The sequence below is a fragment of the Meriones unguiculatus genome, chromosome 16 (genome assembly GCF_030254825.1).
Source record: "Meriones unguiculatus strain TT.TT164.6M chromosome 16, Bangor_MerUng_6.1, whole genome shotgun sequence".
In the NCBI taxonomy this organism is placed as follows: domain Eukaryota; kingdom Metazoa; phylum Chordata; class Mammalia; order Rodentia; family Muridae; genus Meriones; species Meriones unguiculatus.
In genome coordinates this window covers 274,938-396,833 of record NC_083363.1, presented here as the reverse complement: position 1 = coordinate 396,833, position 121,896 = coordinate 274,938, and the positions used below count along the sequence as shown (strand labels likewise).

General features: G+C 39.5%; 6 protein-coding genes and 1 pseudogene across 11 annotated transcripts; 5 read left to right on the top strand and 2 right to left on the bottom strand.

Annotated features, from left to right (window-relative positions):
• The first annotated feature begins 5,684 nt into the window (after positions 1-5,684).
• On the top strand, positions 5,685-6,710 carry LOC110563056 (olfactory receptor 12D1-like). Its single transcript, XM_021659998.2, has one exon. It carries the CDS (start codon positions 5,739-5,741, stop codon positions 6,663-6,665), a length of 927 nt encoding a protein of 308 aa, XP_021515673.1. The 5' UTR covers positions 5,685-5,738; the 3' UTR covers positions 6,666-6,710.
• An 18,511-nt stretch (positions 6,711-25,221) lies between these two features.
• LOC110562331 (olfactory receptor 12D1-like) lies at positions 25,222-26,974 on the top strand (annotated as a pseudogene).
• A 9,887-nt stretch (positions 26,975-36,861) lies between these two features.
• LOC110562337 (olfactory receptor 1361-like) lies at positions 36,862-37,878 on the top strand. The gene has a single exon (XM_021659051.2). The coding sequence runs from the start codon at positions 36,925-36,927 to the stop codon at positions 37,852-37,854; it is 930 nt and encodes a 309-aa protein (XP_021514726.1). The 5' UTR covers positions 36,862-36,924; the 3' UTR covers positions 37,855-37,878.
• Positions 37,879-39,858: 1,980 nt separating this feature from the next.
• Positions 39,859-60,626, bottom strand: LOC110562341 (BOLA class I histocompatibility antigen, alpha chain BL3-7-like). 6 transcript variants are annotated; one of them, XM_060368963.1, is made up of 6 exons: positions 60,490-60,626; positions 60,037-60,306; positions 59,534-59,809; positions 58,519-58,794; positions 58,298-58,399; positions 39,862-40,053 (listed from the first exon to the last, which is right to left on the bottom strand). In XM_060368963.1, exons 1-6 carry the CDS (start codon positions 60,560-60,562, stop codon positions 39,983-39,985), a joined length of 1,068 nt encoding a protein of 355 aa, XP_060224946.1. In that variant the 5' UTR covers positions 60,563-60,626; the 3' UTR covers positions 39,862-39,982. The 6 variants fall into 6 exon arrangements, with proteins under 6 accessions (XP_060224949.1, XP_060224946.1, XP_060224947.1 ...); XM_060368964.1 differs by lacking the exon at positions 39,862-40,053 and adding an exon at positions 44,257-44,358; XM_060368965.1 differs by lacking the exon at positions 39,862-40,053 and adding an exon at positions 46,255-46,448.
• On the top strand, positions 49,104-50,069 carry LOC110562342 (olfactory receptor 12D3). The gene has a single exon (XM_021659058.1). It carries the CDS (start codon positions 49,104-49,106, stop codon positions 50,067-50,069), a length of 966 nt encoding a protein of 321 aa, XP_021514733.1.
• Positions 60,627-74,094: 13,468 nt separating the features above from the next.
• LOC110562330 (olfactory receptor 5V1) lies at positions 74,095-75,167 on the top strand. The gene has a single exon (XM_021659046.2). It carries the CDS (start codon positions 74,148-74,150, stop codon positions 75,099-75,101), a length of 954 nt encoding a protein of 317 aa, XP_021514721.1. The 5' UTR covers positions 74,095-74,147; the 3' UTR covers positions 75,102-75,167.
• Positions 75,168-106,992: 31,825 nt separating this feature from the next.
• LOC110562336 (olfactory receptor 14J1-like) lies at positions 106,993-107,979 on the bottom strand. The gene has a single exon (XM_021659050.2). It carries the CDS (start codon positions 107,953-107,955, stop codon positions 107,020-107,022), a length of 936 nt encoding a protein of 311 aa, XP_021514725.1. The 5' UTR covers positions 107,956-107,979; the 3' UTR covers positions 106,993-107,019.
• Positions 107,980-121,896: the final 13,917 nt, after the last annotated feature.

Genomic DNA, 121,896 nt, shown 5'->3' with positions numbered 1-121,896 from the left:
TTTTATGTTCCCAGCTTTGTCTCATTAGAATGCTGGCAGAATTTCAGGATGGCAGAGAGGTTTCTATAGATAAAGACTGTAAGCACACCATGAATTTTCACTTCAAAAACTTCATAATTTACTCAATTTCTGGACATGCACCTCAAATTTTTTTAACAGTCAGTCAGGTAAGAGAATGAATTAGACTAACATTTCCCTGTTCTTTAGGGGCGGTTTGCCATCATTAAACACCAGGCACTGTTCAGGCTGTTCTCTTTTGTGATGGGCTCCTCACCCTTGTGTGGCATTTCATCGCTATGTCTCATCGAATTTCATTGTGCTTGGTTCTCCAAATCTGAAAGCTCTAAGTGTTGAAAGTGTGGTGAACAAAAAAATAGTTCTGATTGTACAGAGCAGTCTGATATTTTTCTTAATAGGTAAATATTTCCCCCACATGCGTTTTGGTGATATTTTGATTTCTGATTCAGAGAATAATAAATATATTTTGCTATGGGGCTAGATTTTAAACAGGAATGTCTGTTCTGTTTATAAGCACATAGAATATATATCACTATCCAAAAAGCCACCCTGAATTGTTTGGAAGCAACTCCTCACAGAATTGCACTGGTGATTACCCTATTTCTCAGACTGTCTTCCAACTAAAAATGTTAGAATCCCTCAGGATCCTTATAAGTTTTCCCCAGTTAATTAATTTTGTTTTGTTAGTTATACAAATTGTTTTCTTTACCTAGTGAATTCTCACACCTGGGTGGTCCCCTCTTAGGAATCACCCAGTACCAGCCTCTGTCCAACTGCAGTGCAATCTGAGGTGCTCTTTGAGTGCCTCCCCCGTAAGCCCACTGATTCGGATTCTCCTTTCATGTACACAGAGAGAACCCAGTGCATCTTGAAATGAAAGGAACCAGGGGAAGCTGCTTCTCATAGCTGTGTCTGCTCTAACCAGTATATCGCAGGGAGATAATTCAGGTACTTTCCCAACACCGAGGAGAAAACAAAAACAAAAACAATAACTCAAAATGCCTTTTACCTTTTAGTGAACTTTGAATGTATAGTCAAATATTAAACTTTACATTAATTTATTCATAATTACTTAATTTTACTTTCATTGAAAGAAACATTGTTATTTTAATTATGCAATTGAAAACAAAAGGATCCATTCCTTACATAAAATAGGACTTTGAAAGAAAGGAATAGAAGGATTATATTTGAAGAAAGGCGGACAAATAGAGAAAAATGTTTTTGATGAGAGAAGAGCTGGATAGTTCCAACATCTAAGGAGAAAGCGAGATGAGGCAGACAGACTTGTAGGATCACAGAAAAGAGCACAGTTACCGTTGTCACATTGATGGAGGGGAAAAAATCTCTGTAGTTAGTATCTGAGGAGTGAGCTTAATTTAAGATAAGTGAAAAAAGGACCCACAAATTTAGATCACAAGAGAAGACAGAATTTCAAGGGTGCTGAAATGGGTATTTGGCGGTCTCTCCTGGTGAAATGACGGAGACACTGCTGGGTCCACAGAGGAAGAGCTTTTCTGATCCAGGGTCTCTGGGATTAAAAATAACCTTTCAGGGCATCTAGGAGAAGAGAAGCACAATAAAACAGAATATATAATGCAAGAAGGAACATGGGCCAGTAATAGCAACATAGGACTAATCCCAGCCCTTGGGAGGTTGAGACAGGAGAATTGCGCTTATATGGAGAGCATGCTACAAACACACACACACACACACACATACACACACACACACACACACCAGGAAAAGAGGTCTGGGAAATGACCCCATCTGTTATGTGTTTATTATTCAGGCATAAAGACCTAAGTTTGGATTCCTAACACTCAGTAAAACCTGATGTGGTCATGTGATGGTAAACTCAGCTTGTCAGACAGCCTAGCCGAATGAATGAACTCCAGATTCAGTAGGACACACTGTCTTAGAGTACAAGATTGAGGTATTGATATTAACCCATTGCCTCCACATGCACTCACCTACCATTAGAAATTTATTTATTTTTGTTTTTTAAAAAGATTCATTTATTATTTATACAACATTCTGCCTGGCACCAGATCTCACTATAGATGGTTGTGAGCCACCATGTGGTTGCTGGGGATTGAACTCAGGACCATTGGAAGAACAGCCAGTGCTCTTAACCTCTGAGCCATCTCTCCAGCCAGATATTCATTTTGAAAATAATGGCTCAGATTTTAGGGAACATGAAGTCCAACATCAAATATAGTAGTGAAAAATGTGCACAGATACTGTCAGACTCTATAACTAATAAGATCATCTGTCTTCCTAGGTTGTGAATAAGAAACAAGTCTATACAAGAACATTTCTACTTCTTCTACATTTTAAATAGAGAAAATATAGTTACTACTATATTAAAAAGCTAGCTGGAGAGATAGCTCAGAGGTTTAGAACACTGGCTGCTCTTCCAAAGGTCCTGAGTCCAAATCCCAGCAACCACATGATGGCTCACAAGCATCTATAATGAGATCTGGTGAGCAGGTTGAGACAGAGCACTGTATACATAATAATAATAATAATAATAATAATAATAATAATAATAATAAACAACTTAAAAAGGGCTAGCTTTCCTTTTCATTTTTATTATGCATTTTAAAAATACTTTATTTTTGTTTTTAAAATTAGCTTACAAGATAATGGATTTCCATATAGGATTTTCATACATATTTCATTTTGGTTGATTCTGCACCCCTCACCCTGTGCCCCTGCTCCCTGCTTCCTGTCTTCTCCTTGTCTTCACCTCTTCTGTTGGTCCAGATATTTCCTTTCTACACTGTTCCATTGTCTTCCACATTCCTCCCTTTAAAGGTTTTCTTTTCCTAGTCACATGGTTCCCTTTAGAGTTTTCTGTTTTTTACCTATGTTTATACCCACTTGGATCTACATATTTAACAATTAGAGGCTAGGGCTGAATATGAGACAGACATATGGTATTTGTCTTTTTGTGTCTGGGTTGCTTTTCTTAATATCTCATTTTTAATTGGATTACTTGATTTGTTGCTTTTTAACTTCTTGAGTTCTTTATATATACTCAATGTTAGTTCTCTGTCAGATAGGGTGGGTGAAGATCCTTTCCCAATCTGTAGGCTGTTGTTTTGTTCTAAGGACAGTGTCCTTTGCTTTACAGAAGTTTTTCAGTTTCATGTGGTCCCATTTATTGATTGTTGCTCTTAGAGCCTGTGCTGTTGGTGTTCTGTTCAGTAAGTTGTCTCTTGGGCCATAGAGGTCAAGGCCCTTCCCTGCTTTTTCTTCTAACAGGTTTAGGGTGTCTGGTTTTATGTTGAGGTCCTTGATCCACTTGGACTTTAGTTTTGTGCAAGGTGATAAATATGGGTCTATTTGAATTTTCCTACATGTAGACATCCAGTTAGACCAGCACCATTTGTTGAAGATGCTGTCTTTTTTCCATTGTGTGGTTTGGGCATCTTTGTCAAAGATCAGGTGCTCATAAGTGCACCTTATTATTGTTATTATTATTATTATTTCTGGGTCGTCTATTCGATTCCATTGATCCACCATTCTGTTTCTATGCCAGTACCACACAGTTTTTATTACTGTTGTTCTATAGTACAGCTTGAGATCAGGGATGAAAATACCTTCAGAAAATCTTTTGTTGTAGAGGATTGTTTACAGAAATTGTGGTACATTTACACAAGCAATACTACTCAGCAATTAAAAACAAGGAAGTCATGAAATTGGCAGGCAAATGGTGGGATCTAGAAAAGATCATCCTGAGTGAGGTATCCCAGAAGCAGAAAGACACACATGGTATATTCTCACTTATAAGTGGATTCTAAACCTATAAGATAGGATAAACATACTAAAATCTATTCACCTAAAGAAGCTAAGCAAGAAAGAGGACCCGGGGTAAGATGATCAATCCTCATTCAGAAAGGCAAACGGGATGGACATTGGAAGGGGAAGAAAATAGGGAACAGGACAGGAGCCTACCACAGAGGGCCTCTGAAAGACTCTACCCAGCAGAGTATCAAAGCAGAAGCTGAGACTCATAGTCAAACTTTGGGCAGAGTACAGGGAATCTTATGAAAGAAGGGGGAGATAGACCTGGAAGGAAAGGAGCTCCACAAGGAGAGAAAGAAATATCAGAGCACAGGGGTCTTTTCTGAGACTGATACTCCAACCAAAGACCATTCATGGAGATAACCTAGAACTCTTGCACAGATGTAGCCCATGGCAGCTCAGTGTCCAAGTGGGTACCCAAGTAATAGGAACAGGGACTGTCTCTGACATGAACTCAGTGGCTGGCTCATTGATCACCTTCCCCTAAGGGGGCAGGGGAACCTTACCAGGCCACAGAGGAAGACAATGCAGCAAGTCCTGATGAGACCTGATAGACTAGGGTCAGATGCAAGGGGAGGAGGACCTCCTCCTATCAGTGGACTTGGAGAGGGGCATGGGAGGAAATGAGGAAGGGAGGGGAAAAGGAAGGGAGGGGATGAGGGAGGGGGCTACAGCTGGGATACAGAGAGAATAAGCTGTAATTAATAAATTAATAAAAAATCACATTTTTAGTTCCATGTATTTCCTTACACATTCATAATTTCATTTTACTTTACAGATGGATAAAATTTAAATGTGTGTATGTATTATTGGATGGACATCTAGAATGATTCATTTTCCTAACCATTGTTAACGCAGCAGGGATAAACATGGGTGTGCATGAACCTCTGGAGTAGGAGGTGGAGCCCTTTGGCTCTATCCCAGGGTCAGTATAGCTGGGTCACATGGTGGTTCTACTTTTAATTTTTAGAGAAACAGCCAGACTGATTTCCTGGCTACACCATTTACATTTTCACCAGTATTTATCACCAGTATTTGTTGTCATCTGCTTTCTTAATGATGACCATTTTGTTTGAGGTGAGATAAATCTCAAAATAGTTTAATTTGGATTTCTTTGATAGCTAATGAAGTTGGGCACTTTAAAACTATTTATTAGCCATTTTTATTTTTTTCTGAGAAATGTCTACTAGGTAGTTGTTCCATTTATTGATTAGTACTTTTTTTGTGGTTAACTTTTGCAATCCTTTACATATTTTAGATATTTGTCCAAAGTATAGCTGGAGAATATTTTCTCCTATTTTGTAGGCTTTGTTGATAGCATCTTTGCTGTACAGAATATTTTAATTTCATATAATCACATTTGCCAGTTCTTGGGTGCTGTCTTTCCTTTTTTTAAAGAGTCTGGCTGAAATGAGTCCATCTTTCTTAGTGATGAACATTTTGTCAGGGGTGAGATAAATGTCAAGGTAGTTTCTTATTCCCTCAAGTTGGAATCTTTCAAGGCTTTTTACTTGCCAGTAGATGTCTGCCTGTTGGAGTATTTAAAAACTGCTTCCTGTTAGAGCCAACTTAAGAGATGAGGAAAAGAGAGGGTCAAAGTGTAAATGTTCACAGCTAGAAAATGTAATAGGCTGGTGATCCATTCAAAATCACTACGTAAAAAGAAATGGTTAGTGATAATGTAGCAAATTAAAAGATGTTTTATCACAACCCACAACATACACTTAGGATTTTTATTTAACAATAATGAGTAAATACTAGGAAAAAAAAAACTTGAGAAGGCATCATGGAAAACAATGACTTGCTCTCAAATGACTTGCTTTCTTTGGCTTTGAAAGAAAATCTATGTCCAGAAAGATTGGTCAATGTTGAGAGTAGTGTTGTACAATAATTGTCTTTTCTTTTAAGTGATGTCAAATCAAACCTCAGCCACTGAATTTCTTCTCCTGGGAGTGACAGACATACAAGAATTAAACCCTGTTCTCTTTGCTATTTTCTTCACTATCTATTTTATTAATATAACTGGGAACGGAGCCATTCTGATGATCATCATTTCGGATCCCAGACTCCACTCACCCATGTATTTCTTCCTGGGAAACTTGGCATGTCTGGATGTCTGCTTTTCTACCGTGACGCTGCCAAAGATGCTGGAGAATGTCCTCTCCTCAAGCAAAGCAATTTCCTTCTTAGGATGCATAACTCAGCTTCATTTCTTCCACTTCCTGGGTAGCACAGAAGCCCTGTTGCTGCCAGTGATGGCATTTGACCGCTTTGTGGCTATCTGCAAACCACTTCACTATTCTGTCATCATGAATCGCCAGATCTGTATCCAGATGACTGCTGCCATCTGGATCATTGGCTTTTTACATGCCTTGCTTCATTCTGTAATGACATCTCACTTGAGCTTCTGTGGTTCCAATCGTATTCATCATTTCTTCTGTGATGTTAAGCCATTGTTAGATTTGGCCTGTGGAAACACTGAGCTCAACCTTTGGCTGCTCAATACCATTACAGGCACCATTGCCCTCAGTCCCTTTTTTCTGACATTTCTCTCCTATTTCTACATCATCACCTATCTATTCCTCAAGACCCGCTCTTGCAGCATGCTCCACAAAGCACTGTCTACTTGTGCCTCTCACTTCATGGTTGTTGTTCTGTTCTATGCTCCTGTTCTTTTTATCTACATTCGTCCGACCTCAGGCAGCTCTCTGGATCAGGACCGAGTCATTGCCATCATGTACAGTGTGGTCACTCCTGCTCTCAACCCACTCATCTACACTTTGAGGAACAAGGAAGTGAGGAGTGCATTGAATAGGAAGATGAGAAGATGGCTCTGACTTGAAGAAATCTAAAGAACTGTTCTGAACCATGAATAACCAGGCAATTAAAATGTTTAGAAGCAGCTACAGTTCTCAATTTTAAGAATGTGTATTATCAAGAAAATTAGACAATGGAAAATGTATAGGAAATGTGTCTGGTGGTATGAAATGATATTTTCTCAGATAATGCAAAGGAAACATGAATATGTATGGCTCTAGCTACAGAATCCCGCTCCTGGATTTTTTTTTTTTGAGAATATAAATTAAAAATCTTGGCTTATCTTAGATATATTCTAAAATTTTATCACATATAATTAGGATTACAAATATGTGTGTACTATTCATTTTTAAGATAAATAAATAGTACTTGTTTATCTGTGTGGTCCCTTTTGATCAATATATATTAGTGAAGAGAATAAAATTATTATTTTCCCCTTTATTAATATAGATTATTTTCTCATACAATATGTTCTGATTACAATTCTACTTTCTTCTATTCCTCCTAGTTCTTCCTTATCTCCCATCCCCTCCAGATCCACTCCCTTTCTGTTTTTCATTAGAAAAGAACAGGCTTTAAGAGAAAAGAACCAAGCATGACAAAATAAAATATAATAAAAAATAAAAATCATCACACTGAGGCTGGATAAGGGGACCCAACAAAAGGAAAAAGGCCCCAAGAGAGGTCACAAGAGTCAGAGACTTACTCAATCACACACTCAAGAATCCCATAAAAGTACTAAGCTGAAAGCTACAATATATGTGCAGAGGACCTAGACCCGTGCAGACCCCATGCCTGCTTCTTCAATCTCTGCGAGTTTGTAAGAGCCTTGCTCAGTTGATTCAGAAGGCTGTGTTCTGGTGTCCTTCATCCCCGCTGGCTCTTTTGCTTCCTCTTTCAAGGGGTTCCCGTATCTCTGAGGAAAGGGATTTGATGGAGACATCCCATTTAGAGCTGTGCATTCTAAGGACTCTCTGAGTAATATCTGGCTGTGGTCTCTGCATCTGTTTCTGTTTGCTGCAGAATGAAGCTTCTCTGATGATGACTATTCAGGCATTGATCTATGAGTACAGCAGACTATCATTAAGAGTTATTTTATTGATACGATTTTCTTTCTTTCTTTCTTTCTTTCTTTCTTTCTTTCTTTCTTTCTTTCTTTCTTTCTTTCTTGTCTTTCTGTCTTTCTCACCAGTAATATTTGGTTTTTACTCTAGGTCACTGAGCTATCTAGTCTCTGGCTCTTGATCACCAAAGCAGTGTCAAATATGTGACTCATTTGTATGTCTCATGGAGTGGCCTTAAGCCAAATTAGACATTGGTTGGCTACTCCCAAAAGTTCTGTGCTTCTATTGCCTAGCATATCTTGAAGCCAGGACAGATTTTAGGTCAAAGGTTTTGTGTCTGGATTGTTGTTTATGTTTCTCTATTGGTAGCTGGCAGAGTACCTTCTTATACTAAAGACACTAGAAACCTGGGGTTAAGGCCCCATGTAGGCACCAACTAGATTTCTCAATGTTCAATAAGTTGTGGTTGTTGTTCTTGGCAATAGGGCTCTGGTTTCAGTTTGTGGAAAACAATCCATTGTTTTAGCAGCAGCCTGGGTTGCTTGAAGATTTCCATGAGACTCCCTTGTCCAACAACTCAACTGACTGGAACCCAGTTCCACTGCTAGATGTCTTGTTTGATAATAAGAGATGACCAGTTGGGATTCTGTCTCCCTTATTATTAGGAGACCTCATTAGGATTGTCTTCATATATTTTTGGAATTTTCCATATCATCCTTTAAATGCCCCTCAGTTCCAGCTGTCTCTCCTCACATTCCCTCCCTCAACAGTATTTCTCTTCCCTCTCCTCACATGATTCCCCCAGTTTCCATCACTACCCATCCCCAGTCTGCCCACAAAATCTATTCTGTTTATTCATCACAGGAAGAGCCATGTGTCCCCCACCCCAGTCCCTTCCTCTATACCTAACTCTCTGCATCTACAGATGCAAATTGGTTATTATTTATTTAATGGCTAATACCACAAATAAGTGAAAAAATATATATATACCATATTTATCATTCTGGATCTGGGTTACCTCAGTCAAAATCATATTTTTTTCTAATTGCATTAATTTGCCTGCAAATTTCATGAAGTGTTTTTTTAAACAGCTGAGTAATTCTCCATTGTGCAAATGTAGCACCATTTTTCTGTTGAGGGACATCTAGGTTGTTTTTAGTTTCTGGGTGTTATGAATACAGCAGCAATGAACATGGTTGGGCAAGTGTCCTTGTGGTAGGATGAAGCATCCTTTGGATGTATGCCCTAGAGTGGTATAGCTGGATCTTGAGGTACATTGAGTCCCAGTTTTCTGAGGAATCACCATATTGATTTTCATAGTGGCTATAGAAGTTTGCATTCCCACCAGTAATGGAGGAGTGTTCCCCTTGCTCCACATCCTCACCAGCATGAACTCTCACTTTTGGTATTGATCTTAACCATTCTGACAGGTTCAGTATATCTGGTTTTATGTTAGAGTCTTCAATCCACTTGGACTTGAGCTTCTTGTAGGGTGGTAAGTATGAATTTATTTGGATTTTTCTACACATAGCCATCCAGTTTGACCAGAACCATTTGTAAAAAATGCTTTCTTTTTTCCATTTTGTGTTTATGCTTTTTTAAAATAAAAAAATCACATGTTCATAGCTGTGTGGATTTATGTTTCAATTTGAGTTCATCAATCAATGTGCAAGTTTTTACACCATTACCATGTGACTTTTTAATTTTTAATTTTTTTACTACCATAGCTTTGTAGTGCATAACTACAAGTTGCTTTGTAGTGCAACTTTAAATCATGAATTTTCAAGTTCTTTTATTGTTCAAGATTGTTTCAGATATCCTGGTTTTTCAATTTTTCCACATGAAGTTGGGAATTATTCTTTCAAGATCTGTGAAGAGTTGTGTTGTAATTTTGATGAAAATTGCATTGAACCTATAGGTTACTTTTAGTAGGATGGCCATTTTTACTGTGTTAATTCTACTGATTCATGAGCAGGGGAGATCTTTCCATCTTCTGATATCTTCTTCAATTTCTTTTATTTTTATTTGCAGGCCTTGAACAATTTTTTTATTTACTTTTACTGTGTTTTCCTGTATTTCTTTAAGTGAGTTATTAATTTCCTCTTTAAGGACTCCCATCATCTTTATACAGGCAGTTTTAAGGTCTTTTTCTTGTGCTTCAACTATGTTGGAATATTTAGGACCTACTGTGGTAAGGTAGCTTGGTTTTAGTGGAAACATATTGCTCTGGCTATTATACAGTAAAACAAAATTGTATTTTTATTGTATTATATAATACAATTATTAAAACTATTATTTTTAATAATATAATTGTGATATATTAAGAACATCTTATATTTAAATAATATTATATAGTATAAATAAAAATATATTGCTCTGGCAATAAAATACAAATGATTGTATGGTTGTGTTTTTATGCTGTCATCAAGGCATCTGGGATTAGTATAATTATAGGTCTAGGTGCTGATTTCTAAATTTATCCTTGTTGGGTAGGTATTTTGTTTCTTGGTTTCTATTTTGTCTGTAAATTTTTGGAAAATATGATGCCTGTGTGTTTACTGGTACTAAATTTTCTTTAGACCTGATAATTGTGGCCACTGAAAGTTCAAGGCAAAATGTGTTTCTGGGTATCATAATCTGACACTTAGGAGTACGGATAGGCTAGGAGTTCATAGGAGGGAGGAAAACAGAGTGTTCAATCAGGATCTGCTTATTTTGTCTCTTTGCAATGGTGAGAAGAGGTCACCCCAGAGGGTATGCTATAGTGCTGGGCATGAGACTGGGGGATTGAATGTAAAGAAACAGAAGGTGAGGGGAAGATCTACAGACAGCCTTCCTGCTTTGTGGCAGGGGTGGTCTGTTGGTTAGCAGGGAGTGTCTGCTGGAGTTGGGGGCTGGGAAAGGGCAAAAAGCTATACTACAGAGCAATAGTAATAAAAACTTCATAGTATTGGCATAGAACAGACGTGTTGATCAATGGAACCAAACTGAGGATCCAGAAATAAACCTACACTCCTACTAGCACTTGAGTTTTGACAAAGAAGCCAAAATCATACAGTGGGAAAAAGAAAACATCTTCAACAAATGGTGCTGGTCTAACTGGATGTCTGTGCCTAGAAGAATCCAAATAAATTCATACTTATCACCCTACAGAAAGTTTCAAGTCCAAGTGGATTGAAGACTTCAACATAAAATCAGATATATCAAACCAGTCAGAATGGTTAGAAAAATGCAAATAGACTGATATTTATCACCCGTCACAAAACTCAAGTCAAAGTGGATCAAAGACCTTGACATAGAGCCAGAGACTCTAAATCTATTACAAGACAAAGTGGGGAAAAGTCTGGAACTCATTGGCATAGGAGACAATTTCCTGAGCAGAACACCAACAGCACAGGCTGGTAACATTTATTAATTGACAATTAACATTTGTTAATTAACAAAGGTTAATCAACAATTAACAAATGGGATCTTAGGAAACTGAAAAGCTTCTGTAAGTCAAAGGACACTGTCAATAGAATAAAACGGCAGCCTACAGATGGGGAAAAGTTCTTTACCAACCCTACATCAGAGGGCTAATATCCAACACGTAAAAAGAGCTTAAGAAATTAAACATTAACAAATCAAATAATCCAATTAAAAATGAGGTACATATCTAAATTGAGAATTCACAAGAGGAATCTCGAATGGCTGAGAAGCACTTAAAAAATTCTTGAAATCAGGGGTGTTGATACCACCATAAGTTCTTTTATTGTACTGATTTTTTTGGCTGTCCTGGGTCTTTTATTTTTCTGTATGAAGTTAATGAGTGTTCTTTCCAGGTCTGTAAAGAATTGTATTGGAATTTTGATGGGAACTGCTTTGAATTTGTAGATGGCATTTGGCAGGATGGCCATTTTTACTATGTTAATCCTATCAATGCATGAGCATGGGAGATCTTTCCATCTACTGATACCTTCTTCAATTTCTCCCTTCAGAAACTTGAAGTTTTTGTCAAACAGGTCTTTCACTTGCTTGGTTAGGGCTTAACCAAGATACTTTATGTTATTTGTGGCTATTCTGAAGGGTGTTGTTTCCCTAATTTCTTTCCCAGCCCATTTGTCTTTTGTATACAGGAAGTATTCCGATTTTTTTGAGTTAATTATATATTCAGCCACTTTGATGAAGGCGTTTATCAGCTGAAGGAGTTCTCTGGTAGAATTTTGAGGTCACTTATGTATACTATTATATCATTTGCAAATAGTGATGCTTTGACTTCTTCCTTTCTGATTTGTATTCCCTTGATCTCCTTTAGTTGTCTTATTGCTCTAGCTAGGACTTCAAGTACTATGTTGAAGAGATAAGGAGAGAGTAGGCAGCCTTGCTTTGTCCCTGATATCAGTGGGATTGATTGAAGTTTCTCTCTGTTTAGTTTGATGTTGGCTATAGGCTGTATATTGCTTTTCCTATGCTTAGGTGTGTGTCTTGTGTCTCTGATCTCTCCAAAACTTTTTTTTTAAATTTTTATTTTTCTCCAAAACTTTAAACATGAATGGGTGTTGGATTTTGTCAAATGCTTTTTCGGCATCTAAGGAGATGATCATGTGGTTTTTCCCCCCCTTCTGTTTCTTTATGTGCTGGATCACATTGATGGATTTCCATATACTGATTCACTCCTGCATGCCTGGGATGAAGCCTACTTGGTTATAGTGGATGATATCTTTGATATGTTCTTGGATTTGGTTTGTGAGTATTTTATTGAGAATTTTTGTGTCAATGTTCATAAGAGAGATTGGTCTGAAGTTCACTTTCTTTGTTGGGTCTTTGTGTGGTTTAGATATCAGGGTGACTGTGACCTCATAGAATGAGTTTGGTAATATTCCTTCTATTTCTATTTTGTGAAATAGTTTGAGAAGAATTGAAGTTAGTTCTTCTTTGAACAACTGGTAGAATCTTACTCTGAAACCATCTGGACTTGTTTTTTTTTTTTTTTTTTTTTTTTTTTTTTTTTTTTTTTTTTTTTTTTTATGGGAGACTTTTGATGACTGCTCCTATTTCCTTAGAGGATATAGTTTCCCTAGTGTCTGTTGTTATGTCCCCCTTTTCATTTCTGATTTTGTTGATTTGGATAGTGTCTTTCTCTGCCTTTTAGTTAGTTGTCTATCTTGTTGATTTTCTTAAGGAACCAGCTCTTCATTTCATTGATTCTTTGAATTGGTTTTTTTTTGCTTCTATTTTATTGATTTCACCCCTGAGTTTGATTATTTCCAGCCATCTATTCTCTTTGGGTGTGTCTGATTATTTTTTTTTCTTTTCTTAGTGCTTTCAGGTGTGCCATTAAGTTGATTGTATGAGATGTTTCAAACTTCTTTCTGAAGGTACTTAGTGTTATGACCTTTTCTTTTAGCACTGCTTTCATTGTGTCCCATAAGTTTGGGTAAGTTGTGCCTTCATTTTCATTGAATTTTAGGAAGTCTCTAATTTCTTTCTTGTGGCAGCCCATTTGGTATTTATGGCAGATTGGCGTGCGCATCTCAACAAGGGAATTCGGCCTCTTGGTCCTGGTTCCTGTCTAAAGCCTGGTGGCTAAGAGATTGACCTTGGCAGTCATAGAGGGCTCTGGCCCTGAGAACTAGACCATAAATTCCATGTAGTCAAAGTAACCAGACAGCAGGTTCTGTGTAACCTTGAGTAAGCCCTCTTATGTTTTGGCTAAGTAAAATTGCCTGCATGAGAAACTGCTTGTACTTTTCTACCTATTTAAGTGTTAACCTGATATCCATTAAACGGCCACTTGGTTCAGCATGTGGACTTGTTGTTCTTCTCTGTGTCACTCTGTCTCTCTCTCTCTCCCAGCCCTCTCTCAGGTGGTATTCAGGTGTCACTGCTGGCGGTGACACTTTCTTTATTTCTTCCCTGACTCAGCTGTCACTGAGTAGAGACTTGTTTAGTTTCCAAGTGTGTGGAGGCTTTTGGTTATTTCTGTTGTTGTTGGGGTCTAGTTTTGGGCCATGGTGGACTGATAGGATACAAGAGATTATTTCAATGTTTTTGTATCTGTTGAGGTTTGCTTTATGCCAGACTATGTGGTCAATTTTGGAGAGGGTTCCGTGGGGTGCTGAGAAGAAGTAATATTCTTTTTTGTTTGGGTGAAAAGTTCTGTAAACATTTATTAGACCTCTGTAAGTGTCATTATTTCTCTAGTTAGCTTCTGTCTCAATGATCTGTTCATTGGTGAGAGTTGGGTGTTGAAGTCTCCCACTATAAAGGTGTTGGGATTGATGTGTGATTTAACCTTTAATAATGTTTCATTTACAAATGCAGGAACCCTTGTGTTTGGGGCATAGGTGCTCAGGATTGTGATGTCCTCCTGGTGGATTTTTTCTTTGATGAGAATGAAGTGTCCCTCCCCATCTCTGTTGATTAATTTTGGTTGAAAGTATTCTATTAGTTATAAGGATGGCTCTTCCAGTTTGCATCTTGGTTCCATTTGCTTGGAAAACCTTTTTCTAGCTCTTTACTCTGAGGTAATGTATATCTTTGTTGCAGAGGTGTGTTTCTTGAATATAGCAGAATGATGGATCCTGTTTTTTCACCCAATCTGTTAGTCTGTGTCTTTTGTTGGAGAGTTGAGTCCATTGATGTTGATAGATATTAGTGAGCAATGATTGTTAGTTTCTTTTATTGTGAAGTTGATAGTGATTGTGTGTTTGTGTGCTTGCTTTCTTTTGCATTTTGTTGTTATCTTTATCCTGTGTTTTCTTGGGTGTAGTTGATCTCGTTGGGTTGGAGTTTTCCTTCTAGAAGGTTCTATAGGGCTGGGTTGCTGTGTATATATTGTTTAAATTTAGTTTTGTTATGGAATTCTTTTCTCCATGTATGTTCATTGAAAGTTTTGCTGAGTATGGTAGTCTGGGTTGGCATCTGTGGCCGTTTAGTGTCTTCAATGAGATCTTCCCAGGCCCTTCATAGTTTCTGTTGAGAAGTCAGGTGTGATTCTGATAGGTCTACCTTTATAGGTTACTTGGCCTTTTTCTCTTGCTGCTTTTAATACTTTTTCTTTGTTCTATAGATTTAGTGTTTTGATTATTATGTGGCAGGAGGAATTTCTCTTCTGGTCTAGTCTATTTGGTATTCTGTAGGCCTCCATATGTTTACATCTTCCGTGCCTGAGACTCTCTCCTCCATCTTTTTGTATTCTGTTGGTGTTGCTTACCTTTGTGATTCCTGATATCTTCTCTAAGTTATCCAACTTCAGGCTTTTTCTCTGTTTATGTTTTCTTTGTTGATTCTAATTCCATTTTTATGTCTTGAAAGATTTTTATTCATTTTTAATCAAACCTATTTGATTGTGGATTCTAGTTTTTTGTTCGTTTCCTCTTTATATTCATCTAATAACTGAATAAGCATAGATTTAAGATCATTTTTCTGTCTTTCAGATGCATTAGGATATCCATTGATTTTGGGGGTTGCTGGTGAAGCCATGATGTCCTGCTTTTTGTTGGTTGTGTTCTTAAGCTGGCCTTTAGCCATCTGGTTGCTCCTTAGCCTTGGCTGTTTGTTTCTGGAGCCCACACTGCAGACTGTGTCCACCTGTCTCTGGAGTCTGGGGTAGTCTTCAGGAAAATGAGAGAGGTCCAGGGGTTTGAGAATGGGAGCTGGTGATTCAGATGCAGCTAAGAAAGGAAGGTTGCAGGCACATGTGCACAGGTGCAGGAGTGTGTAGGGGAGCATACCTTGAAGGCTAGGGGGAGCTCAGCAGTTGCCTGGAAGGGCTAGGTGTAAGAGCAGGTGAGGGTGCAAAATATGCCTGATTATCAAAGAAACTGCCCTGAGATGTTTGAAGACACAAATTATCCTTCATAGATCTACACTAGTAATTATATCATTTCTCAGACTGTCTTCCAGCTAGCTATAAAGCTTAGAATTGGGGGAGGGGCAAGATGGCGGCGCTGGGAGGACTCTCATTCTGAGCAGCAGCACAGCAGGATCAGCACAGTGACCAGCAATCAGAACTCTCGGCCATAAAACACAGTCATTGTGTTTCCCAGGTGAGAGGATACCCCACGGTGGGGGATTCAATCAGCTTTTAACTCACCCAGCTAAACCGCGGAAGAGATCCCGGTTCCGCCAGACACTTGGCTGCCGGCTGCCGGCTGCCAGCCGCCAGCCCCAGCCCCAGCGCAGAGCCACAAGCCAGTGTCTCTGGTCACGGTCCCAGACTGAACCCTGTGCACCACACTATCAGAGACTGGAATTTTCAGTCGAGAGATAACCCCAGGGTACAGGAAACGATTGGGACCGGCCTTAGGTCACCCAGACATCCCCTGGAAAAGACTTGGGCGGGTTCCACGGGCACCCCAGGAGCCAGCCCGGAGCCAGAGCCGGGGACCCAGGTTCCGGCACAGAGCCCTGCCTGCCTGCGCGCCTGATTCGCCGCCGGACATAGAAAAGGCGGGTCTGATCTCAGAGCACTCAGCTCACCCCCAACCTGAAAAGGTCCCCGGAAAATTACCCATCTGAGGGAGGCACTCAGGCTCCCAAAAGCCGCAAAGGCAGACACAGGCAGTTTCTGTGCACCAGACAGCTGGCAGAGACTGAGCCGCCATCACACAGCTGTGCTCCAGGCACAGGCAGTTACTGCGGCCAGCCAGCTGGCGGACACTGAGCAGTGTGCACCAGGGCAAAAAAAGACACTGGGAGTCCGTGTCTCCAGAGAATCCACGGGGAAGGAAGGAAACTACTGACCTAAATCACCCAATCCTTCCCTAGAAAAAGTCTAGCAGTCTAGTGGGGCCGAGGTGCCAGCACTCAGCTGTGCTCCAGACACAGGCACAAACAGTTGAGGCGCGCCTGATGTCCAACTGGGTCAAAGCAGCTGATCATTAAATTTACAACAAGAAACCCAGAAACAGGGCAGCTGCCCTCAGGACTTCCCTGGGTGAGAGGAGAACCCTCTCGACTAACAAAGACCACAGTTACCACTCAGGTCTATATCCCTGAGGTGAGCAACTCCTGAAAAAACACCAGCCATCCAGGGACTATACCCAAAAAGCTGAGAAGACATCCTTCAGGAAAAACCAGCTTTCTGCAAAGGGGATTCTCTCCACCACAGGATCCCCAGGAACCACCAGAAAATAACCCAAAACACCTAAGATAACACAATGGGTAGAGGCCAGCGTAAAAGCTCAAGCAACAAAAGACAGAGCAATATGGCATCTCCAGAACCCAGTTACCCAGGGGCAAGTAGCCCTGGATACCCCACCATAACTGAAATCCAAGAAGATGACCTAACAAGTATGCTCATGAAGATGATAACAGAGGAAACAAATAAGATTCGTAAAGACATAAAGGAAGATAAACTCAAACAGAATATTGCCATCCGTAAAGAAATAGAGGAAGCTGCAACCAAACAGTTTATGGCCTTTAGAAAGGAAATGCTTAAAACACTGAATGAAATGATAGAAACAGAGTTGAAGGAACTAAAAGAAAAACAGGAAAGTACAATCAGACAGGTGAAGGAAGTAAACAAAACAACTCAAGACCTGAAGATAGAATTGGAAAAATTAAAGAAAACACAAATGGAAGAAATAATGGAAAGGAAGAATCTAGGGAAGAAAACAGGAACTACAGAGATAAGCATAACCAACAGACTACAAGAGATGGAAGAAAGAATCTCAGGTGTAGAAGATACAATGGAAGAAATCGATGTATCTGTCAAAGAAAATGTTAAATCCGAAAAATTCCTGACACAGACCGTCCAAGAAATGCAAGACAATATGAAAAGACAAAACCTAAGAATAATAGGTATAGAGGAAAAAGAAGACTCCCTTCTCCAAGGCCCAGAAAATATTTTCAACAAAATCATTGAAGAAAATTTCCCCAAGCTAAAGGAGAGGCCAATTAGAATACATGAGGCCTACAGAACACCCAACAAATTTGACCAGAAAAGAAAATCCTCCCGCCACATAATAATCAAAACAGTAAGTATACAGAACAAAGAAAAAATACTAAAAGCTGCAAGGGAAAAAGGCCAAGTAACATATAAGGGCAAACCCATTAGAATCACACCTGACTTTTCAACAGAGACTATGAAAGCCAGAAGGGCCTGGACGGATATCATGCAGACCCTAAGAGAACACAGATGTCAGCCAAGGCTACTATACCCTGCAAAACTCTCAATCCTCATAGACAGAGAAAACAAGATATTCAACGACAAAAACAAATTTCAACAATACCTACAAACAAATCCAGCATTACAGAAGACACTGGAAGGGAAAATACAACACAAGAAAGCTAGCTACATTCAAGAAAACACAGGAAATAAATAACCTCACTTCAGTAAAACAAAAAGCAACCAAGCACACAACAGTATGACCACAGCCAACATCAAAATCAAGAGATCTAACAGCCACTGGTCATTAATCTCTCTCAACATCAATGGACTCAACTCTCCAATAAAAAGACACAGATTAACAGAATGGATACGTAAACTAAACCCAGCAATCTGTTGCATACAAGAAACACACCTAAGACACAAAGATAGACATTACCTGAGGGTAAAGGGTTGGAAGACGACTTTCCAAGCAAACGGACCCAAGAAGCAAGCAGGAGTAGCCACTCTAATATCTGATAAAATAGACTTTCAACCAAAATTAATCAAAAGAGATGGGGAAGGACACTTCATACTCATCAAGGGAAAATTCCACCAGGAAGACATCACAATCCTGAACATCTATGCCCCAAATACAAGGGCACCCACATTTGTGAAAGAAACATTGATAAAATTTAAAGCACATATAGATCCCCACACATTAATAGTGGGAGACTTCAACACCCCACTCTCAACAAAGGACAGGTCAACAAAACAGAAATTAAACAAAGAAACAATGTCTCTGACAGAGGTCATGAATCAAATGGACCTAACAGACATTTACAGAACTTTACACCCAAACACAAAAGAATTTACCTTCTTCTCAGCACCTCATGGAACCTTCTCCAAAATAGACCATATAGTGGGTCACAAAGCAAGCCTCAACAGATACAAGAAGATTGAAATAATCCCATGTATCTTGTCTGATCACCATGGAATAAAGCTGGACCTCAACAATAACAGAAATAACAGAAAGCCTACACACACATGGAAACTGAACAACTTGTTACTAAATGACAGCTGGGTCAGGGAAGAAATAAAGAAAGAAATTAAAGTCTTTCTAGAAATCAATGAAAATGAAGACACAACATACCCGAACTTGTGGGACACAATGAAAGCAGTGCTAAGAGGAAAGTTCATAGCACTAAGTGCCTTCAAGAAGAAATTCGAGACAGCTCATTCAAGCACCCTAATGGCTCACTTAAAAACCCTAGAAAAAGAAGAAGCAGACACACCAAGAAGGAGTAGACGGCTGGAAATAATCAAACTCAGGGCTGAAATCAATCAATTAGAAACAAATAAAACAATTCAAAGAATCAATGAAACCAAGAGCTGGTTCTTTGAGAAAATCAACAAGATCGACAAACCCTTAGCCAGGCTAACTAAAAGGCAGAGAGACACCACCCAAATCAACAAAATCAGAAATGAAAAGGGGGATATAACTACAGACACTGAGGAAATCCAAACAATCATTAGGACTTACTTCAAAAGTCTATATGCCACAAAATTTGAAAATCTAAATGAAATGGACAATTTTCTTGATCGATTTGACTTACCAAAGCTGAATCAGGACCAGGTAAATCAACTAAATAGTCCTATATCCCCCAAAGAAATAGAAGTGGTCATCAAAAGTCTCCCATCCAAAAAAAGCCCAGGACCAGATGGCTTCAGCGCAGAATTCTACCAGACATTCAAAGAAGAGCTAACACCAATTCTCTTCAAACTATTCCACAAAATAGAAACAGAAGGAATTTTACCAAATTCATTCTATGAAGCCACAGTCACCTTGGTACCTAAACCTCACAAAGACTCAACAAAGAAAGAGAATTTCCGGCCAATCTCCCTTATGAACATTGATGCAAAAATACTTAATAAAATACTTGCAAACCGAATCCAAGAACACATCAAAGATATTATCCACTATGACCAAGTAGGTTTCATCCCAGGTATGCAGGGGTGGTTCAATATACGGAAATCCATCAATGTGATCCACCATATTAACAAACTGAAAGAAAAAAACCACATGATAATCTCCCTAGATGCTGAAAAAGCCTTTGACAAAATCCAACATCCATTCATGTTCAAAGTATTGGAGAGATCAGGGATACAAGGCACATATCTAAACATAGTAAAGGCGATATACAGCAAGCCTATAGCCAACATCAAACTGAATGGAGAGAAACTTAAAGCAATCCCACTGAAATCAGGGACAAGACAAGGCTGCCCACTCTCTCCATATCTTTTCAACATAGTACTGGAAGTCCTTGCTAGAGCAATAAGACAGTTGAAAGAGATCAAAGGGATACAAATGGGAAAGGAAGAAGTCAAATTATCACTATTTGCAGATGATATGATAGTATACGTGAGTGACCCCAAAAACTCTACCAGGGAACTCCTACAGCTGATAAACACCTTCAGCAAAGTGGCCGGATACAAAATTAACTCAAAAAAATCAGTAGCCCTCCTGTATACAAAAGACAAAAGGGCTGAGAAAGAAATTAGGGAAACAACACCCTTTACAATAGCCACAAATGACATAAGGTACCTCGGAGTAACCCTAACCAAGGAAGTCAAAGACTTGTATGAAAAAAAATTTCAAATCTCTGAAGAAAGAATTAGAAGAAGATATGAGAAGATGGAAAGATCTCCCATGCTCATGGCTTGGCAAGATTAACATAGTAAAAATGGCCATCTTACCAAAAGCAATCTACAGATTCAATGCAATGCCCATCAAATTACCAACACAATTCTTTACAGACCTGGAAAGAAAAATTCTCAACTTCATCTGGAATAACAAGAAACCCAGAATTGCTAAAACAATCCTCTACAATAAAAGATCTTCTGGAGGTATCTCCATCCCTGATCTTAAGTTGTACTATAGAGCAACAGTTTTAAAAACTGCATGGTACTGGCATAGAAACAGAATGGTGGATCAATGGAACCGAACAGAGGACCCAGAAATAAACCCTCACACTTATGGACACCTGATCTTTGACAAAGACGCCAAAACCATACAATGGAAAAAAGATAGCATCTTCAACAAATGGTGCTGGTCTAACTGGATGTCTACATGTAGAAAAATGAAAATAGATCCATACTTATCACCCTGCACAGAACTGAAGTCCAAGTGGATCAAAGACCTCAACATAAAACCAGACACATTAAATCGGCTTGAAAAAAAAGTGGGAAATACCCTAGAACTCATTGGTACAGGGGAAAACTTCCTGAACAGAACACTAACAGCACAGGCTCTAAGAGCAACAGTCAATAAATGGGACCTCATGAAACTGAAAATCTTCTTTAAAGCAAAGGACACCGTCATCAAAACAAAGCGACCACCTACAGATTGGGAAAGAATCTTCACCAACCCTTTATCTGACAGAGGACTCATATCCAGTATATATAAAGAACTAAAGAAGCTGAAAAGCAGCAAACCAAGTAATCCACTTAAAAAATGGGGAACAGAGCTAAACAGAGAATTCTCTGGAGAGGAATACCGAATGGCAGAGAAGCACTTAAAGAAATGCTCAACCTCACTAGCCATTAGGGAAATGCAAATCAAAACAACCCTGAGATTTCACCTTACACCCATGAGAATGGCCAAGATCAAAAACTCAAGTGACAACACATGCTGGAGAGGTTGTGGAGAAAGGGGAACCCTCCTCCACTGCTGGTGGGAATGTAAACTTGTACAACCACTCTGGAAATCAATCTGGCGCTTTCTCAGACAACTAGGAATAGTGCTTCCTCAAGACCCAGCCATACCACTACTGGGCATATATCCAAAAGAGGCTCAAGTACACAAAAAGGACATTTGCTCAACCATGTTTGTAGCAGCTTTATTTGTAATAGCCAGAAGCTGGAAACAACCCAGATGCCCCTCAACTGAAGAATGGATGCAGAAATTGTGGTACATCTACACAATGGAATATTACTCAGCAATGAAAAATAAGGAAATCATGAAATTCGCAGGTAAATGGTGGGATCTGGAAAGGATCATCCTGAGTGAGTTGTCCCAGGAGCAAAAAGACACACATGGTATATACTCACTCATATAGACATACAACATAGGACAAACCCACTAAAACCTGTGCATCTAAAGAAACGAAGCAAGAGAGAGGACCCTAACTAAAATGTCCAATCCCCATCCGGAAAGGCAAAGAGGATGGACATCAGAAGAAGAAGAAAACAGGAAACAACCTAGGAACCTACCACAGAGGGCCTCTGAAAGCCTCTGCCCTTCAGACTATCAAAGCAGATGCTGAGCCTGATGGGCAACTGTTGGGCAGAGTGAATGGAATTTTAGGTAAGAACTGGGAAATAGTAAGAGCTGGAGAGGACAGGGTCTCCACAAGGAGAGCAACAGAACAGGAAAATTTGAATACAGGGAACTTCCCAGAGACTCATATTCCAACCAAGGACTATTCATGGAGATAACCCAGAACCCCTGCACAGATGTAGCCCAGGGTAGTTCAGAGTCCAATTGGGTTACATAGTAATGTGAAGAGGGACTGCCTCTGACATAATCTGATTGGCCTGCTCTTTGATCACCTCCCTCTGGGGGGGAGCAGCCTTACCAGGCCATAGTAGAGGACAATGCAGCCACTTTTGATGTGAACTGACAGACTAAGATCAGAAAGGAGAGGAGAACCTCCCCTATTAGTTGACTTGGGGAGTGGCATGCAAGCAGAGGGAGGAGGGAGGGTGGGATTGGGAGGGGAGGAGGGAGGGGCTTATGGGGGGATGCAGAATGAATAAAGTGTAATTGATGAAAAATTTAAAAAAAAATAATTTAAGAACCCTAAATGACTTTCAAAAGTGGAGGAAAACATGGAGTTAGTCAATTGGCATGGAGCACGTCTTGCCCCTGGGGGCAATGGTCTCCTGAACCTACTCAGACCTCGGACACCACCACTGCTATTTCTAGAACTGATGCAGGAAGTTCCAACGAGGGGGTTAAGGCTTCTCATAATATTTCCTATAAGCCCACACCTGTTTGTCTATATCCCCCATTTTTATTCATTATTGGCCAGATAGAGCCAAGTAATTGTGGTGATGATACTTGCTTTTTTGCCCAATGCCGGAATGCTAGTAAATTTAGGTATGCCCTGGTTACTCGCATGCCTCACTGCGTGCCTGTGCCCGTTGATGCCTCTCACGCTATGACTCTCTTCAGACAGAAAAGGGATCTTGGAACTACAGCCACCATTGTTACTACCATCTCATTGGCGGCTGTTGGAGCTACCACCGGGGCACTAGCCATGAGTCATACTGGGCAGACTGCTCAGACCCTGAACAATCATTTAGCCAATGTAGCTCATGCCTTAGTTGTACATAAAGGAATTAATGCTCAACTAAAAGGAAGCTTGATGGTGTTCAATCAGAGGATTGACCTCGTGCAGGAGCAAATTGATACCCTATGGCAAATCGCTCAACTTGGCTGTCAATGAAAATATGCTGGACTTTGAGTCACTAGCATATAACATGAGAATTTTTCCTGTGCTGCAAATCTGTCTAAACAATTGTCGAGCTATATTTTAGGTAATTGGACTGGAGAATTCGATACTACAATGGAGCAGCTGAGAGTGGCCATTGTCACAGTAAATTCTACCAGAGTGGACGCAGGACTAGCCGCAGGATTATCATCATGGATTGCTGCAGCCATGAATCATCTGAAGGAATGGGCGGGCATGGGAGCGTTAGCAGGCCTTCGGGTGTTGGTCACCTTGGTTGCCTGTGGTATATATGCAAGATTAGAGTCTCACAACAGTGTGATGCAGCCTTGATCATTCAGGCCTTTACAGCCTTTGAAGCAGGACATTCTCCCCAAGCATGGTTGGATACCATAAAAAGCTAAAATGTTACGCTCAGGATGCGAGGCTAAGCACTGCACTCAGGGTCAGCCGCTTTGGACCCAGAGAAGAGCATGTCTGGTTGCATGCGGGTTGATGCCCCAGGTCCCGCCTCTGAGAAAAAGGTATCGAACGGGTCTGATGCTCTTTGGGTGGATGACACCCAAACGAACATCGGTACAAAGTCCCAATTTATTTCTAATATCAGAGATCAGACCTCTACTCTTGCCGGATGCATCTAAAACAAAAAGGGGGAACTGTAGAGAGCTGCAGAATGCTATGCCTTAAAGATGGAGCTGGTTTCTGCCTTCCACCTTCCCGATGGTGAGTGCTCTCTGTCACGAACAGTTCCACATTTGGCTAAGGCTGAGGATCTGGCTTGCTTCCATGTATGTGGACCTATCTGCATTGCCCACGTGGCACGTTGGGGTTGGCTACCCAGAGGCTATTTAAGCTGTGGGCTGGCTTTCCCCAGGGTCCGAGGATTGTTCAAGGTTTCTGAATAAACTGCATTGAAAAAACAAAACAAAACAAAAAAAACCAAAAAAACAAAAAAAACAAAAATTAAATTACAAAAAGAAAAAAAAAAAAAGCTTAGAATCCCTCAGGTTCCTTACAATTTTCTCCAGTTCATTAATTTTTTTAAAGATGGACAAATTGGTTTTTTTACCCAGAACTTCTCACACCTTTAGTGGTTCTCTTTTGTGGGAATCACCCCAATGTCAGCCTTTGTATCACTTTAGTACAGCTTGAGGAGTTCTCTGAGAGCCTTCTAGCAAAATGGGCCCTCCACACACTGATTATGATTCTTCTTTTGTGTACACACAGGGAATCCAGCGCATCTTTCAATGAAAGGAACCAGGGGAAGCTACTTCTCATAGCAATGTCTGCTCTGACCAGTGTATTCCAGGAAGTAATTCAGGTGTTATTAAGGAGAAAAACAATTAAAAATTTACCTGTCTTTTGGTAAGTTCTGAGTGTACAGTTAAACAGGAAACCTTTTGCAATCAACTTATTCATAATTCTGTGAAAAGTTAACATTCATTGAAAACACTGCTATTTTGATTATAAAAGTAAAGTAAAAATTATTTATTTCTTTAGGAGAAAACAAGATTTTATTTGACAGGAAGAAATGCTGGGAATTGATTTCATAGAGGCGAAACAGTCTTAAAACGAGGAGAGCTACACATTTCTGGAAACTTTGGAGTAGGTTGATTTAAGGCAGCCTGACTTTTGGGATCATAAAACACAAAAGAGTTAGTTACTATGTTCCCACTAATGGTTCTAGAAGAAAGACAAGTACAACATCATCAATATTAGAAGAATGAGTTTAAATAGGGAACAGGGAAGACAAGATTTCAAAGAGACTAAAGTATTTGTAGTTCCTACTGAGGAAATGAGGGAGGGACTTCTGGGTCCACAGAGGCAGAGATTTTTTTTTTTTATTCAAATACTCTGGAATCTGGAAAAGGTTTTCTTTAGTCTCAGCATAACCAGGAAGAGAAAATGTCAGAAAGTACAATTTGGAATGAAGAAAGTCTCTTGGGCCAGTATGGCCATATGACTATAGCCACAGCACACAAGAAACTGAGGTGGAGACTGCTTGAGTCACTGTGGGTTCATTTTGGAACTGTCTCAAAAACACCTTAGGAGTCTATTTCTAAAGTTTGTAATAGCTCAGATTATTGGGCGACACTCAGCCCATTATTTTCTACAGCACTGAAACATGTTATGATAACAGCTGGTCATACTCTTGGGATTAATATGGTCATGTTTCTTACCTCATCTGGCTTGATGCTGTTTCTTACTTCATCTGGCTGGATTATAAATAAGAAACAAATCAGTGCAAGGACATTTCTACTCCTTATACATTCTTAAGATGAGGTGGAGTTGCTATGTTATGATAAAACTTTCTATAAACTCTGCAATTGAAGAAATCATCCCTGCCTATTTTCTTCAAGTTTAAATAAAAATGTTCTTACTTTTCAGAGACTGTCTGCCTGGTGGGATATTTTAAAAGTTGATTTCTGTTAGAGACAACTAAAGAGATGAAAAGAAGCTTGGATCAAAACGTAAATTCGCACAGCTAGAGAAAATGGTAGGGAGGTACCTGCTCTGCATCTGCAATAAAAAGACTATTAATGAAAAATATAATAACTTAAACTGTTTATATAGGGATACACAACAGACATTTAGACTAATATTTAGTGGGCTGATAGGCAAATATATAAGATCTTCACAAGCTCTTTGTGGGTTATAGAAAATTACTCTCACAGACTGTGTTTGGGTTGGCAAGAAAATTATTGCCTAGAAAGACTGATGGACATGAAGGTTAGTCTTCCACAAATTATCCTATCTTTTCTTTTTAAGTGTTATTGAATCAAACATTCGTCACTGAATTTCTCCTCTTGGTGGTGACAGACATATAAAACTGAATCCTATTTTCTTTGCTATGTTCCTTACTATGTACTTTGTCAATGTGTCTGGAAATGGAGCTATTCTGATTATCATCATTTTGAACCCAAGACTCCACTCACCTATGTATTTCTTCCTGGGAAACCTAGCATGTCTGGATGTCTGCTACTCCACTGTGACAGTGCCAAAGATGCTGGAGAACTTCCTCTCCACAAGCAAATTTGTCCTTGGGATGCATAACTCAGCCTCATTTCTTTCACTTCCTGGATAGCACAGAGGCCCTGCTACTGACAATCATGGCATTTGATTGTTTCATAGCTGTGTGTAATCGACTGCCCTTTCAGCATGAATTGTCAGGTCAGTATTCAAGTGGCTGTCATCAACTAGGTCGTTCCTTTTCTTCATGCTCTGCTTCACTCCATATTGATATGTCGTTTGAACTTTTATGATTCCAACTTTATCCATCATTTTTTCTGTGATGTTAAGCCATTGTTGGAGTGGGCCTGTGGAAACACTGAACTCAACAGGTGGCTGCTAAATACTCTCACAGGGACCATTGCCACTGGCCTTTCTTCCTGACATTTCTCTCCTATTTCTACACTATCACCCATCTGTTTCACAAGACCCGTTCTTGCAGCACACTCTGCAAAGCGCTGTCTGCTTGTGCCTCTCACTTTATTGTTGTCATTATTTTCTATACTCCTATTCTCTTTACCTTTATCAGCTCTGCTTCAGGGAGCTCCCTGGAAAAGGACAGGGTCATTGTTGTTATATATACAGTGGTCACTCCTGCTCTCAATCCACGTATCTATACTCTGAGGAACAAGGAAGTGAGGGGTGCTTTGAATAGGAAAATCAGAACATAGTTCTGACTTGAAGAAATCTAGTGAACTATTCTGAACTATTTAAACACAAGCGATTAAGTGTGAAATTAGTTGATTCTGCAATTGTTTATGATATGTATAACAAAGATGACCAGGTAAGAGAATAAATATATGAGAAAATATGGCTTAACTGGATTTAAAATTGCAATCTCTATATAAAAGGAAAATTAGAACAAACTAGTTACCCACTCTAAAATGCCAGTCCTGAATTTGTTTGGGAGATAACTATTGATGAAACTGACTTATAATCCTTTCATATATGTTTGCATGTAAAATCAAGTATGTGAGTTGTTGATAGCAAATAAAAGAAACTTTTCTTAAGTATTGCCATTTTGACTTCAGACTCCATTTTATCTAAGGTAACCAACTCCCTCTCTAAGCAACAATAGTTACCCAAAACATAATGCCTGTTCCCAATAACAGGAAGAACAAATGAATTTGATTGGTTGGACAAAACCATTTATAGCTAATGTCAGTTGAGAATGATAGAACACTTGGGAAAGTCCCTAATCTTCAAATTCTGATTAGAAAAAATTATAACTGTAACTTGGCCCAGATGCCTTTGGGTTTTGTGCTTATAAACCCTGCCTCAGCCCCTGTTTGAGGCTGCCAGAAGAAACAAGGCTCCTGAGTCCTTGTCTGGTGGCCCTGATAGATCAGAGACTCGGCTTATGTGCTGGGATAATAAAAGACTTTGCTGTGTCATGGGCCCACTGGTGTTTTCTCTCCCCCTCCTCATGGTGCACAAGGGATTTGGTTTAACAAGATATGCCTATATTCCCCATGTTTTGGATAGATGGATATTCATAGGTATATTTATCTATAAGGCCACTTTAGTTTAACATCCAATAATGTAATCAATAAAATCATTTTAGGAGGCAGTACTGGTAACTGAACCCAATATCTCACACATGTATGCTTTACTTCTGAACTACCTTTTGTTTGTTTTTTGTTTTGTTTACTTTTGTTTTAAGGCAGGGTTTCATGAAAGTGAACTGGAACTGACTGTTACCTAGGAAGGCTTTGAATATGCTGATTTCCTGATCAACCTCTCAAGCTGCTGTGAATACAGCCCTGTCATTGGACCTATCTATGATCAAGAAAATTATAATTCTTGGGGTTGGATTGCACAAAGAACAAAGTATAGTGATATATGCACATGAATAAATCACAATAAAAGCCATTACTTATATACTCTAAAATTATGATATTGTAATGATTTTTATATTTTGAAGATTTTAATGTAAAGCCATTGATGTCCAACTAGAAATATAAAGTTCAAGTTGAAATAGGAGGTAAGTGTGATTTTAAGAAGTATGGCTTAATTTCTTATTTTTCAAATGGGAAGGCAAGCAATTGAGATAAGTGACAGAAAGAATTTTAAAATGGCAGATGTCAAGCATATTCACAAATAAAAGCAAAGCATCAAGTGCTTGGACATGGTGTAAAAGGATAGGAGTACAACAGTGAACAACAGACAGAGAACAAATAGATCCAGAAATGTTGAACTTAAGATCTGTAAAAGAAATAACATCCAGCATAGGATGCTAATTAAAATGATGGGAAAGGACACATTTCTTTCACCAGTGAAGTTTTAAGCAATAGACAAAAGAAAAGCCTCCACAGAGATCCACAGGTGCACAGCCAGACACTTTAAGAATGGCTTCACATAGGAAATTGCTGATCCATGTGGCAAGAATATGCAGGAGAACGGGGCTGCAGCCCTTCCGAGCTTGCTCACTGGTGCTATAGTGGTGTTCATCTCGAGAAATCTTGCCAGGGAGAGCCAAAACGCCTACATTTTTACATCTCCAAGGTTCAAAATCTTCTCTTTGGAGGTCTTTGGGTTCTTCATTCGCTAAATGATAGCTCTGAAAGTGGGGGCAGGTTCAGGAAACTATCTGTGATGTGTCTTAGACTCACAGATAAAGCTATATGTGTTCTGAAGTACAGACTATGCTGCAGAGTGAAGCAGAAGGTATTTGGCAACAGCAGATCAACCTCTGGGAGGAGAAGACTGTGTGGTACTGTTAATGGGTGTGTATGATGATGGCAGCGACAGGCCCTTGGCGATTCTGAATTCCCTGGTGATGCCTGTAAGACTTCTCAAGATGAACCTCCACAAGTTCATCCCTTGTCAACTTATCATCACACAACACATCATTTTAAACCATAACATTCCACCGTTGCCCCTGAAATCTCACATTCATTTAATAATGCAAAAGCACCATTTTGGTGCTTTTGAGGGAATCAAAATTCAGCTCAAAGCAGTCTGCACTGGCATGAATACATGATTTTCAAGGAATGGCACTGTTTTGGGAGTCTGTGGAAACTTTGTGAAGTAGAATGTAGCTTGAAGAAATACATTTCTAGAGATGTGCCTTTTATAGTCACCCCAGTTCCCATTCTCACCTCTTACTGCTCTTTGTGGACCATGAGGTAAGAACTTCTTCCATCATTCTTCTGAAGTGACAGGACCAAGAAAAAAATGTCAACCCCTGGGAACTGTCAACCAAATGAAATTCTCCTTCTCCTTCTTCTACCAGCCTAGGATACTAACTAACTTCCATTGACTCCATGCTGAAAAATCTCCCTAAATCATCACCGATCCTGTTCAGCATCCCAGAAACAGATCTGTCTAGGGCATGACAGGAAGAATCCTGAATCCATATGCCAGTGGGGAGGAAAGAACTAGAAAGTAGATTGGTTTAATTTCTAAAATACTAAATAAGTTGACAGATATAGGTAAATAAATATTAATTAGCCTAAGTTATCTAAAGTGAATTATATTGCTTGTATCTAGGAACAAACCAAGAAAATCTATTCCTCAATGATTAATTCCTCATCTTATCTACACATACAGAATATGAAACCTCAATGACTTATAGCACATCTAATTTAGATTATTTGAATTATTACAGTTGTAAAAGCTTCTCTATTGTGGTCACACCTTGTCCTTGCAGAAAAGAATCCTTCTCAGATTCTGTTAAAAAAACTCTTATCTTATTACCTGGACCAGTAGGCCCTTCTTCAGTGATGGTTTCCTGAAAAGGAGGACCAGGAATGAAAAAATAAAGAAGACAAGAAAGTTGGGGCCCAGGAGATTTTTCATGAGCTGATGACTCATAAGTAAGTTTTTAAGAATCACAACATTTTATATACTGCTTGCAAGATTAAAATGGGACAGAATCAGCAGAAAGCTATAACACAATGGGATGTAGTCAGCCAGAAGCTAATCAAAGCCGTGTTGCACCAAGAAAATATAGTATATCTCAGGTGGATCACAAATGAGCATACAGCAGCTGGGATAACCACAGTTCTTTAAGGAAGAAAACAACAGGTTCACAGGAACTGAAACTTTAACTCCTGAAGGACCCTGACCCTAGCTCCAGACTGAACCTTTCCAAGTTTGTCCTTGGGCAATAACTGGTGTTCCCTTTGTCCTTTCATCAGAGCCCCTGAGAAAGCCTTGGGTTGGCCTGGCTTCCAGCATTTTAAACTGTGAATATAATTCAGTAGTGTGTGCACAGCCTAGTATCTAAGTAGTTGACCCAGTGCTTCTGTGGCTTACTGTTTCCCTGGGATGCCTCCTATGCCGCACATTAGATTTGATTTACACATTTTCTTCCTGTTAATCTGACCATATCAAGTTGATTTTTGAACAGAGTCATTTTCATAAGAGGATGGAAGAAATAGGATAATCAGCTTTAGTAGGTGCTTTCAGGCACCCACAAGACACAGAAAGTTTATACTCTCATGATCTTGGGAATGCACTAGCTCTCTCTATACCACCAACTTCTAGACATCTTTATTAGAAAGAAAAAGAGATTTTACTCGTTTTACATATTGCCTTGGTGGTACCAAATAGTTAAATATAATTCCTAGCTGACTGCAGTGAATGGTGTACTGTTGAGCTATTTATAAATTGTAAAATTCATTATCAAATATGGTAAAAATTGAATGAGTAATATATAGGAGAATGGAACTAGACTTCTCATTTAGATAAAATTAGGTTTGCAATGTTGTCAGGATCTAAGGGTGTGTAATTAATGAGTAGGACACATACTTATTTAGAAAAGTGCAACTTAAAACTCCTACATCAGTTAGAAAGGTCCTTTTATGACCAGGAAATATGACCACATGTGCACTACTCAAGTTTTTCTGAGTTAATAATGTTGATCAATAACTGGAAATATATCATGAATTTTAAATATCTTTCTGATTTCACATCTGAATTGTGATCAATATTTTATGGCTGTTTAATTAGTGATTATATTATTCAAATACATCTACAGTCAAATATTTCTCGATGGAAATTTATTACAGATTTTCCACTAATGAGTAACTCTGGGAACTGACTCTCAAAGGCTAAAAAAGATTTGTTCTATAGTCAAATCTTTTCTGATCCCAAGAGAGGGTAATACAGATAATGCCAGGTTTATAGACTCCATCACCTTTGCTTTCACATATGGTCTCAGCAATGTAAAGAAAGGGCAGAATGCTCTTAAATCTAAGAACATTGGGTAGAGTGGATGCTTCTAGGTTCACCACTCATTAGTGGATTAGAGAAGTCAGAAGGTAAGTATGGAGGGTATTTTATAGAGTGTGAGCTCGTAGTTCAGATTGGAACATAGAAGGTAATGTATAGAACATCATTTCATTTGTATGCTAGTTTCCAAAGTTGGAATAAATAACCCACCTAAAAGAAAACATCTTTCACAGCGAAACTGCTCCTATGAAGACATTATATATACATAATAATACACATATGCATATATGATACACACACAAATAAAAACAGAATTGAAGAGAAAAAACAGAATTGAAAACTTGAACATCAAGATTGATTTTTTTTTTACAGATATTTGACACATGAAACTGGAAATAGAAGAATAGTACAAAAATGAACTTAAAAGAAATTTAAAACCAGAGGAGAAAACAGATAAGGAGACTGAAGATGAATCAGAGAGATCACTAGAAACCAGGAGAGTGTTGTGAATAACTAAAAAGTCAGACAAAGAAAGGGTCTGAAGTAAAGACAAAGCATTTTCAATTGGGTTATCTTTTTGAGAAATCAAGTAATAACTTAAGGACTGAAATTTGAAGCTGATATTGACGAGAATTATTTTGGGAAATACAAGTGGAAGGGTTTGTTTAAAGAGGGTTCAAGAAAGCATAGAGATAAAGCTGTTGGATTAGACAGTAACTAGTGATTGATATGGAATTTTTTGGAGGGATATATCATAAGAAGTAGATAAGTCTTTACATGCGACCACAGATGCTGAACTAGTTTTCAGATAACCTCAGTACTGAGGCTCAGTTCCTCTGAGATCCAATATGATCTATATATTTTATAGATAAACAGGTTTGAGGTGAATACATTAGCAGTGAGAGTGTTTAGCATGGGGGAGTGACAACTTGAGAGGCATGACATTGCCTGATGGAGGGAAGGATTTTCTCTAAGAAGGAGTTTAAGGGTAGGCATAATCTTATATGAAAGTAACATCCTAATTTCCAGTACAAAGGGGAAGTGGGGTAGATGGAAACAGTATTGCAGGTATGACTGACAAAACAATCTGATGTTTTTATTCAATACAGCTAACTTGGAGAATCAGCTGTTTTCACTGATAAAGAATAATGAGAAAAAAACTCAGGGAAGTGAATGGTTCTGAAAATTGTTGTACGACATGAAGTGATACAAACTCAGAAAAGCAGAAGCCTCATATTCTTTCTCAAATGCAGATTCTAGCTTGTCATGTGCACATGTCTGTGTTTAAACTGGTGTAACTGTACATAAAGCCTTAAAAACTATAAAAGAGACCATAGGAGGATGAGAGAGAGACAGAGAATGAGAGAAAGTGTGTGTGTATGAGGGAGAGAGAGACAGAGTGCAAGAGAGAGAGAGAGACAGACAGACAGACAGACAGAGAGCTTATTTTTGTGGTGCTTTAGGAACACACAATCTATACTCAAATTATGTGGAGAACTAAGTCCTAGTTGGGAGACGTTATAATTTTAGTTGTTTTGGTTGCCTTTTCATACTGCACAGTAAAGACAATATAAGAGGCTCAGAATTAAACTTTTAAAAAAGCGAGTCATGTTATGCTAACTGTAAATAATGACCTATATTTGAAAGACAAAAGATCTTTGTAGGTATGACCACGGTATCCTTTTTTTTCCTTTCCTTTTTTTTTCATTCATATGTTCCTTAACTTCTGGCTGCTCACAATATGTAGATGTCCTAATAATAAATGTTTTAGAATAAGGAGACATGAGTTTTCCATGAATGTGTTTTTAAAAGACAACAGGGAACTATAAAGTTTCACAAAACTGACATTCACCTGGAGATCCTATTAAGTCACAGGTGTTCACACTTCACCCCAAAGATTCTCCCTAGGACACTAGGGTAAGATATGAGGTTGGACAAGGCAACCCAATAGGAGGAAAAGAGTCTCAAGAGCAGGAAATAGAATCAGAGACACACCTGCTGTCATTGTTAGGAGTCTCACAGAAATATCAAGCTAACAGCTGTAATATATACACAGAGGACATGGTGCAGACCCACGCAGGTCCTGTGCTTGCAGATTCAGTCTCTGTGAGCCCATAGGAACACTAACTCAGTGGCCCACATTGTCCTGCTGTCCTACATCCCCTCACACTCCTGAAATCTTTCCTCCCCTTCTTCCACTGTCTATTCCTCTTGGAAGTGATTAGAGCTTTTTGTTCAAGAACTTTCAGGTGGGCTGTAAAGTTGCTAGCATGAGATCTCTCCAGTTTTTTTTTTTTTTTGTTTTGTTTTTTTTTTTGTTTTTATGTAGGCATTAAATGATGTGAACTTTCCTCTTGACACCATTTTCATTGTGTCCCATTAGTTTAGGTATGTTGTATATTCATTTTCATTGAATTCTAGAAAGGCTTTAATTTCTTTCTATTTCTTCCTTGACCTATTTTTCATTCAGTAGAAAGTTGTTCAGTTTCCATGAGTTTGTAGGTTTGCTTTTGTTTTTGTTGTTGTTGATATCCAGCTTCAATCTGTGGTGGTCTAACTGGATTCAGGGAATTATATTGAGACTTAATTTGTGTCCTCTTTTTAAATGATTTTTTTATTGTAAAGTATGTGTGTGTTTGTGTGTGTGTGCTCAAGTGTGTGCATGTGAGCTTGCACATGAGCGCCAGTTCCCACAGAGACCAGAAAAGGGTATTAGATACCTTAGAACTAGAGTTACAGGTGCTTGTGAGTCACCTGACATGGACGTGGGGAGCCAAACTTGGGTCTTCTGGAAAAGCAGCAATGCTATTAAGTATTGTGCCATCTCTCTAGCCCAAAACACATCTCTCTAATTTATTTCACCCAAGGTTGGCTTTGATTGGGTTTATGAGAAAATGTCTAGTTAAAGCAAGAAAAGAAAAGGTGAACAAGCTATCTACATGTTACATAAACAGAAAACCTCATTATTGGCAAGCAGTTGATGAACAAGAATTCTTTTGTTTCTCTCCTGCTATTAGTAGAGCTTTGTCTATTACATTAAACAGATGGACTCCTTCCTAGATCTCCTATTCTTCTCATGAAAAGAGTAAAAACATAATTAAGTAGAAAATACAATGAAGAAAAAATACTACTGGAGTCTGAAAAGAAAGGGAATCATGAAAAGAAAGAAAGAAGGAAAGAAGAGAAACAAGATAAAATGGAACTAAATATTAAAGTAGATTCTCTGTCAGCTCAGTTCTCAGTAGTGCATACTGTATTTTTATCCTTTACAATATTCTTTCATTTTTCTTGGCGAGTTTTCAAAGCCATTATTTTCTTTGCAACAGAGTCACATTTTTCTTATTCTGACTCTCCTTGACCAGGTCATACGGAGGCAACTTCCAGATCACCATCTTATCCTGAAGACCAGTAATAATCCTTTAAAAAGGCACATATTCTTTGACCTTTTTAACAGAAATTGTGGCTTCTACTCTCAGGAAATTCACAATTCAACCATTCAACAGAGAAGAGAAAATTTATACATCACAGAAACTAGAAAACCCCTTCAGAAAATATCAACGTAAGTACCAGATCATCTTGTCTATATATTTAACAAGAGGTAAGATAATAAAAGGTAAAATATTCAATAATAGTTTAATGGTGGGGAAAAAGATAAGGTTATAACATACACTTGAAGCCCTGGTAAACTGACTAAAAATGAAGAACTTTTAGGTGAGAAAAAAAGTGGGGTTAATGTTAACAAGAATGCATGGTGTCAGGAGTGACAACTAGAGAAGCTGTGGGTAACCAGCCAGGATGAGAAGACTGTCTAGCTAGGGGTGGAACAGGCAGGCAGAGGAACACTTAGGAGTTCCCAGTAACCAGGTTCAGTAGAAGCGTCATTTGAGCACTAGAAAGTCAAGGCAAAACTGGAAGGTTTGCAGTTTGAATTATTAGAGTACAGTGAGTGACTGGGTGGATGAGGAAATGTCTACTTAAGGCAAGAAAAGAAAAGGCGAGCAATGCGCCGAAATGAGGGAAAATTTGTGGAGAACTATGTTAGAACACTGTTTAGAGACGAGAGATTGAAAGATATTAACGCACCAGTGTTTTCAAGTCACATTAGCAGGACAATGCCTGGAGAAAAGGTGTTTCTTTCCAGAAATCCTAAAATGAAAATGAGCTGCAGAAGAAGACAAGGTAGTGCCCACTTCTGCCTTCCATCTCAGCCAATTTATCAATTTCACAGTAAGCACTTACTGTTTTTAAGTGGAAAGCACTAGGCATACTCTGAAGAGGAAAATAAGATTCTGCTCTGCTCTAGCATAATACGTCTCATTTCCTTGTGAAGGAGGCAGACACACACACACACACACACACACACACACATGCACACACATGCACAGTAACAAGGTAGATCTGCCAATCAACCTGAGATTGCAAGGATGAACCCTATGGTTTGAAACCACGCATTCTCTCTCAGAGTCACAGATCAGTGAGGTTCTGAGATGGTGGAACAGGCTGTGGTAGGACTTTTGGTTGTCTTTCAGATTAGGTAAAGATGCAATGATTAGGCACTAGTGGTTTAAGAAGCATTACCAGAAGTCACAGACACAGACTTCTCACATCTTGCTGTGTGTTGCTCTCTGCTGTCTCAGAGTCCAACAGGCAGTGTTCTTCCATCTTTATTTGACCTTTGATACAAAATAAATATTTTTATTTTACTACTTAGTTTATAATATTATGCTAGCAACAGAAACTGACCAAGACAGAAAATTGGTACCAAGAAATGTGAATGTTGCTGATAACACTTTGAATTTGGACAGTAAGACATGATGAGTTGATGAGGTATCCCCAAATCAAAATATTCAGAGCCTTAGAAACCACACAGTTTCATAAAAATACAGTTGTCCAGGTAACTTCTTTTAAGCAAATAAGTTACATGATTTTGTTTTTTGAAGGAGCTATCTTGGCAGCCCTGTGAACAATACTTTAGTCGAGGCAACAGTGGTCACAGCATGTCACTCAGGGAAACAGCGGTACACTACTTAGTCAACCAGAGCTATAACCAGAAGGGTGCCTCAGTGGATGGATAGGAACATTTATTGAAAACCCACTGTGTGCAAAGTACTAAGATGCAGCCTCTGTCTTCAAAGGAATCATAGTAAAAAAGATTCACAGGAAAGCAGTTATTCTATCATGTAACACAATATTCAAGTAGCACAGCTTTCACCTAGAGAATTCCAGGAAGCCTCTGCCTATTAAGAAATTGTCTTTATGTCTCTTAGGGAGCCATTTTTAATGAACTCCAAATCTTGTCCTTCCTTTTGCTATTCTAGTTTCCATCACTCAACTGGTGCTGTAGAGGAGATCCATTGCCAAGGGACCAGGTGTGGGTTAATGCCCATTCTTTCCTGCATGAATTGTCTTCACACCAATTTCTTCTTAAAACACAAAACCCAGAATGAATTGCAGTCAGGCTCCTGGCTTTATCCTCTTGGGACTGTCCAGTGACCCAGAGAAAAGGCAGGTCCTTTTTAGCATCTTCCTAGTTCTCTACTTGCTGGGCCTCCTAGGGAACCTGCTACTTTTGTTAGCTATTGGTGCCGATGTCCACCTCCACACCCCCATGTATTTCTTCCTCAGTCAGCTCTCCCTTGTGGATCTTTGCTTCATCACCACCACAGCCTCTAAAATGCTGGCAGCTTTGTGGACTGGAGATGGATCAATATCATTCTCTGGATGTCTGACTCAGTTGTACTTCTTTGCTGTTTTTGCAGACATGGATAACCTGCTTCTGGCAGCCATGGCTTTTGACCGCTATGCTGCTATCTGTTACCCTCTGCACTACCCAGTTCTAATGACTTCTTGCAGATGTGCAGTTCTGGCCAGTGGGTTGTGGGGAGTAGCGCATTGTGTATCTCTGGCCCATACCTTGTTGCTCTCTGAGTTATCCTTTCATACCAATCAAGAGATTCCTCATTTTTTCTGTGATTTTGGGCCTCTCTTATGGCTTTCCTGCTCTGATGTCCACCTCAATGAGGGCCTGATGATGGCTTTGGCTGGGGTTTTAGGAATCAGTGCATTTCTCTGCATTGTGAGTTCTTATGGTTGTATTTTCTATGCTGTGTCTAGAGTTCCATCTATACAGGGGAAAAGGAAAGCCATGACCACATGCAGTTCCCACCTCTCTGTGGTCCTCCTCTTCTACAGCACAGTCTTTTCCACATACCTGAAGCCCCCATCTCATTCTCACTCCTCTGAGGAGGTGGTAGCTGCTGTCATGTATACCCTGGTAACTCCCACCCTGAACCCCTTCATTTACAGTCTGAGAAATAAGGATGTTAAGAGTTCACTGAGAAGGATCCTGAACATGGAGAAGTCTCAGGACTGAGAATCATCACTCCGGAAGGATCACACTCTACATCACTTCCACACATGCAAAATGAGTCTGTAACACCATGGCTCATGGGAGGGTTATATGATTGCTGTGGTTGATCTTCAGTGTTAACTCAACTGGATTTGGAATTACCCAGAGCACACATATCTGGGCATGTCTGTGAAGGTGTTTCTGGAGAGATTTCACTGAGGAAGAAAGATCTATCTTGAGTGTGGGTGGCACCATCCATTCCACAGAATGGTCCTGGACTGAACACGACGGTTAAAAGAAAAACCCTAGCTTTCTATCGTTCATCTGTCTTTGCTTGTTGATCACTGGTGCAATGTGATTTGCTACCCCATCCTCCTGCTGCTGTGCCTTTCTCATCCTGATGTATTGTATTCTTCAAATCTTAAACAAAATGAAACTTTCATTCCTAAATTGTGTCTGTCAGGTATTTTGCCACAACAACAAGTAACAAATACAATGATCTATTAGAAATAACACTATGTTGGGTTTGATATTCTCTAATCTATCTTCTTGTACTCATATTCCAGAAGTGTGAATATCCATTGCAATCAGTACAATCATTTAATATTTGTTAGAATTTCTACCAGTGGTTTAGTAACAACAGCTCCCTAATATACTTGTAGGCTTTACAGTCTCCCCTATCCTGGAGATCTAGTGAATTTAAGTATTTCTGTCTTTTTATAATACCCTTCCTCCAGCTGAAATTGGATGCCACTGATAAATTATGTTAAAGGGAGCTTTAGAATTTACAGAAGTTAAATCACAAGTAAGAGGTTAGGAAGCTGGTGAGTCTGACAATAACCCAGGTCAATAGGAGCAGGAAGATAAAGAATATCATTTTATTCTATATTTCAATGGAGTGTATATTCCAGGGCTCCCTTTAAAATAATTTATTATTGTTATTCTGTGTATATGTATTATATGTGTAAAGTTACTTATGACATATCATTTCGTGGGAAAGCAAATTGCAAATTCCATTATCAAGATTGCGTGCTCAAGCCCAAATGCACAAATTAGGATCTCTTCAAAGGTCATACCACAATAACATAAATGAACATCGTTCTAGATTTGTTTCTGTATTGGTGTTTCTGTTTCTGTAATTTTCTTTCCATTACTCACTAGTAGCAGTGCTGCATAGAGCAACAGGCTACAGAGTGACAATTCAGTACATGTCTTCATTGTGTGATCATCAAATACTTATGGTATATTTAAGAAATATACCTTAACTACTATGAGTAAACAACTCAATAGTAGTTTACATAATCTTTTCAACCAACATTTGAAATTTGTTGAACTATTATCTTCAGAAGACTAACGGGAAATTCTGAGGAAGAACAAAGATACTTGTCTCCAGCCTACTGTGGGATATTTTTCAATCAAGAAACTGAAAGTCTAATAGAAAAATCTTGACTGTCCTACTTCTTAGGTCACATTTTAGTTGGTTTGCAGTAGCGAAGGCTTCTTAGTGCCTGATGCACCTCCTGGTTCCTCAAGGTGTAAATGACAGGGTTGAAGATGGGAGTGACCACTGTGTAGAGCAGGGCAACCACCTTGGAGAGGAGCTGGGAATGGACAGCCGAGGGTGCAATGTACAAGACCATGAGTGTTCCATAGAACGTGGACACCACAGCCAGGTGAGAGGAGCAGGTGGAGAAATCTCCTTAAAGAAAGGGATTTTATTAGATATAATTCACATTTCATTCTACTGAAGGTCAAAGGTTGAGGAGGTGATTCTATGCCCACAGAAGACACAATGCTGACAAATTCCAGCCACAGTCTTCTCTCCAGCCTTCTCCTGATTCACCCATAACAGACTGAGTACATTAAACACACAGGATTTGGAAGTTTCCAGGTTTTATTTCCTATCAAATTTACAAATCTTCCTATTTTAATAAATCCACAAACCACATGTTTATTCAGAAGTTAGACAATAAAGCTATATCTACATCCTCATTTTCAGTAGGGAAGTAAGAAGCCGCAGCTCATAGAAACCTAAAGTTCCGTGAGGGATGGGTAAGTCCCAGCTCTGCCTGTGGTACAGACGAGATGGGGATGAGGCACAGGTATGGAGAGGAGACTCAGTCCTCAGCACTGGCCTGTGCTGCTCTCTTGGTCACATTGTGCTGACAGGAGACTGACTGAGATGCCAACTGCAGAAAGAGAAACTGAGGAACTCTTGGATTCCTAGTAGAGAAGGAAGGATCAAGACTCAGCCCCATACAAAGCAGTGGTTTTATACTGTGGATGAAAACAGGAAGAAATTCACTGTTCTCTGGGCATGGTGATACTCTGAAGAACTCAACTCAAAATGTACCAATCCCTACAGTCCCCATAACCCAGGAGTCTATCCTCTGTCCAACCACACGTCACAGGTTAGGTCCTGCGAGACCTTACTGTTTGCATTTAGGCAGCCTGCTTCTGGGTTGCCTAGTAATCTATGCTGTCATCATGTGTCATCTGCCAGGTAGACATACGTGGCAGGCTTGGTTCAGTTGCGCAGGAATTATCAATGGACCCTGCCTCTTAGCTCTTTCACTTGTGCTCTAGCTTTCTTGTTCTCTTTTTTTTTAAATTTTTTGATTATTATAATTTATTCACTTTGTATCCCAACTGTAGCCACCTCCCTCATCCCCTCCCAATCCCACCCTCCCTTTTTTTTCTCCTCCCATGCCCCTCCTCCTGTCCACTGATAGGGGAGGTCCTCCTCCCCTTCCATCTGACCCTAGCCTACAGGTCTCATCAGGACTGGCTGTATTGTCTTCCTCTGTGGCCTGGTACAGTTGCACTCACCCTAAGGGGAAGTGATCAAAGAGCCAGCCACTGAGTTTATGTCAGAGACAGCCCTGCTCCCCTTACTAGGGAACTCCTTACTAGGGAACCCACTTGTAGGCTGAGCTGCAATGGGCTACATCTGAGCAAGGGGTCTAGGTTATCTCCATGCATGGTCCTCGTTTGGAGTATAGATCTTTGAAAAGACCCCTATGCCCAGAGTTTTTGGTTCTGTTGCCCTCCTTGTGGAGCTCCTGTCCCCTCCAGGTCTTTCTATCTCCCTCTTCTTTCATAAGATTCCTTGCACTCTGCCCAAAGTTTAGCTATGAGTCTCAGTATCTGTTTTGATACACTATTGGGTAGTCTTTCAGAGGCCCTCTGTGGTAGGCTCCTGTTTTCTCCCACTTCCAATATCCATCCCATTTGCTTTCTGAGTGAGGATTGAGCAACTATCCTAGGGTCCACCTTCTTGTTTAGCTTCTTTAGGAGTATAGACTTTAGTATATTTATCCTATATTATATGTTTAATATCCACTTATAAGTGAGTATATACCATGTGTGTCTTTCTGCTTCTGGGTTACCTCACTCAGGATGATCTTTTCTACTTCTTTTTCTCTTGTTTTTCCCAGTTCTCTCTCCTTTCTCTGCTGGGTTTCCCTTCCCCTCCCCCTATAATGTATCTCTCTCTCCTCCTCCTCCTCTTTCTCCATCTCCATCCAATAAACCTCTTTCATATAATATCTGTTGTGCACATCATTTTATTAAGGGGTGCCCCATGGAGAAAGGGGAGAGTAGCAGAAAGGGGTAAGAGCAAGAGAGGGGTAAGAAGCAGGGGTTTCATTTATAGCCCCTGTGCAACTGAACTGAGCCTGCCAGGTCCCTCTACCTGGCTGGCGAAACATGATGACATCATAGGTTACTAGGCAACACAGAAGCAGGCTGCCTAAATGCTAACACTTTTCTAAATGGTAAGAAAGACATTAGATCACTGTTCCTGCCTGTGAGAAAACAAATTAAACTTGATCAGAGCCAACAGGACATGTGATAAAGAAGGAGTTTTGAGCTAACTTTGTTCCCCCTCTGGGCTATTGTCTATTCTATCACATATCAGGGACCATACCCCACCAAACTTACTGGTAGTCTGAGTATAACTACTGCTGCTTTCACCTCACCTGTGAAAGAAAACAGTGGATAAAAGGCCAGGAAGCCAGCAGGGCCAAGAAGGTCTTAATCCTAGCCCAAGGGAAGCTACTAGAACTAGGACTACAGACCAAGGGTAGGATGTGAAAACATGGTGAGATACGAAGGAAGTGTAATAAAACCTTCTAGCAGGTCAATTCTCAAGTACACAACATTTGCTCAACCATGTTTGTAGCAGCTTTTTTTGTAATACCCAAATGTCCACCAATGGAGGAATGGATACAGAAATTGTGATATTTTTACACAATGGAATACTACTCAACAATTAAAAACAAGGAAATCATGAAATTTGCAGGCAAATGGTGGGATCTAGAAAAGATCATTCTGAAAGAGGTGTCCCAGAAGGAGAAGGACACACAAGGTATATACTCACTTATATAGACCTATAAGATATGATAAACATACTGAAATCTATACACCTAAAGAAGATAAACAAGAAAGAGGACCTGGGGTAAGATGATCAATCCTCACTTAGAAAGACAAATGAGATGGACATTGGAAGTAGGAGAAAACAACAGGACAGGAGCCTACCACAGAGGGCCTCTGAAACACTCTACCTAGCAGTGTATCAAAGCAGATGCTGAGACTCATAACCAAACCTTTGGCAGAGTGCAGGGAATCATATGAAAGAAGGAGGAGTTAGTATGACCTAGAGAGGACTCTGGCCCTTTGGGCAATAGTTTTGACTCTGAGTTCCAGCTCCTCCCAATACTCTGGCCCCTCCTGCTCCATCCATGGCTGTGGCTCCATCCTGGGAATCGCCTCATCGCCACCACAGCCCTGCTAGGAGTTTCACCTAGAGTCACCCCATATTCTCCCAGGAGCCTACACCATCCTGGGTCTCCAGCTTGTCCCCGAGATGCCTCTCCCATCGTTCTCCCTTCTCAACTCGGTTCCCCACATCTGAGCCACATCCATTTCCCTTCCCAGCCCCTCTCCCACCCAGTTCTCTTTCTTCATCCACTTCCAATGTCTATTTTATTTCTCTTTTGAGTGAGACTCAAGCATCATCCCTTGGGCCCTCTTTGTTACTTAGCTTCTTTGGGTCACTGGATTGTAGAATGGTTATCCTTTACTATACGGCTAACATGACATAAGTTCTAATGAATCTAAAGTTGACTTTAGCAGTTTGACGCAGACCTGAAATATATTATTCCTCAACTTACACTCAGAAATAATATTAATCACAACCTCCCAAATGAATTTATCAAAATTTATTCAATAGGTCCACTTGCTGCTTCTGCCAAGTATCTGTATGAACACCAGTCTCTACAGGTAAGTTAGCCAAACTCACTCCATTGCTTAGTCTTTCGTGTTTGATCATAAACTAGCAACAGTAGAACTCTGTAGAACTTAACTTAAAGTTAATCATTTTAACTTGAGGTATATTTCTCTAAGTTTCATGACTTTTTGCATTTAGTAGATGTCAGATTTCTCAGGGAATGCTATTGTTCCACCTCATCTTTCATATTATTACCTTCCTGTTCTCCTTTATAATTGGCAAAGGATTTTACCAAAATTTTATTATTTCTAACATCAATGAAATAGCTTGACTAGAACAAAAAGAAAAGAAATAAATTGATACTTATGGGAAAAGAAATTTAGACAGAATGAATCCTTGGAGAGACTCCAAGATGTTAATGCCCAAGACACTGCTGAGGAAGTATGAGAGGGTTCATTCTAGCTTTCCCTTTGTCAGAATAAAAGGTGAGATCTGCTGAGATTAACTATTGTAATTATAAATAAGTTGTAATATCCATTCTAAAGTATGTAAAGCAGCTTAGCTAAAGGGCAAATGTAATACTGGCAGAAAATTTTCATCACTTCCCCCTCTTTTTATCTCTCTCATTTCCTCCTTCCCTCCCTGCCTCCTTCCTTTTTTCCTTAGACAAGGTGTTATATAGCTCCAGCTAGTGTGAAAGTCACTTTGTAACCCAGATGAACTCTTTGAACTCTTGATCGTCCACCTCCTGAGAGCTTGGCTTATGTAAATGTGTCTTCACATGGACAGGGTAATTTTTTTTTCTTCTGATGAAAGGAAGTTCAGACCACAACAATGGGTGAGTGAGGATAACTGGGGGTCATCTTTGACTACAGTTCATGAAACTCATAGCATAAACAGAGTAGAAGTTCACTGTATAAGTCACTGTCTTTCACCACCAATTTGTTTATAGTTTTTTGTTTTTGTTTGTTTAGTTGGTTTGTTTTTGTTTTTGCATGCATTCACAGTGGGTTTTTCAAATCTCAGGGAAGATTGTGTGATCAAGCATAGGATATGTTGTAAGTATATGTCAGAGAGTGTGTGACTTTGTTGGATCTGGTAGAGCACATGTGTTCATGTTGGAATGAGGGAGGAGATAAGGGGAAGGGAGAGAGCACAAAGAATTAGAGGAATGTGCTGGGCATGGTGGTGCATACCTTTAATCCCAGCACTCAGGAGGCAGGTAGATCTCTGTGAGTTTGTGGCCAACACAGTCTACAGAGTGAACTCCAGGACAGCAGTGGCTACACAGAGAAACCCTATTTTGAAAAACCAAAACCAAAAACAAACAAAAAAAAATGTAGAGAATTAATCTCTTAGTATCTGTCCAAGTCAGGGTTCTTTACAGCAGCAGACTGAGCCCCAGTGCTGGTAACAAGTTAGGTTGTACTTGGTGTTAAGTAAACGCATGACTGTATGAGCATGCTTTTAGTGGAAGAGGGATGATTCAATTATCAGAAACATGAAATAATTTGTGAACTATGGTGGACTATACTTCTTACATCATTTCATGCATATAACTCCAAATTTCTGACCACCTATGTCAGTATGTCCTTCTGTTCTGTTCATGATTCTTGAAATTCCCCACTATCAACAGTTATATTTACTTAATCCAGGACATAGATCATTTGTTTTCTGGTGTGTTGTTTTCATGTGCTCTGATGTTTTTAAGTTTAGCATCACAGCCAGGGGCATCTTGTGGATAAAGTGTAGATGCAAACTGTAATACAAGGTAAATATGATCTCATCTGTCGATGGCAGGCATTTCTTTGCTGTCTGTGTTGACCAACTCAAACGACAGTCTTTTTGCAGAGATGATCAATGTTAAAATGTAGAAAACAAGTCAAACAAATATTAATAAACACAATATCATGGGTTTGTTAATAATAACTTATAGCTGCAGTTGCACTGTAGTCCTTTTAAAACCTCAGCCTTTTCCTCAACAAAATAAAAATGTATGATATATTCACAGAAAATCTTATATGTTAGTGTTTATAGGATACTCATTTATAAAAACCAAAAACTCAAAGTAGAACAGAAATTATTCAGTGAATGAATATGAAAGCAAATTGTATTATATGTTAGAGAAAACAATTCTGCAGTAACAGGAATGAAAAACCTGGCTGTGGTTCCTCATATTTGCAATCCCAGAGCTTCAGAGGCTAAGGAAGGAAAGGGGCGTTCAGGCCAGTCTGGGCTACATAGTGAAACTCTTTTGTCCTTTAACGCCAAAAGCCATTACAAAGAAGGAATGAACAATCGACGAAATACCTGGTGAATCTGTTTAAGTTTAGCCTCTCTGAGGAGGATTTGCACTAGGTTTTGTGCCTGTGTGGCATGTTTTGAAGTTTTAGAAACTGAGGACAGCTAAGTCGTCCCCATGCTGGGGAATGAGGTGTAAGAAGAGACGGATGTATGGCTGTAGACATAAAAGAATAAAGACTGACACCTGTGGTGAGTGCACTATTCTGCATTTTCAGTGAAGTGTAGCATAGGGGACACACAATGAGATTACGAAGAAGGGGGTACAAACACAGAATGGAAGTGTACAGGGGTGTCTGGGTGATCATTAGACTGATGAACTGCACAGACCTTGCTGTGCCTTCTGGTTATAATTTGTTACCTCTGGAAGGACAGAGTACAGGGACACAGCTTACGGTTAGCCATAACTGCATGTTGCAAAGATTACAGTTAGAATTGTCCAGATATTTGACATCATCAAAATGTTTACTAACAAATTATATTTGTTTGAGTATATTTAAACAGAAATTTGTAATGGTGGATTTTTGTACTATTTATAAGAAGATGATAAAATTTCAATTCTGTCATCATTGACAGTTTTTAATCACATGGATTATAATCACAATTTACCTGTACAACTCCCTCAATATGTTCAAAATTACATATTATACCATTATGTTCATTTGAGCATTTTAAACACAAGTGAATTGAAGTAATCTAAATACACCAAACTATGACTAAATTATATTTATAAAAGGAAATAGTTTGCAGAATTTAAATACATATGTATATACAAATATGCTCAAAATAAAACTTAACTGCCAGATAAACTCAGAAAAATGTAAAAATCATACATGCTTTTAGATAAGTATACAAACATGCACACATAAGGGCATACATTCAGAATTCCAGAATGATTTGTGGAGTGACAAAATCAAGATTCAATATGGGGTGATCAGTGTGCTGGGATCCTCACGACTCTTCTTTGTGGGAGACAGTCCCTCTGCACATACCAGGATAAATCACAAACATGCTCTCCGGGAAAAGGGCCTGGGTGGCAAGTGGACTAAGGTACAGATAATGCACTTCTTTTAGAACAGTTTTAATTCTGTAAAATATTAACACAGAATATGTTCAAAATATAAACAAAATCATCTGTTTAAAACAGGAAGGGGAAATTGTAGAAGACTAGAGTGTTAAAATAGAGAAGTGCTGAGCATACACTTATCCCATTCCAAAACATTGAGATTTGTAGTGAGTCATGGTCTATGAAATCTATGAAAAAGAGATTGTTTCTGAACACCTTTCTTCTTCCTGAAGAGCAGTAAACCAACAGGCCTAACGCAGACATTTCAGATTCTACAGTCAGTTATTCTCAGTACAGATCCACATTTGTCTGTTTCACCACAGCACTGCGATGTCCTAGAGGACCCTGCACCACCTTCCCCTCTTCACCTGTGCGTCTCTCTCTCCTCTCTAACTTCCTGCCTCAACTACAGTGACCTCCAGGTCAACAACACCTGTTCTCCACTGGGGTGAATCTTACACTTGATAAATCTGCATGGATAATTCCCTCATCTCTTCTAGATCTTTGTCATAAATTCTGTTTTACCAACTACCTCATGTGAACACACACACACATACAACCTCATGTAAACACACACACACATACACAATTGTCCTTCCCTGCTCTGTTGTTATAAATAGAATGTATCTTAATTTGGTATACTGTATCTTACCATATATCTTCAACTTAAATGCAAGTTCTAGAAAGAAAAATGTTTTCCATTTTTTCAATACTGTAACCCCAGCATCCAAAATAATAGCTATCATGTTTATCTGCTTTCTATGAATTTACTGGGTTCACTAACAGCTTAATATTACCTGTTCAGTGTTTGTTAACACAACTTATATTTACCTTCCATAAAAGCTTGCACCTACACTTTATCCAAAAGATCCCTCTGACTGTGACGCTAAACTTAAGAAAACATTGAAGCCCATGAAAACAACACAGCAGAATGCAAATAATTTATGTCCTGGATTAAGTAAATGACTTTAGCAATAGAGGATCAGTGAATTGTTTTGGCATCTTGCTGTCTGGAACGACATACCCAGATAAGTTAGCATCAGAAGCAATAGGGTGATTTCATTACATAATCACTGAGTCAATACAGTCAGCTGTAAATTCGTAACACATGATATTGTGTTTGTTAATATTTGATTGGTTTGTTTTCTGCATTTTTAACATTGATCGTATCTACAAAAAGACTGTCTTTTGAGTTGTTGACATACATTTGGTGGAGCTCATCATCTTCATAATCTTTTTAAATAAGTTTTTATCTTTGCTCAATTTTTCTATCGTACATTTGTTTTTTATTGTAAAATTCCTATTATTTTTATTAACTCCATCTCCTAATTGTAGATTTAACTACATATTCTTCATTCTTTTAACTTTCAAAGATATTTTCTGGGAATTTGTATTGGCTTCTGATATTCTGGACCACTAACTAGCAGACTCTTCCTGTGGGTGCTAGTGAAGAATAGCTCATATTCTTTTTCCAATGCCTCAGCACAGTCCAAGCTTTTGCTTCTAATGAGTCTGTGTGTTTGCTTTTTTTCTCAAATGACAGTTTCCTTTGTTCTTTTCCCCAAAAACTTTTTAAATTTTTTTATTACAATTTATTCACTTTGTATCCCAGCTGTAGCCCCCCCCCGAATCCTGCCCTCCTTCCATCTACCAGTACACTGAAAGGTAAGGTCCCCCTACCCTTTTCTCTGACCCTAGCCTATCAGGCCTCACCAGGATTGTCTGAATTATCTTCCTCTGTGGCCTGGTAAGGCTGCCACAGGAGCTATCTTTGACATGAACTCAGTGGCTGGTTCTTTGACCACCTCCCCTCAATTTTCCTTTGTTCTTAATTTACTCCATTTTTCTGTCACCCTCTGTTTATGTTGTACCTTGTCTTCTTTCTGTTTACTCCCCTTCTCTCAAGAAAAATCTCACTGTGGGGTACTTTCCTAAGTCGAAAACAGAGTGTTGTTATATTGCTAGAACCTCTCAGTATTTCAAGGTTTTCTCAGCTATGCTCAGAGCCCCGTAGTTATGCTGCAATGCTGTGATGAAGATTAGTCTATTTTTCCTTTACTTACATGATATTTAAAACTTGTGGGCTTTCCACTTCTCTTTCTCTCCCTATAATTTGTTATTTTGTCTTCTTTTTCTATTTCTTTCTCTCTCTCTCTCTATTAAAATATGGTAGCCTAGGCTGGTCTCAAATTCACCAACCTCCTTTTACCTCACAGAAGATTTAGGTGGTCAAGGAAGACATAGAGATCCCTTGTTGACTGTTTGGGTTCAGGAGAAGTGAGGTAATTCTCACTAGGCCATATCTGTATGATTCTCAGGACCTAAACCATAAAGTAAGCAATTACTCCCTTAGTCTGTGAGCTTTCAACAGGTTAGAATCCTTTTTTTCTAGTGTTGTGTATGAGTTTATGGAAAGATCCTGTAAAAAAGTGCCCTAATTTATATAGCTTAGTCCTCATATGCTTCACTTATTAATCATTTTACAGGTTCAGAATTTATCAGGTGTACTAATCTTTTACTCTGTTGTAAGTAAATGAACCCATGACTCCTAAACATTCTTTACTCAGAAGCTCATCCTAGGTACCTCCAAAGAGTCAGTGTGTATTTCACTTAGTCCCCACAGAGTAATGTTTTAACTTCAGTAACACATTGCTTTCCCTATATTTTCCTTTAGTGATGGAGAATACCACTTCAGTTGATGAGTTCCTCTTGCTTGGCCTGACCAGCATTCAGGAGCTGCAGCCCATCTTTTTTGTGATGTTTTTAACCATTTACTTGCTGAATTTGGTTGGAAATGGAGTGATATTAATGATCATCACTTTGGAGAGAAAACTCCACTCCCCTATGTACTTCTTCCTGGGAAACCTTTCCTGCCTAGATATTTGTTACTCTTCAGTGACTCTTCCCAAGGTTCTCATCAACCTTCTCTCCAGGCATAGGACCATATCGTTCCTAGGCTGCATCACTCAGCTACACTTCTTCCACTTTCTGGGAAGCACGGAGGCCATCTTGCTGGCTGTGATGGCCTTTGACCGTTTTGTGGCCATTTGCAGCCCACTCCGCTACACTGCTATTATGAATCCTCAGTTGTGCATCATGTTGGCAGCTATGGCCTGGCTTACCAGCTTCCTCTATGCGCTGATGCATTCGGTTATGACTGCTCACTTGAACTTTTGCCGCTCTCACAAACTCAGTCACTTCTTCTGCGATGTTAAGCCCCTCTTAGAAGTGGCCTGTGGCAACACAGTGCTCAATCAGTGGCTCCTTTCCATTGTTACAGGCAGCATATCCATGGGGGCCTTCCTCCTCACACTCATCTCCTACTTCTACATCATTGTCTTTCTTCTCTTCAAGAATCAGTCCTGCAGAATGCTTAAGAAGGCTCTGTCCACTTGCACCTCCCACTTTATGGTGGTTTGTCTTTTCTATGGACCTGTTGGCTTCACATACATCCGTCCTGCCACCGCATCAGCCTCTTCCATGGGTGAGGATCGGATGGTTGCTATCATCTACAGTGCAGTTACCCCAGTGCTAAACCCACTAATATATACTCTTAGGAACAAAGAGGTGATGTTGGCTCTGAAAAAGATCTTTGGGAAGAAGTTGTTTAAAGACAATCAGCTATATGGAGGAGATCAATGAGATTCATATCTTATGTACATGAAGGTACTTCATTCTAATAAATGATCAGTTAACTTGATTTCCTCCCTCTCTCAGGAGTTATGCACATTTCAGACAAGACAAGAAGTTCAAATCACATGGGAATAAACAAAAAAATTCTACAGTATTTTAAAATATGAATTTTAGTTTGTCAAGGGGCTTCACACTATCCACAGTATACACACCAGGGTAATCAACTGCTGTGGAAATCTAAAAGAAGGCAGGAATGACTGAGAGAGATGAGACCAAGTTTTTGATATATATTAATCAATTTGTCTGGTCTTTGCCTTGGATTCTTGAAATAGAGCTTTGAAAACCTTGACTGTTTTAGTAACTCATTTGACTCACACCTAAGTTTATATTCACAACAGGCTTTATGGTAGGCTCCAAGCAAACTTTTGATGGGGAGTTCGTTATTACAGAAAGATTATATGATTAGATCTAGTGATTTTGGACTTGGTGACAGTGGCTTGATACTTTAGTGAGGGGGGTTAGAAAGTAAGTTCATCTATGAGGCCAAAATCTACATGAAGCTATAAGGAAGTCTCAGTAGAAACTCAATACCAAGGTGAGGTCCACATGTTTGAACATTGGTGTTTGGAAGGGTTGTGTACTTTGAGGACCTCACAGAAGTTTCTCTGTGTCTTTTCTCCCTGCTCTCATGTGTATCTTTGTCTATGACAAACTAAAATCACAAGTGTAATACTTTTCTGAGTTCTGTGTGTCTTCTCTGAAACAAAGGAAAACTACTCAAGTGCAAGAAGGAAAATATCTATTATAACATAGACAAAGCTGGAGATTAATGTTTAATGACATTTGCCAGGCATATAAAGATAGCAGGGTGATATTGTAAAACATTTAATAGCTATTCTTTTAACAAGTTTCAAATATACAATTGTTGTAAAACTAGAGTTACTTGTTATACAAAATAGCTCCAAGTCTCACTTAATAAAAACTCTACTTGCCAACATCTCTCCAATGCATTTCCGTCTTTGCCTAGGCCTCTGCCTATGTCCTGGGTGCTATTCACTACATAAATTGGGAATGGTGGAAGAAAACTTTAATTCCTCAGTTTAAGATCTCCTCCACTGATGCTCTTATGACATATACCCTGTCAGGATCCTCCCCTTCTCAGGTGAAGGTAATTCCATCTTTGTAATCTCATTGTCATGATTTTAGTGTCTTTTAAAACTCTTCTCTTCTACCTTCTGGACTTGGTCTATAGAATTCATTTTCAAATTGCATAGACCATGCCATCATTTTCATTATCTCATTATCTCAGCTCTTCATACATAGCTCTAGGAATCAACATTGCTAGTTGTCATCTGGAAGACTGGATAGTTTCCTATGCTGTTCCAATGCCTTGACAGTCTTTCTGTTTTAATTCTGTTCTCATCTGTGAAGATGGAGTAACCCTTGGAAAATAGCTACACATAATCTATTTAAAACTGTCCCACTCACTCACTCTTTCTACTGGTCTGTTTTAGATCTATAAGACCATATCTGCCTCTGATTGCCTCTCAATGACTGCTCTCCAATCCTAGATCCTATATTTCTCCAGAACATAGCTAAGATCCTTCTCTGAGGGCATGAACAATCCTCTCACTTTAAAATAACGTCCTGAAGACGTTCTTACTACTAATTCCTTCATTTTCTTTATATTTGTCTTTACAGATGACCTCCTCAATGAAGCGTACACTGAGCACTCCAGCACAGCAGCCCTGCACTCACACCGACACTCACAGCTTCCCTGTAAACTTGCCCCCTCGTACACCATGGTCACTATGGTTGTACACATGGTCACCAGCCACATTTGCTGCTCTGTAGTGTGTACCATGTACCACTCCCACTAGGATACATACCCCCAAGGCTGGCATCCAGGGCTGTTTTTAGTTTTTTGTTTTATCCTATATGCCAACATTTTATGTCGTGTAAACAGTGTTCAACAGTTGTCATCTGGATCAGTACAGATGCCCTCCCTCTCCTGCTGGCAGGATCTGTAATGATCAGGACGTAGGCCAGTGCTTTGTGACCCCTGTAGCATAAGACCCTCACTGTGAGCTCAGAGACAATGAGCTTCCTCAGCAATGTTGTTCTCTTTCTATCCTTTCTTCTCTCTATTCTTTTTAAGTCAGTCTTCACATTCCATAGCTCACTGTACATGTCTTACTACAAAATGTGTAACTTATCTAAGCAGCTCGGAGATTGAGGCGAGAGGACTAGGAACGCAAGGCCAGTCTGAGACATTGTGAGACTGTCTCAAAGCGGCTGGGAGTATAGGGCACAGGAGGGCATTTGCCTAGCTTGTGCAGTGGGAAAAGTAAAGGAGAATATATGACTAATGGGGCTGCTTTTCCATCCACATAAAATTTAAAAAGACACACAGACACATAGGTGCACGCACATGCACACACACACATCACCTATTGGGACTGAGCAGGGCCTTAAAGAGCTCAGGGAAGAAAGAGGGATGGTGAGCAAAGAAGATAGGACTCAATAGGATTTTATGTCAGTTTATCCTCTCTCTGCTAATTCCTGAATTTGTATTCTTTAAAAAGATTGGGGAAGAGATGAAAAATTCAATCCATGAAACAGCCCTGCAGGAAGGAAAGAGTTAAAGGAGCCTGAAAGTCTCTATTTAAGCCCACCTGCTTTTAGAAGCTTCCCTGGGTCTTTCGGGGACAATGATAGACAAAATACCTCATTTCTTTTTGTTTGTTTTGAAGTATCTTTCTTTTTATCTTTTTTTAAAATTAATTACAGTTTATTCACTTTGTATCCTAGCTGTAGCCCCCTTTCCCCTCCCCTCCCAATCCCACCCTCCCTCACTCTTCCTCTTGTATGCCTTTCCCCCATCCAATGAGAGGGTAGGTCCTCCTCCCCTTCCATCTGACCCTAGCTTATCAGGTCTCATCAGGACTGGCTGCTTCCCTCTCAGGTGGAGGTGATCAAAGAGCCAGCCTATGAGTTCATGTCAGAGACAGTCCCTGTTCCTATTATTGGGGAACCCTCTTGGATATTGAGCTGCCATGGGCTATTTCTGTGCAGGTGTTCTAGGTTATCTCCATGCATGGTCCTTGTTTGGAGTATTAACCCTGCACAAAACTAAAATCCAAGTGGATCAAAGATCTCAATGTAAAAATGGACACATTAAATCTGTCAGAAGAAAAAGTGGGGAAGAGCCTTGCACTCATTGGCATAGGAGACAACTTCCTGAACAGAACACCAACAGCACAGGATCTAAGAGCAACAATCGGTAAGTGGGACCTCATGAAGCTGAAAAGCTTCTGTAAAGCAAAGGACACCGTCACCAGAACAAAATGACAGCCTACAGATTGGGAAAGGATCTTCACCAACCCTTTATCTGACAGAGGGCTAATATCCAGAATATATAAAAAAAAAAAAAACTTAAGAAGTTAAACAGCAACAAATCAAGCAATCAACTAAAAAATGGGGTACAGAGCCAAACAAAGAATTCTCAATAGAGGAACATTGAATGGCAGAGAAACACTTAAAAAATGCTCAACATTCTTCTTCATCAGGGAAATAGAAATCAAAATGACCCCGAAAATAGCTAATTTCTATCAGAGATGAAGACACACAGAGTAAAAAAAGACTGAAAGTTTACTAAGCAACCAGAAAAGTCATCATGCACACAAATAAAAAGAGAAAATATAAATATGGAGGGTGAGGGTGGGGCTTAGGCCTGAGCAGAGACTGGGAGCTGTTTCTGCAAGGCCTAGGGATGGCTGAGTCCCTGTGATGACAGTTCTTGGTGGAACAACATTATGTTGATGGTCAAGGACAGAGGAGGAGGGAACGACCTAGTTAAGAATGACTATGTCCGAAGCCGTGGGAGGCAGCGCTGACCAAGCTCGGCCACATTCTACAGCCCTACTCTTTTCCTGTCCGGTCTGTAACACACTCAGTATGGGTCTTGGATATCTTCAGAGTTTTTTTCTTGTCAAGTTTTGTGAATAGTCTGCTATTTTAATGAACCAGTATACCACATCTTATATCTAGAAGTTAAAAAGCAGACCCATTCCTACAGCTGTTTTTTTATTAAATTTTTATTTTTTTAATGTTAGTTACATTTTATTAACTTTGTATCTCAGCTGTATCCCGCTTCCTCATTCCCTCCCAATCCCACCATTCCTCCCTCATCTCTTCCCTACCCCTTTCCAAGTCCATTGATTGGGGAGGACCTCGTCCCCTTTCATCTGATCCTAGCTTATCAGGTATCTTCAGGCCTGGCTGTAAAGTCCTCCTTTGTGGCCTAGCAGGGCTGCTCCTCTCTCGGGTGGTGGTGGTGGTGGTGGGGAATCAAAGAGGCAGCCATTGTATTCATGTCAGAAATAGTCCCTGTTCCCTTTACTAGGGGACCCACTTGGATATAGCTACCATGGGCTATATCCGAGGAGGGGTTCTAGGTTATATCCATACATGGTCCTTGGTTGGAGACACAATCTCACAAAAGACCCTTGTGCCCAGATATATTTGGTCCTTGTGGAGCCCCTGTCCTCTCCAGGTCATATTAACTCCCCCTTCTTTCATATGATTCCCTGCACTCTGCCGAAGGTTTGGTTGAGTCTCAGTATCTGCTTTTATACGCTGCTAGGTAGAGACTTTCAGAGGCCCTCAATGGTAGGCTCCTGTCCTGTTGTTTTTTCCTACATCCAATGCCCATTCCATTTGTCTTTCTAAGTGAGGGTTGATCATCTTACCCAGGGTCCTCTTTCTTGTTTATCTTCTTTAGTATGTTTATCCTATCTTATAGGTCTATATAAGTGAGTATATACCATGTGTGTCTTTCTCTTTTTGGGATACCTCTTTCAGAATGATCTTTTCTAGATCCCACCATTTGCCTGCAAATTTCATGATTTCCTTGTTTTCAATTGCTGAGTAGTATTCCATTGTGTAAAAGTACCACAATTTCTGTATCCATTCCTCAACTGAGGGACAGCTGGGTTGTTTCCAGGTTCTGGCTATTACGAATAAAGCTGCTACAAATATGGTTGAGCAAATGTCTTTGTTGTGTACTTGAGCATCTTTTGGATATATGCCTAGCAGTGGCATAGCTGTATCTTGAGGTAGCACCATTCCTAATTTTCTGAGAAAGCACCAGATTATTTTCCAAAGTGGTTGTACAAGTTCCTACAGCAGTTTTTAATTTTTTATTTTTAAACAAGGTCTCACTATGTAGCTTTTGTGGGTCCAGAACTTGCTATATAGATCAGGCTATTCTCAGATTCACAAATATCTGCCCACCTCTGCTTCCCGAGTGCTGAGATTAAAGGTGAGTACCACCGTGCTTGGCAACACCCTTCTTTCCCATAGGGAAGTAAGAGGCTGCAACCCGGGGACTGCTTAAAGCTCCTAGGAGACGGAGGCTTTCCAGACCCGCATTTGCTGGAACAGGAGTAGGTGGCAGGTCAGTTTTGGGATGCAGTTTGGTTTTCAGGGCTGGGATGAGCTCTTTTTCTCACGTGGTACTGACAGACAATTAGACACAGCCAAATTACAGCCAGTTACAGAAGTCAGGAGTTCTTGCACTCATCCTACAAAGGATAATTGATCCAAACAGATTCTGTGTGGTTATGTACAACATATGGTATGGTCTTATACTGTGAAAGAAAATAATCAGAAAGGAATCCAGATCAGTCACTGTGATTGGTGATACTTTGAAAAGCCTATTACACACTCTCACTGTCACTTGAGTGCCCCCCCCCATAAACCAGGAGTCTGTTGGCTGCTCCACCCTCCTTCCATTTCATATCCTCTATGGTTTCAAATTTTTACCCCGTGGGAAATACATCAGATCCTTGGAATGTCTTGCCCTGAGGTCGAACACAAGACCTGGAGAGATAGGGCTAAAGGAGGAGTTACCAGCTAGCAGAGCTCTTCCATGCACATCACCCACCCCCACCAGAGAACTGGCATCCTAATCATATCTGTGGCTTCTTCCACTTTCGGGAAGAAAACAACCCATGAAAGGCTAGGGGAGCAGCAGGGCCACAAGGATGTGAAAAAGAAATCCTAGTCCTGACACCAGGGACTTTCAGAGCTCTGACTGCAGATCCAAAGAGGAATGAAGAAGCAAGCAGCATGATGTGCAACTGCCCTCCTGGAGTCTGTCCTCAGAGGGACTTTCTCCTCTGACCTCTGGCTGCTGGGAATCAGGCTCACAGTATACAGAGCAACAAATGTGTCGTGCATTTTTCTGTTATTTATGGTAGAGTGTCTGTACACAGGTTCAAGCGTGCACATGCATATGATGTGGCCATGACATCCCAGTCTGCTGATCATAATTCTGAAAGACACCACTGAATGCCACAGCTCTAATCCTGAGCAGTTATTTATTCTACTTGTGTGCGCATGTGGGTCTGTGCGCGTGTGTGTGTGTGTGTGTGTGTGTGTGTGTGAGTGCACATGCAACATGAAGTTACAGGAGGTTGTGAACCTCCCAGTGTGGGTACAGGAAAACAAACCACAGACCTTTGCAAGAGCAGTAAGCACTCTCAGCCACAGAGCCAGCTCTCCAGACCGAATACTGAACATTTTTGAGGATTTAGAACTTCATGTCTGAAGAAGCTGGTGAAGTCTGTGGTTTGTTGGCAAACAAATTTGTGCATAGAGGATGTCCTGGCTGATTTTTGTCTACTTGTCACAAGCTAGAGTCATCTAGGAGGAGAGAACTTCAGTTGTGACAACGCCTCCATAAGGCCTACCAGAAGGCAGGCCTGTAGGGCATTTTCTTAGTAATTGATAGGGGAAGGCCCAGTCTGAGGTGCCACAAGAAAGCTGACTGAGCAAGTCATCAGGAAGAAGTCAGTAAGCAGCACTGTTCCATGGCCTATGTGTCATCTCTTACCTGCCCTGTTTGAGTTTCTGTCCTTACTGCTTTTGAGGATGAACTGTTGTATAGAAGTGTGAGTGCAATAAACCCTTTCCTCCCCAAGTTGCTTTTGGTCATGGTGTTTTCTCATAGCAATAGAAACCCTAACTAAAACAGAGGATATGAAAGAACATATGGAGCAGTGCTTCCCTCTAGAGTCTCTTTATGCTAACTACGAGTGCCCATAGACAAGCGCATGCAGAATGGCCTCTACACATGTGATGTTTACAGTTAGCATAAACAAGTACAAATAGTGTTCACGTGGTGTGGTGTCTTATCATCTTTGACCATGTGAAGGCCAGTTTGTGGGAAGAACATTCTGCACTCTGTCTGCCCCATCCACGGTTCACAGGTTTCTTATGTGAATTCTTCTACACTATGATGTAATCCTTCAAAGTATAATTGACAGTCACTAAAGCCCACCAGCTCTATGGACTGTATTCATGAACCATCCCTGATCTAGCCCTGTGATACATTTTTTCCCACATCAATTTTAGTTTATTTAAAATCCTTAGAGTTATATAAAATATTGTTTATTCTATTCTTACATTATTCCTAAAAATGGAGGTTCAAATTGTGTAAAGTGTTTTCTAAGGGTTTTAATTCACTTTACACATTTGGTGAAATTGAGTCTGTGAAGATGCATCACAGCGTGGACTCTGTGAGCATGGTGCAAATATGAAAGACAGAAACATTGTCAGTAAATGGAAATGTCCTTTTTGTATGTCTGCATGTTTATGAGGAAAAATTTATCAATTCTTGGGTCTTCTGGTGACTAGATATTGGTGGTACTCCACTATGGATTTTGATTAACTTTCTCAGAAGACCTACTTCAGACAACTGCAGATGTAACACTCCTTGCACACAGCTGACAATGATAGGAATATACATATATATGTATATATATTTAGTTGTTGTTGTCCACCTAGGTCTTTGTGAATATGGCTCATCTGCTCACAGTGCTCCATCAGTGTGACTTTTATTAGTGTATCTGAGTCCACAGACATGCAAATGCTTATACCATTACTGATTTTTGCTGAGTAAAGAGGCCCCTGTTCTGTTATGCTTTTGTTTGTTTCTTTTTTTAACTAACTACTCCTTTAAATGTAACTTAATGTTTTTGGCTAAATTTAAAAAAATTGTATATTTGGGGGATTTTGATCTTTTGAGATTTAAATACTTGTGATTATGGCATTCAAAATTGTTCCTTTGGGAATAATGGGCCCCACTCCTTCCCAGCAAGGAGGCAGAGAAAACTATCTGGGGCTTAGAGCTCCTCAGTTGCAAAGAAAACTCAGGTTTCCCCTTTCCCTACCTGAGGTCTTCCTCCACATTACAACAGCAGCCACGGAAGCTCCCAGGAGAACCAGGCCAACCGCCACTACTATGATGGGGATGAAAGACTGGGGAGGTCTGCCTGGAAAGAAATGAAAAATGTAGGCCCTGGCTCCACATTTCAACCTTGACCCCACTCAAGGTCTCTAGAAGGGCTTCTGCTTTCCCTGACAATAGATTGTGTGCCAACATCCTACTTACTCCATCTTAGGGTGAGGGGCTCAGGCAGACCCTCATGCTGCACATGGCATGTGTAATGCTGCTCCTTCCCAGGAGGCACCACCACAGCTGCCCACTTCTGGAAGGTCCCATCCCCTGAAGGCCTGGTCTCCACAAGCTCCATGTCCTGGGTCAGGTCTTCCCCATCCCTCTGCCAGGTCAGGCTGATGTCAGCAGGGTAGAAGCCCAGGGCCCAGCACCTCAGGGTGACGTCTCCTTCAGGTCTGGAGTGATGGGTCACATGTGCCTCTGGGGGATCTGAAGGGAAAGTTGGAAAATTTGCACATAACATTTTTTTCCTTGGGATTTCCTTGTGATCATTTTGGGAGCAGACAGGAAAATAGCATGGGAGGTAAGAAAACCCACATAGCACCCTGAACTCAGGCATCTGGGGTAATAGAGTGCTTGAAAAGTTCTGGAATCAGGGTGAACTAGCCGAGGTAGGAGACTCTAGGTTACCAGGCGCGCACACACACACACACACACACACACACACACACACACCCTTGTTCTGACTGAGCGGGGCCGAGACTACATGACAGCTGCAGACATACCGTACCGCTGTGTGTGGGCAGAGAATCTAACCTGAGACAGGCCATGGTTCACAGCGGACTGCAGATGGAAGGGAATGACAATTTAGAGATCTTTTCTCCTATCCTGAGACAGAATCTTAACTGAGACTTTGAGAGAAGAGTGAGCCCTCTGAAGAGTCATACTCTGATGTTGGGCCAGGAAACCCAGGATCACTCTTCTCTCTCTCTGTGTGTGTGTGTGTAGAGAGAGAGAGAGAGAGAGAGACAAAGAGAGACAGAGACAAAGAAACAAAGAGACAGAGAAACAAATAGCGATAGACAAAGTCAGAGAGACGGTGAGATACACGCAGAGACAGACACAGACAGACACAAGGAATTCTGGTTGATCGCATTGCCCTCTCCCTTCTTCTCAGGAGATGTGGGCTCCAGCTCATTAGGAGGAATTGCTTCTTTGCCCCTCCTACCAGCACGCAGCAGAGTCTCATTTCCCATCTCCAGGTACTTAAGGAGCCACACAACGCAAGGGCCCTGCAGGTAGACCCTCCAGTGTTCAGCCTTATCTTCTGCCTCCCACTCTCGCCGGGTTATCTCAGCTGCCTTGTCTGCCGCAGTCCAGGTGCTCAGGTCCTCGTTCAGGGTGAGATAATCTTGCCCATCATAGCCAAACTGACGGTATGCGTGAAGTAGGTGCCCATCTGGTCCAATGTAGCAGCCAGTCATCCTCTGGATGGTGTGAGAACCTGGCCCCGTCCCACAAGTCAGTCTCAACCCCTTGGCCCAGTCCTTTCATCCTCCCTACCCATCCAACCATATTTGGACCTAAACTGAGAACCACAAAGGACTCATAGTCCTCTCAGCTCTTCTGGGTCAAGGTTATCTGTGGTCTCAGCCTCGGGCTGAATCTTGGACCTGGTTATGCGGGGATGTAGAAAAGGCTTGGCCACCACCTGAGCTCAGGGTCACTTACTGTTCGGGCTCTGATTGAAGTAGCCTCTCAGTTTCGGAAAGTATGCTCGAATCTGCTGTTCTGCGACTTCAGCAACACGTGTCTGGTCATCCCAGTACTTCTGTCCCACCTGCTCCATCCAGGGCACTCGGGGCTCGAACCTTGGATTTGCTGCCTCATTGTTGAAGTGCACAAACTCTGTGTCGTCCACAAACCCAATAGTCTTGTAGAAGGTCTCCTCTAGGCCAGGCCTTGACACTGCGATGTCGAAGTACCGCAAGGAGTGGGAACCTGAAGGAAGCAAGGGGCTGATGTCTTGCTTGACCCTCCTCCCAGGGCAGGCAGTGGAAGGGAAGCAGGAGGTTTAGGGCTCAAGGGAGTCTGGGTGTGGCCAGCCCAGCTGGAAGAGTGTGGCTGGATAAGCTTCCTAAGTGCTCTTCTTGTAAAAGATTTTCCCTCAAGACCTGTACTCACGTTTAAAGGTCTGGGTCAGCACAAGGGAAGTCCCCAGCAGCAGGTAGAGAGTGAGGAATGCTGAAGACTCCATTCTCTGGATTTGGAGAGAGTCAGTCCTTGTGGGTCTGTGGTGACTGTATAAAAGGGAACTTTAACAGCAGTTCTCTGGGAACCTGATATCCAATCAGAATGAGAATTGGAGCCTAGTCATCAGTATCCACGCAAAAGATCTTTATTCTGTTTACAAAAAAGAAGGGAAACTCCAGGGCTGTGAGGAATCCCCTTTCTGGGATATCTGAAGAGACTGCAGGAGCCTCTGCTGTGATCCTGGGCCTTCAGCTAGACCCTAACATGCATCCAGTGCTCACTGTTACCCTGGTTTCGCAAGTCTTGTTAAGGTGTCTGTGTACGGCTTTAAGAATTAGGGTGAACTCCTAACTGTGGTTTGTCTCTATTTTAACATTAGAAGTACAACCTTAAAGAATAATTCTCTTGGGCTGGAGAAATGGCTCAGCCGTTAAGAACACTGACTGCTCTCTCAGAGTACCAGGGTTCAACTCCCAGCATCCACATGGCAGCTCACAACAGTCTGTAACTCCTGTGCCAGGGGATCCGACACATGGACAAAAATGAAAGCAAAACACCAATTTATATAAAATACAAATAAATAAATTATTAAAATAATTCACTTAAGAGGTTTTAGTAATAATGTATTATAAGAATATTGTTTTATGAACGAACTATTACCCAAAATATACTAAGAAGAATGGATTTTTTTTGTTACATGCTACAATTTGGCATGTCTTTCATTACTGGATTTTTATATATACTTCTGCCTTTAACCTGTTCTGTTACAAGTTAAAGTATATGAAAAAAATCAATAAAAACAGTATGTGTGGGGAACTGTTTTTAATAATGTGCATGTTCACCTTTGTTGTGACAATGAAAGGACACCAATGTTAATTCTTCAAGGCTATTTGCAATGCAGTCTCAAATACTACCATCTGAGCCTGTGCAGGAAAGAAGGTGCTTACAGACACCCAGAGTCTGAAACAGAATGTGAGGTGTGCATTGTGTGGAAATGTAAGGGAGGGAAGCATTGCAAAGGAAACACAGGGAAGGTGGAATTCAGATACACTGACCCTGAGATTTGTAAAAGAATACAAGACACAGCCACACCACTCCTGGGCATACACCCAAAAGATGATCCACCATACAACAAGGACATTTGCTTAACCATGTTCAGAGCAGCTTTATTAGTAATAGCCAGAAACTAGAAACAACATAGATGTCCCTCAACATAAAATGGATACAGAAATTGTGGCACATTTACACAATGGAATACTACTCAGCCATTAAAAACAAGTAAATCATGAAATTTGCAGGCAAATAGATGGAACTAGAAAAGATCATGCTGAGTGAGGTAACACAGACCCAGAAAGACACATATGGTATATACTCAATTATAAGCAGGTGTTAGTCATAGAACACAGGATAGACACACTACAATGTACAGACCCCAAGAAGACAAACCCAATGGATATCTTAGGCTTCAAGTGGGCTCCCTAGGTACGGGAGTGGGGGACATCTCTGACAGGGACTATATTGCCTGATTTTTTTCTGTCATTTCCTCCTAATGGAACTTCCCTACCAGGTCACAGGAAAGGAAGATGAATGCAGTCCTCATGTGAATAGAAGAGGATCTGGGGTGTCTGGGTAGGGGAATCCCCTATTCTGAAGAACAGGGAAGAGGGGATGTGGTAGGGAGGGTGGGAATGGGAGGAGAGGAGCATGGGGCCTATGACCAAGATGTAAACTGAATTAATTAATCAAAAATAAAATAAAAGAATACAATATACCTTGACACCAAGCAGTAGGCAAAAGCAGCAGAGAAGGGAGCTGGCATACCTTGGAAAGGCTTTTCGTCAGATAGAAAGGGAAACTACTTCTAAATTCCGTAGGTTCAATATTTGAGACTCTGAGAAAATATGGTTTAAGATATGGACATCAAACAGACACTGGCAAGGCGCCCTCCACACCTCTAGTGTGTTCACAGCTAGCCTGGTGGGAATCATCTCCAAAGAAGATTACAAAGTCAGTCCTTTTGGCCATGAAGCGCAGAGCCTGTGCATTTTGTCTTGAAACCGTACATGCCTCCAGTCCATAAGCAAGTGAACACCCCCCAAGAAGCATTGTGTTCACTGACTTGGACACAATTCGCAGACACCTGTGAGGGGGAGTGGGCAGTCTGCAGGAGAAGCCAAGGATGAAGCAACACCGGAAAGGCTGCTACACCCCTGGGAAAAAGAACTGTTAGCTGTATTTGAAGAGTGATGGTGGCGGGATCAAGCAGGTAAATTCAGTGCCTCTGCCTTGTGAACCAGGAAAGATTACCTCCATTTTGTTTCTTTCTGTACTCTTAGAATCCTAGAAAATATTTATTGGAACTCACTTGTTTGGGAATTTCCTATGCCCACACTCTTAATGGTATGTTCCTGTTAGTATGTGGGATCTGAGAGTGGGTGATTTATGAGAGAAAGTGGAAGGTAACTTCTGAGGTTGCAGCATTGCTGAAGGAATTAAACCCAATAATAGTAATCTGTCACCAGCAGCAGACAATACACCCTGACAGGAAAGTGGGAGGACCCCCCCCCACACACACAAAGGTCCTTCTTATCCAACCTGTTAAGTCTTCAGAGGAAAAATAACTTCATGTTTCCCTTCCTGCTTCTGTAAAAGTAAGCTATAACAAAGGGCACGTGACAAACCTATAGACAACATTATATGAAATGAGAACAACATAAAAGCATTATCTCTAAAATCAAGGATAAGACAAGGTGTACTCCCCATGCTTATTTCAGATAAAGCTTGAGGTTGTAGCTAGGGCAGTAGTGCAAAAGAAAAGAAGAAAATACAAATAGAATTCAAATACAGATTATCCTAATCTGTAGATAACATGAGCTTATGCATAGACAATCCTAATGACTTTGCTAAAGCACTCATAAATGCTTTGGGCATAGCAGGCAGCATGCAATCAACATACAAAAATAGCTCTCAATATACCAGTAATAAACTTGCTGACAAATAAATCATGGAAAATATTTCATTTACAGTGTCTTCTAAAAGCTGAAACATGTAAGAACGAACCTAATGAAGGAAGGGAAAGACCTCTACAAAGAAAATGTTAATATAATGGAGCAAGAAACTGAAGTAGACACTACTAAATAGAATATTCATAGGTTGGCAGAATTAATGTAGAAAAATGGATATATTACCAAAATTGTAATGATGTTTTTCACCAAACTATAAAAACAATCCCAAAGTCCATACAGAAACACTAAAGACTCAAAGAGCCAAAAGCATTCTAAACAGAAATACAATTCTGGAGGTATTACTATACTTGATCTCAAATTATATTACAGAGCCACCCGTACAGACACAGCATGATACTAGCAAAAACCACACTGGAACAGTGAAATAGAATTGAGAACACAGAAATACACTCAAACAGATAGGGTCATATAATTTTTGATGGAGATAAAAACATGTGTTGGAGAAAGCTGTTTAACATATGAAGGATGGGAGTTTGAATTTCTTCACATAAAAACCGCTAAATCCATATCTCACACTCTTAATGGAAATCATTTCAGAATGGAACAGTAATCAGAATGGAACAATGTAAGACCCAAAGCTTTGAAACTGTTAGAGAAAAGCATCAGGAAAAAATGCTTCAAGTTTTCTGAAAAAAGACAGTAGTAATATATTTTTAAAATTCCAAGAATTGGCAAATGGAATTACATGAAATGAGAGACCTTCAATATGGCAATAATAATTATCACAGAATGAAAAAAGTCTATAATACAGAAGACTCTATATTAGACAGAGAATGGTAGATAGCATATATAAGGAACTGCAAAGTTAAACACCACCCATTTGCAACTGTGCGATCAATAAACAAGTTACTGAGCTGAACAGGAAGTTCTTAAAAGAGAAGATAAAAGTGGGCGATATACTTGAAGCAGGGCTTCAAGTCCGAATCCTGGGAGATTGCCACTTAGGATTGCTTTGAGATTCCATCTTGCCCCAGTCAGAGTGGTTATCATAAAATATATGACAATAGGTGTTGGTGTTAGTATTATAAACTAGGGCAGACACTATGGAAATTATTATGGAAATATCTCAAAAAACTAAATATAGAACTCCTATATGACCCAACCATGTGTCTCTTAAGTATATGTCAGAGGAATTTAAGGTACCAGATATTTACATGTGTTTGTTTGTCTTTTGCTACTCTTCTAAAATAGCTATGAAATAAAACCAGCTTAGATTATGTCAACAGATGAGTGAGTGGAGTAAGTGTGGTAGATATACAGAGACTTTTTACTTGAAATGAAATTACAGCATTTGTAGAAATGTGGTTAGAACCAGCAATCATCATGTGATTCTCTCTCTCTCTCTCTCTCTCTCTCTCTCTCTCTCTCCACACACACACACACACACACACACACACACACACAGCATGCACACACATGTCACAGAAGTATAAAGGAGATTGTGGGACAGAAGAACATTTTCTTAAAGGAGAAGGAAAGAGGTGAGAGTTGGTAATAGATTACATGTGGCATGAGTATGGAGGGTGAGATGATTTTGTAGAGAGGAAGTAGGGCAGCAGCTTGTGGCTTTGGGTATGAGGGAAGGGAGTGTAGGAGGGATGATAAAGTGGAACAAATGTGACACATATGTTTCAAAATGTAAGAATGAATCAATCATTTCCATGCCATCCTAAAACATTAATAAAAAAGAACAAAACCTAAAATCAATAGGGACAGCAAAAGAAAAAAAAATGAAAGAAAAGAATAACCAAAGAAATAGAGACTTTCTGGGAAGTGGTGGAGCACGACTTTAGTCCCAGCCCTCAGGAGGCAAATGGATTTCAAGGCCAGCTTGGTCTACAGAGAGAGTTCCAGGACAGCCAGGACTACATAGAGAAACCTTGTCTCAAAAAAAAAAAAAAAAAAAAAAAAAAAAAAAGATCATCTAGGTTGTTTCCAGATTCTGGCTATTATGAATAAAGCTGCTATGTCCCTCAAATGAAGAATGGATACTGAAATTGTGGTGCATTTACACAATGGAATACTACTCAGCCATTAAAAACAAGGAAATCATGAAATTTGTAGGTAAATGGATGGAACTAGAAAATATCATCCTGAGTGAGATTACACAGACCCAGAAAGACACATGGTATATACTCAATTATAAGTGGATATTAGATATATAATATAGGATAACATACTAAAATCTGTAGTCCTAAAGAAGCTAAACAACAAGAAAAACCCTAGGAAGAGGCTTAATCCTCATTCAGGAGGGCAAACAGGATAGACATTGGAAGTAGGAGAAGACAGGGAACAGGACAGCATTCCTCAGGGGGCCTCTGAAAGACTCTACACAGCAGGGTATTGAAGAAAATGCTGAGACTCCTAGCCAAACTTGGGCAGAGGATAGTGCAGGTAATTTTATGGAAGAAGGGAAAGATAGAAAAATCTGGAGGGGATAGTAGCTCCACAAGGAGACCAACAGAGCCAAAAATTTGGCCTCAGGGTGTCCTGCAAAGACTGATGAATCAACCAAGAACCATGCATGGAGAGGACCTAGACCCCCTGCTCAGATGTAGCCCATGAGCAGCTCAATGTCCATGTGGGTTCCCTAGTAAGAGGAGTAGGGGCTGTCTTTGACATGGACTCAGTGGCTGGCTCTTTGATCACCTCTCACTGGTAAAATGGCCTAACTAGACCACAGAGAAAGAAGATCCAGACAGTCCTGGTGAGACCTGATAGGCTACAGTCAGAGGGTAGGGGAGGAAGTCCCTATCAGTGGACTAAGGGAGAGACATAGGAGAGGACGGAGGAGGGTGCTGCCGGGAGGAGATGAGGGCGGGGTCTACAGCTGGGAAACAAAGTGAAAAACTGTAATAAATAATAATAATAAAGAAAAAATTGACATTAGTATCTGCCTGGTCAGCCTGACTAGGAAAGGGTCCCCTCTGGGCTGTACTGTGTTTCCTCTGTTCTCACTATGCAGTGAGTGCAGTTGAGGCTAGATGGTCGAGAGCATGTTAGTGTGAGGGCTGCAGTTTCTTTAGAAGTCCCTCTTGCTTCTCATACCGTGAGCTTTGCAGCCCACAGGTTAGGCAAAGTTTCACCTGCTCCAGGGTCTCCCAGTTTACACACCAGTAGGAGCAAACTTCCAAACCAAGGGTGCATAAAATAGGAGATTTTTTTTATACCTATTTCAGGGCAGGGGTAAAACTGTAACACTGAGCTCAGCACTGTATGGGGAGATATAAAATATTTGGGCACTATGTTAAACTTTATATATCATCTTCTTTGTAAATTAATTCCATAACTACAATTTAAATATAAAACAAACCCATACCCACATTTTTATTTTCAACAAGGAATATAGCAGCTCAGAAAATGCTAAAATTTCATCAGCGTGTCAGCTGGGGAAGAGAAAAAGGGAAGTGTGAGGAGGGGCCCAGCATTCAGTGCTGGCTTGGTTTTCTCACTCACAATGTAATGAAAAGAGCAGACACTTGGGCACAGTCAAGACAGTTTTACAAAGAGAAGTCAGGAGCTCTTGAAGTCACAGTAGGGAAGAGGGAAGCCCGAAAAAATTCTGTGTAGCTCAGTTCCACATAAGGCAACTGACTCATGCCATGGAAGAAATAAGAAAAAAGCAAACCAAACCAGGATGTAGGGCCTTCTGTGTCTGGAGGTCTCTAGGGAAAGTACTCAGTATCTCTTAAAAGCAGTTCTGCACCAGCTCTTGGAGTCTGCTTTGTGCTCCCTGCTGAGTGTTTCTGATCACAGCTAAGTAAGTCGTTTTTATTTGCTTAGCTGTCACCTCATTACTCCCAGAGACAGACTTTTCTGTCTTGATCCCTTGATGGAAGACTGAGTGCTAGGAAAGGAAGGTTTAAGGACCAGAGGGCTGCCACGGTGAAGAATCCAAGCATTCTCTTTCCTGCTGTTCCATCAGGGCAGGTGTGGGTTGAGTGTGCAAACTATAGAGATTCTTTAATTTTGGTTGATTTCTATGTAACGGGTCTTTGCTAGACTGATGATCCCTTATTCAACAAAGGACACTAAACTACTAGCGGGATTGAAAAGAATAGTCAGGAAGATATGTTGGGTTTCTCACAAGAATTGTCTGATACTGTTGCATATATCTCTTAATTATTATTGGGATCTTGTATGACAATTTTACATGCTTGTTATGTGCTTTCAGTGACAACAGATAATACACTTTCCCACAGTGCTCTGCAGAAGACACAGTTCAGACGTTCTGTGCTGTATGAGATTCTGGATTTCTAAGGTTGTTTTCTTGAGTGCACTCTTTAAAGAGAGATACTAGATCCTTTAAAAATAAGAGTCCTCAGACAGAGAGACATTTCTTCCCATGAATGTTTTGAGAATGTGGACGCTTAAAAACCATTCTTGAGTTCTTACCATGTAAGATTCATTTTGAAAAGTCTGGCTTCTTCTTGTGTTATATTCTTGTCTAGTTTTGCAAGAGGAGAAAGAAGTGATTTTTCCTTTTTCTCTCAGTGAGTATTTCTTCATTATGTGGTGATTTATTGTGCTCAGGCTATTTGTTGTTGAGTTAGCCTGCTTCATTTGGGACCACTTAAAGAATTTTGTTCTAGATTTGGAAATGAAAAGACCGGTTTTCTGGTTTTAGTGGGAATTTGTTAACTTTGTGATCATAATAATTCTTTATAACAATAATTTTTAACTCCTTTGGTTTATATGAAAATAATGATGTGATATTTAGGACCTTTCCCTAAGTTCTTCAGCATTCTGACCTTGTAAAACAGAAGTACATTTCTTTTATTTTTGGAAAGTTTACTAGTGTCTGACAGCCCAAAAGGTTTGGGCTATTGCTAAATGTTTCTAACACATATGTTCATTATTTTATTAGAAAATACACAAGACAGGGTATCTGTTCTAAAAAGATTTATGGCCAGAAATGGTGATAAAAGTCAGAAAAATAAACAGATTTTTATATACCTAAGTTTTGTAGCTTATATTGAAACAAAGGCTGCTAGAGTTTCCAGGATGGGAGAGACATCTTTTGTAATTGAAGAGAAAGGTGGCATTTAAATTGAGGTTTGAACGAATAAAGATTGACAGACAGAAATAGGATTAGGAAGAAACATACAAGCTGATCACCTATAAATAATAAACTTAGGAATCCTCCCCTGAGAAAACTTTCAAGGCAAAGTAACCCCAGTGGAGAAACATTCAGTTAGTCTATCCATCTGTTTTTACCATGTGAGAGCCTGATGACAGACTAGAACAAATGGGAAGGGGGAGGAAGGAGCTCAGGGCCCAGGGCACCTGGGCATGACCCTAAGTGGCAAAGCACGTGCCCCAGGGCCTTACGAGGAGAAAGCAGTTTGTTCTCCGATTGTGAAGTAGACACTGAAGTGGAAGATGGAGCTGTGATCAGCTGCTTCCTCTGTTACTCATCTGTGGGTGGATTGCAGATGCCATGCCACTGGCCTGTATGTTAAGGGACAGTCGCCAGCAGGAAAAGTGCCTCATGAGACAGTGGAGTGGAGTAACAAGGGGCTTCTCCTGTATTTACAAGCAGCTTCCTTTCACCAGGCTTTATTCTTCAACTCCGACTCAGTTCTTCCCTGGACGTCTTCATTTTAGTACGTTGCCAGTCTGTTGTTCGGTTAACTGGTGTGGCAAATTAATTGTGACCTTAAAAATGTCGAACCCCATGTTGCTTGCATGTTGATGTATCACAACTCTCTCCAGTACATACATCTCTTCTGAAGTTCAAGAACCAGTTCTCTTAAGACATACTTTCTTGGGTACCTAAAGTTGCCTGTAACGTGGCAGCAACTGAACATGAGCTACCCACTGCTTCCTGTTGTCCTTGTTTCACTGAGAAACTTCACACACCACTTGTTAAACCAGGAGCACAGCACACTCACTATGGCTTCTAACTGACTAAAATGTGCCTCTCAATATTGCCATTTCTACCAGTATCATTATAAGAAAATTATTTAATTATTGTAATTTATTAAGTTTTTTATTTTAACACGGCATATCTATTTTATATTTTCGTATTGTGTATTTGTTAGTACGAGATGATATGAGACTCATCACATGGTTCTTTTAACAACCCTACAAGTCTTATTCTCTTAGTCTTTCTAACTCAATAAAATATAAAATATAAAATTTTAAAGTAGCCCTAATAATGTGGTGATTTTTTTGGAGTTTGTTGTAATGTTTAGTTTTTTATCTCTGATTCTGTTAATTTGAGTCATATATATGTAACATTTGTTAACTGTATTAAAATATATTATTTTTATTTAAAAGAGTATTTAGCATATGTCAGTTATTATCCTAAACTTGTCTTCTTCTTCATTTGAATTTTTAACTGAATAGAAAAATATTTATTATTATTATTTACAATTTAGTCATTTTGTATCCCAGCTGTAAATCCCTCCCTCATCTCCCCCTGGTCCCACCCTCCTTCCCTCTTTCTCCCCTATTCTTCTTCCCTAGTCCACTGATAGGGGAAGTCTTCCTCCCTTACTGTCTGAGCCTAGCCTATCAGGTCGCATCAGGACTGCCTGGATCCTCTTCCCCTGTGGGAAGGTCACCCCACCAGGGAGAAGTGATCAAGGAGCAGGCAACCTAGTTCATGTCAGAGACTGTCTCTTATCCTCTTACTAGGGAACCCACATGAAGACTGAGCAGGGAGTCTAGGTCCTCTCTGTGAATGGTCTTTGGCTAATGCATCAACCTCATTTGAATTTTAAATATTGCATTCCCTGATGTTTCCTTGCTCCTCCATTACTTTCTGGCTCAGCTCTCTAGTATGACATTTCATGACTCTTTACTGAATGACTGAAATAGTGAATTCAACGAGCTCATTTTACCTGCTTCTTCTTTCCTCATTTCATTGTTCACATGCCTTTTTGTTGTTGTTCTTCTTCTTTTGACAATTATGTAATGGTTTTATTTTAGAACACTTAGCCTTTTCAAAATACAGACATCTCATGTCCTTGAACTTTCTTCTGTTGCTCTTAGATCCCAAAGATTCGATCTTTCCCAGAGAAGTCGTGTGCTTGTTTTCTGAAGTGCAACTTCTTTGTCTCCATTAAGGTCTCATGTTTCCTATATACTTTCTCTATACTTGGAGTATTTGCTTGTATCCTTCTTTATGCGAAGAGATTTCTACATCCAGCTTGCCTGATCTACTCAACTCCTGTTCATGAGGCTCAGATGAATTTTTTTCTGAGAAGTTTTTGTTAACTAGTTTCCAAACCAGGCCATCCCCTTTACTATTCTGCTTTAAAGCAATAATTATGATTCTTAGATATTAGAAAACTATTTTATGCAAGATAACCTTCAGTATATCATTCTAGTATATGGTCAAATGCTGTCTTGTCAGCTTCGGTAAATATGCCATGTGAGGCAGAAAGCTATGAAAATCCACTTGCTAAGTAAAGTGAACAGAAAACACGAGCCTACAGAGTTGGCTTAATTCTCCTGTAGAAGTATAAAACAAGAAAAACCTTGAAATCAAAGGTAGAAATAAGAAATGAGATATAATGTGGATTAGAGAATAATATATGGAGATTCTTCTGTTGTGGAATGAATGTTGTACTACAGAATTCATTTACTCTGCGAATGAGAGATATTACATTATGAAAATGCAAATCTTTTTCCAATTTGCCTTTCCCACCACTGAAAAATCTTCACAGTAGTTCACAAGAAGTAAATAAAGAAATTAAAAATACAAACTGCCTTTCAAACTTGTAATTAAAATGTATAAAACTGTGTTTAAGTCAGGGAAATCAATAAAATGCACATTTTGAATAAGTACATAATATTATGCTTCATTTAAAATTATATTAAATAGTAAAATGATATTTTACTTCTCTCAAATAATTTTTATAATTTGTGTAACAAACATCACATACACATATGTGGTATAATTTGGTAGATTGTTATGTAATAATTCTTCTTGCAATTAAAGTATTTTAATTCACTTAACCTAGGCTCTGAAAAAGTATTGTTTAGTAACACAAACATAAAATTAAATAATGTTCAAGTTGGCCAGAAAATGCAAAAATACACTAGAATTTTATTTTTTTAAATAAGCATTCAAGTAGAATACTAGATGTTTGATAACAATTAGGTTTAATTATTGATTCTATTGGAATTGGTATAGCACATTAAATAGTTACAGGAACAAGATATAAAAGTTTGCAATATTGTGGTTAAAATATCCAATTATATGATCTTTAGTCACCTTAAAAACAAAACTATATATATATATATATATATTAAAAGAGCATTTTGCTGTCACTAGGTAAAGCAAACTAAAACTCCATTCACCAATTGTATGTACAAACTCTTGAGAGAGAGAAAAAAGTATTTTCATCTGCTATATTACTTCTGCTAGATTTATCCTGCTGAGACTGTGATTCATCCTAGAAAATGGGAGAAATAATGCTGTGCGTACCACTGGATTTGTGTAATGAGTCGCTGAAGCCAGGTGCAGTAACACATGTTTTTAATCCCAGGGCTTGGGAGCCACAGGGAGGCAAAACTCTTGTGAGTGTAAGGCCAGCCTGGTCTAAAGAATGAGTAGTGAGGATAGCCTGATTTACATAGTGAATTGTGAGGCTAGACTGGGCTACAGGGTGAGACCTTGTCTCAAAAACAAAACGAAATAAAACCAACCGAACAAAAAAAGAATAGCTGAGCTACTCTGTAGAAAGTTCTTCCAAATGATCAGAAAACTCCATATAGTGCTTTCAGTGGTTTATCAAACAGAAAAGGAATCTTGAATCAGCCAGTGGTTCTTGAATTTCCCAGATTGCTATTGTGTTGGTTAGTTTTATTTGTCAGTTTGACATAAGTTAGAATCATTTGGGAAGACTGAACTTCAATTGGGAAAATACTGCCCATTAGATTGTAGAGCGTTTTTGTTTTGATTTATAATTGTTGTGGTGGGACCCAGATCACTGTGGGTGGTCCACCTCTGGGTAGGTGGTTCAGGGCTGTATAAGAAAGCAAGCTGAGCAAGCCTTGGGGAGCACGCCAGTAAGCAACACTTCACGGCTTCTGCTTCATAGGAATATCTCCAGGTTTCTGCCTTGAGTTCTTGACTTCCCTCAGTGACGGACTAAAACTAAGCTGAAATAAACTCTTTCCTCCTCAAATAAAAAATTCAAGAGCCATTGGCTAATTCAAGATACCCCTTTTATTTGATGAACCATTGAGAGTACTATACGAACTTTTCTGATCATTTTGAAGAACTTTGTACACAGTGTCTCAGATACTGTTTCTGATTACTGCTTTTAGACATGGTCTTTATCACAGCAACAGAAACCCAACAGTAACAGACAGTGATCTTTGGAAAATTTATAAAAGTACAAGTGACAGGATTCTAAACTCATACTATCTAATTTAGCATGCTCACTATTGAAATTTTTCTAGCCCCAAGTAAATGAAACAATGTTATTCATTAACAAGGATGGAAACACAAAAAAAGTTTGCTATGTTTTCAAATAACTCTAACACCAAACAATGATGTTCAGTAAAATCTGAAATATTGATAACAACAGGTTAAAAAATTTGTTTTACTATTTATTTAGTTATTTATTTTGTTTTTAAACATTTTTTTTTGTTTCTAACATGTGTGTTTGTGTATTCCATGGCATGTCTGTGTGGAGGTTAGAGGACAACTTGAGGGAGTTTACCCTTTCCTTCTACCTTGTGGGTTCTGGAGATTGAACTCATCAATTCTTCAGCCTTTCAAGTTCTTTTACTTGATGAGCCATTTCTCTGGACCTGTAGTTACTTTATAAAAACTTCCTTCCTTTAAATGACTGAAGCTATATGCTGTACCTAATGTCAGATCAGCACTTCTGATTTATGTCTAAGTCAGGACTAATACATTTATATGGAATAACATTAACTGTTCTTTACCATAAAATTTCATTGCATATACATACTTAAAAAGAATCCAATCAAGTGAATAAATTGTAACAAATGAATTGATTTAATTTTAAAAAGAATCAATTATCTATTGGTGGATATCTGGGCTGGTTCCATTTGTAGTTATTGTGATGAGTACAAAAACCAACATGGATGTGCAAATATCTATATGGTATGTAGACTTGAATCTTTCTGCAAACACATTAATTTTAATGAGAAAAAGGAAGACACTTCTTGTACGTTCTTATCTAAGGATGGGAAGGAGGAGCAGAGATGGCTGTACAGGAGGATCTGAAGCCCAGGCGTTCTACGAGCTACACCATACAGCATGTCTGCACACCAAACAAATGCAGAAGAGCTTGACCCAGCTCTTATAAAAGGGACCCTTAGAAGATAGAGTCCTACTGCGGTGTTTTTCAGCTTAAGATGGTAGTGTTGTGTATCTCACAGGGATTTAAATGTACATATATGTTTTGAGTGGCAGGAATGGGTTGTGTCTTGCAAAGAAGTGATCCACTGTGGTTTGGTATCCAGTGTGGTTGTTGGTGACATTATTAGTATTAAAAACACTTGTTTTCTTGTTTTTCAGATATCACCTATGTATCTTTTTGTCAAATTCACAAAGGGAAACCAGCTTACATCATGGAAGGAAAGAATCAAACAGCTCCATCTGAATTCATCATCTTGGGGTTCTCCAACCTGAATGAATTGCAGTTTTTACTCTTCACCGTCTTCTTTCTGACTTACATATGCACTTTAGGAGGGAATGTTTTTATCATCTTGGTGACCATGGCCGATTCCCGCCTGCACACACCCATGTACTATTTCCTAGGAAATCTCGCCATTATTGATATCTGCTACACCACTACTAATGTCCCCCAGATGATGGTGCATCTTCTGTCAAAGAAGAAAATAATTTCCTACGGAGGCTGTGTGACACAACTCTTTGCATTCATTTTTTTGGTAGGCTCAGAGTGTCTCCTCTTGGCAGCAATGGCATATGACCGGTACATTGCTATCTGCAAACCCTTAAGGTATTCACTCATCATGAGCAAAACCCTGTGCAGCCAGTTAGCAGCCATGTGCTGGACAAGCGGTTTTTTCAACTCGGTGGTGCACACTGTTTTGACCTTCCACCTGCCCTTCTGTGGTAACAATCAGATCAACTATTTCTTCTGTGACATACCACCTTTGCTGATCTTGTCTTGTGGGGATACTTCCATCAATGAACTGGCTTTGCTGTCCATTGGAATCTTCATAGGTTGGACTCCTTTTCTGTGCATCATCCTTTCCTATCTTTACATCATCTCCACCATCCTGAAGATTCACTCCTCTGAGGGAAGGCACAAAGCCTTTTCCACCTGTGCCTCCCACCTGCTCATTGTTATTCTCTATTATGGCAGTGCCATATTCACATATGTGCGGCCCATCTCATCCTACTCACTAGAGAAAGACAGATTGATCTCAGTGTTGTATAGTGTTGTCACACCCATGCTGAATCCCATAATTTATACACTGAGAAATAAAGACATCAAACAGGCTGTAAAGACCATAGGGAGAAAGTGGCAGCCACGAGTTTTCTCTTCTGATATGTAATCTCACTTGCCTGTAGTCAATAATCTTACATTAGAAAGTTAACTTTCTCACCGCTCAGTTGTTGCTAGTTATATTTCACTCAAAATCTGATTACAATATTTAGAAACAGAATGAAGAGTTGGCACACCTGCATATCTGAGCTTTTGTTAGCCTCTGATGGAGTTAGTTATTTTAGTTTCTACCCTTTTATTTGTCCTTTTGTTAGCCTCTGACGGAGTTAGTTATTTTAGTTTCTATCCTTTTATTTATCCTTTTGTTAGCCTCTGATGGAGTTAGTTATTTTAGTTTCTACCCTTTTATTTGTCTTTCCCATTTTGGAATCCTCATCCAAACATGGTCCTTTTCTCATGCTATATTTCATTGATAGATTTCATGGCTTATTACTTGCTATGAAGGACTGCCTTCCAGACCAAGCAACTGCCATCCTGAGACCTTCAGCTGCACCCTTTTGCAAAAGATCACCCCATCTGGGATTGTTTACTGTTTACACTCTCTCATGGAGGGTGGGAGGGCTCAACACATTACCCTAGCATCAAGATGCTCCTGTTGTATACAATGTGGACTCAGGGAGGGGTTAGAGTATATAGGTCAGGGAAGACAAGGGGAAGAATCGACATCTATGGGGCTGTGGGCACCTCATTCCTGCTGGGTAATGCAGGTAAAGTCTATTGGAGGAAGAATATCCACACCCCTGTAATTTATCCTCTAAAAAAGCTCAATAAACTCATTCCCAGGGAGAAATTTGGCAGAATTTTGCCTTGGTTTGCTCTTGAAAAATTGTTTATGTCTCCCTCTGACAAGAAATTTTAGCAGCTGTATTTCCTATGTGTAAAAGAATGAGAGACCTGCGAGATGATCTAAAAGCACTTGGTGTCAAGCCTGATGACCTGAGTTTGATCCTTGGGTCCCACATGGCAACTGGAAATTTGTTCTCTGGCCTTCATTCACACAATGTGGCACATATGTTAACACCCCCCCACACACACACTTGACTTTTTGTTGCCTAACTACACTTAGGATATAGTTGATATACCCAATATCACTCCATTGGAGAAAAATTATTTTTCCCTTTGCAAATAGTAATTAATTTTGTCACCTGCTACATGGGCCAAATTAAACATCTTTATGTTGTAAAGATGGTCAAGTATTTTAGTTCATATTTAGTCAACTCTACCAAAAGATGAAATATTCCAAAGGGATTTTTTATGGTTCATATATCTCTTTTATAGAGTATCATAAGCTTAGAAAACATTTTTCTGAAAACATAGAAAACCATGATATAAAATATATAGAAAATGAAGTAGAATTTTTGAGAGGGAGTAAAATGTTTTACTTATGTAACAACTGATCAAAAAAGGTATGGGTTTTATGTATAAGTATTGACTTACTGTTTTTATATGTTATTACCAAGTATGAGTTACAGAACAATTTTCTGGTGAACATACACTTAAAAAGGCTACAAAAACACTTGTGATCTGAATTCAATATAACACTAAAATCATACATTGTATCCAAGAGGATTTTTATCTGTGAAAGATAAGGGTGGTTCAGCATATGCAGACATTAGTTAGGAGTCTCTAGAGGAAACAGCATAATAGAACATGAACACACACATACACACACACACACACACACATATACACATGCACACTTACATGTCCGCTTACACACTGTGGTTTAAGCAGTTGAATAACAGCTGTCTCACACCTAAGAACCTCAGCACTCAATAGTTTCTTAGTCTACAAGGCTAGTTGCCACAGTAGTTGGAGTAGTCAAACAATGACTGTCTCATACAGGGGACCCCAGTCCACAGGCTGGGTGTCCCAACAGTTCCAATCTGGAGCTGAGACTTGGAGGGGTTCTGGAAATCCACTGGTCCCCAGTCTGTGTTGGAAGCCTGGAAAATTTGTCCAAACACCAGCAAAGAAATCAGCAGCAGTAGCAAAGGGTAAATTAACTGAGCAGTGAAAGGGAAGACAAAGTGAGCAAAAGGCAAACAATCTTCCTTCTTCATGTCCCCATCCAAAGGTGCCACTCACATTTGGAGTAGATCTTCACATATAAATTAAGGCAATCAAGACAAGTCCATAATTGAAGATCCCTGATGAGATGGTGCGAAGCTGTGGCAAGTTGGCCTTTAAAACCAACAATCACAGTGTGCAAATCAAACATACAACATGCACTATTAATAGACTAATGGCAAAAATAACAGCCATCACAAGAGGTCTAGAAAAAGCACCTAGGAAGGTACAAAAGCTTAATGAAGAAAATAGGGATAGATGGAACATACCTCAAAATAATAAAGGCTGAGCCAGGCATAGTAGTTCATGACTGTAAAGCCAGTACTTGGGAGGCAGAGGCAGGTGGATCTCTGTGAGTTCGAGGGTAGCCTGGTCTACAAAGTTAATCCAAGACAGTCAAAGCTACCCAGAGAAACCCTGTCTCAAAAAAAAAAAAAAAAAAAAACAAACAAAAAACATATAAAGGCTGCACATGTGACAAATGTACAGATATTGTCCTAAATATGGAAAATTGAGTGTCGCTTCTAACATTTGTAACAAGACAAACATTACTCTTATTGAATACAACAGTCAGTTTCTATTTGAGCAATAAAATAAGAGAAAGATACAAAGTAGATAAAAATTAGAAAGTAAGAATTTATCTTTGCCTTTTTGTAAATGACATGATTTTGTACTTAAAATACCCCACAAAGTCACCAGAAAAATTTTTAGATATGATAAACATTTTCAATAAAGTTGCCTGACCAAAATAAATACACATAATCAATAGTTTTATTTATACCGGTAACAAACTTGGTGAGAAAATATTGGAAAAGATATCTTATTTATAATGACTTAAAAATAAACTATTTAGGAAAAAACCTAATCAAGGAAGTAGATGACCTCTAACAAGGAAAACTTCAAGATACTATAAAAAAAATTGAATAAGACACTAAATGGTGGAATGATTTTCCATGCTGAGAGACTGGCAGAAAGAATATTGTGAAAATGGCTTACTAACAAAAGCAATTTGCAGAGTCAAAGCAAATCTTTTAATTTGTGGAATGATTTGAGGAATTGTATGGTGTTGGCTCTTCTTTGATCACCTTATAGAATCCAGCAGTGAATCCATTTTGTTTTGGGCTTTGAGACAGATCTTGCCATGTAGCCTAAGCTGACCTCCAACTGGCAGCATTTTTATTGCCTCTGCCTACATACTGCTGGGATTTCAGGTGTGTGCCATTACCCCCAGCTCTATATGTCCTTCTGTATCCACTTGTGCTGATTTACGAAGTAAGGAGTTTCATTATTCAGTTCCTATGCATGTGTCCTACTGATATAGTTTTCATTAACTCCTTAAATTTAGTTGACTTTTATATTTCTTCAGATCAATTTTGTTTAGAATAAGAATTCTATCTTATTAGTTTTCAGAATAGTTACACCATTTTGGCCTCCATTTGCCTGATATGCTGGCTTTTCTTCTTTAACTCTTGTCTTTGGCAGTGATGGATAGTTCTTAGATATAACAGATAGTTGGATCTCATTTCTTAATGTCATCTAGTCTGAATGTTTTAATTGTAAATCTAAGCCAATTTACAATTAGAGATGTTTGCTAATTACTGTAATTTTGTTGGTTGTTTTTTTTTTTCATGATTGGTTGCATTATTTTCCATTCTTTTAATTCTTTATTAGTGTTAGGAGTTTGCTAGCTTATTGTGCTGGAGATCTTCTTATCCCCCCTGTTTACCTACTCCTCTCATAAAATATCTAGGAATAAACCTATCCAAAAGAAAGCTTTAAGATACTGAAAAAAATTCAAGAAGACACTAGAGGATGAGAAGACATTCCATGATGAGAGATAGGCAGAAAGAATATTGCTCTGTACATAGGGCAGATAGAAGAGAGAGGGTGGAAGGGAAGATGAAAATTAATGGGACTGTGATTTGTTCAGCTTCATTCTAAAGGAAGTGTAGCTCTGTAGTGTGAAGTGATAGCTTCTGCTCCCTGAGTGCTGTTCCCATTGACATACAAGCTACTGCTCCCATGGAATTGAGTGGACATGGAAACACATACATCACTGTAAAACAACAGCACTAAAACATAAATTAAAAAAAAAAAACAATGAGATGAATCATAACATTTTCTTTTCCCTAGTGTTCAACCTGAGAGGCTTTGGACACGTCTTGAAAGATCAGCTCCTTTCTGGGTCTTCCACTTATCTGCTCTGTGTCTTTGAACTTGAGAATCTCCATAAACAAGTGAGCCGATATCCCGAAAATGCACTGTTTCACACGCATGCTCATTTGTTCCCTGGTTCTGTTTCTCCAATCTGACTGCTCATCTTTACTCTCCAACTTGCTCACATAGGTTCTTTAGGTTGCTCAGGCTGTATGGCTACGTTATGTGGGACAGTTGAGTGAATATAATTAGAACCCCTGCCTTTATATTTTAAAACCTTAAATGAAATAAAATATCCAAGTGCTTACTTTTACCAAATGTAGTTTCTGATCCTGTTTTACCTCTGTGGACATAGAGGGTGTTGAGATCACTGGCCACAATAAACAGTTGTGAAAACAGACATTAGAAACATTACTGATTATTTTCCAACTTACAGTTTGAAGACATGGGTTTTAAGTTGGATGAAATACCAGCACATTTCTGTAATGTCTTTCTGTTTGTAAAATGAACTAATTTAAATGGAAAGTAAGGTCCAGAATACTTAAAAATAATTTTGGAAAACAACATATGGCTATTATTTTAGCTGACTGATGATGACAGCTGCTTTTAGAAGGTTCATTGTTTGTGACTCTACTTAATATGGTTAATTAATATATCACCCCATTCAACATTCATAGCTGCAGGGAGGTCCTGCAACTGTCATCATTACTGATAAACAGCTGAGTTCCAGAATTACTCCCCAGGTCAGAATTGTTTCCTTTGGTCAAACATCTAATGATTGAGGAGACTTGGTCCATATGCACAATATTATTAAAAACATGTAGTGTTTGCATTTATACCACTTTATATTAAAAATTATAAACAGAAATTATTGGCTTTGGTTTTTTGTTTGCTTGTTTATTTGTTTATTTTTTTGGCTTTTGAGGCAGAGTTTCTCTGTAGAGCCCTGGTTGTCCTGGAACTCTATAGACCAAGCAGGCTTCAGGCTCAGAGATTCTCCTGCCTCTGCCTCCTAAGTGCCTGGCTGATTGTTGTTTAATGAAATATTAAAATATAAAAGACTGAATAACTTCATTAGAAATATTTTATTATATTATTTAACCTATTTAAACACAAAACAAAAAAATTAACAACTTGGAATTTGTATTTTTTGTTTCAGTGTAAAGTGGGGTCATCAGGACAGTCTTTGTAAAACACTGCTAATCTGCACTGAGATTCTGTGTTCTCTGATGTTTGTGCTTGGGAATAATGCACAAACTGTACACACGTCAAGCCACAGCTGATTAGAACCTTCAGTTTTCACTTTTCCTGCAACTAGAAATGATCACCTGGAAATTTGCTCTTGTCGAGAAAGTTTGTTCTACTAGTGGATCCCCTGGGGGCTCATTAGGAAGCTCTCAGACAATCACATTATTAAAGAGCTATAAATGATTTAATAAGGTCAGCAAGTGCATAATTGCTAAGGTTCAAAACTCTCCTCTGAAGAGGAAGGCGATTCAACAGGTCACAAGCTGATGATCCCCAGGGCAGCCTCCTTGTTAAGGAGCCCTGGTGCCTCTGTCTCAATTTTGCTTTGTAGTTTTAGCAATTACATTATGCCCAGAAGAGGCCTTTAGGGGCAGGCCACTTAATAACAATAGTGAGATAAACTCTGAAAGTTTAAGTTCTCCTCAGAGAAAAAGAAAGAGTTGACTGTGCACAAACCCTCAGTCAACTGCACACAACAGTCATTTCTGTTGAAAAAGGAATAAAATTAAAGAAGCCTCAAAGCTGTTTGTTCTTTCATTAAGGCCACTTAGTCCAGAATGAATAAAATCTAGAACCTTATTGATAAGAAATACACACATGTGTATAGATGTGTATAAATATATGTCACTATAACAAATGAATAAATTATATTCATTCATTTATTGGAGCCCCCAAGGGATCCACTAGTAGAACAAACTTTCTCGAGAAGAGCAAATTTCCAGGCGATCATTTCTAGTTGCAGGAAAAGTGAAAACTGAAGGTTCTAATCAGCTGTGGTTTGACGTGTGTACAGTTTGTGCATTATTCCCAAGCACAAACATCAGAGAACACAGAATCTCAGTGCAGATTAGCAGATTATATATGTCTATGCATATGTGTACATAGCTGATTTGTTTATTCATTCATCTAATTTAGTTTAGCTATGCTAAAGAATTGCTATAATAATTATGCTTTGGTATTTCTTGTTGCTATAATAAAACACCCTGAAAAGAGCAACTTAAAGAAAAAAGTTACATTAGTCGGGGTTTTAAAAAGAATAAAAACTGAAAAAGGCTGTTAGATTGGCTTACATGAAATGTCTGTTTTCACACTGGAAAGGCCGAGCTTGGTAGATGCTCAGTCCAGGAGTCTGAGAGATTGGATGTCTCAGTAGTCTCGGTCTGGCACTGAAGGCCTGGGGATTCTTGGAAAATCAAATGTCTTCATTTCATGGTGGGAGGCCAAAAAGGCTATGTTCTGATGTCAGCAAAGGGTGACAGCACCAGAATCAGGGTAGATGAACTTAAAAAGAGTGTAAATTAACTTAGTTACAGATATAGTTAACTTAGCAACTGGGATTAATCATCACAGAAAGGTTTGTTTTGACCACAATTGTAGACTGTAGTTTATCTTGCTCATGAAATCATGGCTGTGGAAGTTTGGGGAAGCTGAATACGTTGTATCTACAGTCAGACGCAGAGAGTGACGAGAACTTGTGATCATCTCACAGTCTCATTTTTATGTGGTGAGGTCACAAGCTCAGGGAATGGTGGTACCCACTTTTGGGGTGGGTCTTCCCTCCTAGATTAATTTAATCAAGATAATCTCTTACAGGTATGCCCAGAGACTTTCCTCCTTCGGCAGGCCTGTCAAGTTCATAGCCAGTATTGATCATGTTTTAAGTTCTAACTCAAGTACAAATAATAATTCAAGAAACATTTAACACTGAAGTATTTTACTTCCTATTCATTTTGAAACATTTAAAATTATGTCTCAGTCCTACAATGTGACATGCTTTTCTACAGTTTATTGTTATGTTAGTTTTATTGTCTGTAAACACACAGCCTTATTTCTAATATTTGTTACTCTGTCATTCATAATTTCTTTTTGTACTACTTTAAAAATATTCATGCATATTGTAAGCTTTTTATACTTTTAGATGCACCTATAACATAGTATAAATTTATAAACACACACGAACATATGTAACACATACATATGAATTTAGTGCATCATATTAGACCAATCCAGCCCACAAAGCATAAATCATCACACTAAATAATGTACAAAAGTGATATTTTTCTCCAGTATATAAAACTTATTTGGAAAAAGGACAATGATGATGTTTTTCTCCTCCATAGATACATTTTATTGTAAACTTTTAGTTCAGTTGCTTTGCTATAGAACATCTTCCATAGTTGCATTTGTAAGACAAAAATTCATACTTGTGACTCTCTCCCTTGCTTTCACTGTATCTAGAAACTAGTGACAATGTTCTTTTGGAGAAAATAAATGGAGGAGGTAAAAGATGAGAGAAAGATAATTTCAGTGTATATTCCTCTGCATATTTATATTTTGATTTCTAAGCAATATGAAAAAGTCTTTTACATTATCATAAATTATAAATACAAATAAGGATTCCACAGGGTAGATTTACATTGTATCTGAACATTCTTCTGTTACTAATTTGTTAGACAACCCATTATTTTATCTTTCAGCATTGAAAACCTATTTTATGAGTATTAAAATTATCTAATTCATTTTATTAAAACTTATCTGCTTTAGTTTAAAACTCATAAATCAAAATTTTAATTCTGTCTGACTTTCCAATTCCAATATCTCCTATCCAATTAGAACAGTCTGACAATTTATAGAGACAAACAAACTTAACATGAGTAAAAATAAAAGTGGTGCAGAAAAATTACTGTTTTATATTAGTGTATTTGAGTAATTTTTAAAGCAATGTATTAAGATAACATGACTAAGCATTATATCTTGTTTTAAGGTTAATTGGTACAGTGGGTAGTTAACTCAGATCTCAGCACAATTTCCACTATTGTACCACTCACTCCTTAATCAAATCCATCCATATTCATATCAGATAAGAGGAAATACATGGCAAAAACATGAAGTTGTGAGTGTAGTGACTATTATTTTGTCTGCATACTTTTCAGTTTCAAATAGCAAAATGGAGTATTTCAGTTTTTAGCCTGAAAATGTAATCAGCCATTATAAAAGAGATTCATGGTATTACCCAAAACATGCTAAAGAAATAAGCTAATCTCAAAGGAACAAATGCTGTGAAATTCCACAGAAAGAAATTATCTATAATAGTAATATTTGAGGATCCAAGATGGTGGCGACCAGAGAGCACTGTATCTGAGGGGCACAGGATCCAAAACTCCGAAATTGGTGAGTGGAGGGGCAACTGAAGCCAGAACATTGACATTGAGGCTTCCTGGGTGAGAGGGGACAACCTGTGAGCTGAGACCATTTGGAGCCAGGTCACCCTTGGATGTCTCCAGGGACCGAGACTGGCAAATATTCAACCTCCCTCCCCTGCACTTCCCCTTGATGGGCCTCCCTCCACTGTGGCCAGCGGCCACAGTGCCGCTGCCCCAAGCACGGAACTCCCTGCTTGGTGACTGAGACAGCAGAGGCAGGCCTCCTAGTTCTGTAGCAGTGGGCAGCTGTACAGACCTCCCAGGTCTGCGGCTGGCTGTACAGGCTTCCCAGGGCCTCCCAGTGGGCGACTGTACTAGCTTCCCAGTTCTGCGGATGTGGTGGACTCTCAGTGGGTCACTGTATGGGCCCCTCAAGTCTGCGGTCAGTGGGCTGGACAGGCTTCCCAGGGCCTCCCAGTGGGCGACTGTACTAGCTTCCCAGTTCTGCGGGTGTGGTGGGACTCTCAGTGGGTCACTGTATGGTCAGTGGTCTGCGGTCAGTGGGCTGGACAAGCTTCCCAGGGCCTCCCTGGGGGCGACTGTACTAGCTTCCAAGTTCTGCGGGTGTGGTGGGACTCTCAGTGGGTCACTGTATGGCCCCTCAAGTCTGCGGTCAGTGGGCTGGACAAGCTTCCCAGGGCCTCCCTGGGGGCAATTGTACCAGCCTCTCAGTTCTGCAACTGCAGCTGTGGGAGGCTGTACCAGCCTCCAAGGTCTGTGGTGGTGGCAGCACACACAAAACATCCAAGAAGTCAAGGACACCATGAAAAGACAAAATCTAAGAATAATAGGAATAGATGAAAAAGAAGATTCCAGGCACCAACGTCCAGAAAATATTTTCAAGAAAATCATAGAAGAAAATTTTCCCAACTTAAAGAAAGAGATGTCCAGGAGCCTCCATGCTCAGTGACTGAGTCAACAGAAGTGACTACCCCAAGTAAGGTCTCTCTGCCTAGTGGACAAACAGTGAACACCACTGAGCAGATTGATCTCCTACACTCTCATTTGCCCCTGCAGGCCCAAATCTGAGAGTAGAGAACAGGGGAAACCCCTGTGCTTTCCAATTAGCCCTGCTAGCAAGTGAGTGCAGTGCAGAGCCCCAGATCCAGGGTCCCTCTACGCTAGCAGACAAACATTGGATTCCTCGCACCCACACACACACTGTAGGCAACATAGGGATTCTTGGGACAATGTTACCAACATTGAAGGCCCTGTTCTGTGGGTCTACCAGTGGAATCTAGACAAACAATTCCTGGAGTCCAGACAGATCTGAATACCAGGAGGAGAGTAGGACAGGCCTGTAGACCACTGAGGTATTCAGGGCACCTGCATTGGGCCTGAGAACAGCGCCAGCACCTGCACCCACTCCTGAGCTTAAGCTCCACATTCCAGGCATCTACACTCTCTGGCACTCTGCCCTTCAAGGCACATTTCCACGCACACATCCGTGCTTGCTCTCCCGCACTTGTGCACTGCACTTTCTCCCTTAGCTACAGCTGAAACACCAACACACACTCTCAAACCATTGGACCTCTCTCATCTTTCCTGAAGAATACTCCAGACACCAGAGAAAGACAGACCCAGTCTGAAGTACAGACTCCAGGAACAAACAGGGAAGGTTACGGATAAGCAGATGGCTAGAGGTTGGTGTAAGAACACATCCAACAAAAATCAGAACATCATAGCTTCACCAGCAACCCCAAAACTCAATGGATATTTTAATTCATCAGAAGCACAGTAAAATTATTTTAAAGCTATGCTTATCCAGTTATTAGAGGTACATAGAGAGGAAACGAACAAATCTCTCAAAGAAATAGCCACACAAATAGAGGCAAATAAAGCTCTCAAAGAAATACAGACAAATAGAGCCAAACAGAGGCAAGGGTAGAAGCATGAGTAGAGGCATATAGACAGGAAACAAACAAAGCTCTCAAAGAAATACAGGCAACTACAGCCAAACAAATAGAGCACAAGTAGAGGCACATTAGTGTCATATGGAGAGGAAACAAACAAAAAAATAGATGTCATATGGAAAGACAGGATTACACATTCAAAGAGATGAAGGAAATGGTGCAAGACATAAAATATATCATCCACCATGACCAAGCAGGCTTCATCCCAGGCATGCAGGGGTGGTTCAATATACAGAAATCCATCAATGTAATCCACCACATAAACAAACAGAAGCGGGGAAAAAAACACATGATCATCTCCTTAGATGCTGAATAAGCATTTGACAAAACCCAACACCTTTTCATGTTTGAAGTCTTGAGGAGATCAGGGATACAAGGCACATACCTAAACATAGTAAAGGCAATATACAGCCTATAGCCAACATCAAACTAAACAGAGAGAAACTTAAATCAATCCCACTGAAATCAGGGACAAGGCAAGGCTACCCACTCTCTCCATATCCTTTCAACATAGTACTTGAAGTCCTAACTAGAGCAATTGTAAGACCTGGAGTCTCATTGCTCAGGACCTCAGGATCGCGCCCTTCCCAGGAACTCTCACAGACTACAACTCGATTGCAAAAGCAAGAGGTTTATCGCTATCGCGGTAGGGTCGCCCCTCCAAAGACAGGACACGACCCGAACATGCAAAGCACAGGGTTTTATACCTGAAAATCAGGTCACTTTGCGCTATAGTTTACAGCTGGTTGCAGATAGTTTACAGCTGGTTGCAGATAGTTTACAGCTGGTTGCAGATAGTTTACAGCTGGTTGTTGCTCAGAACAGTTCACCCCGCCCTTCAAGAGCTCTCTGCACCTGGCTTCAATTCAAATAATCACAGTTGTTTTTTCTCATTCCCAGGTGGTCCCTCACAATAAGACAACTAAAGGAGATCAAGGGGATACAAATTGGAAAGGAAGAAGTCAGAGTAGCACTATTTGCAGATGATATGATAGTATTCATGAACAACGTCAAAAATTCTGCCAGAGAACTTCTTCAGCTGATAAAAACCTTCAGCAAAGTGGCTGGATACAAAATTAACTCAAAAGAATCAGAAGCCCTCCTGTATACCAAAGACAAACGGGCTGAGAAAGAAATTAGGGAAACAACACCCTTCACAATAGCCACAAATGACATAAAGTACCTTGGTGTGACTCTAACCAAGCAAGTGAAAGACCTGTTCAAAAAAACTTCAAGTCTCTGAAGAAAGAAATTGAAGAAGATATCAGAAGATGGAAAGATCTCTGATGCTCATGGCTTGGCAGGATTAACATAGTAAAAATGGCCATCTTACCAAAAGCAATCTACAGATTCAATGCAATTCCCATCAAAATACTAACATAATTCTTTACAGACCTTGAAAGAACAATTCTCAACTTCATATGAAAAAACAAACAAACAAACAAAAAAACCCGAAATTGCCAATACGATACTGCACAATAATAAATCTTCTGGAGGTATCTCCCTCCCTGATCTCAAGCTGAACTACAGAGCAATAGTAATAAAAACTGCATGGTACTGGCATAGAAACAGACTGGTGGATCAATGGAATTGAATAGAAGACCCAGAAATAAACCCATATACCTATCATATAATGCAAAAAAGACAGCATCTTCAACAAAAGGTGCTGGTCTAACTGGATGTCTACATGTAGAAAAATGCAAATAGATCCATATTTGTTACCCGGTACAAAACTAAAGTCCAACTGGATCAAAGACCTTAACATAAAACCAGATACACTAAATCAATTAGAAGAAAAAGTGGGGAAGAGCCTAGAACACACTGGCATGGGAGACAACTTCCTGAACAGAACACCAACAGCACAGGCTCTAAGAGCAACAATCAACAAATGGGACTTCATGAAGTTGAAAAGCTTCTGTGAAGCAAAAGACACTGTCGTCAGAACAAACCGACAGCCTACATATTGGGAAAGGATCTTCACCAACCCTCTATCTGACAGAGGGCTGATATCCAGAATATATAAAGAACTACAGAAGTTAAAAAGCAGCAAATCAAGCAATCCAATTAAAAATGGGGTACAGAGCTAAACAGAGAATTCTCTGTAGAGGAACATCAAATGGCAGAGAAACACTTAAATGCTCATCATCCTTAGTCATCAGGGAAATGCAAGTCAAAACAACCCTGAGACTTCACCTTACACCCAACAGAATGGCTAAGATAAAAACTCAAGTGACTGCATGCTGGAGAGGTTGTGGAGAAAGGGGAACCCTCCTCCATTGCTAATTGGAATGTTAACATGTACAACCATTTTGGAAATCAATCCAGCACTTTCTCAGACATTTAGGAATAGTGTTACCTCAAGATCCAGCTATACCACTCCTAGGCATATATCCAAAAGATACTCAAGTATACAAGGATATTTGCTCAACCATGTACATAACAGCTTTATTTGTAATAGCTAGAAGCTGGAAACAACCCAGATGCCCCTCAACTGAGGAATGGATCCAGAAATTGTGGCACATTTACACAATGGAATACTACTCGGCAATTGAAAACAAGGAAATCATAAAATTTGTGGGCAAATGGTGGGATCTAGAAAAGGTCATCTTGAGTGACCTATCCCAGAAGCAGAAAGACACACATCTATATACTTCCTTATAAGTGGATATTAGACATATAATATTGGACAAACATACTACAATCTGTACACCAAGAGAAGCTAAGCCAGAAGGAGGACCCCGGGTAAGATGCTCAGTCCTCATTCAGAAAGGCAAACGGACGGACATCAGGGGAGGGAGAAAAACAGGGAAAAGGACAGGAGCCTACCACAGAGGGCCTCTGAAAGACTACCCTGCAGGGTGTCAAAGCACATGCTGAGACTCATAGCCAAACTTTGGGCAGAGTACAGGGAATCTTATGAAAGAAGTGGAAGATATAAAGACCTGGAGGGACAGGAGCTCCACAAGGAGAGCAACAGAACCAAGAAATCTGGACACAGGGATCTTTTCTGAGACTGATAATCCAACTAAGGATTATTCATGGAGATAACGTAGAACCCCAGCACAGATGTAGGCTATGGCAGCTCAGTGTCCAACTGGGTTCCCTAGTAATGGGAACAGGGACTGTTTCTGACATGAACTCAATGGCCTGCTCTTTGATCACTTCCCCCTGGGGGGGGCATCCTTACCAGAGAAAGACAATGTAGCCACTCCTGATGAGACGTGATAGACTAGGATCAGAAGGAAGGGAAGGAGTAAGCCCTCTATCAGTGGACTGGGGGAGGGGCATTGTTGGAGAAGAGAAAGGGATAATGGGATTGAGAGGGAATGAGCCAGGGGGCTACAGGTGGGATACAAAGTGAATAAACTGTAATTAATTAAAAAAATTTAAGACTGGGTTACAGAGCTGAACAGAATTCTCTGTAGAGGAATATCGAACGGCAGAGAAACACTTAAAAAAAACTCTCAAAGTCCTTAGTCATCAGGGAAATGCAAATCAAAACGTCCCTGAGATTTCACCTTACACCCATCAGAATGGCTAAGATCAAAAACTCCAGTGACAGTACATGATGGAGAGGATGTGGAGAAAGGGAAGTCCATTGCTGGCGGGACTGTTAACTTGTACAACCACTTTGGAAAGCAATCTGGTGCTTTCTTAGACAGTTAGGAATAGTGCTTCCTCAAGATCCAGCTATACCACTCCTAGGCATATATCCAAAATATGCTCAAGTATACAACAAGCACATTTACTCAGCCATGTTCGGAGCACCTTTATTTGTAATAGTCAGAAGCTGGAAACAGCCCAAATGTCCCTCAGTTGAGGAATGGATACAGAAATTGTGGTACATTTACACAACGTAATACTACTCAGCAATTGAAAACAAGGAAACCATGAAATTTGTGGGCAAATGGTGGGATCTAGAAAAGGTCATCTTGAGTGAGGTAACCCAGAAGCAGAAAAACATACATCTATATACTGCCTTATAAGTGGATATTAGATATATAATATAGGACAAACATACTAAAATCTGTACACCAAAAGAAGCTAAGCCAGAAGGAGGACCCCAGGTAAGATACTCAATCCTCATTCAGAAAGGCAAAGGGGATGGACATCGGAAGAGGGAGAAAACAGGGAACAGGATAGGAGCCTACTACAGAGGGCCTCTGAAAGACTACCCAGCAGGGTATCAAAGCAGATGCTGAGACTCTTAGCCAAACTTTGGGCAGAATTTAGGGAATCTTATGAAAGAAGGGGGAGATAAAAAGACCCGGAAGGACAGGAGCTCCACAAGGAGAGCAACAGAACCAAGAAATCTGGGCTCAGGGGTCTTTTCTGAGACTGATACTCCAACCAAGGACCATTTATGGAGATAACCTAGAACCCCTGAACAGAAGTAGCCCATGGCAGCTCAGTGTCCAACTGAGTTCCCTAGTAATGGGAACAGGGACTGTCTCTGACATGAACTCATGGGCTGGTTCTTTGATCACCTCCCACTGATGGGGGAACAGCCTTACCAGGCCACAGAGGAAGAAAATGCAGCCAGTCTTGTTGAGAACTGATAGGCTAGGGTCAGATAAAAGGGGAGGAGGACCTCCCCTATCAGTGGACTTGGAGAGGTGCATGGTTGGAGAAGAGGGAAGGAGGATGGGCTTGGGAGGAAATGTGGAAGGGTGCTACAGCTGGGATACAAACTGAATAAACTATAATTAATATAAAAAATTAAAATTAAAAAATAAAAATAGTAATACTCAATATACGTTGAGATCAATAGGTCATTTTTTTCTTTTCTTTTTTAATTCATTAATTAATTCATTTAATTTACAACCTAATTGGAAGTTCTCCTCCCTCTTCTCTTTCCCTCCTCTCACGCTCTGCACCCTCTTTCTTCTCCAAGAAGGAGAGACTTCCTATGGGTGTCAACCCAACTTGGCATATCAAGTAGAACTGGGCACATCTTCTACTGAGGCTAAACAAGGCTATCCATTTAGTGGGAAGGGTTCAAAGGCAGGCAACAAAATCAGAGAATGAAATAGTGATTGTCTTGGACAAGGGAGTGTAATGAAATTACACCGGGTACCACAATGTTTGTTATAAACAAAGAAAATCCCAAATCTTTCAATTTTATCAATAAAGAGTCAGGAGGCTGAAAACCTACTAGCTCAGAGAGCAGAGAAAGCACCCAGCTTATCTTCCTACCCAGCTGATGCTCCAGAAGGAAAAAGCCTGCTAGCTCACCAGACAGCCCTGGAGGAAAAAGCCAAAAGCAAAATGCCAATGAGCTCCTTTTTTTCCCTCTCCATGCTGTCTTATATACTCTCAACTCAACACTGCTCATTTCTACTTAATCCCTGTCAGCTAGTTTCTTCCTCTACCTCTTCACCTAGGATTAACTTTATTAAATCCTGTTTACAGAAAGCTCTTGGATTAAAGATGTATGCTAGTGCTGAGCCACACCAAATAAGAAACAAGTTTTTACAGTTCACAATGGGATCAATATCCTGCAACAGTTTTCTAGTGTATACAATGTTTCTGTTATGAAGAATGAGTTCTAGATGTTTTTTGTATCACCCAGTTTTGGCAGTTAATTACACAGTATTGTGGATGTCATAGTTTATGTATCAAATTTTCTTGACACACATACAAACACAACTCGGAAACTTTGGGAGGTAATAAATATATTCATTATTTTGATTATTATGATGGTTTGTGACAATGTAAATTACCATAACAATTCTGGGAAACATCATGGAAGTTCCTTAAAAATTAAAACTAGACTAGGGGAAGAGGATGGGGGAAGGGAGGAAGGGTGAGAGTAGGAGGAGTTGAGGGAGGGGGCTTCAATTGCCATATATAATGAATAAATTGTGAAAAAAATTAAAAAGAAATTAAAACTAGAAATTCCATTTGATTCATCCATCCCACTACTGGCTATATGATCCAAAGGAGTTTTATTGTATATTATATAAAATTAGTAAAATTATTATATTACAGTGTTGTTTATAACTGCCAAGATGTCCAGGCATGGTGGCATGTGCCTTTAATCCCAGCACTCCGGGAGGCAGAGGCAGTCAAATCTTTTGAGTTCAAGAGTAACCTGGCCTACAAAGCAAGTCCAGGACAGCCAAGGATACACAGAGAAACCCTGTCTCAAAAAAAAAAAAAAACCTGTCAAGATATAAAATAAATTTGTGTTCACCAAATGAATAAACAAAACATATTGTATATGTACAACAGACGACTACTCGTGTATAAAGCAGAAAGAAACTCTGCTGTCACAATAGAGATATCCAGAGACTGTGGCATTAAGTGAAATAGATCAGCCAAAGAGAGAAAAATACCACAACATCCCTCTCATTTGTGGGAATTAATTTTGTAGATGACAAAATTTCGTGTTAGTTACTATAGGCTAGACTGGTTAGGGGAAGTGTTAGTTACCATAGGCTAGACTGGTTAGGGGAAGTGTTAGTTACCATAGGCTAGACTGGTTAGGGGAAGTGTTAGTTACCATAGGCTAGACTGGTTAGGGGAAGTGTTAGTTACCATAGGATAGACTGGTTAGGGGAAGTGTTAGTTACCATAGGATAGACTGGTTAGGGGAAGTGTTGCAAAGACGCTGGTCGAAGAATGCAATTCAGCACACTTCAGCACAGCATACTCACTGTAGTGTACAGCAGCATATTGTGTTCTTCAAGATGCTGGAGTGGAAGCTTACATGATAATTATACGAGACAGTGCAGAGACAGTGCAGATGCTATCTGAATGGATTTGTCATTTTACAAAGCAGTTGTACCTCAAACATCATGCATAACATCATAAGCACATACAATTTCATCTTTTTTATTCAGCCCAGGGCTAGCACTTGGGATGATGACTCCTACCTCAGTCAAACCATTCTGAAAATACTCCCACAGGCACACCCAGCGGTGTTTTTTTTTTTAATGGTGATCTCAAATGCAGTCAAATTGACAATCAAGATTACCCATTCACACGTTTTCTTGGTAATCAAGCACGTAGGCAGTCTATACCCTCCTTCCTTACTTAATTTCCATGTCCCAGTCTTACCGCCAGCTTTGTTGCAGAGCATCTGCTGCAGTTTCTTCTTTCCCTCATTCTAAAGGAACTAAACATCTTTTTCTACTTTGTCCGACCCGCCAAATCCAAAGCACTCTCTCCCTTTCATTGGTAAGGAAATCAGGTAGGTGATTTTCACTCTTCCTCCTGTTCTTTAATTTCAATTCTCCAGTTTCACCCTAGTCCTGCAGCAGAACACCTCTACCTGTCTACTCTCTTTTCTTTCATTTCCTGGGACCCCATAGACCCTTAGGGCAGACCCAGTTTTCCTCCCTTTTGTGGATCTTCTCACCCATATCCTTCCAGCCCATCTTTATTGTCAGCTCCCAATACCTAGAAACAAATTCTCTCTGGGAACCCCCAGTGTCTCTCCCTGGCAGTGTCACAGAAGCACCCAAAGCTACCATACACTCCTAAGATCCAGTGAGGGCAATAGAAACCAAGGAGTGGAAAACCCACCGGAAAAAGACAAGACAAGATATAAAAACCCAGAACTACAGTCATCCCAAATTATTATTTTTTGCTTAGATGCCAGCACAATATGTCTCTGCTGGAGCCCAGCAACCCTACTTCAGTAGTTCCCGAGAAATGTGATATGACTAAAGCATAATAGAGGCAATTTACAGGAAGACCAGAGTCAAGATTAACTTAATATTTTACTTATCTTTATTTTTCATACATTGATCTTCTGCCTGCATGTATGTCTGCATAAGGGTTCTAGATCCCTTGGAACAGGAGTTACAAGCAGTTGTGAGCTTCCATGCGGGTGCTGGAATTGAACTCAGATCCTCTGGAAGAACAGCCTGTGCTCTTAACCACTGAACTATTGCTCCAGCCCCTGAAGATCAACTTCAATGGAAAGAAACTCAAAACAGTTCCACAAAAATCGGGAATAAGACAAGGTTGTCCACTCTCTCCGGATCTATTCAACACAGCATTTGTAGTCTTAGCAAGAATAATAAGACAACTTAAGGAGATCAAGGGAATGCGAATAGGAAGGAAAGAAGTCAAAGTTTCTTTATTTTGAGATGATATAATTGTATACATAAGTAACCCTAAAAGTTTCACGATGAAAATACTACAACTGATCATTGCTTTCAGCAAAGTAGCAGGATAGAAAACTAACACATAAAAATTAGCAGCCTATTTACAAAAGAAAAGTGGACTCCGTAAATCAGAGTAGTAACACCTTTCACAACAGCCTCAAAAATGTGAAATATCTTGGGATAACAATAACCAAGCAAGAGAAGGACTTTTATAATAAAAACTTTAAGACACTGAAGAAAGAAATTGAAGAATATTCAATATGGAAAGAGCTCCCTTGTTCATGCATAGTATAAATGTCCATTTTACCAAACCACCTACAGATTCATTTCAATTCCCATCAAAAGGCCAATATAATTCTTCAAGAAACTGAAAGGACAATTTTCGGCTTCATATGCAAACAGAAATACAATATAGATAAACCAATCCTGAGTAAGAGAAGAAATGTTGCAGGTATTACTATCTCTGAATTCAAATTTTACTTTATAACTATTGTAATAAAAACATCATGGCATTTCCACAAGACAGACATGTTGATCACCAAAACAGAATTGAGACCCAGAAATAAGTCCACACACCTATGGACACATGATTTTTTATAAAGAAACCAGAAATACACATTTGTGTAGGACCCTCACCCTACATGCTAGTGTCTTTGGTACAGTAATGTACTCTGCATGCCATCAAAGGAGAATTGTAAACACCAAGCCAGCCACAAAAGTCTTTGATCTACACTGGTGTCCTGCCTGCAGTGTATTTTAAGGCAATGGTGACAAAAAGCTTGTGAGACCTGCACAAAGCTAAAGTCCAAGTGGATCCAAGACCTCAACATAAAACCGGACACATTAAATCAGTGAGAAGAAAAAGTGGGGAAGAGCCTTGAACTCATTGGCACAGGAGACAACTTCCTGAACAGAACACCAACAGCACAGGCTCTAATAGCAACAATAAATAAACGGGACCTCATGAAACTGAAAAGCTTCTGTAAAGCAAAGGACACCGTCATCAAAACAAAACAAATGCCTACATATTGGGAAAGGATCTTTACCAACCCTTTATCTGACAGAGGGCTAATATCATATGGCAGAGAAACACTTAAAGAAATGCTCAATGTCATTAGCCATCAGGGAAATGCAAATCAAAACTACCCTGAGATTTCACCTTACACCCATTTTTATTATGACATTTATGGCATTTATGTCTTACATTTACTCATAGAGGATTTATAGAGAGATTAAGCTCCATTTTCATACATTTTTCATGAGTACATACTCATTCTGAATATCTTTTCTATTTTTATTTTTTATTATTTATTAAAATTAATTCACTTTGTATCCCGGCTGTGGCCCCCCTTCCTTCTCTCCTCCAAATCACACCCTCCCTCCATCTTCTTCCCTATGCCCTTTCCCTGTCCCCTCCAGATCTTTCTTCCTTATCCTTCTTTATAAAATTCCCTGCACTCTGCCCAAAGTTTGGCTATGAGTCTCAGCATCTGCTTCAATACCTCTATCAGTAGAGTCTTGCAGAGGCCCCCTGTGGAAGGCTCCTGTCCTGTTCCTTGTCTTCTCCTGTTTCCAATGTCTATTCTGTTTGCCCTTCTGAATGAGGATTGAGCATCTTCCCTAGGGTCCTCCTTCTTGCTTAGCTTCTTTAGGACTATAGATTTTAGTATAAAGATAGTAAATTTTAGTATAAACACCCTATATTATATGTCCAGTAAACACTTATTAGTGAGTATATACCATGTGTCTTTCTGTTTCTGGGTTACCTCACTCAGGATGATCTTTTCTAGTTTCCACCATTTGCCTGCAAATTTCATGATTTCCTTGTTATTTAACTGCTGAGTAGTATTTCATTGTGTAAATGTACCACACTTTCTGTATCCATTCCTCAGTTGAGGGACATCTAGGTTGTTTCCAGATTCTGGCTATTACGAATAGAGCTGCTATGAGCAAATAAATGTCCTTGTTGCATAGTTGAGCATCTTTTGGATATATGCCTTGGAATTGTATAGCTGGATCTTGAGGTAGCACTACTTCTAATTTTCTGAGAAGGCTCCAGATTGCTTTCCAAAGTGGTTGTACAAGTTAACATTCCCACCAGCAACGGAGGAGGGTTTCCCTTTCTCCACATCCTCTCCAGCATATGTTGTCACTTGAGTTTTTGGTCTTGGCCATTCTGATGGGTGTGAGGTGAAATCTCAGGGTCTCTTTGATTTGCATCTCTCTAAGGACGTTGAACATTTTAAGTGTTTCTCTGCCATTCAATGTTCCTCTATTGATAATTCTCTGTTTAGCTCTGTACCTCATTTTTTAATTGGAGTACTTGGTTTGTTGGGGTTTAACTTCTTCAGTTCTTTATATATACTGGATATTAGCACTCTGTCAGATAGAGGGTTGATGAAGATCTTTTCCCAATATGTAGGCTGTCATTTTGTTCTGATGACAATGTCCTTTGCTTTACAGCTTTTCAGTTGCATGAGATCCGAATTATTGATTGTTGATCTTAGAGCCTGTGCTGTTGGTGTTCTGTTCAGGAAGTTGTCTCCTGTGCCGATGAGTTCCAGGCTCTTCCCCACTTTTTCTTCTAATAGGTTTCATGTATCTGGTTTTATGTTGAGGTCTTTAATCCACTTGGACTTTAGTTTGTGCAGGGTGATAAATATGGATCTATTTTCATTTTCTACATGTAGATATCCAGTGAGACCAGCACCATTTGTGGGTTAGGGCTAGGGACTGTGTCCTCTTCTTTTCTCAATGCTGGGATCCCATCCGGTGCAGGCCCTGTGCATGCTGCTGCAGTCTCTGACAGTTCATATGTGCATTGGTACTTCTGGATTTAGAAGACCTAATTTCCTTAGTGTTCTCTATCTCCTTTGGCTCTTACACTCTTTAATCCTCTCTGGCTCTTAAATTCTTTTTCCTTCTCTTTACAAAGATTCCCTGAGTTCTGAGGGGAGATACTTAATAGATACATCCCATTTAGGACTTACTGTTCCAAAGTCTTTCCTTCTCTGCACATTGTCTGGTTGTGGATCTCTGCGTGTGTTCCTATGTACTGCAGCTGGAAGCTTCTCTGATTATGGCTGAGCAACAAACTGATCTCTGAACATAGCAGAATGTCGTTAGGAGTGATTTTATTGCTACATTTTTTTGTAGTATTGGGTTTTTCTCTAGATTTCTGGCCTATCTAGTCTCAGGTTTTTTGCCAGGGATGGGTTCCATCTCATGGAACGGGCCTAAATTCCAATCAAATGGTAGTTGGTTATTCACATTACTTTTGTGTGACTATTTTATCAGTGTATTTTGCATGTAGGTCACTATTGTAGATAGAAGAAGTTGTGTCTGGATTGGCATTTGCCTTTATCCTCTGGAAACTCTTCCACTGTACCACAAGCATTGAAACTCCATTAATGTAACCCATTTCTGGTACTGGAAAGTCCCTTAGGGAATGAGAGATGGACTCTGTCTCCCCTGCTCTTTGCCAAATTTATTGATTGCCTTCATATGTATATATATTTTAGGAAGCTTCTACTGTCTTAGGTTCCCATACTACTCCTCAATTGATCCATAGTTTTAGCTGTCCTCCTTGCACTTCCTGCCTCACATTCCTCTTCCCTTACTCTCCCTGTTTGATACTTCTGTACCAATGTTCTCCATATCCACCCAACTTTCTTTTTTCTTCAATTCTTTTTTTTTTTATTAATTACAGTTTATTCAGTTTGTATCCCAGCTGTAGTCCCTTCTCCCATCCCTTCCCAATCCCATCTTCCCTCCCTCTTCTTCTATGTCCCTCCCCAAGTCCAATGAGAGGGAAGGTCCACCTCCCCTTCTGTCTGACCATAGTCTATCAAGTCTCATCAGGACTGGCTTCTTTGTCTTTCTCTGTGGACTGGTAAGGCTGCTCCCCCCTCGGGTGGAGGTGATTAAAGAGCCAGCCCATGAGTTCATGTCAGAGATGGTCTCTGGTCCTGTTATTGGGAAACTATCTTGGACACTGAGCTGCTTTGGGCTACTTCTGTGCAGGAGTTCTAAGTTATCTCCAAGCATGGTCCTTGGTTGGAGTATCAGTCTCACAAAAGACCCCTGTGCCCAGATTTCTTGGTTCTGTTGCTCTCCTTGTGGAGCTCCTGTTCCTCCTAGCAATTTCTATCTCCTCCTTTTTTCATAAGATTCCTTGAACTCTGCCCAAAGTTTGGCTATGCATCTCAGCATATGTTTTGATACCCTGCTGGGCAGAGTCTTTCAGAGGCCCTCTGTGATAGGCTCCTGTCCTGTTCCCTGTTTTCTCCCTCTTCCGATGTCCATCTCATTTGCCTTTCCAAATGAAGATTGAACATCTTACCCAGGGTCCTCCTTCTTGATTAGCCTCCTTAGGTGTACAGATTTTAGTATGATTATTCTATATTATATGTCTAATAAACACTTATAAGTGAGTATATACCATGTGTGTCTTTCTGCTTCTGGGATACCTCACTCAGGATGATCTTTTTTAATCCCACCATTTTCCTGCAAATTTCATGATTTTCTTGTTTTCAATTAGTATTCCATTGTGTAAATGTACCACAATTTCTGTATCCATTCCTCAACTGAGGGACATCTGGGTTGTTTCCAGCTTCTGGCTATTACAAATAAAGCTGCTATGAACATGGTTGAGCAAATGTCCTTGTTGTAAACTTGAGCATCTTTTGGATATATGCCTAAGAGTGCTATAGCTGGGTCTTGAGGTAACACTATCCCTAATTGTCTGAGAAAGTACCAGACTGATTTCCAAACTGGTTGTACAAGTTTACATTCCCACCAGCAATGGAGTAGGGTTCCTCTTTCTCCAAATCCTCTCCACCATGTGTTGTTACTTGAGTTTTTGATCTTAGTCATTCTGATGTCCACCCATCTTTCTATTCTATTTTCCTTCCTAGGGAGATCCATTCCCCTACCCCACTCAGTCCCTCACTCTAGACCTGACTTCTGTGACTTATATGGATTTTAACTTTCTTATCAATGATTTAACAGATAGCATTCATATATAAGAGAATACATACCATACCATATTTGTCTTTTGGGGTCTGGGTTACATTATCAGGATGATTTTTTTTTTCTGGCTCCATCCATTTGCCTGTGAATTTCATTTTTTTCTTTTTTTATTATTATTTTTTACACTTTATTCACTTTGTACCTCCCCTCCCGGTTCTACCCTCCTTACCCCTTCTTCATGCATGCCCCTCCCCAAGTCCACTGATAGGGGAGGTCCTCCTCTCCTTCCTTCTGATCTTAGTCTATCAGATCACATCCGGAGTGGCTGCATTGTCATCTTCTGTGGCCTGATAAGACTGCTCTCCCCTCAGGGGGAGGTGATCAAAGAGCAGGCCTATCAGATTGTGTCGGAGGCAGTCCCTCTTCCCATATGATTTCATTTTTTAATGACAGAGATATTCTATTATGTAACTGTACCACATTTTTCTCCATTCATTCATTGACAGCCATTAAGGCAGTTTGCAATTTTTGGCTACTATGAAGAGAGCTGCAATAAACATGGATGAGCAAGTGTCTTTATAGTAAGATTTACAGTTCTTTGGGCATGTGTCCAACAGTTATCTAGCTGGATCTTGAAGTGTATTTAGTTTCAACTTCCTGAGGAACCACCACACTGATTTTCATAGCAGCTGTACAAGTTTGCACTTCTGTTAGCAGTGGACAGATTTTCCCTTTATCGAAAATCCTCATTAGTATGAGCTGTCAGGTCTGGACCCTATTATGCTTTTCAATATATCCACTAACTTATGATGTTTAATTTATAAGTTAGGAACAGAAAGAGATTACCAACCAATAATAAAACAGAATAATCTCAACACACTGAACTAAGCTGTCAGTACCACACTCTTGTTATTTGTAGACATTGTTAAATAAAATAATGTGCTCTTGAAACAAGCATAGCAGCAATGCTACAATGGGTATGATAATAAGATTGTAAGATGACTGAAGTAAAAGTACTTTATGTATTACTGATATTAGGTTTAATGATTAACATTCTGGTCAAGATGAAGTAAGATTGTGCAAGATTTCATCTCTAATATAATATTTCTCAGTCATTAAAAAAGGAAACCATAGAATTCATAGGTGAATGGATGGAGCTGGAAAAAAAATTGTCCTGAGTAATGTAACCCAGACCCAAAAAGACAAATATGGTATGGTATGTCTTCACTTATATGTGGATGCTACCTGTTAAATCAGTGATAAGCAAGCTACAATCTACACGACACAGAGTAAAGTCTAGAGTAAGAGACTTGTGGAGGAGGAATGGATCTCCCCAGGAAGGAAAAATAGAATATATAGTTATGGGTGGATATGGAGGCTGTCATACCTTAAGACTTGTGACATTTATATGATCACACAAAAATTAGGATCAAATCAATATTAAATGTTTCAGAAAAAGTACTGTACATATTAATTCCCTTAAACTCAAGCTGTCATGAGAGTGTCATGATCACGTGTTTTTCCAAGGCGGTGTTTGTGCATGTTCATGTTCTCTGCAGGCAAATCCTCACTCTTTGGTAAAGCGTGAGGAAAAAGTTTTTCCTCTAAAAAGGAAAAAAAAAAAAGAAAAGAAAAGAATCATGTAATCCCAAAGCAATACACATAAAAACAACAACAAAACAAAACAAAACAAAAAAACCTTTATGAGCCAGGCATGGAGGGCCTTTAATTCCAACACTCAGGAAGGCAGAGGCAGATGGATCTCTGAGTTTGGTCTACAAAGTGAGTTCAGGACAGCCAATGCTACACAGAGAAACCCAATCTCAAAAATCAAACAAAAAACCCAAACAAATAAACAAACAAAACAGAACAACCCTTATTACTGTAACGTCTGTTTAATAATTTTGGGTTCAAGGTGGGGTATATGGGTTGGTTTGGAGAAAGGAAAGGAAATGGAGAGAGGATGTAATTATAAATCTCCAAAAATAACTAAAAAATAGAACTGAGGAAAGTGAAAGCAGGTGAGAGGCTGGGTGCCTTCCAATTCACTTCTTGATATTCAGACTAGCATCTGGGGGAGCCAAGATGGCAGAGCCGGGAGAGCACTGTGTCTGAGAAGCAGGACAGCACTCTCCGTGCAGCGACCAGGAGACTGAACTCTGGGCCCTGAAACTACAGCGATCATGTTTCCCAGGTGAGGGGAGGCTCCCACGGCGTGGGTCGGGTCCACTCTTGGCTGCCCAGCCAGAACCCAGAAGAGATCCCGGGTAACTTGGGCTTTGGGTCTCCGGGCTGGAGCCGCAAGCCTGCGGGTCCCAATCAATTTCCCAGGCTGATCCGTGGGCACAAGGGTGCCTGAGACTGGGAGTCCCAGTCACAAGAAACCCCCACGGGGAAGCAAAGTTGAGAGTCTGAACACAGGTCACCCAGTCTTTCCCCAGAAGGTCTCTAGGATGGCGGGTACCCGCCACCATCACAACTGGGCTCCTCAGCTCAGCAGTACAGACAAGCTGCGCACCCCAGTACAACAGGGACTGGGAACCCCTGTCCAGAGAGGACCCCACAGGGAAGGAAGAAACCATGCTGCTGGGGTCACCGAGGGAAAGTCTAGCAGACTGCAGATCGCAAACAGGCGAATACGCCCAGCCATCACAGATCTGGGCCCAAACAGGGAGCACAGAGTGATTGGAAACTCAGCTCCCACAGACTAGCAGGTGGGCGCATGCTCCGCCAGCCCAGAGGCCTGCTTTGTACCAACTACTCCTTACAGGCAGAACTGTGTGCCCCAAGACACCAGAGCAGTACTCACCCGCCACAGATTACCTCTTGGGTTCTGGGGCACAGAACCCCAACCTCAGACCTACAAAAGACCAGGAACCCTGAGATCAACCCCCAGATACTTCTCCAAGGGGCAACCAGTTATCCCTAACAAAACCGACCAAACCAAGGGACACACTGGTTAGAGCAGCTGATCACTAAATTTACAGCAAGAAACTCAGAAGGAGGGCAGCTGTCTCCAGGACTTCTCCCGGTGAGAGGAGAGCCCTCTTGACTAGTCAGGACCACAGTTACCACCCAGGTCTCTATGCCTGAGGTGAGCTGTAGCAACTCCTGAAAAACACCGGACATCCAGTGATTATACCCAAAAAGCTGGGAAGGCTTCCTTCAGGAAAAACCATCTTCCTGCCAAAGGGATTCTCTCCACTACAAGAGTCCAGGAACAACCAGAAACTAAATTCAAACAACTAAGATAGCCCAATGGGTAGAGGACAGTGTAAAAGTTCAACCAACAAAAGCCAGAGCAATATGGCATCTCCAGAACCCAGTTATCCAGGGGAAAATAGCCCTAGACACCCCAGCATAAATGAAATTCAAGGAGATGACCTAACATCTATGCTCATGAAGAAGATAACAGAGGAAACAAATAAAATACGAAAAGAAATAGAGGAAGCTGCAGCCAAACAGTCTGTGGCCTTTACAGAGGAAATGCTTAAATCACTGAATGAAATAAAAGAAACAGTGGATTGTTCAAACAAACAGCTGAAGGAATTGACGGAAAAACATGAAAATACAGTCAGACAGGTGAAGGAAACCAACAAAATAGCTCAAGACCTGAAGATAGAATTGGAAAAATTAAAAAAAAACACAAATGGAAGAAATTGTGGAGAGAAAGAACTTAGGGAAGAAAGCAGGAACTACAGAGGTTAGCATAACCAATAGGCTACAAGAAATGGAAGAAAGAATCTCAGGTGTGGAAGATACAATGGAAGAAATAGATGTATCTGTCAAAGAAAATGTTAAATCTAAAAAATTCCTGACACAGACCATCCAAGAAATTCAAGACAACATAAAAAGACAAAACCTAAGAATAATAGGAATAGAGGAAAAAGAAGATTCCCTGCACCAAGGCCCAGAAAATATTTTCAACAAAATCATTGAAGAAAATTTCCCCAACTTAAAGGAGAGGCCAATAAGAATACAAGAGGCCTATAGAACACCCAATAAATTAGACCACAAAAGAAAATCCTCCTGCCACATAATAATCAAAACCATAAGTATACAGAACAAAGAAAAAATACTAAAAGCTGCAAGAGAAAAAGGCCAAGTAACATATAAAGGCAGACTAGCATCTGTTTCTGAGAGTGATACAGCACAGACAAAAACTGATGCTTTCATTTCACGTTTACAGAACAAGTAGATGTTCACAATAGTAACACAATAGCAGTAGTTTGTGTCACTGCAGTGATGTAGCAGATTTACTTTAATGGAGAAGTCTGACAGGACAAGCAAGTAAGGGAAAGAAAATGTGCCTACACAGTCAAATTGAAGAAACATTTTCCTTCTTCATTTTCTTAGTATAAGAATGATTCTGAGTGAGTTGTATTACAACATGTGGAAAATGAATTTAAGACATCCCATTGAAACTCAAGCTTTTCCAGCTCCCTTTGGCCATTAAAAACACTACCAAACCCTGGAATTATTAGGTTATAAAGCTAATTACACATTAGTCATCTCTCTTTTGTATTTGTATCAAATTTGGAGATATCTCTTCTTTTTCTTTTTTATTTTTTAAATTTAATTTTTTAATGTATTTATTTATTACAATTTATTCACTTTGTATCCCTGCTGTGTCCCCCTCTCTCATCTTCTCCCAGTCCCACTCCACCCTCCCTCTTCTCCCCTTATACCCTTTCCCTAGTCCTCTGATAGGGGAGGACCTCCTCCCCTTCTATCAGGTCTCCCCTAGCTTATCAGGTCTCATCAAGGCTGGCTGCATCATCTTCCTCCATCAAGGGGAGGTGATCAAAGAGCCAGTCACTGAGTTCATGTCAGAGACAGCCCCTGTTCCCCTTACTAGGGAACCTACTTGGATACTGAGCTGCCATAGGCTACATCTGTGCATTCATCTCCATGAATGGTCCTTTGTTGGAGTATCAGTCTCAGGAAAGACCCCTGGGCCCATATTTTTTGATTCTGTTGCTTTCCTTGTGGAGCTCCTGCCCCCTCCAGGTCTTTCTTTTTTTCTTTTTTTGTCCCTATTTTTTTTTATTTAATTTTATTTATATATTTGTTTATTACAATTTATTCACTTTGTGTCCCTTCTGCAGCCCCCTCCCTTGTCTCCTCCCAGTTCCACCCACCCTCTTTCTCTCCCCCCATACTATTTCTCTAGTCCCTTGATAGGGAAGGACCTCCTGCCCTTCTATCTGACCCTAGTTTATCAAGTCTCATCAAGGCTGGCTGCTTCTTCCTCCTCCCTCCTCCTCTGTGGCCTGGCGAGGCTGCACCCCCTAGGCAGAGGTGAGCAAAGAGCCTGCCACTGAGTTTATGTCAGAGACCACCCCTGTACCCTTACCAGGGAACCCACTTGGAAACTGAGCAGCCAATGGGCTTCCTTTGAACAGGAGATCTAGGTCCTTTTCATACATGGTCCTTAGTTGGAGTATCAGTCTCTGCAAGCCCCCTTTGGCCCAGGTATTTTGGCTCTGGTGTTTTCCTTGTGGAGCTCCTGACCCTTCCAGGACCTTCAGGTCTTTCTATCTCCCCCTTCTTTCATAAGATTCCCTGCATTGTGCCCAAAGTTTAGCTATCTAATTTGATATCCTGCTGGGTAGAATATTTCAATAAATGGGACCTCATGAAACTGAAAAGCTTCTATAAAGCAAAGGACACTGTCATCAAAACAAAATGACAGTCTATAGACTGAAAAAGGATCTTCACTAACCCTATATCTGACAGAAGGCTAATATCCAGAATATAGAAAGAATTCAAGAAGTTAAACAGCAACAAATCAAGTAATCCAATTAAAAAAAAATGGAGTACAGAGCTAAACAGTGAATTCTCAATAGAGGAATATTGAATGGCAGAGAAACACTTAAAGAAATACTCAAAGTTCTTAGTAATCAGGGAAATGCAAATAAAAACGACCCTGAGATTTCACCTTACACCCATCAGAATGTCTAAGATCAAAAACTCAAGTGACAATACATGCTGCTGAGGGTGTGGAGAAAGGGGAACCCTCCTCTATTGCTGGTAGGAGTGCAAACTTGTCCAACCACTTTGGAAATCAATCTGGCACTTTCTCAGAAAGTTAAACAAAATTTTTAAAGAACACTGGGTAGCTCTTAGGATCTCCTTGGAAGGCGGGTAACCAACCTTGGAGAAGATGAGCCCAAAGTCATGAATGTCCTAGCACAGACCATACTGCTGACATAACGGGGATCAGATAAACAATTGTGATACTACTGATTCAGGGACTGGATTCTGGGCTCCAGGAGACTGCTCTCCAAAGCTGAGTACTGAAGCCATTAGATTTGGTGGAAATGACTGCTGTGTAAGAGTCTGCTTTCCTACAGTATGCTTCTCTAAACTGGTGTCTTCGGCTGGAGCATCTAGTATTGTACCCTAAGTCTTATACCTATGTTCTAGATATAGGGTAGTCAGAAGAGAGAGTGTTTTGTCACCTGGAAGGAAGGGGTAGAATTCTCAGATTCATGGGATTCAAAGGTCATTGGTTGTTTATCACAAGGTTAGTGTGAATAGAAAGTAACTTATATTTAAATGAACCACACAAATGCAATTATGTAACAACTATTGAGAAATGTATTATTTAAAAAAATTACCAATTTTTTGTTTGAGGTCTACAACAAGGCCATTTGTACTTATTAATAAAAGCAAACAATTTAATGTCACAGAGCACAACACTCTCAAAACTATTTTATACATTTGAAAGATCAATGATCTCAAAGAAAATAACTTTTATTATCTAAAATGAAGACATTCAACATATCTAGTACAGAGGACAATAAAATACTTATAAGCCAAAGAGTAGCTCTTTGCCCAAGTTATTTGGTAATGGTAATCCAATATTTTGTTAGCCAAAATTTATAAATGGATGCTCCTATAAATAAATTTAAAATATAAGGCTAGAAAATAGAATTGGTTTGCTTATGTTATAATTCAATCAACTAATAAAATAGCAAACTAGCACAAGAAGTACTTCAGAAAGTATGTAACTCACAAAGAATCAAATGTAATTTCCATGCTCTGTAGATGGATTGAACAGTCCAGTGTCTGAGGAGGTAACAGGTCTGGTGATCATCTCTTGTGGTTGTTTCTTGAAAATCTAGATTAAGTTTTATTACTACCAGTGTCAAAATCTGAAACTCAATATTCTATGTACAAAATTTGAATAGAAAATAGCCTCAATAATTGAGAGACTGAAAATTTTTTTTACCTCTGTAAACAAGAGAATATCATTCTATTGTAGCTTCTTACAAAAATAAGAGAAGATATATATAAAATTAAAATAATATGAAAACTAAGAAATATTATCAATGTGTTTGCTCTACAGAACTATCACACATTTGAAGAAATATAGCAAAGGTGGATTATTGATGTTATACAATCCTCACAGATTCCAGTGCTGTTTATCTAATGTTCTAGGCATCCGCGACAGGACTGACCCAGCTCTAAGGTTCCCTATCCATAGTTCTTCTTGAACTAGTAAAATCATGGCACTTTTAGAAGAGCAGTGCCTTTGCCCTGCATTGCTAATTGACACATAAATGAATTATTTTTATATGGTCACATCATTTAAGAGGTGAATGTATTTTGTACACTTTGATTCAATAAGCCTATTCATTAGGATTACAAAAACAAAACTTTAATTTTATTATTACTTACAATAATAATTAAATATTTAAGATATTTAACAGAGGAAAAATGAGTGAATACACAGATAAAGTTTAATATGAATTGAAAACTATATTTCAGGAAAATTATAGCTGTAGGGCTATATATATAAATTTACCTAGTGATATAATGTAAATTTATATCAATATGTATATTGATAGACCAAAATAAAATAAAAAATTGAAAAGAAATGGGTGAGTTGAAAAGCATGACTTAGTGGGCAGAACTGGAGTTAATAGTATTACTTTTGTCTTTTTTTTATAATTGTATTATTGTCTCTGCAAAGGTATTAAACATACTGAGATTGTCAGTGTGTCTGTGTGTGGATGCATTCGGAGGTAAACGTAGTGGATCTATGTTATAAGGCTTGTAATTTTTCTTAATTTGAAGGAACAGTAGTTTAAATAGTAAAATGCAAAGAAGTCAGACAATGCACTTCCATAAGGACAATCCATGGTTAAAAAATGTAGCTTATCTACAGAAAAGAAAAACCCAAAACATTACTCTTCATTAACATTACAGATTTAAGGAATGTCAATGACTTAAAACATTCCTGCATATAATTGGTCAGTGACAAGAGGGCAAAGATGATTCTAACCAGTGAATTTTGTGCTCAATAGTAACTTTCTTAGAACACTCTTTATGATCTCATTTCTCAGACTGTAAATAACAGGGTTGAGTGTCGGAGGTAGTACTGTGTAAAAGACAGAGAACAAGAAATTTAAAGCAGTTAGAGAGTCTGAAGTTGGGTTTAAATATGCATAGGAGCCTGTAAAAAGAAACAATGAGACAACAAAAAGGTGGGGCAGGCAAGTAGAGAGGACCTTAGTCCGGTTTTCAGCAGAGGGCATCCTGAGAACCGTGGAGAATATGTGTACATAGGAAAGGACAATCCCAGCAAAGCAGGCAAAGGCCATTACAGACAGGAAATCAGTCACTCCCATTACAAGGTAATCATTAGAGCAGGAGAGCTTGAGCAGCTGGGGGACATCACAGAAGAATTGGTGGATTATTTTGGTCCTGCAGAATCTAATAGAGAATATGGTTGCTATATACAGGGTTCCTGTGATGCCACTGCTTAGCCATACAAATGCCACAGCCCACCTACACTTTCTGGGGCACACAATGATCTCATAGTGCAGTGGAAGGCAAACAGCCACATAACGATCATATGACATCACTGTTAAAATAGCCACCTCACCCCAGGCAAAAGCTGTGAAGAAAAAAACCTGCAGCATGCACTGGCTATATGAAATATAGCCAGTGCCTGCCAGTGAGCTGTCAATATACTGGGGAACTGTGACAGAAAGAGATGAGAGGTCCAGAAGGGAAAGATGCTTCAGAAAGTAATACATTGGAGACTGGAGCTGTGGGTCCAGTGTTGTGATGGTGATAATGACAAAGTTACCTGCTGAGCCCAATAAATATGTCACCAAGAAGAGCAAAGCATGCAAGATCTGTAGCTCACGGTTGTCAGAGAACCCCGTGAGGAGGAATCCATTCTTTGTGGTTATGTTTCTCACAAACATTTTGAGAATAGAAATTGTGGTAGCGGCTGGAGAATAAAATGATATAGTAAATGCAGTAGAAAGCTACTGATGCATTATTTATTTGTTCATTAATATTTATTTCAATAATTTCTTTATTCTCTCTGTTTCATTGCAACAGTTGAAAACCATTGCTTTTCTTTAAATCATCAATAGTCAGTGATGGGCTGTGGATGAGAGGTTTTTGAACATAGGATTGGTTATATATAGATAAGGGAGGCTACCATTTTATCAGATGAAATAGGCATTTATAAAAAATATACCAGGAATTAAAATATAGCTTAGTTGTCCACTGGAAATAACTATTCTCTAATAACAAATAAAATTATCACTATAGCAAGAGGGTCTATTATTGTAGAACCAGTTATAAAAATTAATGGTTTTATTGCTCTTAATTTACCATGCAGGAATTATTTAAATCAAGAGCAAACAACACGTTCAGGGAAATACCCACATAGCACTCTCACTTTAGATATACTATTTCATTTTATGGAGTGTTTTAGGGGACAAGCAGCTTCTATTTAAATTCTATTCTTATTTAACTGTTGTCCATGCTACTCACCTTCAGGTGTCGCCATCAAATAGTTATGAGCACTTACCACAAGCAAAGATTGCTTACCACAATTGCAAAGACAGACAGTGCTTTAAGATGTAGAGGAAAATTGTCAATTCCAGTGCCAGACTTCAGTAAGAGACTGGAAACTTAAAGTCATTTATGTTTTAGATAGAAGAGAAGTCATATATTAGTTTATGGTCCTTTGTTTTGATATTTGAGGGATTGAAAAGTAACCGATCATTCTCCCCTTGCGAGATAAGTGCTGGTGTTCAAGGGCTGATGAGAACTCAATGGAGTGTCAGCTTCTTGCACTTTTTTTTTTTTAACATTAATGAGTTTTAGGCAACAAAAGCAAACATGCTCTGTCAGTTTTTTGAGGTTTTAAGTCCTGTAAAATATCATCAAATATTTTCTTGTGTCTACTTAAAATTCATGTGTTTACAAATGTAATTGCAGACTAAAATTTGAAGTCACTCTTTTCGATGTCGATACATTTTGCATTTAGTGGCATCTCTCTTGTGACAAAACAAGCTCACTCCACCTTCCTCACATATCTTTTGCAAAGTATAAACTCAATACCAAATTATTCCAAACCTACATCCAATAACCTGACAGGGTGTTGGATTTGATTATAGTAAAAATGCTCTTAGAGCCAAGCATAACTAGTGTGTGTCAGCAACATACTGAACCCATCAGTGTGGGCTCCATAGAAAGATCCTCCGTCTATAGGAAAATAAAACACTGTTACATAAAGTAGATAACTTTTGTTTCATCTGATACAACTCTTGTGACTGAAAGCCTCCTATCTCCTGCTCTTCTCTCTCCTTCATACTGTTTGATTTCTTCAACACCTTATATCCTATAATAGAAATCAGGAAAAATCAGAGATCTCACTCTGTGAGGTCTCTGTTTCTCACAGTTTTCTTCTTTCCAAATTGTGCTTTTCTATAGTATTTTTCTGAGGCTGGTAAAATATAAATATTTATAATGTTCATAATAAAATTGTGTATTGGTCATTACATTACTATTTTAATGACAACAAACAAGTTATTTAATATTAATATTTTAATCTTACAAGTCAAACCAGTTTATTTAACATTAACAGTTTAATCTGACAAGTCAAACCAGAAGTAAGAAAGCTGAGTAGTATTGACCATTCATATAAATGAGAGAGGAGGCATGTTTGCATCCTTCCTAAAACAGGCCTCCCTTGATCCACACAAGTGGATTCATCACCTTGGAGTTCAACATTTTAATAGGAAAAATTTAAGAGTTAGTAGCTTAAGTAACAGAATTGGCATTTGGGTTATAAAAATTTACACATATCAAAAAGACACAGGGACAGGGTCACAACAACATTGATCATGTGATTGTCTTTCTTGTTGACATCTGAGCTATTGAAAAGGTGTTTTAACAGTTCACACAAGTGTCGCAAACATATAAATGTAGCTGACTTCTCTTACTCTCTTCTCACATGGCCCCTATTATGTTTAGATAAAATTTTAGAACATGCTTATTTTTGATAAGTGCCCTTGTTTTCTTGTTAAAAGTATAGCCTTGTTTTCCCAAATTAAGTAAGATTATAAGGTTGTGTTAGAATTTCCACAAAATATTTATCTTTCCTCATCCAAGTTTGGAAAACTCACTCCAGATGTCTTGTGTGTGCAGCTCTCCAACTGACCAGCAGCTTCTGATATTTCCTGTCCACAACTGCAGGTTTTGAAACCATCTTCTGTCCCTGGAGAACGATTGTGTTGAGCTGCCTTCTTGCGTGTGCATGTGTTGGGGGAGGACTTGTAGGTGCACTATCTTTTGAAATGAAAGTTTGGACTTAGATAATGTTGCTTCATTTAATCTGCCCCTGTGCCGCCTGGGACATAGAGTCACTAAATATCCAAAGAGTTGGTGAGGGGCTTTGTGAGCATGGACTTTGGTTGTCCCAGCTCAGTGTCCTTAGCGAAGCCGTAACTCTTCCAGAGAGCTGGTTACAGCTCAGAATCCTGGGGTGGGTGTTTCTGATTCAGCAATCTCAGGCAATAACTTTCAGGGGCAGCTGTGGGTTTGAACACCACAGGTGGCTATTGTGCCACAAAACTGTACATTTCTGAGAGGACAAAGGGCTATCTAAATTACAGTAGAAAATTTGTACATGGTCCATCATTGTTTATTTAACAGTTAATTTCAAAGAATTTATTATTTATTAGTTAGACCAATGGTGGAAATCTGAACACAGAAAATATTTCTTCTAAGAAAAGTTTAGAGTTTGTTAGTGTTAGGGACTCTTCAGTTACAGATGAGTGTTGCATGTGGCCAAGTCACAGATGCTTTTATTTTAAAAAATGGTTGGCTCCATAAAATTATTATTTTTTCTACAGAAAAGCAAAGCATTGTTTTTTCTGTTCCAAATAAAAATTGGTGATTCATAAAAATCATCAATAGAAATGAAATTATAGGATTTTGTCAAAAGCTTTCTGGGTTGCATTGTGTAGAGCTTTGCCTAATTTTAGCAGATGGAATGTCCTTTCAGTGAAAATGGTTTTGGAACTTGAAGCATCAGTTTGTTGTGGATGGGTGCTACTGAAATCTTTTCCTGAAAAACAATGGAGTTGAGGGACAAAATGTGTTTTAATATTGCTTTTCTTTTTTTGGTTACTATTTTTCCATTGCTGGAGAACAAGCCAAGCTCTATTACTAAGCTATATCTCCATAGCTATTCATAGTTGTTTTATTTACTTGTTTTATGTGTAACATGCAGATGTCTGTGTGTATGTATGTCTGTGTTCTGTGTGTGTGCCTGGTGTCCCTAAAGTTCAGAAAGTGTGTCAGATCTCCTTAGTATTGTAGACAGCTGTGAGTCGTCATGTGGGTATTGGAAATCTAAACTGGGTCCTCTGAAAAAGCAGTGATTTAACCAATAAACACATCTCCAGCCCCAGATATTAATATTTTAAATGAACATTTGATTGTAACCAAGAACAAAACTATTCTTGTAACGAAAATATCTCAAACTTTCAATTTTTTAACATTTTATTATTTATTTATACATACATACATACATATATACATATATACATACATACATAAATACATACATACATACATACATACAGTGTTCTGTCTGCATGCATGCTTGCAGGCCAGAAGAGGGCACCAGATTTCATAGATGATTGTGAGCCACCATGTGGTTGCTGGGAATTGAACTCAGGACCTTTGGAAGAACAACCAATGCTCTTAACCACTGAGCCATCTCTCCAGTCCCCTAACTTTCAAATTTGTTATCTAATTTTATATTATGATTCATCTTTAGTTCAGCAACCAGAATTTGAATTTTCATTATTTTCTAACAGTTTGCTTGTCATTTGTTTTCAGGTGAAGCCACCAGATAACCACTGAAGACTTACTCTCAGGAAAGACTCTAGTGAGCAGAGAAACAGTGATTAGTTAGAGGAAGCTTTGTTGTTAAGGAAATATTCACATGTTCAGTACAAAGTCTGAGAAGAGACTCCAGCTATAACAGAGAAGAGTGAGTTCATAATTTAGGGTTTGATTTTCATGGAAGAAAAATAAACAAGCATTCATCAATGTGCATGTCATAGTACGGGGCATGTGAAAACTCACCAGATTCTTTTTTTTTTTTTTTTTTTTTTTTTTTTGCATCTGAGCAAATCATTTTCCTAGAAATAATTTCTGTGAGAATCCCTAACCCTGAGGTCAGTTCCCTGTCCTACTCTGCATCAGTCTCAGAGACATTTTCCATCTAGCACTGTGTCTCCTATGCCACTTTCACATTTTTTTCTCAAAGAACGAATTAAATATCATTTATATCCTATCTCCTGACAGGTTACTTGGGTTTTAATACAAGAAAATTTGCTTTTGTGGCCAGGGAACTCCAGGGCTCAAAAGGCTGTGGCAAAAGTGTCATCAGTCCACACCACCCTGGGCAGCAAATCCTCTGTCTAACGGGGAAAAACTTATCGATAAACTAGCCATTTTGAGCTTTTGTTTTCATGGACACATTTGAAAGACTCCTGTATCTTGTTCTTTTATTGGAATAATAATTTAAATATTTCTGGAATACTCTCAAATTTACTGATTTCTTTAAAAACTTATGCTTTGTGATAGAAAGCAGGAATCAGCTCGCAGTCAAGCTTAAAACATAAGCTTGCAACATATTTCTAAATTTTGTTTTTTAGTCTCCCTTTTCCTTGAGTTGATAAGATAATTTCAGAATGATTATTTGTAGCAAGTTTTATATTGATTGATTTAATATTTTATCATAGTTTGCCAAATTAAATGGAATAGCTGTCAATATAGTAACAGCCCAAAACTTGAATAACTTTGTACATATGTTTTTATAAGATAGACTTCTGCAAGAGCTCTCAATTCACAGGGGAAGATCCATCATTTTGTAGTTAATCAGTTATATCTCTGCTTTAATAGGAAAATACAATTACTCAGAACCGTCAGTAAGAGAACTGAGGTTTGATTCCAGCTCTTGGGTCTTTGTTAAGCTCACACCAGTTACAACTAAGATTCATAAATATTTACAAAAGGCATGAAGGAAAAGGCTACAAGTACATAGTTACACCAAACACTTATCCGTCTCAGTATTTGTCTCTCTTACTGGCAGAAGAATGTTTGAAGAAGTGACTCGGTATTTCAAAGACGGAGAACTTTGTGGCAGAATGGAGAGCAGGGTCCATGCTGAATTTGCTGAGTTCCTTGACTGCAGACACTGGCACTTCTTCCATTTGGTCAGAAGGGAGCAGAAGAGGACAGGAAATAACAGCCCGCCCAGGCCTCCCACCCCACCCCGCTCCGCTCTATTCACATGATCTGTCTCAGCGTCCTCAGGGTTCACCAGTACTGCTTGTTTTTACTGAAAGCCTTTCCTTCTGATTCTTCTCGGCATCTCGCTTGGGAGGTTTTATTTTCCTTAATAATCTATGTAAATTGATTTAATGTCAAACCTTAAGTAATGTTTTAAAATCCTTCCTGCCAAAGTTGAGCTAGTTTATTCTAAGAACCCTCCTATCAAAACTGAGCTACACAGCAGGATTCTTGCTAGGCCCACTCTGAGTTACCCACTCTGAGTTGCGTGTACTAGGGGAACTATGAGCACTGTTCTTCTGCCTTAACTTTGCGGGGTCAAAAGAGACTAAGGAAGAGATTTTGAGGGGAGGGAAACAGATCTGCAGACTCCAAGGTGGCTACAGGACTTGGGTAGCCTGCTGGGGGATAGAAGACATCGGTGGTCTTTCCCAGTGTTGTACTCTACATGCGGCAATACCAGGCACCGTGTGCCAACTGTGCAATAAGGACATGACTATTATGGGCTGGTTACTTTTCCTCAGCTTGACACAGATAGAATCATCTGGAAAGAGGGAACCTCAACTGAAGCATTTCTTCATCAGGTTGTTCTGTGTAAGCATTTGGGGTGATGTGGGAGGGCCTAACTACTGTGGGGCATATCACCCCTGGGCAAATGGTCCTGTGTTGAATAATGAAAAAAAAAATCAAGCTGAGTGAGCCATGGAAAGCTAGCCAGGGAACAACATTTGTCTATTCTAGCCTGTTCGGTTCCTACCTCCAGGCTCCTGTATTGGGTCCCTGCTTTGGCTTCTGTCATTGATGGACTATAACCGTAAGCTAAATAAATGCTTTTCCTCCTAAGTTGGTCTTTGTATCATTTTCATCAAAATTTAAACAAAAAAGTGAGCCAATACTTGGGGTTAACTGATTGGTTCTGAGTTCTGTAGCATAGGAGGGAATTTCATGCCAGGTTCTGTAATCCTAGTTAAATACCCATGTCTGGGAAGGTCATAGACCCTAGGGTAAAAACACAGACCCTACTGTTTTTACTAAATGGCCATTATGTTAAATTGCCTTCTAAATATTTATGTTGATACCTATAGATCTGGGCTGCTCTAAAACTTGTTCAGTGAAGCTTCCTTTTGCACTGGGCAGCAGACAATGGAGGGATGCATAACGGTTTAAAGTGCTGAGAAGAAGAGACTGAGCCGTAAATAGGACATATATATTACCCCCACTCCAGGCTTAGTGGGACGTTAGGGCATAGGGAGCAGAAAGGATGCAAGGGCCAGAGACAGAAAGGACAGCTGTGACATGTCCTCCAGACACGACCTGGCCATTGCGCCTGTGAACTCACTGCAGCTGTGATTACTACACAAGGTCAAGCCAGCCAGAAGCCTGACATGGATCCAGTGGATGATATGCAGGCCTCACCCCTTACTGAGGAGTCTTTGTCAGTGGATAGTCGCTGTGGGTGATGGCAGCGGTTATCTATTATTGAGCATATGATCACTGGTAGTTTTCTATGCTCTAGTGGATAGTATTACATTCCATCAGGTCAGCAATTTATTTAAAGCAGTAATACATTGCATTCACTGATGTTTTAGACATACTTGTCAGACAGTAGAAAGTATACAACAATATGGTTTGAACAACTAGGTAAAAAATATTTACTTAGAAGAAAAAATGTGAATAAATAAGCTCAAAAATTGAACAAATGATCAGCTGTGGTAAGTGGCTGTGTTTGCTGGGCTCATTATTTACAATATTGGGAATATTGGTCTACAGTGCTCCATGCTCATTAAATAAAATCTTCCACTTAATTTTAACTCCATATTATCTTAGTCAAAGAAACAAGACACTCTACAATGTATCATCTTAATTTACTGTCATTTTCTCTTTTTCTTGAGACTTTTAAAATCCTTTTAGTGAAAACACAAAAACACATGTAATTAAATATTAGCATTATTAATGTATTTTATAGAAGATTTTCTGTTTCAAAGATGTAAAAGTAGAAGGCCACTGGGCATCTAGGGAAACGCAATGATATGTGAAGGCGGATAAGAGATGGAAGGGTGCACAAGAAGCAACGCTGTTACATAAAACAAGGCCTTTGGATGGCTCAGTGTATGAATTTGCAAGGAAATTCTAAGATGGACAAACAGCCTTTAGAATGGTGGTTCTTAATCTCCGGGTTGTGATCCCTTTGGGGTCCTACAACCCTGTTACAGGGGTTGCCTAAGACCATCGGAAAACACAGATATTTACATTACAATTCACAAGGGTAGCAAGATTACAGTCATGAAGTATCAATAAAATAATTTTATGTGTGGGGATCACCACACATGAGGAACTGTATTAAAGGGTCACAGTATTAGGAAGGTTGAAAACCACTGCTTTAGAATAACAATAATCCAAACATTTGAAATAGTGTGTCAGTTAAATACAAATGCTAAAACGCTTTCACATATTAATCTGAAGATAGTCTTCTCACATGGTTTCAGAGCAAAAGTGTTTATTGAACATTACATACATGAATTTGATATGGTACAACATTCACATACATGTGACTGGACAAATATCAAGAAACAGAAATAATGATATAATGCATGTTATAATGTACTTATGGCTTATATTTAAATTTATTTGTTTCCAAGAATTTTTACAGCTGTTATGAATCATAGCATAAATATCTGTGTTTTCTGATGGTCTTAGGCAACTCCTGTCAAAGCACTGTTGGACCCTAAAGAGGTCATGACCCACAGGCTAAGAACCTCTGTTCTAAAGGCTGTTTGCCCATATTGGAATTCACTTGAAAATTCATACATTGATTAATTCATCACAGCAATAAAAACTCTAAATAAAACAATATTTTCCTTTGCTTCAAAGTTAAGGGAGATATTGCAGTTTTACTCTCATTTGTCTGATGAGTCTTTCAGAATGAATATTAGGTCATTACTCAAAAATTAGTCAGGCCTCTAAAACTTCACTGCTTGGCCTGGTGCACGTGTTGGGTTGCACTCTTCTTCACTAGAACAGAATGCATCCCTGCCTGACTGTGAAAACATCTTGCCAGGGTCTCTTTTATTATTATTATTATTATTATTATTATTATTATTATTATTATTATTATATTTAAGTTACTTATTTACTTTACATCCCCAGCTGCAATCACAGCTTCACTTCTCTCCTCTTCTTCAAGTCCCTTCCTCTCACTGTGGCTCCCCTCAATCCCTTATCCCCTTCTCCTCAGAAAAGTGGAGGCCTCCTATAGAGATCAGCAGCCTTGTGATACCAAGTTGCAGTAAGACTATGCACAGCTTCTGCTGAAGCGAGACAAGGCAGCCTGGTTGGAAAGGATCTAAAGGTAGGCAATGTAGCCAGAGACAACTGCTATTTCCACATTAGGGTCCCACATGAAGATCCAGCTGCACAGCTGTTACATATATGCAGCGGGCCTAGGTCCAGCCCATGCATGCTCTCTGGTTGGTAGTTCAGTCTCTGTGAGCTCCTATGGACCCAGGTTAGTTGATTCTGTAGGTTTTCTTGCGGTATCCTTGGCCCCTCTGACTCCTTCAATTCAATCCCCTCTTTTACAGGATTTCCCCAATCTTCACTTAATGTTTGGCTGTGGGTCTCTGCATCAGTTTTCATCAGTTGCTGGGTAAAGCCTCTCTGATGACATTTGTGCTAGACTCCTGTCTGCAAGTAGAGCAGAATTTCATTAATAGTGGCATGGATGGGTTCCCTTTCATGGAATGGATCTTAAGACAGGTAAGTTATGGGATGGCTTTTCCCTCAAATTCTGCTCCATCTTTTACCCCTACAAATCTCATAGGCAGGAAAAATTGTGGGTCTGTGATTTTGTGGCTTGGGTTAGTGTCCCAATCCCTCTATTGGAAGTCTTTCTTAGTTACAGGAGATGGCTGGTTCAGGCTCCATATCCCCCATCACAAGGAGCCTTATCTAGGGTCACCCTTATAGGTTCCTGAGAATTTCTGTTGTCCTAGGCTTCTAGCTCATCCCAGAGATTACACTTTCATCCAATTGTCTCTCCCAGTAAATCTCCCTTGCATCTCATTCCTCCTATTCCCACTCCCACTCACTTCCCAACCCTCCATCCATCCACCCCATATGTCTAATCAATTTCCACTTTTCAGTGAGTCAAGAGTTCCCCTTGTTACTTAGCTTCTTTTGGTCTGTAGCATGATTATCTGGTACTTTATGACTAATATCCACTTAGAGTACTACCATGTTCGTCTTCTTGGATCTGGGTTACATCATCCAGAATGATCTTTCCTAGTTCCATTCATTTGCTGGCAGATTTAATGATGTCATTGTTTTTAATAGCTGAGTAGTACTCCATTGTGTAAATGTACCACTATTTTTTTATTTTTAAGATTGCATTCTTCCACAATTTCATGTACATTGATCATATTTTCTCCCATTATCCTCTCCTATTCCCTTCTCCTTCCCATTGCATCCCTTCTTGTTAAGTATTTTATTTTATTTTTAATTAATTTTTTTATTAATTACAATTTATTCCCTTTGTGTCCCAGCTGTAGCCCCCTCCCTCATCCCCTCCCAATCCCACCCTCCCTCCCTCTTCTCCTTCCATGCTCTTCTCCCAGTCCACTGATAGGGGAGGTCCTCCTCCCTTTCCATCTGACCCTAGCTTATCAGGTCTCATCAGGACTGGCTGCATTATCTTCCTCTGTGGCCTGGTAAGGCTGCTCTCCCTCCCCTTTGGGGGAGGTGATCAAAGAGCCAGACACTGAGTTCATGTCAGAGGCAGCCCCTGTTCCCCTTAATAGGAACACTTAGAGACTGAGTCTATGGGCTAATTCTGAGCCAGGGTTTTAGGTTCTCTCCATGCATGGAGATAAATATGTTTAGCAAAGTGGCTGGATACAAAATTAATTAAAAAAAAAAATCAGTAGCCTTCCTGTATAGGAAAGACGAAAGGGCCGAGGAAGAAATTAGGGAAACTACGCCCTTCACAATAGCCACTAATAACATAGAGTACCTTGGTATGACTCTAACCAAGCAAGTGAAAGACCTGTTTGAATAAAACTTCAAGTCTCCAAAGAGAGAAATTTCTGAAGAAGATATCAGAAGATGGAAGATCCTCCATGCTCATGGATTGGTAGGATTAACATAGTGAAAATGGCCATACTACCAAAAGCAATCTATAGATTCAATGCAGTTCCCGTCAAAATACCAACACAATTCTTTACAGACCTTGAAAGAACAATTCTCAATTTCATATGGAAAAACATCCAGAATTGCTAAAAACAAACTTGTACAACAACATATACTCTAGAGCAATCTCCATCCCTGATCTCAAGCTTGTACTACAGAGCAATAGTAATAAAAACTACATGGTTTTATTACTATTTATACATACAAATAGTGGATCAATGGAATTGAACAGAAGACCTAGAAATAAACCCACAGACCTACGGATACTTGATTTTTGACAAAGAAGCCAACATCATACAATAGAAAAAAAGACAGCATCTTCAACAAATTGTGCTGGTCTAACTGGATGTCTACATGTAGAAAATGCGAATAGATCCATATTTATCACCCTGTACAAAACTAAAGTCCAAGTGGATCAAAGACCTCAACATAAAACCAGACACACTTTGCAGAAGGTGTTTATCAGCTGTAGGAGTTCCCTGGTAGATTTTTGAGAGTTGCTTATGTATACTATCACATCATCTATGAATGGTGATATTTTGATTTCTTTCTTTCCAATGTGTATCCCCTTGATTTCCTTTAGTTGACTTATTGCTCTGGCTAGGACTTCCATTATTATATTGAAGAGATACAGAGAGAGTTGGCAGCCTTGTTTTGTCCCTGATTTCAGTGGAACTGATTTAGGCTTCTCTCTATTTTGTTTGATGTTGGCTATAGGCTTGCTGTATATTGCCTTTACTATGTTTAGTTATGTCCCTTGTATCCCTGATCTCTCCAAGACTTTAACCATGAGTGGATGTTAGATTTTGTCAAATGCTTTTTAGGAATGTAAGGAGATATCATGTGGTTTTTTTCCTTCAGTTTCTTTATATGGTGGATTACATTGGCTGATTTCCATATATTGAACTACCCATGCCTGCCTGGGATGACGTCTACTTGGTCATGGTGAATGCTATTTTTGGTGTGTTCTTTGATTTGGTTCGAGAGTATTTTATTGAGTATTTTTGTGTCAATATTCATAAGAGAAATTGATCTGAATTTCCTTTTCTTTGTTGGTTTAGGTATCAAGATGACTGTGGCCTCATGGAATGAGGTTGGTGGTGTTCCTTCCATTTCCATTTTGTTTGAAGAGTATTGGGTTGGGAGACTTTTGACAACTGCTTCTATTTCCTTAGGGAATACAGAACTATTTAATTTACCTGATCTTTATTCAACTTTGGTAAGTGGAATCTATCAGGAAAATTGTCCATTTCATTTAGATTTTTACATTTTGTGGCATATAGACTTTTGAAGTAAAACCCAATTATTCTTTGGATTTCCTCAGTGTCTGTTGCTATGTCTCCCTTTTAATTTCTGATTTTGTTGATTTAGATAGTATCTTTCTGCCTTTTAGTTAGTTTGGTTAGGGGTTTGCCTATCTTGTTGATTCTTTCAAACAACCAGCTCTCATTGATTCTTTGAATTATCCTGTTTCTAAGTTATTGATTTCAGCTCTGAGTTTGATTATTTCCAGCTGTCTACTCTTCTTGGGTGTGTCTGCTTTTCCCCTTGTTCCCAACAGTGCTTTCAGGTATGCTGTTAAGTTGCTTGTATGAGATGTCTCCAATCTCTTTATGAAGGCACTTAGTGCTATGAACTTTCTTCTTAGCTTCGGATTCATTGTGTCACATAATTTTAGGTTTGTTGTGCTTTCATTTTCATTGAATTTTATTTTATTTTATTTTTTTATTTCTTCCTTGACCCAGTTATCAGTGAGTAGAGTTGTTCAGTTTCTATGTGTGTGTAGGCTTTTTGTTATTTCCATTGCTGAGGTCCAGCCTTAGTCCATGGTGATATGAAAGGATACAAAGTATTGTTCTAGTCTTGCATCTGTTGCGGCTTGCTTTTTGGCCTACTATATGGTCAATTTTGGAGAAGGTTCTGTGAGGTGCTGAGAAGAAGGTACATTCTTTTGTGTTTGGGTGGAAAATTCTGTAGTTGTCTGTCAGGTCCATTTGATTCATGACATTTGTTAGTGACTTGTTTCTCACTCAGTTTAGCTTCCGTTTTGTTGACCTGTTCTTTAGTGAGAGTGGGGAGTTGTAGTCTCCCATGATTAATGTGTGGGTGTTGATGTGTGGTTTAAGCTTTATTAATGTTTCTTTTAGAAATGTGGGTGCTCTTGTATTTGGGGTGTAGATGTTCAGAATTGAGATGTCATCTTGGTGGAATTTTCCTTTGATGAATATGAAGAGTTCTTCCTCATCTCTTGATTAGTTTTGGTTGAAAGTCTGTTTTATTAGATACAAGAATGGCTACTCCAGCTTGCTTCTCGAGTCCATTTGCTTCAAAAACCTTCTTCCAGCTTGGTACTCTCAGGTAATGTGTATCTTTGTGGCTGAGATGTGTTTCTTGTATGTAGCAGAATGTTGGGTCCTGTTTATGCATCCATTCTGTTAGTCTGTGTCTTTTTATTAGAGTTGAGTCTGTTGATGTTGACAGAGATTAATGACCAGTGACTGTTAGTTCCTTTTATTTTGATGTTGGTTATGGTAGTGTGTTTCTGTGCTTGTCTACTTTTAGTTTTTCTATAGTAAAGTTATTTATTTCCTGTGTTTTCCTGTTGGTAGTTGGACCTGTTTGATTGGAATTTTCCTTCTAGTATCTTCTGTAGGTCTGGATTTATGGATAGATACTGTTTAAATTTGTTTTTGGCATAGAATATCTTGTTTTCTTTATTTATGGTAATTGAAAGTTTTGCTGAGTATAATAGTCCGGACTGGCATCTGTGGTCTCTTAGGGTTTGCAAGATGTCTGCCCATGTTCTTTTGGCTTTTATGGTCTCTGCTGAAAAGTCAGGTGTGATTCTGATATGTTTGCCATTAAGTTACTTGGCCTTTTTTCCTTGTGGTTTTAAACTTTTTTTTTTTTTTTTTTTTTTTTTTTTTACATTTCATGTTTTATTGTGTGGTAGGAGAATTTTCTTTTTTGGTCTAATCTACTTGGTATTCTGTAGGCCTCTTGTATGCTTATAGGCATCTTTCTTTAAATTGAGGAATTTTTTTCTATGATTTTGTTGAAAATAATTTCTGGGCCTTGGAGCTGGGAGTCTTCTTTTTCCTCTATTCCTATTTTTCTTAGTTTTCATCTTTTCATTGTGTTCTTGATTTCTTGTATGTTTGGTGTCAGAAACTTTTTAGCTTTAACATTGTCATTGATGGATGTGTCAATTTTTTTCCATTGTATCTGCTTACCTCTGTAGTTCCTGTTTTCTTCTCTAAGTTCTCTCCAGGATTGCCTGAGTTTGTGCTTTCTTTATTGTTTCTATTTCCATCTTCAGATTTTGAGCTATTTTATTAATTACCTTCACCCTT

Bases quoted from the DNA above. Each gene is read 5' to 3' on its own strand.
- LOC110563056 (XM_021659998.2), top strand. From the start codon at position 5,739: ATGTCAAATCAAACCTCAGCCACTGAATTTCTTCTCCTGGGAGTGACA.
- LOC110562337 (XM_021659051.2), top strand. From the start codon at position 36,925: ATGAATTGCAGTCAGGCTCCTGGCTTTATCCTCTTGGGACTGTCCAGT.
- LOC110562342 (XM_021659058.1), top strand. From the start codon at position 49,104: ATGGAGAATACCACTTCAGTTGATGAGTTCCTCTTGCTTGGCCTGACC.
- LOC110562341 (XM_060368963.1), bottom strand. From the start codon at position 60,562: ATGGAGTCTTCAGCATTCCTCACTCTCTACCTGCTGCTGGGGACTTCC. The intron at 60,307-60,489 runs GTGAGTACAGGT...TGCTTCCTTCAG, and splicing joins GCTGACCCAGACCTTTAAAC to GTTCCCACTCCTTGCGGTAC. The intron at 58,795-59,533 runs GTAGGAGGGGCA...CTTTCCCTTCAG, and splicing joins TGAGACTCTGCTGCGTGCTG to ATCCCCCAGAGGCACATGTG.
- LOC110562330 (XM_021659046.2), top strand. From the start codon at position 74,148: ATGGAAGGAAAGAATCAAACAGCTCCATCTGAATTCATCATCTTGGGG.
- LOC110562336 (XM_021659050.2), bottom strand. From the start codon at position 107,955: ATGTTTGTGAGAAACATAACCACAAAGAATGGATTCCTCCTCACGGGG.